This window comes from Dipteris shenzhenensis, chromosome 7 (genome assembly GCF_047967505.1).
Source record: "Dipteris shenzhenensis isolate YYH24624 ecotype China chromosome 7, Dip_SZ_1.0, whole genome shotgun sequence".
Lineage (NCBI taxonomy): Eukaryota > Viridiplantae > Streptophyta > Polypodiopsida > Gleicheniales > Dipteridaceae > Dipteris > Dipteris shenzhenensis.
Window position 1 is genome coordinate 24,397,236 of NC_141602.1, and position 144,179 is coordinate 24,541,414.

Sequence of the window (144,179 nt, forward strand, 5' to 3'; positions counted from 1 at the left end):
TCTCTCACCTAAATCCTCCATTAGTTTGCTCATCCATATTTTCCATCTAGCTTTTCTAAAGTACCTTAATCTCAACAAATTATTCTATACATACAATGTAACCTAAGGCAAAAGGAAATTGAAAAGGCCTTTATTCCACCTCCCTATTCCAAAGGCCCTTAGTGTCAACAAATTATTTCGTGCATATGACTTACTTAAGGTGAAAGACAATTGAAAAGGCCTTTATTTTTTTAGTTAGAGGGATCGCTTCAAAACTTTGTGTAAAGGGGGAACTTGCACTCAAAATATCTACTATGTACTTTGAAAATCTTACCACTAGGATAAATAAAGGTATTGTGAAAGAAGCATAGTATACTAGGTCCGATAAGAGAGGAGGGGGCCCCTCCCCTCATAAATAGAGGGAAACCCTCATTAATCACTCTCCTTTTTACCTCTCCCTTTGCCTTTCCACCCTCCCCTCCTCATTTTTTCACTAATCAATACGTGTTTGAATTTTTTCAATTGTGGGGACCTAGTAAACCTTCAACCAATGGTAAAGTAGACAAAAGAATCTATCAATTTGATTTGAGCTGGTTCAATTGTGAAACATTATGTATTTGTTATTGTGTTATATGGCTATCATTTAGACTTAAACTTCATTTGAGACCCTTTATGCACTGTTATTGCTCAATTTGTAATGAAAGATATAAGGGTACCTTGTTATACCCCCAAAATTCAATGGAATTACTTGTTGGGTCTCCCTTTGTTTAGACTCTATCATGTGGGATTTTTGGTTCACGTAGTTTTGCCAAAAACTTTCTACATTGGTTTCATTAGCCACCATATATTTGCAACATGCTTCATGATAGCTAGCATACATTAATTGCCTAGAAACTTACAATAGATTTAATCATGAATGCTTTAACATAGGCTAGGAACTTAATAGCTTGTGAACAGCTTAAGTTTTGGCTCCATTGTTGTCTTTTTTCTAAAAGTTGTATTTGATTGAGTCTTCGATTCGTTATTCTTCCAATCAAAGACCAAGTTGTATGCTCATCTATCAAATCGAAGACACATGACCTTTCTTCTATAAAGCCCTTTTTGCAATTCTTCAAAGGTTAGAAGATGGTTATTTGTGCTCAGTTTTTAGGTGCTTGTCTCTTCATCTATCAAATCAATTTCCATTGTCTTCTTAACAGCTTGTTGTGGGATCCATGTTTGTTAATGGACTAACTGATGTAGCAAAAAGTTGTGATATTAGTTCACATCAATTGAAAATAGTGCCAAGGAATTAGAGGATAAAGGTTTTTGGGGTTTGTCTATGATGGCAAGGGAAACTAAATGTGATTACTCAATTTGTATGTCAATTAACAAACTTTAATTAGATGTGGTTCGAATGTGGCTTTCAAGTCGCATTGAGCTTGGTATTATTCCTAGTGTTTTTGATCCATTGATTGAAAAATGAATCAATCATTACCTGCATAGGAACGTTACATTCTATCCCTTAAAATTAAAGGCAACCTCAAATTTAAATTGGGACTGGTGCTTGGGAAATTTTTTTTTGGAGCATTGAAAAGTAAAGGTAATATCAAGATTTAACTAGGATCGAATCATAAAAGTCTCTAAAAATTATACTCTTAGTGGGATTTGCAACTAAATTATGCAAATCCTATCCTTTAAAAATATAGGCAACCTTCGATTCCAACCGATTTCAAGTGGGAGTTTTATATGCTAAACCGTATTTTCTCAGGACTTTTCAATTTCAGCCGTTGGAAAAATACACTTCAAGCCAAATTTTGGGAGCGCTGGTGTTGAGTATGACGCTCTTTACACACCGCCAGCTTGCTCACCCGCTAGCCAAAAATGCAGTGATGTTTAGCCACATGGGGAGGCCATAACATCATGCCGCCTGCCCAAAACTTGGGCAGCCAAGACCTCTTGGGCTTGAACCCACAACTTCTAGCTACATGCCCAAGATTCACCATGGCGACGTATAAGCATCGAGAGCCGAGCGGGGCTTTTGGTGTAAATGCCAATGACTACTCATTTTGTATATCACTTAATTGAATTTTAATTGGATGTGGTTGGGATGTGGCTTTCAATAGTGTTCTTGGAATTTTGCACAGTGAAATGTGCATCAAATCAATCAATACACGCATCTCACATCAATCAGGATCTCAAGAGCTCATTCTCTGGAGTTTGTTTTCTTTTCATCCATCTATCTAGGGGCACTCGCCTTGCCTCAACGCCCCTATGAGGGCTACTGCCTAGGTAAGCACGCAGCCCTACCACTTTGCTACTGCTGCTATTGTGGCTTCCTCGTATGTTACTTAACTAATGTTAGTTGGAATGTGGCGGGGTAGTGTTCTTGGTGTCTTTGAAAAGCAAAGTGAAATGCATCGAAATCGAATCACTCCAAGCATCCCATCAATCTTTTTTGTTTGTTGAGATCCATGCATCCCATCAGTCACCATCTCTAAAGCTCTTCCTCTACAGTTTGTTTACTTTACATCCATTTTTCGATTTTTCTTTACATTCATTTTTCGATTTCCACACTCTGTGAGTCCCACCTGCATTTGGAGTCACCAATATAATTACTCAATGAGTATGAGAGAATTTTAATTGGATGTGGTTGGGATGTGGCTGTCAAGAGAGTGTTCTTGGGAGTGTTGCAAAAGTGAAATGTGCATGAGAATCAATCAAATAAGATGGCATTGCATTGCATAAAATCAAAGAGGAAGTGGAGAGCTGAATCTCATGTATGTATGATCTCCACACTGGTTGAGCTTCCTTGCACCTGCATTTGCCCTTTGAAGTTTGCAATTCCTTCTTCCTCTCCACATTTTGCCATTGCTCCCAAAATTCACCATCCCTTTGTTGCCTCCCACTCCATGACCTCTTTTCTCTTCCCTTCTCCCATTCCCGCATTCTCCACCCTCACCATTCGCCTTTTGGTATGATCCCCTTTCCTGCTTTTGCTCACATCCTTCACTCTCAGAATATCAGACCCACAGCAGGAGGATGGTTGGCGCCATCGCTGGGCTTCAGGAGCACCTCAAGTTGGCTCGCGAGTACGCTTTGGAAGGGCAATATGATACCTCCGTTATCTTTTTCGATGGTGCCATTGCGCAGATCAACAAGTATGAAAATTCACGTTTTCCCCCCCTTTTCTCTTAGCTTCAGCCTGTGTTTTGTTTGTTCATTTTTGAAAATCGCGGTTCAATTTTTCCATTTTCCCAGATTCTGAGAGTACAGCATTATGATCCTCTACTCTCTACAGATGTTATGATCTTGGCAGATATGGCCGTGGATGTCCATGTTTCTAGTCCGCAAGCCTACACACCAGTTGGAAATGCGGACTGTCACCCAACAGTTGACCAAATTCGTCCCATAGATTTGACCTGAAGAGATTCTTGCGAATTGATTGAAACCTTGACACGGCAACTGATTGTGAACTGACTTGTGTAGCAGGATTCTAAGACTTTGTTTGGGCCACGCTTTTACGAGGCTCACTCTGTTCAAAACCGGTGTTCAAAGCTCCAAGTAGTATCTACTTTGCATTGACCTACAGCTGTACCAAGACAGAAACTACCTTGCAGTTGGTATTAGAGCATTGATTGAATATTCGAGTAACCACACGCATCATACAGGACGAGGCACTTAGCCTTTCTGGATCTCCTGCTGCAAATTACCTGGACTTGGATTTCTGTACCGGAACCCACTGCGAATGCGTCTGCTGCACCCTTTTGCGGACGTTGTGTAGACTAGAGGACTTGCCTGAATATACAGAATTAGTCATCACATTGGTGTGTTTCCTTGGAAATACTGGGCGTTTATTAACGTACCTACCGTTAGCTTGTTCGACTGCAACATTTTCCCCACTAATCGCCCTAACTGGGGCTCCTCGTAGACTGCCGATTGAACCTATACTGATGTTCAAAGGAAGCAAGCTTGACATGGGCATGGTGTGGGAGCTAAGAAAATCTTTTTGAATATTCCCAAGGATTGGGGCTGTCCTTACGGAAATGCTAAGCTGACTATGGGTTGACCCTAAAGGGCCAGAACTACTTATGCATCTACCCTCTGTGCATGTGTGCATTTGCATTAATATGTGAGCTCTTTAGAAACCCAGTATAGCTGCTTATGCTTGGGCACTGATGACGACATAAGTGTTGCTTTGCTTGCTAAGTATGTCTTCCTTTTGTTTTTCAAAAAAGTTTTTGTTGCTTTTTCTTCTCTTTCGTTTTCTCTTTTATTTTCTGTGTAGATTTTTGGACTTTAGAACAACAAACAAGTTGAATACATTCAAAAGGCCTGCCCTGGAAGCTGAGAGAGAGAAGAAGAAGAAGAAGAAGAGAGAGAATAAGAAGCAGCAAAAGAAGGAGAGAGAGAGAGAGAGAGAGAGAGAGAGGGATGAGAGGTGAGAGAGAGAGAGGGGGGGGAGAAAATGATGGGACCAAAATATCAACAAGAGAGAAAGGGGGATGAACAAAAATAGAAAATCGAAGCCACCAATGAGGGCACAACAAAAATAACCAATCAGAACCACATGTTTTTCGTTTCTCTAGGAGTGTGACACTTTACATAACCCTACCCCCCAGGGCAGGCCAAAAATCTAAATTTGTATGATTGGATATATTCTAGTCTTACAAAGGTATACCTTTAGTAGGGGGACTTATGAGACCATGTAGGACATGCATGTATGCCCATGGGGTAGCCACAATAATGGGACTGTGTGGGCCACCTAATACCTTGCTCAAGAGACCTAAGCTGGGCAATCAGCCACATCAGCCACTTTGGCTGGTGGTGGGCCTGATCGGCCAGCAACCAACCTGGTACCAGCTGGTTCAACGATCTGGTTTGAGCAAACCATGGGTCGGTCAGCCAGCAGCCTCAACTACAAGGGATCAGGTTGTTGCAGCTTCTCTTCCCAGCCTATAAAATTGAACCTTTGCCCCTCACTCCCCTAGACATCAAATCAATTGTGCACATGCAAGAACAACAACATGAAAGGAGCAGGCCAGGCACCATGGAGGCTTGAATGAAGCTCTCTTGTAACGATTTTTAAGAAAGAAACTTTGTACTTAAGCACGTGAGCTACTCATAGTTACCGGGGAACGGGAACGTTCTGGTGTCAGAACAGGAGCGTTACGAGAAGGGGGAACAGGGGAACGGGAACCGGAATGCCACGTCATACACGCCACATCATCATATGATAAAACTATGTTAGAAATGAAAGAAACTAACAGTTTACAACTTTAAATATTCTATATAAGCTCTAAAACACCTATTTGAAACTTTCATAGAGCAAATTTTTTTTTTGGGGGTGTTCCGGGGCCGTTCCGGTTCCGGCTTGCTTCTGGAATGGTGTTCTGGATGTCGGAACGCGTGGTAACTATGGAGCCAATGAAAGAGAGATCTACTCAATCTATGTAGGCAAAGAGAGATTGCAACTCGTAGGAGTCATTTCCAAACCAATGGTCAACATTGGGTGGCATTGTGGCAGTAGCAATGTAACAACATACAACAAGAAACCGTGAAGAGTAGGGTCTCGCTGTCGTATCCACTTTGTCTTAGCCAATGACGAAAAGATCGATCACCAATAGCCATTCCAACTTCTCCATATGGAAGCCTATTACTACCCCCAGTTTGAATGTAACAGGACCTTGGACTGACTAGTGACATAAAGTCCTTAGAGAGATGGTTGTTGAGATAATTATGTATCTATTTGTCAAGATCCTTGCTGATGGGTTCCGAGATGACTGGAAGGTTTAATGGACCTCGCATATTTTGTTTGGGGTGGTTTGTTAGTCATGCACGTAGGGGCAAAGAAGTGACTAGAAATTAATGTGGACACCCAAGAGGGTTAAAAAGGTTTGCACATGTGGTAGACACATGGCACGCAGTTGCTTGACATGCTGAAAGAGACGAGCTTTCCTCTCACATAGGATGGATGAGATGATTAGATCTTTTTGAGGAGGGGATCCCACTTTTGCATGGGCGCTTCTCTCTGAGGGATAACCCATCCCCTACTGATCTGGGTGTTTGGCACAAGTGCGTGACCTCGCTCTATGACGTCCCATATAGGCACTACCAGATATGTCTTCCTTGCCTAGGCCTATCACGTCTATCTTGTTTGTTGCACAGAATGCATTGCGTCGGCTCCACACCTACAAAGCCCATGACCATGAGCGGCTGCAGACATAGTACTTTGCACATGGGCAGGAGGTTTTGGCCCCAATCTTAGCACATATGTTTAATCATGTGGTATGCCACAACTTCCCCTGCTTGGGGTACCACAACCATTGTGCCAATACACAAGGCAGGGGATCCCATTGATAGGGGGAACTACCACACACTCATGATAGGCCACACACTTTCCTAGATCTATGGGTCGATGCTAAAAGAGAGATCAGCTCATACACAGAGGCACATGGACAGTGGGCATTGGGACATGCTGATTTTTGGTAGCAGCATTGCACCCTTGACCACATCTTGACCTCTGGGCTGTCATCGAGAATGCAAGACCGAGATCCTAGAAAGTCTACTCTTGCTTTGTAGACTTTCGGAAGGCCTTTGACACAGCTCCATGAGCCCGTATGATTTGGAGACTCCAAGAGATGCAGATATTGGGAGTCATGATTTGGGAGTGATGAGCCCATATGAGTTAGACAGAGGGAGCGTATGTGCCTCGAGAGGTCTATCAGGTTGGATTGAGAGCACGATCGGAGGGAAGCAAGGATGTCCCCTCTCATTGATGAGATTATGACTTTCATTGAACACGTCGGGCTCTACATTGATGAGATTATGACTTTCATTGATCGCCTAGGAGGGGGGATCAGATGATATGGATATTGCTGTATGTAGATGACTTAGTTCTCATCTCCTCTTTAGTAGCAAGTCTATAGAGACATCTAGAGGCCCTAGAGGTGTTTTGCAAGGAGAGAGACCTGACGATCAACTTGGCAAGACCAAGGTTATGATCTTCAACACTTCACGTGCAATAATTCATCTACATAGCTTCACTTCTAAAGAGAGCTTGTGGGGATTGTACAATCATATACCTATCTTGAGGCAGTCTTTGTAGGGCCAGTCTTCACGATGACTGACGTGGTTGGCACGATTCACATGAGGGCAGGAAGTTCTAGCTTGACTAAAGAGACCGTGCTTCCAGGCACACTTTTAGGACCCCTTGACGAAGGGATGGTTTTTGATACACGGGTGAGGCCGATAGCAATGTATGTAGCACCCTTCTGAGGGAGTGACCTATTGGTGATCGAGTGGCGCAGATTCGAGAGGCTACGCGTTACTATTGGATCCGGGATGATTTCGATTAAGCCCTCGATTCCTCATCAGATCATACAGGCAGAGTTAGCTATGAGACAGCGTTAGACTAATGCCATCTTTTAGATGGTGACATATCTTCACAGGGTATGGGCCTTGCCTCGTTGGAGGCTACCGATGTTGGCATTAGTGTCATCCAAACGTAGTGCAGCTTGGATACCCGCTCCTCCAGATCCCGCGAGATGAGATCAACTGTATCGTACGGTTGGATCTACTCCAGCTTTATACATTATGGACTTAGGGTGAGAACTAGGAGGTCTCCACTGTCACGAGGGTGTGATTTTTGGCGCATGCGTGTTGGCCTGCATGTGGGCAAAACCCTGGAAAAACAAAGAGCGAGGTCATGGGTTGCTTGATGCGTTAGAATCCCTAGAAATTGTGCCTTGGGGGTGGTTTGGAACAAGAAGGGGGTTAAACACCCTTAGTTTTCATGCTAGGGGCTTCCAAAAAGAGCCCCACTAAAGGGGGCTAGGGTCAAATGAAGGGGGGGAATGCCACGTGGCATTTCCCCATGCCCAGATGCTTTTGGTAAGGTTACCCATGGAAGCTCCCAAGAAGAATCACGAAGGAAAAAAGAGGGTCAACACAGACGTAGGAGGAAGAGGCGATTAATGAGATCATGTGAAACCAGCCTCTAATCACTCAGAGGGTAGTGGAACTAAACCTTTAATCACTTCAACACTTATTTACAGCTCACAAAGCATATATCACAACCATTAACCATTGCATGATCACCATTTGGCATTTACCCATTTGTTCACAAACAAAACCACTGAAAAACGGATGGAGGCTAGAATGCTCCTGCTCAACAAACATAGACAAGTGCACCCGATTGGCCCCAAACACCGTGGCACCCCTTTCGGTATTTCTTTATATTTCACAGTGAAGTGATTACAAGTTGCATCAGGGAGACTTTCCCTGCAATTGGGCACGCAGCCCCAATTCACTAAGCCTTCGCAAGGCTTTCAAGCATAGAACACCATCACATAAGTGCACTTAACCCATAGGCTCAATCCAAAGGCATTCTCTTTTCCGAGTGCAATTCCATTGGCTGTCTAGATGCAATTACACTGCACCCCAGCTGCACTCTCTTTGAGTGGTTTCCAGATGGCATTCACAAAGCTTTTCAAAGCTCCAAAATAAAATCAGCAAAGTACCCAACCAAAGAATGACTCATGTAGCACTGCTTGGGCACCTGTGAGCCAAGAAAGAGGCGGCACACGAGGCCAACCAATAGCTTATGGCAAAAAGAAATTGGAGCAGCAAAATCACAACCCACCAAGCCCTGAAAACTCCAACTAAGTCCTCAATCGCCAAGAGGACATAGTAGCCAATGCCCAGTTGCATTCTCAGCCAAAGAGGAGTGCAAAAGCATGAAGAAAGAGCATTTACAAGAGCCGACCTGCAAGAATTCCACTGAAAAATGCGAAAAGAAGCACTTCTGTCGCGAAGAAATGGGAGTTCTTGGGCTCAAAAAAGCGTGCTTCAGAGAGGAATGCATTGAGAAGGTTTTGGAGAAGTTTCATCGCCGGAAAGTCCTCCAAAACTGCGAAAAACCAGTCAACCAGCGTGTGGGATCATTCGAAATTCAACAGAAAGCTGTAGCTTTGCAAGAGGAGAGGCCCAGGAGGCGGTAGAAGCAAAAAGGTCCAGAAAAAGCCACTTTTGCAAATTCAACCAGCAAAAGAAGTGCTCAGCTTTGCCCGTTCTACCAAATGCACGGAGGGAAAAGCATATCACTACGAAGGGGAGGCAGAGGGGAAGCCATCGGGCCAAACGGAAGTCGAGGAATCCAAACGGGTGAGGAGTTATGAAGAAAAACGGAATTCAGCTGAAGGAGGCTGAAAAACCAGTCCAAAATCTCAACAAAGGGAGAAGATGAGAGAGAAAACCACACATGTGAAGTTTAGCAGGCCCAGGAAGGTCCAGGAATGGCAAAGGAGCATGTAGAAGGCACTAGAGCTACCTGGAACTCTAGGGGGGCCACTGAAGGTACATGGCCCTTTAGGGGGCCCATTAAAAATGCCACATCATCATTTCCCAACAACCACTCTTTTAATTCCTTGGAATGCCTTTGGGCCTAGGGATTAATTACGCTTATGTGCTAGGCACCATGCCGCGTTTGATTACACATTATTAAGCCCATGCTTGGACTTTTAAAACCAAAGTTGTCACGGTCTTGTAGTACATTAGAATACTTAGAATTTCATGCCCCCGTGACATACCCCTCTCTTGAAACAGCAAACCACAGTTTGCTACCCCAAAACACAGGAGTGAGCATGAAATATAGCATGAAAGAGTATACAAGAAAGCCGCAACTATAGTATACAGAGACAGTGAAAATATGGCTAGGAGAGGCATGCATCCATCCATATACACTGCTCAAAATCTATGTGATCCTCGGCAATCAATAGTCAAGATGCATCAATATCATGAAGTCTCACAGTAGAAATACTGTCAGCTCAGTATCTCGGATGAAACATACAGTGTTATCAAGCGACCTCATGAAATCACGGTGAGCCCGTCTGTACTGAGGGAGTGGAGGTGCTACCCCCCTCTTGAACACCAGGTAATGCTCCAGACGCTCGCTTTGCTGAACTACCTGTAGGAGCCCGGACCGCAGTTGGCTCTAACTGGAAAGCATCAAGGTAAAGCTGCAATATCCTAGGTGAATTTGCCAGTTTACCTTCCTCCATCCATTTCGCATCAAGTGATGGGTAATTTTGAAAATTTACCAAGTAGCGACGGATAACTTTACCCTTGAGCTTTCTATCTGTGTGTGCTAGAATTTGCTCTGGGACCAGAAGTTCATCCTGTTCTTCCACTTCAGGCTGCACCTCATGAGGTAAATCCTGGGGAATATTTCCATGATATTGCTTTAATAAGCTCACATGAAAGGCATTATGTATCTTCCAATGCGGAGGCAACTTCAGCCTGTAAGCTACCTCGTTTATCTTTTCAGAAACCTGGAAAGGACCATAGTAACGCATGTTTGGCTTTGTGTACAACCTTTCCTTGCCTTTCTTATTTTTCAGCCTTGCCTTTTGAAAGGGTAGCAAAACCCAATCACCTTCTGTGAATACCAATTCCCTGCGGTGCTTATCTGCTGCTCTTTTCTGCTTGTCTTGACTTCTTTGCAAGGCATATTTGATCTTCTTGTAAGCCCTCTTTGACAAAAATCAAGTACGCTGAAATATGACGCTTTATTACATTGGAAATACAAGAAGCTGAAACTAAAGGGATGGACTCCCCTTTCAACTTTACATCAAGTACATGATTTTTTGCCTCTATGAGTTAAAGAAATCTTCTTGTTTCTCATCTGCACATCAGCCCCCACCCTGTACATCTAAGGCATCCCAAGCAAAGCATCACACTTTGGCAAAGGCATAATGTAGAAGTCCTCTGCATCCTGATATCCCTGGATATGCATCCTCAACTTGCCAATGATAGGAGTGACAGGTGTGTTGAGTTTAGGGTTGGCCATATCACACATGCTGGATGGCCCCATTTCCTCAGGCTTGATGCCAAGCCTTCCTGCCATATCAGGAGTTATGAAATTCGCCTTTGCCCCAAAATCAAAGAAAAACAAACAATTCTGATTTTTGAATTTTCCCCATGCTCTGCACATCTCAGCCTTTTTCGTTTCCTCTTCATCATGTGCATGTGGCAAACTCCCAATCACATCTGGAAGAAGTCCTATGGAAGGTTTAGGCCTTTTGCCCTTCCGATCAGCCTATTTATCACCATTCTTATCATCATCTGACCTGTCTCTTTTCTTGGATGGGCAATCATAAGAGCGGTGTCCCTCTCCTTTGCATATAAAACATTTGTTTTGCTCCATGAGTGACTTTTTCTCTTCATCAGATAACTTGGTACGGGGCTGTTTATTAGGCTGTCCACGCCTTTGACCAGCTTTGAATTGGGCTTTTCCTCCCTTTTGAAACGGTCGTTTGCCATAATTTTTATTTCAGATTTGATGTCCTTATCCTGGTGTTTGGCAGCCCGTTTGTTGTCTTCTTTCTTGCTGTCCATAAAGCCCAAATTCTTCTCATGCATCCATGCATATGCTGTCCTTGCATTCTCAATTAATTGAGTCATAGAACCCACCTTGGTTTTGATGCAATAATCACGTAGCTCACTAGGCAATCCACAACAGTACCTCTCTATTTGCTCTTTCAAAGAAACATCTTGTAAGAGCTCAATGGCAGCAAAACATCCCAAAACCTCTGGGTGTAATCATCAAGATTCTTGCGAAGTTTGTATGACAAGTCATGCCAGTGTGAAAGTACTTCAACTTCAAAAGTTGGAGTAAGCCAAGGAGAAGAGAACACTTGCTTAAATTCCAGCCAAGTAGCAGGTGCATCTCCATGAAGCATAAGGTTGGTGTACCACTTAAGTGCATTGCCTTTCAAAAATGTGGCAACCTTCCTCATCTTGGATGCTTCTGTAAACAAACCCCCAAGAAATGCAGCATCAAACTGTTGAAGGAATGTGAGGGCTTTGTACCTGTCCTGTACTCCATTATATGTCTCAAACTTGACATGAGAACCACCATCCTTAAATTCTTTATATACATTTGATATTGGCTGTCCCAAAGATGGCTGTATTTTTGCAGCATTCCCTTCACTAGGGAGAGCCATGCTTGGCTGAACATTAGGCATGGGAGCATATGCTGTGGCTTGCATGCCTGGCTGCATTCCCACATTGTCATACATGGCTTGCTTTCTATGCCCAATTGGCGGTGAAATCAACATAGCATCAAAGATAGAATTTGTACCAAAATATTCAGGTTGCTGCCTCAAATATGGCTGAGGTGGTTGAGCCACATTTATGGACTGCACATTATTATTTTGAGGAGTAGAAGTACCCAAACCAAGGCCTTGTGCTGGCTGCTCATACTGTTGCACTGGCTGTACCTTTTGTACCTCTTTCTCAAGTGCTCTTTTGGGTGATTTCTCTCTCTTGGAAGTCACTTTCTGAGTCATTTGTGATGGCTGTCCTTCATGGGAAACTGATGCATGAGTGTGCGGTCCGCCATGAGAAGCTGATGCATGTGTGTACTCACTCTTTTCGTGCTTGTGCTTTCTTGATTTCTTCTTCTTCTTGGCATTTGTTTGCACAATCTGAGCCAAATTTTGAGCCAGCTGAGTCAAAGCAGTCACTGCACTTGCAAGCTGTGCATTCAACATAGTAGCATCATCTGACTCACTGCTAGAACTAGTATCACCGTTGAGCTCAGTTGTAGCTTCATGTGTGGCCTGCTCAAAAGGCATTTGTTGTGCTCCCTGCAGCCGTACACTAGCTGGATCATTAAGGCTTTCCTGCCTTCTCCTTTGAGGAGTTGTGGAGCTCTCTTGCTCATGGGTACTCACCATGTTTATGGTTGTAATATTCAGCTGTCAAAAAGTGCAGCAAAGATATCCTTCCACCAAACGACCGAGGCCCACCTCTTGAGAAAGAGTGTGTGGTATCCCAGCAATGGAACCAATGAAACTGGCCTCTAATCACTCAGAGGGCAGTGGAACTAAACCTTTAATCACTTCAACACTTATTTACAGCTCACAAAGCATATATCACAACCATTAACCATTGCATGATCACCATTTGGCATTTACCCATTTGTTCACAAACAAACCCACTGAAAAAGGGATGGAGGCTAGAATGCCCCTGCTCAACAAACATAGACAAGTGCACCCGATTGGCCCCAAACACCGTGGCGCCCCTTTCGGTATTTCTTTATATTTCACAGTGAAATGATTACAAGTTGCATCTGGAAGACCTTCCCTGCAATTGAGCACGCAGCCCCAATTCACTAAGCCTTCGCAAGGCTTTCAAGCATAGAACACCATCACATAAGTGCACTTAACCCATAGGTTCAATCCAAAGGCATTCTCTTTTCGGAGTGCAATTCCATTGGCTGTCCAGATGCAATCACACTGCACCCCAGCTGCACTCTCTTTGAGTGGTTTCCAGATGGCATTCACAGAGCTTTTCAAAGCTCCAAAATAAAATCAGCAAAGTACCCAACCAAAGAATGACTCATGTAGCACTGCGTGGGCACATGTGAGCCAAGAAAGAGGCGGCACACGAGGCCAACCAATAGCTTATGGCAAAAAGAAATTGGAGAAGCAAAATCACAACTCACCAAGACCTGAAAACTCGAACCAAGTCCTCAATCGCCAGGAGGACATAGTAGCCAATGCCCAATTGCATTCTCAGCCAAAGAGGAGTGCAAAAGCATGAAGAAAGAGCATTTACAAGAGCCGACCTGCAATAATTTCACTGAAAAATGCAAAAAGAAGCACTTCTGTCGCGAAGAAATGGGAGTTCTTGGGCTCAAAAGAAGCGTGCTTCAGAGAGGAATGCATTGGAGAAGTTTCATCGCCGGAAAGTCCTCCAAAACTGAGAAAAACTAGTCAACCAGCGCGTGGGATCATTCGAAATTCAACAGAAAGCTGTAGCTTTGCAAGAGGAGAGGCCCAGGAGGCGGTAGAAGCAAAAAGGTCCAGAAAAAGCCACTTTTGCAAATTCGACCAGCAAAAGAAGTGCTCAACTGTGCCCGTTCTACCAAACGCTGGATGGACAAAAGTAGTAGAGCCCAATCCGCCTTCATAGCCACCCTCATCCACGTTTAAAACAACAGAACAACACCATCAGAAGGCAAAAGGCATTCATTCAACATCATTGTCTCTACACATTCAATTCATACACTGGCTACATCTCCCCGGAAGCCAGACAACCTAAAAAAAACCCAGTGGACCACACAGCCCAACACAAACTGCTACCAACTGAGCTCAAGCTCAGGAACATAGATGACCCATGAACCATAAAACTCCAGAAAATGACAACTTCAGGATTGCATAACAACCATGCTCACATTGTCCCTGACAAAGTCCATGAAGAACAACCCCGGATCTCTTTGACCTCAAGTAGCTAACTGCCTTGTATGCTCAAACTTCCACCCTCTAAGAGAACCCACACTGATAGACACACAAGCACTGCACCTTTGGACTGCAACTACAAGCCTTTTACAACCCATAATCTCTCTTTTGAAAATCCACCATCCACAAGCTCCCATTGAGTCATGAGTGTATTGAGATGAGTTAGGCTTCTTTGATGGAGCTCGCCATCCTCGTTTTCTCTCACAGCCAAGTCTCTAAGGCAAGCACTCGACACCCACCTGGCCAAGGCCTCTCTGCTCTCAGCCCATGCAATTGACAACCAGCCAGCCTATGAGCATGCTGCAGCACCTCTGACCCAAAGCTCATGACCAATGCAACCACCAATTGCATAGTCGCCTCCCTCAGCCGCTCTTACGCATCCCAGAGCTCACGGAGATCACAACCTCCTCCGTCTGAGAAGCTTCCATCTGCACGGAAGCCATGCTAGCCAAGTAGCTCCCTCCAAGAGTAAACAGTCCACTACCTAATTTACACACAGCCATCTATCAAGCCACCTCCCTTCAGCACCTCCTAGCAAGAGCCACGGCCTCTCCTTCACGACGATCACAGCCTTGCATCAAGAAACTCCAGTGTCGCGGCTTCTCCTCTGGAACTAGTGCACACGCTCTCCAACCAAGCTCCCAGCTTGTCGCTATTAGCTCACCTTCTCTGTGGCCCAAGCTCACACATTCGTCTCCTCAACTCTTCATGATAATAGCTGCTCACAGCTTCTAAGTTCTTCTCCTCATAGCGCACACAGAGCTCTTCCAAAGCTCTCTCCGCCCACATAGTAGTCTTTCTCTGCCTTCACACAGTAATTGCGTCCTTGGAGCTTCTCCCTTACATCAGAGAGCTCTTGTCTCTGTTGCCCACGATCCTCCAGACCGTACAGTAGCGATCACCATCTCAAGAATCTCTCTCCCCCCGTCCAAAGTACTCCCGGCCTGCATAATAGAGACACCACAGCCAAGTCTCTACAAGACTCCAGCAAAAGCAAACAGCCCGTAATGCATTTGTCACGTACAATCAACGATCAACAACCTTGGAACCTCTCACAGCTGCTTCTACAGCATTCCAGAGCTTCTGCCTCTTCCAAAATCCTCCTCTCCTGTAGTGGCGACACCTCCAGCTCGGAATCCCTCCACGAGCTCCCCTGCTTCTGGTTCTCCTCCTCCTTGCCACACCCTCCTGTGTGATTGCCCAGCCCCCTTCGAACTCTCCAGCACGTCCTTTTTGCGCGATGATCCTCCAGGTGCCCACGATCTCCTTCTGGAATTCTCCTGCAGGTTGTCACCTTCATCTACGTCCAGCTCGTCGACCAGAAGCATCCTTTCCTCATTTACGTAGCATGCATGCATGCTTTTTTATTATAGGCACGTCACCTTTGCCTTTTCACCACTCTCCCAATCCTTCAACCTTAGACCAAGGTGCCTTTATTCCAACCTTAGGCACAACCAACTAGCTATGCACATAGCTATGCACTCACCCATCAACATGCAACAAGTGAAAAACATTTTTTCATTTTTATCCACACAATGCACGGAGGGAAAAGCATATCACTACGAAGGGGAGGCAGAGGGGAAGCCATTGGGCAAAACGGAAGTCGAGGAATCCAAATGGGTGAGGAGTTTTAAAGAAAAACGGAATTCAGCTGAAGGAGGCTGAAAAATCAGTCCAAAATCTCAACAAAGGGAGAAGATGAGAGAGAAAACCACACATGTGAAGTGTAGAAGGCCCAGGAGGGTTCAGGAATGGCAAAGGAGCATGTAGAAGGCACTAGAGCCACCTGGAACTCTAGGGGGACCATTGAAGGTACATGGCCCTTTAGGGGGCCCATTAAAAATGCCACATCATCATTTCCCAACAACCACTCTTTTAATTCCTTGGAATGCCTTTGGGCCTAGGGATTAATTATGCTTATGTGCTAGGCACCATGCCGTGTTTAATTACACATTTAATTACACATTATTAAGCCCATGCTTGGACTTTTAAAACCAAAGTTGTCACGGTCTTGTAGTACATTGAAGTACTTAGAATTTCACGCCCGCGTGAGATCATGTACGGCGGCTCGTGGGAGCTTTTGGCTGGTAGCAGAGGGCTGTTAGGCATCTCAGGAGCTGTGTAAATGCTATGCACGGGATTGTGTACGGGTAGTATGGTTGTACGGTGGATTGATGAGCGATTTCACGGGCTGGACGGACTGCACAGAACCTGACTGGAGCAAGAAATTCATTTTGTGGCTGTATGGTTGTTGTCCGTGCAGTTGTATGGAACAGCTGTACAATGTAAAGGTTACATACGGGCTGGTGGTCAACCGTACGATGTGTACGGTCGTCGGGCAAGGGTATGGCCTATAGGCACAGCTGCGAGTACAACTATGTACGGGCTGTTTTGAGTACAGATTTCATGGGTGTGTATGGCTGTACAGTCATTTAGAGAACCGTGTGTACGGGGCTGTACAGGTTCACATTGACGGCCAGCTGGCTGGGTAGCTCCCGTGCTCACATGGGTTCTTGTTTCCGTTTATGGACAGCTCATAGGTTTGGATGCAGACTTTGAATAAGTACATGAGCTGTTCTTGGATGGTCACATATAGTTGGAACTTGGCTCCCTTTGTGAGTTGCTTTGGAAAGCCCTTGTTGTGCAGGGTAGCCCATGGTTAATGGTTCTATTCTTGGTGCAAACTCCAAAGATGCGGGCTGCTCTTTTATGCTTTTTATCATCGTCAGCAACACACTAAAGGTCAAGTGGGCACTTGTGGCAGTCAAGCGAACTATCGGATCTAGTATGGATTGCTAGGAAGAGTTCCAGGCTCATTGCAAGCTTTCTAGGACAGATTTTAGATGCCTATTTCTTGGAGTGATGAAAGCAAAGCCCAGCACGGCTGATGCATGGGTTAATATTGCCAAAGTTTTTGGCATGTATCTTGTTTCGTGTAGAAACATACTTTTTGGTTCCTTGAGGAGATCGTTCACATACAGGCAGTGGTTTTCAAGCATGGTTACTCTCTATAAGGCGTATGTGTTTTACTGTGAAAATGAGAATGGACCCAGGTCTTTTTAAAAATGGCTACTCTTGATCGGTCACACGTACAACAAAGCCAAACCTTAGTTAGTAACAATGCCTTGACACCACTGTGACATGCACAGCTTATCTTAAGCATCTTCTTATTTATGCACAAAAGGAATGAGATACCTTCAATTTAAATATAATTTCTAAAAACACCACTCTGGAAGATGTTTGCTCTTGGATAGATTTTCTTTTACATAATCTTTACATCACAATAGGTGATTCTTTGTTTCAACAAATTATAGGAATCCCCATGGGCACTAATTGTGCCGTCTTTTTAGCAAACTTTTATCTTTTCACTTATGAATTTGAGTTTATGCAACGTCTTATTTCTATCAATACCTGCCCTATCATTTTACATAAGCTTAGCCAAGTGAGGCGTTTTATAGATGATTTATTTGTACTAGATGTTCCTAACTTTCAAGACTTTATGTATAAAGACGCTAGTGCTTTTGGAGAAGGAATCTATCCTCGTGACTCTTGTGAACTGAACTGCACTTCAAGAAGGGATTCTTGTATTTTCTTAGATCTTAGACTTTCTCAATCTACCATAGGATTAGAGGTTGATATATACGATAAACGTGAACAACCTGAATATAGTGGTTTACACATTATAAAAATGCCTCACATTGACTCAAACATTTTTGATTTGGCAAAATATGGAGCATTTCTTCCCAATTCCATAGATTTTCCCACCTTTGTACAACTAAGGAGTCTTTTATCACTCAGTGTAGTAACTTGATCACTTTACTATTACACAAGAGGTATAATCCAAGAAAAATAATGAAAAAAGTACGCACAATCTTAGATATGAAGTCTTTTATCTATGGTGTATCGGCCTTAGGTATGTTTAGAATGATTGAACATAAGCTGAAAACAAAAAGCGGGGAGCTGAATAGCCCGTTTTTCTTTTAGTTTCAAAAGAGAGTTTGTTTGAGTATGCTTGTGCTTTCTAAGTTAGAAATGTATTTTTGCCTCTTTGTAGGAAACGATACATAAGTGTAAAGGGCCATTTAGCTTTTTATGTTTTACATGAGAGAGAGAGAGAGAGAGAGAGAGAGAGAGTTATTCCAGTTTTTGGAAGATTTTGTTTCTTGACTTGCTTGTTTATTTTTGCTTAGTCACCTGCTTCCTTTCTTCTTCTTTTTTTTTTTCTTGTTTTGTTTATTTGACGTATTTTAATAAGCACTGGGTTTGCCCAAGAGACTCCGCGGGTCTTTAGAAACCCAATATAGCTGCTTATGCTTGGGCACTGATGACGGCATAAGTGTTGCTTTGCTTGCTAAGTATGTCTTCCTTTTGTTTTTCATAAAAGTTTTTGTTTACCTCTTTTTCCTTCTCTTTCATTTTCTCTTTTATTTTGTGTGTAGATTTTTGATCTTTAGAACAACAAAATATCTAAATTTGTATGATTGGACTTATTCTAGTCTTACAAAGGTATATATAATTTCTAAAAACACCTCTAACCTTTCTCATCTTTAAGTAATGGTTCTTGTCTATGGTAGGCAATGCTACTCCCTTCACGTCTAAATAGCAGGGTCAAGGGAAAGCAAGCATGGTTTAACTATTAGAGCCATAGGCTAGTTCTGCAAACAAGGAAACTGGGATAGGGGTACTAAAGACAGAAGAAACGAACACCAGAGATATATTGCAAAAGAAGTTTTTCAAACAGTGGCAAGAGGATTGCATAGAGAACTTAGGTCGAAATATGGAACAAAGGTCACAATGTAAGAAAGTCAAAGCTGCACATTGATGAAACAAACAAAGCGTGCTTAAGAAATTACTTGAAGATAAAGGAGCAGAGGAAAGTGTACTAGGTGGGTGTGTAATTGAGTGTATTCTTGTGCGTGAACCTGTGAAGTGAAGCTGACGTGCAGCTAGGTGGCGTAAGCTGACACAAATTTAAGCAGAGGGGAAGAGGGTAGACCGTAAGAAAAAATGGATGGTGTGAAAGGGTGCTGGTGGGATGCACTGAGGGAAGCAAGGGGAGGCAATGAGGAGCAAGGACAGCAAAAGAAGGCAAGAGTCAAGAAGCACCTTCCAGCTCTAATTTGATTTTGATTTTGAAGCAGCCTGTTGGTTTCTTGTACTTACATCCTGGTGCTCTTTATTTGAACTTTATCCTCTTTAACTAGCCCTGTTATTCTTGTAGATTCATATATATATATATATATATATATATATTCCTATTCTTAAACTGCCCTATTTTTGGAGTCATCCTCTTTAACTAGCCCTGTTATTGTTGTAGATTCATAAATTTTTTCTAAAAATTTTATTCTATTGTTAAACTGCCCTATATTTGGAGTTATTCTGTCATTCAAAAGGTAAATGAATTTTCTTTTGACAATCTTATCTTGCGATGACATGCTCCGAGACACAATTATTTTTCTAGGTGTTCTTGTCACAATATTTCGCAATTTTTATTGTTGTCCAAAAGTTTCTTGCTGATGCTTTTATGCAAAAATAAGGTTCTTACACTGTCATTATTGCATACAGGCATTTGAGTACAGTGGAAGATTCTTTATTACGTACAAAATGGCTTAAATTTAAGAAGGACCTTGGAGAAGAGGTAGAGGTTGTAAAACAGCTAGATGCTGAAAGGCAAGCTTTTAAGGATGGTCCTGGTTCCTTCCGTCCTGTCTCCCCTCGTGCCTCATCTAAATCGTTCATGTTCACACCAGTGGATGAGTATCCATCTTCTGGTGCAATATCTGATGATCCTGATGTGTGGAGAGCTCCTGGCAGAGATCTACAGCAACAGTATGGCAGTCGAAGGCCGACTAAAGCAGGGCAAATGAATACGGCAAGGCGTGGTACTCAGGATGGCGATAGCAAAGGACCTCCGTGGGTTCGTGGCTCGTCGAGGAGTGGTGCAACAGGATCTGGCCGGGGTTCCAGAAGTAATTCTTCTGGTCCTCCTGGCAGACCAACCAGTGCAGGTGGGCGAACAGGGAATTCCGGTCCAGGGGGCAAAAGAACTACGGGCAAGTCAACTCCTAATAAGAGGGACTCACTGGTATGTTGGAAAAATATGTTTTGTGCTGGCAAATATACAATTACTGTTCGCTTGTGTAAGGTTTTGTGTACAGGGTGCATATGCAAATTGCAATTTGCTGTTCAGTTGTGACACTGTTTCAGGATGTAGATCCATTGCATGGCCTCCTTGGGGCCGCATATGTAGCTGGCTTTCCTGTCGGTCTAGTGTACAGAATTTGAATTGAATTAAGTGTGGAAAAACCACTATCTCTATGGTCTCAATTACTAATAATGTCCAGTCCCAACTTCTCCAGTCTAGTGAACAGCCTGTGGGGGGTGCTGTCGTAAAATTTAATCAATTTATGTTGAGCACCATCCATGCAATCTCTTTCATCTGAAACTGCTCATCAACATTAGCAAGTGTGATTTTGAAGAAGAAAATCCCATTAGGTTCATGGCCTCATGATGATCCTTGAAGATTATCGAAGCCTAAATGTATGCTCAAGGCCTCCAGTCTAGTGGACTGCCTGTGGGGAGTGTTGCCACAAAATTCAATGACTTCATGTTAAGCACTATCCATGCAATTGCTTTCATCTGAAACTGCTTGTCAACATCACCAATTTTGATTTTGAATAGAAAAAATCCCGTTAGGTTCATGGTCTCATGATGATCCTTGAAGATTATTGAAGCCTAAATGTGTGCTCAAGGCCATCTAAAGCAATGAGATCACATTGTCTTTTGTGGTGATAAGCATTTACCTCTGCACCCATTCCTCAAATATTCTAATATGCTGATGTCATCTAGACAATTTTGCTCATATATTGAAAAGTAACAAAATGGACACATTTGGTCTGCTAAGATGAACGAACATTTGAGTTCATAATGCCAAAGTTTAAGCACCCCTTACATTTTTGGAAGCATTTAATACAAGGAAATGGATTCAAGAGGATGGCTGGCTGACCTGAGGCCTTTTCAAGCATCTTACAAAATAAAAGAAAAAGTGTCAGGCACATGAGCAATTCCACAGATTTACTTGAAAGAAGAAGGCTGATCAGAAAATGAAGAAAGGAATTTAGAGGAGTCAAAGCCAGCAGCTAATGTGGTAACATAATCAGAAGAGCTTTTCTTTGTGACAACTCCGAGCAGCCTTTGTGAAGGTTGAGGACAGCAATGTTTGCTTAGGATATTCTGCGAATGAAGCTGATACCACTTGCATAAGGGAGGTGTCTCTGTGGAGACTAGGATTACAGTCGGAGGGGTGCAGCGACTCTCAAGATGGCAGTGCTAGGTTACACATGGATGGTGTGGTCCTCCGGGAGGTGCTTAGCTTGGTTTAAAAGTAAGCATTTGTATGGGTGGATCCAACAGTATGTATACTCTTTGTGTTTACATTCAGACTTCAGTAGCATGCTTTGGGCAACGTGTTTGCCTTGAGTTTCTCAGGTGCTGAGGAAGAGGAGGGTCAAAGCCTTCTTGGTAGGCAGAGGACATCAATGCCTGCTGCATGAATTTTGTCAAAGGCAGATGATGATTGCTGTAATGAGCATGACATGCTGATAGGGACAGGAGGTTTGGAGGCTTAATGATTGCTTTAAGCTCAATTGCAGGATACTGGAAGCAGAACAAGGTGAACCTATTGAAGCCTTCATGGTAGAGACGGGGACATCCACAGGTCTAAAGAGTATATTGTTAGGGACTTCATTGTCTAGGTGGAACAATTGGTTGCGGATGTTGTCAGCATGGAGACAGGTTGAAACATACCTTGGGAGCATAGTGCTTGGTAGGATCAAGGCTGAAACATACCTTGGGAGCATAGTGCTTGGTAGGATCAAGGCTGTCCTTGGATTTTGAGGGGACAGCTGGATAGGCCTGATGTTTGTGCCCAGTATTGCTTGAGAACACTGGTGGGTCCATGATTGAGAATGGCATAAACCTTTGGTGCTACTTGGATTGTACATGTGTTCTAGGATGGTTTGCTTGTGCAGGACTGGACCTGGAGGAGCAAGAGCTGTGGGTTCAAAGGCCGATGATCGAGGACATCTGTAACTTGCTCCTGAGAGCTCCTCAGCGGGAGCTGATGGGGCATCTGCATCAATGTGTGGGTACTGACCACTGTGGGTTGGTGAGAGGGGATGTTGGGATTGTCATGGTCACCTCCCCACTTGTGAGCCCCAATATGATGAGGACATGGGGGAGGTAAACCAGCAGAAAGATAGGAATCTAAGAGAAATGGGAGGGCTGCATGCAGGCTGCCAAATGGGCAGCAAGAATAGGCTGCTGTTAGAGGGCTATGCTAATCTGCTGCTATGCCCTAGATGGTGGGCAGAAGGGCCTACAGATGGGGCAGCAAGAACAAGCTGCTGTTAGAGGGCAACACTAGGCTGCTGATATGCCCTAGATGGTGGGCAGCAGGGCCTACAGATGGGGCAGGTACAAGGTATAACAGCTGGTCCGGGTTGACAGCAGAGCAGTCAGTCAGTACAGCAGACTGATCGGGGCTGTGCAGTAGCTCAGGACAGGTCAGAGCAGTAAGAAACTGCAAAGGGAATGTCAGGGCACGGATTTCAAGTTTACATGCCAACTTTGGGGAAATAAAATTATCTCGAGCCTGGTTCAAAGAAAATCAAAGCCATCTAATCACACACTTTGGCCCATGCTTGGCATAGCTCTGTGGCATCCACATTTGCTTGTTTGCTAATCACATCTGGCATCAATCCAGCAGTGGGCTTGGACTTCTCACCCCTTTGCTTACCCGTATCATCAATAGGATCCTTTCTCTTACAGTTTGGGCATTCTCTGTCTTGATGGCCTTATTTTTTGCAAAGAAAACATGTATGAGCTTCCATCAAGGGTTTGTTGTGTTCAGCAGACAGCCATTTAATACTTGGTTTATTACACCTCTGACCTCCAACAAAAACAGCCTTGGAAGGCTTGTTGAAATTTTCTTTCTTTCTAAATTCATCCTTCATATTGCCTTTGAAGCCACTGGTCCTGCTCTACAAAAGAGCATGTGCTGTGTTGGCATTCCCGATCAGCTGTGACATATTAGTCACCTTAGTTTTATCGCAATAGTCCCGGATTTCTTTTTGCAGCCCACAACAATAATTTCAACTTGCTTAGACAGTGGCATAATTTTAACTTGCTCAGACAGTGGCACATGCCTATAAGAACTGATAGATAACAATGCTTCCCATAATTTCTTACCTTATTCATAAACTGGAAATTATATCCTTGACCGTTCAAACCCGCACTAGGGCCAAAAGCAGACTGTGGCACATGAACATCCTGTGCATGATGCATTACTGATGGCGTATCACCAGGCTGCTGCCCGTGAATTTTCTTCTTCTTCTTATGCTTCGGATGAGCAATAAGGAACTGTGGCACAGGAACATCCTGTGCATGATGCATAATTGATGGCGTATCGCCAGGCTGTTGCCTGTGAGTTTTCTTCTTCTTCTTAGTCTTCAGAAGGACCCTGATTTCTGTCAAAACCAGCAAAGGGCAGATCTGCATTTTCAGCAAAGATAACATCCCGACTAGTGATAACCTTCTCGGTCACGGATTATAAAGTGTAACCTCTTGCTTTCACCAATAAAGATGCACTTGTATGTCTTGTCATCAAGTTTGCCACGCAATTCTTGAGGCACATGTGCATATGCTACACAACCAAATGTACAGAAATAGCCCACATCAGGCTTACGACCAAATCCATGCTTGATAAGGTGTCATGACCTTAAGAGCCTTCGTGGGACACCTGTTCAAAATAAGATTCGAGTGGCTGAGTGGCTGCCATCCAAAATTTGTGTGGCAACGCTTTTGCTTTTAGCATGCATCTCCCCATCTCCGAAAGTGACCGATTTTTCCTTTCACTCTTCCCATTTTGTTAAGGAGTATACCTCACCATAAACTGATGTGTAATGCCCTTCTTAGCAAAAAATTTGTTGCAATGCCTTGGACATGTATTTCCCCCCCTTGATCTGAATGGAGGGTTTGCAACCGGCATTTAGATTGATTTTCAACCAAGGCAACAAAATGTTTGACAACATTGCAAACTTCAAACTTCTGCTTAAGAGCAAAGACCCAAGTAAAACATGTGAAGTTATCTATGAATGTAACATAATAAAGATGACCTCCAAGAGATGGAGTGTGCATGGATCCACAAACATCAGTGTGGATGAGCTGTAATTTTCGTGTAGCCGGGACTGCACCATCCTTGGGAAAGGAAAACGATGCACTTTATCCAAAATACAGCCCACACATCTTTTGTTTGGAGGAGTCTCCAAACGAGGCAAGGCATCAACCATATTAAGCTTTTGCAATAACATGTGGTTGCCATAATTTACAAGCCCAAACCTGGCATGCCATAACTGTGCATCTTGCATGACAGAGGTAGAAGCCACAAAAGATGAATATGCTTGTCTCATAGGCATCAAGATGAAATAACCCGTGACATAATGTACCTGTGAAAACCAAGGCATAATGTCTCTCCCTGCCACGGACTGTACATCCATCATCCTGAGAGATGACCTGGTAACTTTGAGAGAAAGACGATATCTTAATCCCAATGACATACAAAACATCCTAGATGCAAAGATCTGAACCATCCACGGTTGTGAGTGAAAGTTCTCCAATCCCTTTATCTGGATAAGAAGAATCGTTTGCACACGAAATTGACCCACCAACCGGTGCACTGAATAACTTATCAGCACGGCTATCAAAGCACCATGTCTTAGCCATCTCATTCATGCTGAAATTACGTGACTCCCAAGAAACATCATAGCTGCAAGTAAAGAAGGCCTAATCATGCTCAACAAAATGGGCAGAACTATCATTAAAAACTGCATTATGAGCTCAGCCTGAAACTGCTATACCAGGCTCTCTTTTTTTGCTTTGCTAGTCTCTTAGGGCATTCATTGATGTGATAATCAGGTTTTTTGCAATAATGGCACTTGCCTTTCTTGAAAAAGGCTTTGAGTCATCCTTTTTATATTTTCCACCTGCATATGCATGTCCAAATGGAGGCATGACTTGGCTGAACTTTCTTTTTCACCTTATCCTTTGCTGAAAAAGCATGCTCCCCACCACGAGAACGTGAAGCCATATTCTTCCGTGCCTACTTCTCTTGCAATGAGAGTGCTACCGAGTCATGAAAAGTGAGGCGATTCTAATTCCCTTGCATTGAAAGGTGGAGAGACGTATGAAAAGAAAGATAAGAATTCGGCAAGGAGTTCAAAGTAATGGTATCAAGCTGTGAGTCTGGAAATGACCTCATCAATGTTAAAGAGTTGTTCTTGCAAATCTTGAATCCTGATGACATGTTCCTACATAGAGTGACCCTCATCCATGCGCAAACTATCAAGCTCTCTGTGCAAATATGAGACTCTCACCATTACGAGCTTGATACATATGTTCCAAATTATCCTAGGCATTTTTAGCAGTCCAGCAGGACCTGATATGGGGGACAATGAACCTCTTGATATTCAGTGAAATCAAAGACAAGGCTTGAGCATTACTTGTATCCCAACTCCTTTGCTCAGGAGTAATATCTGCAAGTGCTTACCCAACCAGGGCAGCATGTCGTCCCTTTTGCCCACGACGTGCACCACCACCACGACCCCCACCTTGCTGTGGAGGAGTACCTCGTGCTATAGGATCGGGACGTGCCTCATCACCTGTAACATAATCCCATGCTGTTAGCAACCAACATATTGCGAATCAAAAAAGTCCAAAGAGGGTAGTTGGTGCCATCCAACCGATCTTCCTGGGCAAGTAACTAAAAGAAATTATTTGGATTTTGTTGTGCCATTTGAGCAAACAAAAAGAGGCAAATAAATCTCAACAAAGTTCACTTGCTGTACACCCTGCTCAAGTAACAAATATCACTGCCAAAGCTTATACTAGCCTTAAGGATGCCCCTTAAATAGACCAGAAAGATCCCGTGCTGGGATATGTAATCCAATCTCATAAATTTTCCTAAAAACCAGCGCTCAACACGGCATAAAACCATTTGAATGCTTGATTGTACTTGCAAAGGTAAACCCTAGAGGCACGACGACCAACAAATGCAAGCAATTGAAAGGGAAAAGAACTCCCAATGCAAACAGTAACAAAACTAAAAGTTTACTAAACCAAAAGCTAAGAAAATGGGCTACAAATTGCCTTAAAAAAGAGCTCTAAGATGTACTGAAAATGATCTCTTGTGAACTATATGTGCTTTGTTAGAAAATGAAATCCCACTAGAGGGTATCACTAGAGTGATAGATTGGCCCAAGAATTACACGCGGAAGTGTTTCACTATGGAATCAAGCTTCATAACCATGTGTGTACTTAACAACTATTCATGTGTGAGGAGACTAGCAAATAGACTGTGCTTAGAGACAACATAGAAGCAACTCTTATATATTTCCGTCCCTCCATAAACTGGACAAGATACAATACCAAATAGGTTCTCCTACTATATGCCTGGCACCTCTAGATCTCTGAGGAGCTTATGTAGACCCTCCGTCGAAAGGATCCCTTCCACCTTGCTGTCCAAAAAGTCAGCCTAGGTGGGCAGCTCCTTGAGCTAAGTTTGCAACCCTCTGTAGGTCACCTTCACCTCCTGTGTGTAGGCCCAATTTTGGTCATGTTGCTGCTCCTTCGTACTCTTGGATGCTCCAAGTGATGTGTTATGAGGGCCAAATGGCGTCCTTTTACAGGGCTCAAGGCCCAGCCAATTCGCCGCAGGCTCAATGAAGAAAATGCAGGAAGCAAGAGAGCTGGAGCAAAACGTAAGTTGAATAGAGTAGGAGTATATAACTTACAAAGAAGAGAAGGTTTTATCTAAGTGACAAAACCTTATCCGAACCACTAACTGTAGTTAGGGATCCTAACTTTGGTTAGGGAGAAAAACCTCTAAAGAGGGAAAAGTGCCCCTAACCCACTTATTACATTACATTGGTCACTCCCTAGAATATGGCAATAATGAAGGAAATGCATGAAGCAAGAGAGTTGGAGCAAAGCGTAAGTTGAATAGAGTGAGTATATAACTTACAAAGGAGAGAAGGTTTTGTCTAAGTGACAAAACCTTATCCTAACCACTAATTGTAGTTAGGAATCCTAACTGTGGTTAGGGGGGAAAACCTCTAAAGAGGAAAGAGTGCCCCGAACCCACTTAGTACATTACATTGCTCACTGCCTAGAATATGGTAATAATTCTAACACCCCCCTGCAGTGCCAATGTGGTGATATACAAGGAAATGATCAATCACCAAAAGGAGATAAGTTCAGGGCATTGCAAAATGCCTCAAACTTCTCACGTGGAAGTGCTTTGGTGAAGATGTCTGCAACATTGTGATGTGTTGACACATGGATCATACTGAACTCCCCTGCATGCAACTTCTCTCTGACATCATGATAATGAACCTCAATGTGCTTCATGCGAGCATGAAACACATGATTCTTTGCAACTGCTATAGCACTCTGACTATCAGTGAGAATTGGAGAAGGCCCCTCCAATGAAAGATGAAGATCAACAAATAAGCAGCGTAGCCACACACATTCAACTATTGTTGTGAAAGCTGCCCTGTACTCAGCTTAAGATGAGGAAGTAGCCACAGTAGATTGTTAATTGCTTGGCCAAGAAATGCAAGCATGTCCTAAAAAGAAACAATTACCACTTGTGGACTGCCTAGTGTCATAATCTCCAGCTCAATTTGAGTCACTGTAAGCATGCATCTGCAAGTGACCCCCCTTGGGAAACATCAAGCCATAAGACTTTGTGCCTTGCAAGTAACGGAAGATGCGTTTCACAGTCTGTCAATGTGTTGTCTTTGGGTTGTGCATATATCTACTCATCTGAGATACTGCAAACTGAATATTGGGCTGTGTATTGCACAAATAAATGAGGCATCCAACAGCCTGGCTGGAGAGTGTGGCATCTACTGATTCACCTGCATCATTCATAGTAAGCTTCAGCCCTGGCTCCGTGGGAGTGGCTGTAGGCTTGCAATCTTGCATGTTGAACCTATCAAAGAGCTTTTGTACATACTTGGATTGAGACATAATGATGCCACGACTCTCTGGTAAGAACTGGATCCCCAAATAAAAATGTAACATGCCCAAATCTGACATGTCAAATATGGCTTTTGAAATCTGCAATTTTCTCTTCATTTTACCCTGTGAGCACCATGTCATCTACATAAAGAATGATGACCAAAATATCCCCCCCATCCTTCTTGATGTAGAGGTTGCTTTCAGTTGGACTATTATGAAGCCCTTTGCTGGTTAAAAAGGCATCAATTTTGGAGTACCATGCACGTGGGGCTTGTTTTAGTCCATACAAAGCTTTATTCAGCTTGCAAACTTGACAATTCGGAACAGTTTTGGCTGCGTGTATTTCTGTAATCTTTTGCGTGACAGCATCTTCCATTGCCTGTGGAGGAACTAAAGGAGCTGGTGGCTGAATCGGGGCATGTGGAACAGGAGGAGCTTGCTGTAGATGCTGATTTTCAGCAGAGATTTCAGATGCGGAACCCAAAGCAATGGGTAGTAATCCCTCAAAAACATCATTTGATGTGGAAGGAGCTGGCATATTAAATTCAGCATGTGTATGTGCTGAATTTTCTGAAAAGATTACATCTCTATTGACAAAAATCTTGCATGTTGCAGGATTGTAGGGACGGTAACGTTTGCTCTCTACACTAGACCCAACAAATATGCATTTAAGTGCCTTGTCTGACAGCTTATGTCGAAACTCAACATGCACATGGGCATATGCAACACATCCAATGGCACGGAAATGCTCCACTGAAGGCTTTCTCCCATGCCAAACTTCATAGGGAGTTATTGTCTTCAAAGCCTTAGTAGGAGTCCGATTCAAAAACATAGTTGGCACACATGAGACCCTAAAGCCAAAACTTGTGAGGCACCTTTTTGCTCGTGAGTATGCATCTATCCATCTCCATAAGAGTTCTATTCTTTCGCTCAGCTTTGCCATTTTGCTGAGGGGTCAGCCTCGTCTTCACTTTCACAAGCATCTAGCTTCTCGATCATGCTCTCTATGTTCCCCTCTTGCTGAAAATGTGTGTCAGCCTTTGTCAAGGTGTAGAAATGAATTGGCAATTGTGGGGAGAACAACCAAGAGAAAAGCTTGAATCTTAGAGAGGAGCTAGGGGGCTTGGAGATAATGGGTAGATAGGGCACATCTGAACCTCAAAGTGAGGAATGTGATGTGGTGGGTGGTAGTGCCGTTAATAGGCCATTGGGTGACTAGATTTTCCCCCATCCTTCCTCCTAATCTCACTAATACCAATATATCTCTTGTAAAAAATGATTAAAAGCCATGTTCATAAGTCCATAAACAGCTCATAAACATATACGATATGCCACAAGATGAACACAGAAGATAACAATTGCATGCACTAGAGAGACTCGGGGATAGCTCAAAACTGCTCCATGTAGGGAGTGCACCAAAGGTGCATTTTTGAAGAACCAAACTTACAAGAATGCGAATGGGTGCAATGCATGCATAATTTTGACGCTTATTAGGCCCTCCAATTTGGAAGAGCGCCCTTGTGAAAGTACTTGTTTCTATGTTTGACCTATATGCAAGGTGGGGGAGAGATGGCGGATGAATGCAGGGTGATAGAGAGAATGCAACGTGAGATTCACAATGAAGGGGAATACCCTTTCATGCATGTCCCTTGAGATCACGCAAGTTCCATCTTCTCGTTTAGACCTACCCTTAACCTATGACCCATGCATCTACCATTCAATGCACTCTAATCAACCCTTCCCATTTCTATTACCCATAGGACTTAGATACATGTGTGCATATTTGTATTAATAAAATAAGTGTTACATGACCAAATTTGGTGCAGTCTGAAGAAATGACTCTAGCTCGACATGCCCGATCTACCAGATGATCTACCGCCATAACAATTCGGTTGGTGTCCATCATAAAAATAAATACAGTTGCCCCATCAAATTGGCGCATCATGTAATATTGTTCTAATGCCTATAATTAACAAACTGGCTAGTTTCCTTGTTATGACACTCCCTCTTGCTTGAATGAGAAGAATTCTCTTGCGTACGCTTTCTCTTTTACTTCTGCATTTGCATCGCCTCTTTATAATCTGCAAGTATTCTTCTCTTGATAGTACACAATCTCTTCAGAATTAAATCTCATCATCTTCCGGTTCCTCTTGGTGCTGAATCTTCAAAAATGCAGAAGTATCTATTCAGTATCTCTTCAATATCTCTTTATGCTCGCATGAACGATATTCTTCATGTGCGAGTTAACTGGTGATCTCAACTCTTATGCTTGGAATCCCTCTTTTGAATATCATGCTGCTGAAACATCTTTTTAATAACTTGCTCAACAACCTGTAACAAACTAGTTAGTAATTAAAAATATTCTCTCACCCAAATGTGTTATTGAAGTAGATAAACATTGGCAATATATGATTTTCAAATGGATAATTGCTGAGTCTATTTAATCTTTCGTTTTATAGATCATTAATCTATTTTTCTAACTCTTCTATTTTGGTCCTATCCATCCTACAGGAAGCTCTACATGGACGAGAAAATCCTTCATTCTTTATCCATTCTCTACAATGAATATACCTATTCTCTATCCATTTCACAAATCTATATCCCTACTCATTGTGTTGGCTCAATGGATAGCATTTACTCTTGGTTTGATAGTCACCGTAGATTTCTAGGATGATGATGTAGAAGCCTCACCCTCTTGCTTGAATGCTTTAGCTTTCCCTTTCACATAATTGGCCTTGGCAATTTTAGCCAATAGAATAGGATATTTATGCCATGCATGCCTAGGCTTATGTTTCTTACATCCGAAACATTTACCTTCTTTAATCAGTCTCTTCTTTCCTTCATCAGTCATGGAAGGAAATGGCACCCATCTAGGACGTTATTGGCTGTTTACATTTTGTACAATGGCTTGAACATTTCAACCTCATACCTTACTTTTGGGCTTAGTGCTGCTAAATATCTCTTTCTTCTATCTTTATTACTCTTTTTGGGTAATTCTAAAGAGAGTTTTCAAAACCTAGCTGTAAATTCAGCATTACTCTCACTGTCTAAACCTTTTCCAACGGAAGGTAAAGTCCTCTTCATGCCTTGGTGGCTTGAAAGTGGCTTTCAGCTGCTCCACAAACTTAGCCCATTCAAAGATAGGCTCTCTTCCCATTAATAACAAAGGCTACCACATCAAAGCATCTGTTTGTAGATGCAATGTGGTAAGAGCAAACTTTTCTTGATCGGTATTATCTTGATGGGCAAAATACAGCTCAAAACGGCGAATCCAATTAAGGATTTTATTAGCCTCCCTTGCTCCATCATATTTAGGGAATTCAATTCTCTCTCCTGGTTAGAACTTGATTCTTTTTGAAGGAGTATTCAAATCTTCATCTCCAAACTTAAGAACTCCCTTAGTCCCTAGTTTTGTCATTATGCACTGCTCAATCATGTCGCTAAGCTGAGAAAGAAGCTTATCAACCGGAGACTCTACTTCTCTTCTCCTCGCATTTGGATTATAATCCATGTGAGGGATTTGAGCGTTCTAGTAGGAAAGACGAAGGTAATTCTATTCATGGGTTATCGTAATTAAGATGTGTATAAGTCTCACCTAATCTATCCTCTTTAGGAGGAGGTGATGGTGTTTTTTCCCTCTCCTTCCAAGAATGGGGAAAATAGGACAAGTTCATTATTATACCCCCCTTCCCCTTCCACTCTTTCCTTTTACTAATAAAAGAGAGGAAATGACTTGCTGTAATTTCAAAACAGAGGTTTATTCTACAACAAAAGTCAAATGTGTTTGTGTCGAAAAACAACCTGAAATGAGCTCTTCTTTCTTCTTTTCTGAGCACTTCTTCCTTGTCTTTTGCTGTAAACTGGTGCACTCGATTTGGGCTGCTTAATTTTAGTCAATTGGAGGTCTCGAACACTGTTATAGGAGGAACTTGCTGGGTAGATCACCCCCTTAAAACCTTGTTCCGATCTGACTTTCTATTAGGGAGAACCCCTGGGCGGGGGGGGGAGGATCCCTCTTTTCTTCACGGTGTAAGGGTTTTAAGGGTCCATTCATATGGGGGGAGGAGTCACCCCATTAGGACATCTCGTTCTCGCATCCAAACCAAAAAACTCCTGAGAAATGCCCTCCTTGGCAACTTCAAAATATCAAGGTGTGATTAGATTTCCGAAATTTCAATGTAATGCTTGTGGATTTCAAAAATGGAATGCAAATTTTTGTGCATAGAAAACCTCTTTGTTAGAACGCAGGCTGCTCCTCGTCGTTTGGTGGGTTCTTGGTGGGCCTCTTGATGCCTTTGCGGTGTTGGCGCCACACCCTCTATCACTTCTCTGCTCCTTGCCAAGCCTCTCCTTATCGCCTGTCGCGCACACTGACCGTCCAGCCTGTGCATTGCCAAACCTTCTCTTGCTCTTCCCGTTCTGAGAGTGTCCTCGTCTCATCATAAGAGTGTCCTCTTCCCATCCCGAGAGTGGAGCGTCGCTGCTTTGATATCCAATGTGCCAGACTTCCAAGAATGCAAATGGGTGCAATGTATGCATAATTTTGATGCTTATTGGGCCCTGCAATGGGGGAAGAGTGCCCTCATGAGAGCATTTTTTTCATGTTCGGCCTATATGCAAGGTGGGAGAGAGATGGCGGATGAATGCAAGGTGATAAAGAGAATGCAATGTGAGATTCACAATTAAGGGGAATACCCTTTCATTCATGTCCCTTGAGACCACTCAAGTTTCATCTTCCCATTTAGACCTACCCTTAGCCTATGACCCATGCATCTACCATTCAATGCACTCTAATACACCCTTCCCTTTTCTATTACTCCTACGACCTAGACACGTGTGTGCCCATATTTTTTAATAAAATAAGTGCCAAATTTGTTGCTGTCTGAAGTAGTGGCTCTAGCTTGACGGGACCTATCTACTTAGATGATCCACCGCCATAACAGTTCGGTCGGTGTCCATCATAAATAAAAAACATGTTGCGCCATCAAATTGGCGCATCATGGTAATATTGTTCTAATGCCTATAATTAACAAAATGGCCATTTTCCTTGCCATGACAGCATTACTGCACCAAAATCGTCAATATACAAAGGCATTCCAACCTTCCACAGAATCCCTTGATACGCTTCACTAGGTTGCCCTGAAGTGAGATTTAGCTTCAATTCTGAGCTAGTAAGGTACGTGATCCATGATGGAAAGGCTGCCTGCTCCTGAATGGGCACGCTAAGCAGGCCTGAATGGGCCAACTGGGGTTGCAGACTACAGCCTAAACCAGTCCAACTAGCCAATCTATATAGGCTGACTGTTTGGCACATAGCTAGTGGCCAACCAACTGACCATGTTGGACAATTAGCTCATCACCCAACTTATCTAGTTGGGTCAATCCTAACACAACAGGCAGCCCATGACCAGCTAATTAGCCCAAGACAGGCTGAGAGATGTGGTTTCTCCATAACCCCCTTAAAGTCCAAAATGATCACCCATGGATCAATGAGTGGCTAGATGATGATGGTTCTTCCTAGAATGATATCATTATCATATGCCTCAATCTGCCACGTCATTTAAGGGCTTGCAGAATTGCGTATCTTGCCAAAGAGCACTACCTCGGCATGTCGTCTTCTCAATGTCCATTTGAGAACTAATGCCAAATGAAGAAACTTCTATTGCTCCCAAGTGCCTTTGTAGATCCTCCACCAATTTCTTCAAAGAGGTGGTATTGCCATCACTTTAACACAATGATGAGTTTTCTGTTTCTTAGTCATGAGATCTCCCTGTGCATTCTGCCACATAATTGTATCATTATCTTCATTAACTCTAAGGTCCCATTCTGAATCTCCTCAATCCAGACCTAGATCCCCATGTTGGCACGCTTTTTGTGGCTCTAAACCTCCTCTATCCAGACGTAGATCCCCATGTTAGCACGCTTCTGGTGGTTTTGACCAATTTTTTCAACTCATGCCTTGGTAAGCGATGAAACTGGAAATTACAAGTGCCTCTTGTACCCCTATGGTACTACCTGCACGAGCACTGGCCTTGCCAACTACTCATCCAATTCATACCTGACCAAAAGAAGCCTGTTGAGTTCAGCCATATTAGCTTTCCCATCTCTCCTAGTCAGAGTCAAGGTGATGTCCCTCATCCATAACATGCTTCTGAAGTCAGCATCTATGTATGTGACTGGCATGTGGGAACCAGACCATAGTGACATGGACGGTTTGCACATTTGAGTGATCGCAGATCCCATTTCCCCTTGATTATAAGGGGAAAGCCTCCATTCCACATGAGATCCTGTTTAGCAAGTGTGCTGATTCATCAATTACAATGGCGGAAACTTGAGGGGTGAGGGTGATTCTGTGCTGCTGTTTTATAGTATTGTTCTGGGCTGTTTAGACATTGAAAGTGTTAAGACACCACCAAATGGCAAGCACAAAATCCTTGGGGAAGGGAAGTTGGACAGCTCTTACAGTGATCTGTGAAAGCTTGAAGCAAGACTTTACTATTTTCTTGGCGGATGCCAAGTATTGCAAATATTGTTGGCATAAAGCCAATGGATTTGGTCATTGTGGATGTGAAAACATGTGGGGGGCTGCAATAAGTGTTAATCCTGAATCCAGAAATATTCTTGCTCTATCTATAATTTTCCTCATATTCTCTAACCTTTTCTTTTGTGGGTATGTGTAGGGGGGGGCTGTTGATGACGATGATGGAAAACAAAGAAAAGGACGTTATGAGGGTCCTGATCAAGAATTGGCAGCTATGCTTGAAAGGGATGTGCTGGAAACAAGTCCAGGAGTAAGATGGGATGATATTGCTGGTCTTGCAGAGGCAAAAAGGCTGTTGGAAGAGGCTGTCGTGCTTCCTTTATGGATGCCAGAATATTTTCAGGTACATCCACGTTTTGCAGTTAAGTTCAGGTTAAAGTATCATTTGCTACACGGTTTAAAAGAACCAAGGTAAACAAGAAGTCATTACGGCACCTGTGCTGGCAGAAAAGAAGGCATACACAGAGAGTTTTTTCAAAATGTCGTTCAAGTTTTACTGTTTGTAGAGATTACTGGAATCCCAAGAATTACTTTGTATATGCTCAAACCTGCCCTGCTGTATGGCGACTCCCAGGCCTAGTGAACTAGCCTGTGCTTTTCCCAAGTATGTGGCTGCCTCTCACCAAGTGAGGCACTAAATGAGCTGATAAAAGACACCTTTCATATTCTTCCTCCTCGTTGCATGATTCCTTTTCCTTCACAGCATCTGTTTGGACATTCTAGGGCATTTTACCTCCTTACATGTAATCTCTAAGATACAAAGTGAAGGAGACAATCTTGCCACTTGTAGACTGGGCGTCCTTGAATGATAGTGTGCGCTTTGCTTGGAAAATCACATTAATACACATTTTCAGCTCTTTGAGCTACCTTGCCATTAGAAGCGTATATAGGTTCTATGTTGTAGATTTTGAATCAGTTTCTTGTTCTTTTTGGTTGGGAGAGAGTTATTTCTTTATGGATGCCAAAATATGGCACTTCAAAGTTCAGTCTAGCCTTAGCTGCACAAGCGGCCCAAGGTGTAAAAGATAAATGCAGTTTGCCTTAAAGGTCAAATCAAGAGATAGAAATCCCTTTTTCTTTGGAACCTGCACTCATCCAAAAGTGAAGAAGCCATAAACTGAGTTGTATTCATTCTCAAACCTGAGACTTCTACCATATCTTCATATTGGGTTGGTATGCCTGATGGTAATATTGCCTTCTCATCATCATCACCGACCTTGGTGTCAACATCATTGAGTTGCTTCAACAAATCCTACAGTTTGTTAAGATGCACCACAAGTGTTTCTCGTAGCTAAAGGCCTTTGCCCGTCACGTTGGGCCAATCCTCCTTGATGTCATCTTTGACATGTAGACATGTTTTGTCCCAAGAGACTCCGCGGGTCTTTAGAAACCCAGTATAGCTGCTTATGCTTGGGCACTGATGACGACATAAGTGTTGCTTTGCTTGCTAAGTATGTCTTCCTTTTGTTTTTCATAAAAGTTTTTGTTTACCTGTTTTTTCTTCTCTTTCATTTTCTCTTTTATTTTCTTTGTAGATTTTTGATCTTTAGAACAACAAAAATTTGTATGATTGGACTTATTCTAGTCTTACAAAGGTATATATAACCTTTTGATCTTTTGGGAGGCCATGGATGTTGCTAAAGAAAGGCCCTTATTATTTAAACTAGTGGTTGGGTATTGTTCAGCCTATGCAAATCCATATGGATTTTGATGGGAAGCCAGTACCATGATGGGCAAACCATGTGGAAACACTTGCATACCATACTGTACCGACCTTGCTCTCTGCTAGTTGTCTGAATAGTGTCAGCCTTGGCAATCGCCTGTGGGGTAAGGCTTGCCGCCCAAACTCTTATGGAGGAATGCCATTGCTTGAAAAATGGCATCAAGCTGGAGAGGTATCATGGCGAACTTTGCCTATACTATCTGATGGCAGACTGAGAGCTTACTCTGAATCGTCATAGACCCCATAATCAACTGTAGCTGCTCAAATCTCTTCCACTCTGCCACTTTGTCATCGAGAGATCACTCCCCTGGTCTTACTAGGGTCTCGAAAAGCCAGCCCTTCGTTAGCGGATCCTGAAAGTGTGCTTGAAAGCACTGTCTCTTTACTCTGGCTAAGGCTCCCTGTCCTTGTGTGAGTCGTGCCCTGGCTGCATGGGTCATCGTGAAAGTTGGCCCTATGAAGACTGCCCCGAGATATGTGTAAGACTGCACTATCTCCAATGGCTCACCTCGGTAAGTGAAGCTATGACGGTGGAGTACTACGCGTGAGGTGTTGAAGATCATAACCTTGTCTTCCCAAGGTTAGGTGCCAAGTCTCTCTTTGCAAAACGCCCTCCAAAGCCTCGAGATGTCTCTGTAGTCCCTTTGCTGAAGATGATATGAGGACTATGTCACATATAGCTATATCAGTCCCTCACCTCCTAGGCAGTCAATAAAGGATGTGATCTCATCAATGTAGAGCCCAAAGAGAGTCAGTGAAAGGGGCATAACTGTTTCACCCCGATCGTGCTCTCAACCCAAACTCTCCCTTTGACGGACTCGTATAGGCTCATCACCCCCCCAGATGTCACCAAGTTGTAAATACTCCAAATCAAAGTTTTAGTTGACCATTCATTTGATCATAATTACATAGCTTTTCATTTATTTAATTACGGTCAAAGTCATTTTAGAGCTGACTTCGGTCAGAGAGTGGTGGTTTTCGGCCAACAAGACTTGGCTGTAGCCAAGGAGGGTTGACTATGGTCAACCAAGTTATTCCCTACTTTGGTCGGAGAGCTTTGGCTATAACTAAGGGGCCTTGACCTGTGGTCAAAGCCCCTTAATTGCAGTCAAGAGGGTTGACATCGGTCAACCAGAGTATTTTCCTATGTTGTGTGCACATGTTTGCTTGGTTGGGACACCCATAGTGACTAGGAATAGTCTAGAGTTTAATTTTGCATGCAAAGCACTAACGGGGTTAATGGGTGCAATGGCTATGTGCATTTGATTAATTGTTGAAAGTACAAGAGAGTGGTTTAATACCCAAGTTCTATGGAGCCTAGCAAGCAGCCATGAGGTGTCCATGTGACTGCGGGCTACGAAGACCCTAGAGTTTTCCCTTTTGTGGCATGTAACTAGAATCGAGTTAGGCATTTGACAAGTGGCATGTTGCCAAGATTGAGAGCCATGAGCTCTTTGAAAAAATTACTCTCATATGAATTTGTATCTCAGCCTGCGTGCTGACCTTTTTCTACTGCTCGCTCTTGCAGAGCGTTAAGTGCAATATGTGCGTGCTCGGGGTGACGAAGCAATTGTCACCAAGAAAACACGGAGGTCGGGGTTGTTGTTGAAGGAGAAACCGTGTGGTGATAATGGGAGAATCGAGTCACTAACAGCTAGGAACGTAACACCATACTGAGTATACACATCATAGATAGAAAGGAAAAATTACACTTGTATTGAAAAAAACTGTTACAACCAAGCCGCCTCGGCTTGCAATGCACAGTCAGTGACAAACGTCCTAACCTAGCAAGCCGGTTGAGAGGGAGAGCGTGAATACACAATGCCACTCTCTCTTTCTCTTCTCCATGTTACAACGTTTTTCTAAGCTATTGCAAAACCGCCTTCTAAAGTTGGCGTGCTCGGCTCGCTACACCATTACTCACCATTGGTCGGCCGCTCTTAAATCATCTGCTTAGACGGGGTCACCGCTTTCTACTACTGGTTCTCGCCATTCAATAATTTACCAAGGTCTCATTGCCCGCGATTGCTTGCTACGAGAGTTAGCTAATGAGATGCCTCACCACCACCTACGGGTACCGTGCTCGAGGGCCAATATTTCGCCTCGGCTTTCTTCAACCAAGTCCTCATGGTTCAGGACCAACTGTTGCTCAAAGGCTAATGCTCGGGGTTGAAGCCGCGGGGTTGTCGCACGGGATTGCGGCGACGTCGAGGAGGGGCAGTAGATGGACTTGGTGCAGATGAGGGCCTAGCCTTGTCGGGGGTAGGAGCTCGGGAGGATGATGAACCCAGAGATGGGGGGTCGACGAGATTGAACCTTCGCCATTGTTCAAGGGGAGGTCACGTGTAGAGCGAGCTGATGTCTAGTGGTTGCCTATCCAGATGAGTTAGCCAATCCACTAACCACAACTCGACGATGGGGTCCTCGGCAGGGTTGGAAATACCCAACACATTATCAAAATGAGTCACATACTGCAGGACGGGTGTGCCTCTTTCCTGCCACTTTGTAAGCGGATCCTTACATAGATCACGTATGTTGTTCTGCATAGCTACTACCTCGGTGGTGTGGCCACTAATGAGTTTTTCCAAGTCTTAGAGTATCTTTGCATAATAGTGTGGTAACTTCGGCATAGAGGGCTTAGGGAGCTCGTGGATCCATGCAACGATAAGGCGTTGCTCAGCCTTGAGAACATTGTGGCAGCGTGTTGCTCGGTCCTCAACAAAAAGATTAAAGGTACATATGGCACGGTCGTATATTGAGATTTCGGGTTGGACCGGCCTTAATATGTCCTGGTGAAGAGGTTGTGATGGAGTAGGAGGATTGATCTCAATTTCTTCAATCTGTCGCCAAGCCTTGTAGCGGGCAGGTAAGAGCTTGCGCCCACAACCTACATTGCGTAGAACCTCGAGAACTAGCACGGCGACTGGGAGATCCAGTCTCGATAAAATGGGCTCGGCTTCGAGAACCTGCTTGGGCGACATTTGGTTCCCCACCTGATAACCGTGTTCGGCTACTTAAACTCCCGCCTATGCAAAGCTAGTGTGGGTCTGTGTTTCCAATTATTGACTCGAATGTTGCTTGGCCCATTGGATCCGGCAATCAAAGGGCCTGTGCAGTTGTGACTTCAGCTACCTTGGAAGTGCTTGAAGTGTTAGAATTTTCCATAGGCTGCTGCTCCAAGAGATTTGCTTGGGAAGTAGTTTGCGATAGGTGGCATACACCAGTATTACCTGCACCCGAATCATCGTGGTCTGCCGATTTCTGTCTTCGGGGCAATTTGGGTGGGTGCTCATTAGGTGCCTGGAGTAGACGAATGAAGGATTGGAGTTGGGTGTAATTCTCTAGCTTCCCCTTAAGGCGAGCATTTTTCCCCCTTAGGCTTTCAGCTTGTTCTACTACTTGACGGAGCCTGGCATTCTCCGCTCGTAGAGTCTCGACCTCCTTGTATGCTGCCTGGAGAACCTTTGGATCTGCTTTCGTCTTCTACACGTTCTCTAGAGCAATTTGCAGTTGTAGGTTTGCTGTTGCTAGATTAATCTTCTCATCTTTGGACCTGGCATTAAGAGAACACAATCTGTCCACTTCACACTTGAGATTGCCATGGTTCGCGTGTGTAGCTTAGTATGATTCTGGCATAGCAAGGAGTCACTCTTTACCAATTCATCTTAAACATCCTAATGTCGAGCCGCTCCTGTAAATTGTCTCGCTCCTCAGTGAGGTCAGCCTGTGCCTGCCTCAAGCTCGCCGTGTGTGCCTCAAAAAATCGAGTCAGTTCCTTCCGGTACTGTGTTTGAAGGAATACATTATGATCCAATACTTGGGGAGGAAGCCGCCATTGTGACTCGGTGACATTCGAATTTTGATGATCATCTTGCATCAGCAAAGGATCGAGTGATAATGGCTCAAGAGGGGGTAGGGTATGAAGAGCTGTAGGAGGCACATGCAATGTGATCGTGCTAGTTGGAGCTGCTACTGTTACTCGCGAGTTTTCTGCTCTCTTTGGCATGGGCTTCTTGTGTTGCTTGGCCTTTGTCTCCTGGGGTTGCTTGGTTTTGGCCTATCACCTGTAGGCACCTCCAGCCCGTTTGGCTCAGTGCCTACTTCGCCTGTGGTTGCCTTGTCACTCTCTGTCCTTGACTTAGATTGTTCTTGGGAGGTGCCCTCGCTGCTGTTTTCCATCGAAGTCCTTTGGATGCTATGGTCAACGTGCGCCTTGGAGCCTTGTTCCTCAGAATATTGCTCGTGGTCCTTGGCTCCAGATGTTCCAGCTCCTCCAATGGGCACGTGAATGGAGTTTGGCCATTGTACCTCATCGGACGTGAGTCTGTGGCACAACGTGCACAAATGGGACCTAAGCTTGCAGTGGGTCTAGCCTTTGTTGATAGCCTTCAACTGCGGTTCGAAGGTCTTTTCAAAGATGGAGAACCAGTCTACTTCCTGGCTACCTTCTACTGCTGTGACAATCCGAGCCACATATTGTTGTGGCACGTATCTCATGTTCTTCTTCAACCCGACAAACTTTAAAAGAAACTTGCAGACTACTCGGAGGCCTTGGTCAACCGCCTTGCTGATCAGGCACCCTTGTGAAGAGGAGCAGTTGCCGTTATCAAAGTAAGTATCACAGCGTTTAGTAGCTGCTAACGGTCTGGGGAAGCTAGCATCCTTATCTGGAACAACTCCTTCAACAGAGCAGATCCTAGACGGACATGAATGTCCTGAATGATCACGCTGTGATCTTCATTGTTGTAGGAGTTGAGAATCTCTTCTGCCAAGGTTTTGTTCCAAACCTGCTCCCATGGTAGCTATGCGAACTTCGGTGGCTTGGTGCTCCTCAGAATCCCTTTGACAATGTCGTTGCTGAAATCTGTGATCGGGTGCGGAGGCAAGACACGGGAATGTAATGTGCGCCTTTTTTGATGGTCATTACGTGCCTCACATTACTCCATAATAACTAACCCGGTATAGGTCGTAACGGATGGAAGTGGTCAGAAGGCAATTGGAAACGGATACGCAGAGAGCAAGCAGACGATACAGAGTGTAAGAGTAAGTGACGAAGACGACGGGAAGCCAGAGTTAAGTGTAGGCCATGAGCTAAAAATGGACGTCCCGTCACTTGAATGATTGCATGATTCAGTAGAACACCCCCTGCGTAGATATGATGAATCTGAATTAATGCCCCCAGAATGTTCAAACTGCCACGTGGCTACATGCAGTGCATCCCTTCTGCTGTTACCAAACAGTTGATTGGCATTCGTGTTGGCACACAATCAACCAAGGCTGACCTGTACTCGAGTTTGGTGACCGAGGAACCCGTTGCTCGGTACAGCTTTACTTTGCTCCCGTTATACAACTCGGGGAACACATGTCCTGGCAAATCCTCAAGGTGTACCATCCCAGTGGGAAAGACTTCAGTCAACCTGTACAACCCATTCCATCCAAGCTTGAAATTTGTTTTAAGGGGTCCCAACTTAGCAGTGTATAGTAATACGAGCTAGCAGTGTACATTATTACGAGCATACCTTTTGTTAAGTGCTTAGGCACAATATGCCTATCATGCCATGCTTTCCTTTTGCACTGAATCACTTGTTGTGACTAGGCTCCTCGGAGGCCTAGTTCATCCAGGTGGCTTAGCTGATGCAATCATCCTTTGATTGCGTCGGATTCATCTAAGTGATATTTGGTTGCCACACGGGGACTAGGAACAATAAACTCCAAGGGAACCACAGTTTCCAATCCAAAAGACATACGAAAAGGTGTAAGCTTAGTAGTGACCTTATAAGTAGCTCGGTAAGCCCAAAGCTCAGCATGAAGTTTAGCATCCTAATCGCTCTTATGAGATTGCACTGTCTTAGTCAAAATTAACTTGAGTGTTTGATTACTTCACCATTACCACGAGCATAATAAAGTGGTTGAAACTATATGCATAATCTTGAATTCATCCTTCAGCAACTGCATAACTTCATTGAGAAAATATGAGCCTTGATCACTAATAAGCTATATGGGGCATCATATCTGCAAATTATATTCTCAAAGACAAACTTAGCAGTGCTCTGAGCTGAGTTATCACGAAGTGCCTTAGCTTCAGCCCATTTAGTAGCATAATCAGAAGCTACTATGATATACTTATTCTGTGTGAATCTGGTAGATTTGAAAGGACCAACAAAATCCAAACCCGATCTTTGGAAGGCTTTTCAAGGACGAGTAGGTTGTAATTGTTGGGTGTGGGAAGCAATGGAAACGGAGTGGAATGTAAGGGAGCGAGCAACAAGCTGAAGCAAATGTGAGTACTTGCAAATAAATAATGGAAAAGTACAAAGAGGTGGCCTATATGGCCCCAAAGTCAACCATATGGTTAACCGGTGAAGTCGACCTAAGGGTTGACGGAGTCCTAAGACTAGCCTACAAGGCCATACAAGAGCTAAGTGCTAACAAACCCCCTCCATGGTATGGCTGAAGTATCTTGGATACATCTCAGGTATACCTAGAAACCATATCATGGTTGCACATATTTGTCCAAGATGGATATAACAACCTATGACAATACAGGGAGATCAAATCACGTAACAAATGGTGCCGAGTGTAAGGCATGTCGAAAAGCCTCAAACTTGGGCTGTGGTAGAGCCCCAAGAACCTACATTACTATATGGGATTAATCTCCCCCATATTACACGTGTCAGCAATGTGGCTCCCCTTTGAATTGAGCTCCAATTGAACTATATACCATGCACGTGTGAGGGGTGAAGGCCACCACCTTCAACAGTAATGACATTGATTGATTTGGCAATAGATGTCCAATATGTTGGCACACATCACACTGCATACACTTAGTCTGAGTGTACTTAAACAAGGTTTCCCACCATAGACTTGCGCGCAAAAGTTTTCTGGTGGTCAATTCTCCCAGGGAATGTCATCAGATGGACCCGAGTGAGCTTCTTGCAGAACTAGAGACCTTCAAGCCAAAATTTGTGAGGCAATTTTTTGCTTTTTAGCATGCATCTATCCATCTCCATAAGAGTACGATTTTTCCTCTCAGCTTTGCCATTTTGCTGAGGTGTTAGCCTCACTGTAAGCTGATGTGCAATGCCCTTGTCTTTCAAAAATGCATCAAAATCTGCAGACAAATACTCCCCTCCTCTCTCTGTGCGTAATGTCCGTATCTTGAGTCCTGATTCATTCTCAACCATGGCTGCAAAGTGTTTGAAAACCATAAACACTTCTGATTTGCGTTTCAGCCCATAAACCCAAGTGTAGTTGGAGTAGTCATCTATAAAAGTGACAAAGTAAAGATGACCACCCAATGATGGAGTCCTCATGGGACCACAGACATCACTATGAATAAGCTGTAATTTTCGAACAGCTTTTATTGATCCATCCTTCTTGAAAGGAAATCTATGCATTTTACCAAGAATGCACCCTTCACAGGCATGTGGAGGAGGTGTTTCAAGAAGAGGCAATGCATCAACCATAGCATGTTTTTGAAGCGTCATCAAGCTGCCATAATGCATGTGTCCATATCTGGCATGCCATAACTCCGCATTCTGCATAGCAGTAGTAGGAGTGGAAACTGCAAGAGCATGTGCTGGTCTTTTCTCATATGTGTCAAGCTGAAAAAGACCACGTAACAAAGTGCCAGACAATCTCAAGGCCTAGTCATGCTCTCTGTCATGGACTGCACACTTGTCATCTTCAAAAATGACCTGAAATCCAGCTCTGTTAAGAGTGGACACTGAAAGTAGATTTTTTGTGATACCAGGCACATACAAGACATCAGAAATTTTGAATGTTGAGCCATCAATGGCTGTAAGTTCAACTTCTCCTGTACCACGAACTGAATAGGAGGAGTTGTTGGCACATGTGACCTTTTTACCAACGGGTGGTGGATGCAGAGATGTGGAAAGACACTTCCTAGAAGTGATATGTTTTGAGGCACCGCTATCAAAATACCATGTATTTTGTGTCTCATTGACACTGAAAGCTGATGCATCCTTGGAAGAATCATAACTGCATGTCAAAAAAGCATAAGAGTCATCATTACAAGTGGCTGTACTATCCGGAGCAGCCAACTGAGAGTCTGAAATGCAAGACAAGAAGGCATAGTCGTGCTCCACAAAGTTGGCTGTAGCTTGCTCATTGTCAGATGCATGAGGAGCTGAATCTGAAACAGCCATACCGGAGCTGTTTTTCTTTTCTTTTGCAAGCCTCTTCTTGCATTCTCCAATGTAGTGACCTGGCTTTTTGCAGTAATGACATATTCCCTTCTTCTTGGGCTTACCTGCATCACCCTTAGCCTTTTGAGAAGGCTGTCCTGAACCACTGGAAGGCTGACTTGCTGATGTCTTTGCTTGTCCCTTTACTTTAGGCGTGAATTTTGAAAGCATAGCATGTTCACCTGCTCGTGAAGCCATGTTTTTCCTGGTCTGCTCTTCCTGCAACAGAAGTCCTATCAACTCATGAAAATTGAGAGGATTTGCACCCCCCCTCAATGACAAATTCAGCGAGGTATGAAAGCTGAGATAAGACTCATGAAGAGAATTCAGAGTAGTGGTAATCATCTCTGAATCAGGAATGATCTCATCAATATTCAGCAATTGCTCTCGAATCCTGTAGCTTTGTGAGGTGCACTGACATGGAGTCACCCTCTTCCATATGTGTATGAGACAATTCTCTTTTCAAAAAAGACACCCTGGCATCATTCTGAGCTGCATACATGCTCTCCAAAATATCCCATGCTGCCTTTGAGGTCTTACACGACCGGATATGCGGAATGATGAATTTTTTACTGAAAGAGAAATACACGACAAAGCTAAAGCATCACGTGAATCCCATCTCTTTTGCTCTGGAGTGGTAGGTATAATTGCACCAATAACTTGTGCTGCAGTTGTACCCTATGCACGAGCTCTGCCTCCTCCTTGCTGGGGAGGGGTATTAGGTGCCACATTTGCTGGCCGGATCTCATTCCCATTTACATAGTCCCACAAATTACGGGAAATCAGAATATTGCGTACCATAAAACTCCAGAGGGAGTAGTTGGTACCATCCAACTTATCCTCTTGTGAGAGACAACTGAACTGGAAATCATTCTGATTTTGCTGGGCCATGTTTGAGAAAGAAAATACATCAAATGCAAATCTGAATTCCCTTGCTGGGAATGGAGTGCGCAATTCCCAAAAAATACAGCCAAACACTGGCTAAAAATGCAACTCAAATCTCTGTAATGTCTCTGTCAGAAATCTGCCAGAGCATCCAATCTCTCCCAAAACCTACCAAAATTTCTTCAAAACACTTACAGAAAGGCAGTGTGAACTGAAACCTGCAAAATTGCTCTCCCAACACAAAAGCCTCAATTTGTGGCTTGAAAATGCAACCAGAAAGGGGCAAATGGTCTAAAAGCCCCAAATGTTGCACAAATTGCTCTCTGCCTGCAAAAGCTCCGAATTTCACTGCAAAATTGCAGTGTGATTGCAAAAGCCCCAAATTTTTGCAATCTCTGCAACAAATGCAAAAGCCCCAAATTTGACAAAATTCCCAATACACAAAGTGTCCAAATCTGCCCACAAAATGGCCTGCAAAGCAAATTTCTGCCTCGAATTTGAATGGCTTCCAAATGCCTGCAAAATGCTCCTTCAAGAAGACCTTGTATGCACATGGAGGCTTGAGGAGACAGCTGATGACACACTCCGTACAAAAGTACGAAACTGTACGGAATGTACAATCAGGCTGTACGGACGGGTACTCTCTTGTGTACGGACATGTTCAGCTCTTGTACAGATGATATTTGTATGGAGTACGTACCCAGAGCAGTCAAGTACGGACACCTGTGTACGGATGTACGGCACAATACGACACATGTACGGGTTGTACGAAATCCGTATGGCGACTGTACGGTTGTATGAAACAGTCTGTACTAGCACTTATGGCGAGCTGTACGGGCTGGCACGACGGTACGGAATGTACGAGGGTTGTACGGGCTGACGGAATGTACGGGAGTTGTACGGGCTGACGACGAGCTGTACTGGTTGGGGCTGTAGGGCGACGTATGGACGGAGCTGTACGGCGATCTCGGGAGCTGTACGGCTGTATGGAAGACTGTACGGATGACAGGCTTGTATGGACGGGCAGCGAGCTGTTGAGCTTGGAGCAAGGAGCTTTTGGGCAAGGAGCAGGGAGCAGGGTCAATCCACTCTGATACCAAATGTGAGTTGCAGAGGGAGAGAGAGAGCAGAGTGTGAGAGTGAGAGCTGAAAACAACAGTTGCAATAGAAGAGTGTGTTACAACTGAATAGTGGGATAGGTTTTGTCTAAGTGACAAAACCTTATCCTTCACTAACCGTAGTTAGTGAACTAACTGTGGTTAGGGGGAAAAACCTCTAAGTGAGGGAAAAGTGCCCCTAACCTACTTATTACATTACATTGGTCACTGCTAAATTATAACAATAATAATTCTAACAGAGATGTCCAATCATAATGGTCTTGTAGTTCTTCGGGCTCATGGGATCCCCTGCCTTGTGGATGGGTGAGATAGTGTTCATGGTCCAAGTGTGTGGAAATCCCAAACAAACAGCTTCATTAAAAAGCTTTGCTAAGATCAGGGCTAGGAGGTTAATCCCATATGCAATGAACTCAGTGCATAGCCCCTCATGATCCTTTGCTCGGCCATTATGAAGTTTCATTACGGCATCCTTTACCCCTCCTCTAGTGAAGAGGGTGTAGGATGTGAGACGAGGCATGTGTGAGAGGTTAGGGACTGGCTGATTTGGGATGTCATAAAGTGTGCGTGCATAATCAAACCAGATCTGAGTGTCACAGTGAGTGGCGGAGGGGACCATTCTTCTAGAAATCTCCGCCAGAAGTCCTTAGAGGAGTTACTAAATAAAATGTTCAGTAGCTCCTCCTCGTTTTGACGAACGAAGTCTAGTTTCTTCCTGCGTACGAGTCTACGGTATTCGCGTAGTGTATATGGTGCGCTTGGAAGACTGTTTTTGGTTTCGAATCTGAGTTGACGGCGTAAAGCCTTACAGTCATCATCGTACCAACTATTACAGAGTACGGTTCTAGGGGGTGGTGGGCGGGTGGTGTGAGGGAAAGCGTGAATGGCAGCCTCGTGTAGTGAGCAGGTGACAAGGGCAGCACGATCCTCTAAAAGGGGTATGAAGTCAATATAAGCGAGAAGTATGTATAGACGGCCAGAGTAAGAAGGTGAGTGATCTCGATCAAAGCATATATCGTGGTAGGTGGAGTAAGCATTGAGTGGGGTGAAAGGTGCTATGCGAAGGGAGATGGAGGTACTAAAGAAAAGGTATGTATGATCAGTCCCTGGGGGGAGAGGTGCTACAGTGAAGTCAATAATGTGAGATGTGAAGATAGGGGATCCCATGATGTAATCAACAACACTGGAGCCCCTCCCATGTGGAAGGCATGTGAAACCACCTGAAGCAGGCAATCTGTCAAGACCATTATAGATAATGAGATCATGTATCTTATTGAGGTCTAATAGGGCCTGCCCATAAGATGAGAATGGACCTCGCCTATCAGCCGAAACCCGTAGCACACCTGCCTCCTCAAGGTCAATATCTGGCAGTGGAGTGGAATCATCTTTGAAGTCAAGAAGTGGTACCTGACGGGTCCTTGTCCTCGCGTTGAAGTCCCCCACTAGGAGGACTTCTCCGCGACTAGAGAAGTCAACAATGGATTGATAAAGGGCAGCAAATGGGGATGTCTCATCATCACCTCGGATATCTCTGGCAAAGTGGGAGGTCTTAGGGGGGAAGTAGCAAACTGCGTCAAACAGATCCCGGTTGTCCATGTGTCGAATCCGGATCTAAAGAAATCTGGAATGTGTATCTCTCTGCTCTAGTGAAATGGTCCCCCGAAGTGTGGATTTGAAAAGGACTGCAACTCCACCCGAATCTCGAACTCCTCGTGTATCCCTCATCTCATCTTTGCAGGCAGACTCCCATGTATATCCGCTGACTATTGGAAGAGGGCGCTCTGGACTCTGATGTGTCTCTGTATAAAAGACTATGTCGTGGCCTGTATAGGATTCCAAGAAGTTCCCTGGTTCTGACCATAAGGTACCATTACAGTTTCAAATGGTGCAGGACAAGGTCTCGGAAATCTGAGTCTCATAGACCCCGCTTCCCTATGTAGGGGAGGGGCAGGTGCCCTACGGGGGCCTATAAGAAGTCGTTCCTCTCGTACCATTGTCCACTTTCCCTCCTTCCGGGTGCTGCAGCAAAGAGCGCCTCTCCTCAACCTGTAGAGGTGTGAGGTCCTCATCCATAAAGATCGCTGGCTGATCTCGAAGGATTGACCTGCGTCGTAGAGCTGAAAGTCGTGCCTGAGTGTCATGGAACCGTATGATCAGGGGTTGCTCTCGGTTGGGATCTCTCCCCTCCCGCCATGCCCTCTCTATCCTGTGCTCAGCCACACCCAGGGTAGCGGCCACGAATGGAGTCACATCTACCATCAGTGTAGCCTCAGTGCGTGGGATCCCGCGTACTCTGATGTTGAGAGCCTTACTGGCTCTCTGCTGTTGCTCCATGAGGGTAGTTGAAACGGTTACCATTGCGGGTTCCCGTTTGGCCATGTCAACCCATCTGGAAGTCTCCTTAATAGCAGATTGCATGCTCGCAATCTGTGCCTCGATCATCGGGGTACTCCCCGGGAGAGTGTGTATGGCTGTGACCTCCTGTCGGAGCTGCATGATATCGTGTCTGAGTCCCTGAATAAGACCCGCTTGCTCCCGAATGGCCCTAGCTTGCTCCTGTATGATGCGGCTCTGCTCCTGGTTGAAGCGGACCTACTCCGGTGCGAAGCGAGTCAGCTCCATCTCACACTCACGGAAACTATGTATCTCCATGAGCAAGGTCTCACGGGCCGCTGGTGTATCAGTCCACCCATGTCTATGCTGAAACTGTGGTGACTGTGGCATGAAAGTGTGGGATTGAGTCCGGAAACATGAGCACTGGATCCCACAATTGTTGACTATTCTATCACTTAATGAGCATAAAGATCACAGAGGATCAAACCAAATACTGAAACCCATGGGGAGAGAGATAGGAAGTATGAAACACTCAATCTATTCCAAATGTGCTATGTCAACAATACATGATAGGCCTCTTATATAGAGAGTGCCTTTCGAATAGTCAACATTTGTGGGATCCTCTCATCCACATCTCTCCTTGTGGATATCCTCAATCCACATCTCCACACCATGTAGTCCACATCCTATGGTGGCTACTTTAATCCTTTCCTATACCCTACCTTAGCCTCTAATTCATGTGCTCATGACACCACAACTCTCAACACCTCCCCTTGGTGCCATGATCCTTTGGCTACTACAAGGTGGTCAGATGTGCATTACAAGATCAAATCCTCCCCTGGGTTCTTACATGGTTACTCTCAGGTGGTCAGGTTTGATTTACAAACATATGGGCTGAAGGTGGCAAGGTTGTTGCTTCTCAATGCATGTTGTCGATGTTGTTGTCTTCTTCGCATGATGTAGCTTGATGCATGATGCTCTGTTCTTCCATGTGCCTTGATGCTTTATGTGTGGATGCCATGCTTTGTGCTATGGTCATCTCATGCACTTGTGCTTTTGGCATGCTTTTTGTATTCATGCGTCGCTTTTCCATTTGTTGCAAAGGTCTTACCATGAGTGCTTTTGCTTCAATGGTAGTGTCTAATTGCTAACAATGATTCTGATCTAATAGGCGCGTAGCATTCGAAAAGAAGATCGCTTTTCCTTTTTGGAGCGTTGCAAATTCCTCTTGGATTGCAAGTTACGCCTTGTCGAAGTTTTTGTGAAGAAGAGGGGGCCTTGATGATGTGGCACAGGGATTCACATGCTGAATTCCAAATTGTGCTTGGCAGGGGCTATGTGCTTGATCTTACCCTAACCATGGTTATTGTTGGTGAGTTAACTAAACCATGGTTTCTTTCGGATTGCTTGACCATGGACCAAGGTTGAACTAACCCTAGTGACTACAAACTCAACCAGAGTTACATCTTATCCCATGCCATGTGGCATTTTTCTGAGACCTTGGAAACCTTACAAAGAAACCTTTGAAGGTGCATAGATCTTGGGCGACGACGGTGTGGAAGAACAGAGGCACGCTGTTGCAGCGTTTGATACGGCTGGATTGCTGGAAGCTTTTTGTGAATCTTTTGGCTGTTTTGCAGATGGGAGCTTGGAGCTGTCGTGGTTGATTGCAGCAGCGACTGGTCGTGGATTGCAGTAGGTCGTGGTTGATGTAGTCGTTGGTGACAATGAGTTGGAGAGGATGAGCTTGCTCTCAACTATGGAGCCGCTAGGACGAGTGCTTGGAGGCTCCACACAGTCATATAGATCTGCAAACGCTGAGTCATTGAAGAGATAGGTCGTTTGTTCGTTTGTGCATGGAGAGGTAGTGCTTGTAGGCTGGCCGTGATGCTTTGGACATTGGACTGCTCTGTGTGCTGAGCCGTAAGATGGAGCTTGGTGCAGCTTGTGTGGTTGGGCGTCGCCGCTGTTGCAGAGACGCTACATGCGAAGCGTTGAAGGCCCCTAGCTGCTGCTGGAGCTATGGCTGTCCGTCAGGGGAGGCTTGTCAGTTATTGCAAGGCGTTGGCATTTCATGGAGCGGCTCTTGCGGGACTTTGTGCAGTAAGGTCATTGGAGCTGCCCCTTCGTCGTGGAGGTCAATGGAGCACTAGCAGAGAGAAGCCACCGTGAAGGCATGGTTCGTAGCAAACACACAATTCGAAATTCTTCCTTGCACATGACATAACTCTACTTAGACTGGGTTCTGATAGAAAACTCGAGGCTAATACACTATTGTAGAACACTACATTGGGAAAATTTTCGCTCTTACTTGGACAACATTTGCATAGGTGTAAATGAATTTCTTGCCAAACATTTTGCTGATCCCTGGCAATCTACTGGGAACATAGCTAAGCGCATATCATATGCACAAAGCTCAAAAGACTAGGAAAGTTTGTCCTACGTTTGGTTGTAGGTGCTATGCCCCAAAGGGATAAGGTTGGTTTCGGGTTGTTTTAAGCAGCCCAGCATTGACGTGAAGTCGTTGGACACTTCTTGTTTGGCGGTCTGTAGAGCCTCTCCTGATCGAAGAAGCCGTGCTTGATGGAGGCACTGGTTGTTGTAGGAGGCGGTACTGGCCTTTGCAGGAGTCGCCTCTATGATCAGAGCAGTCCCATTTAGGAGTAGGGCTATGGAGGCCCAAGAAGTAATCAACTCTCACACAAATGAGGTCTAAAGCCTACCTTTCTCTCAAAATCAGATTTCTGATCCCTTATATTTTTCTCACAAGAATAATGGGGACGGAAAATGTATCTCTCTCCCTCTCTCAGCAAGGAACACCCAAGCTAACAATGAACTGAACTTTTCTAAAATGAAGAACTCTCAAGGTAAAAAACTAGTCTTACATTCTAAAACTAATCTAGGAATGGGAGCAATCCTAGTGAACCACTAATGAGCTAAGCTAGGAGAGCTAAACCTATGCTCTAATACCATGACAAAGTGCGGATCGTACTAGCCTAATCTATCACTTAATGAGCATAAAGATCACGGAGGATCAAACCAAATACTGAAAGCCATGGGGAGAGAGACAGGAATTATGAAACACTCAATCTATTCCAAATGTGCTATGTCAACAATACATGATAGGCCTTTTATATAGAGAGTGTCCTTTGAATAGTCAACACTTGTGGCATGAAAGTGTGGTACATGAGTGAGCAAGAGAGTGAGCTGAACGTAGGTCTATTGAATAGTGGACTGAAATGAAGTGAGTACAAAAGAGAAGTGAGGGGTTTGTCTAAGTGACAAAACCCTATCTTATCCACTAACCGTCGTTAGGGATTCGACTATGGTTAGGGGGAAAAACCTCTAAGAGTGAAAAGTGCCCCTAACCCACTTATTACATTACATTGGCCACTGCCTAGAATATGATAATAATTCAAACAAGAGGGACAGTCGACAAGTCAGTTTTCCATGAAGGATGGTTATTAAATGAAGGATGATTGCCTATGCATCACACGAAACATGAGGCAAAAGATTCTAGAGGAATGCCATGCACCTCAATATGCGGGCATAAAGGAATTGCAGCTACCCCTTAGGCTTGAGAGAGGTTTTTTTATTGGCCAGCTATGTGTAAAGATATACACCAGTTTGTTATGGAATGCCTTACTTGTTGTCAGAAGGCCAAACATGACAGATGGAAGGCACTTAGCGAACTAATGGACTTCCTTTTTTATTTGCCATGATCAAAGTATGGGAATGATGGGATATGGATTATCATTGATGGATTCAGCAAGCAGGCCACTCATTCCGGTATGCAAAACCATGAAGGCAGATCAACCATGAAGGCAGATCATATGTCAAGGTTTTTATAGCATAGAGCTTTAAGCACCATGGTTTACTGAAGTCCATTGTTAGTGACCGAGACCCTAGAATGACCAGCCTAATCTGGAGAGGCTTATTTGATAATATGGGGATGAATCTGAATTTTTCTCCTTTCAATCCCCAGACGGATGATCAAAGTGAAGTAGCAAATTCAACAGTGTTAGATCTTTTGAAATCATAGCTATGTTGAAACGCGTGACCAAACATATTTTGTTAAGGTGGGTGATGACATCAGAGCTGTCCTTAGGTGGTGTCCCTGCTAGATATGCTGTTACAGCACTTTCCAAAGCTTGCTTCCGCCATGTACCCTCTACACATCCTTGTAAAAGCATTATGCAAAATAAATCTGAACTTTGACAGTCCTTTTTTTTCAGAGCATATCAAGCATCTTAAAATTCCTTGAACCTTTCACATGTTTGGCAGTTTCTTGGTGTATTCTGACAGTGTCTTTGACCTTGGTTGGTTCTTGGATGCTTTCCTTTGGTTTGCAGGTCTTTTTCTGGTTCGAAGGGCAGCAGCTGGTAAGCTTCTTGATTTTCTTGAGTGGTTCGGGTTGCAGGCGGTGTCAAATGCGGCAGCTTTTGAGGCCTTTGAGAGGCCCGGGTGGTCCACAGCGCAGCTAGCAAGGTGAGCCGGGGCAGCCTAGGGGCTGAGGTAGCTATGGCGCAGGCAGCTTTGGTACAGTCAGCAAGGCTGCCTATGGCAGTGGTGCAGCAGCCCTTGCCCTTCAAGAATGGCGAGACCAGCAGCCAGCAGCCCTAGAGGGGCCTGGTGTTCTTGACATGGACAGCAGCGGATCCCAGCAATTCCAAACGCAGCATCAGCAGCAGGGTTGTGACAGCTCCAGCAGCTGCAAATGCGGCAGGAAACCCATGACAGGCAGCTCACGCACCGCAACAGGCTGAAGGGGGACAGGGGGAGGTTGAGAGAGAGAGAGAGAGAGAGAGAGAGAGAGAGAGAGTACTCTTACACAAATTGAAATGAGTGAACATGTACATAACTCACAACCACAGACTAGATTGGGAAGTTATTTATTCTTTTGAATGAATCAATGAAGCTCTCTATTGTAAAGGTTGGCAATTGCTCTATATATTTATGTGTATGGTTTAAAGTCGTCTGAAACTCTACTTGCTGTTTGAGGCTATGTCATGGTCCATGGAAGTCTCAATCTATGGGTTGAAGCTATATTGTTTTACTGGATGTTAGAATTCAATATTGCCTATTCTCTTTCAGGGCATACGTCGACCTTGGAAAGGAGTTTTGATGTTTGGCCCTCCGGGGACTGGCAAAACACTCCTGGCCAAAGCTGTGGCAACAGAGTGTGGAACTACTTTTTTCAATGTCTCTTCGGCAACATTGGCTTCAAAATGGCGGGGCGAGAGTGAACGTATGGTTCGTTGCTTGTTTGATCTGGCAAGAGCATATGCTCCAAGCACAATATTTATTGATGAGATTGATTCCCTATGCAATGCACGGGGGTATGTGATCAGTACAAAGAGCTGCTATATATCATTGACCAATGTAGATGAATTATAAGCATTTTCTTCGATGTTTGGGTGGACCGTGGTGGTGCTTACCCTCAAATTTATATACTTTTTACCTAGGTTTGAATTGGATGAATAGGTGCTAGTCTTTGCTGTGAAATCACAGACGATGTGGACATTCACTGCATTAATAGATTTCACACATTGTCCTGGAATAAAATTTCTGTGATTCTGCAATGTTGTTCATGTAGTCACCTCTTTTAGACAGTACTTTACCTGTACTCAGTAAAGTTTGCAAAGAGTGGTGTGCATGAGCTTGATTTGCAAGCTTCAATACATGCAGGGCTTCAGGAGAGCATGAGTCTTCAAGGCGTGTAAAGTCAGAGTTGCTTATCCAAGTCGATGGTGTCAATAATAGTACCAGTGGTAGTGAAGATGGAGAAAAGAAAATAGTCATGGTCCTGGCAGCAACAAACTTTCCTTGGGATATTGATGAAGCACTTAGGTGAGGGTGTTTTGCTGTTTAAAGAATTTGGATTATGTAAGTATTCCAGCAAAGGCAGTAAGAAGTAATTCATAAGATACCAGGAGAGTAGGTTTTGATACATGATTTTCATTTTTCGTGTCTAGTTTTTCAGCGTTCTTGCTGCTTTGTCGTATTGTCATGGTGAGCTTCAATTTTGGTTAAGAACCATAGTAACAACCTGAAACTGATTGGTGCGCTTTTTCAAAATTTTTGTGTGTGTGTTGTGTGGGGGTTATTTATGGCTTCACAGGCGAAGACTAGAGAAGAGGATTTACATACCTCTTCCAAATGAGGAGAGCCGACGTGAACTGATTCGTATTAATCTCAAAGGTGTTGAGGTATGGTTTGTAACTTTCAATCAGAGGGTGCATTTTGATCAAGACATATGTAAATGAAATGCAGTGGTTTAATATGTGACAAGGCTAATAAATGTTGATTGGAAATTTGTAAACAGGCCTTGTGAAGATCCACACTTTTCGAAAATGCAAATGTGTGCAATGCATGCAGAATTTGAATGCCAATTGGCCCTCCAATGGGGAAGAGCGCCCTCGTGAGAGTACTTGTTTCTTTTTTCGACCTACATGCAAGGTGGGAGAGAGATGACGGATGAATGCCATGTGGTAGAGAGAATGCAACGTGAGATTCACAATGAAAGGGTGATACCCTTTCATTAATGTCCCTTGAGATCACTCAAGTTCCATCTTCCCATTTACACCTACCCTTAGCCTATGACCCATGCACCTACCATTCAATGCACTCTAATGCACCCTTTCCCTTTCCTATTGCCCCTAGGACCTAGACACGTGTGTGCACATCTTTATTACTAATCATTGGCCAATGTTACATAGTTTTGGTGGTACTATTTACACCGCTTGATCGATCATAAATACAAAGATATAACCGCACCATCAAATTGGTGCCTAACAATAATAAAGTTCTAATGACTATTAATTAACTAAATAATCATTTCTCTTGTCATGACACTCCCTCCTGCTTGAATGAGCAGAAGTCCTCTTCTAGATTATTGCTTGTCTCTTCCTCTTACGTGCACTTTCTCTTGTTACTTCTGCCATTGCATCGCCTCTTTGTAATCTGCGAGTATCTGTGGAAAATTTGTAAAGAACTCGTCTTCCATCCATTGTGCATCACTAGCTGGCTGGTTTTTAAACTTCAGTAAATACATATATCTCTTCTTTCCACGAGTACTCTTCTCTTTATGGTACACGATCTGTTCCGGAGTAAGAACTTCAGTCCCATCTTCAAGTTCAGGTTCTTCTTGATGCTGAGTATCCAAAAACGCAGAAGTATCACCATGGTATCTCTTCAAATTGCTCACATGAAAGATGTTCTTCATACGCCAGTGGGCTGGTAACTTCAGCTCATACGCTCTGGATCCTTCTTTTGCATATAAAGCTGCTGAAATCTGAAATGGACCATAAAACTTCGGTGCTAGCTTGACATGTTTGGTACTTCCTCTCACTGACTTGATTCTTCTTTTATCAATCTTCAATAAAACCCGATCATCCTCCTTGTAATAAACTTCATTTCTTTTTTTTATTGGCTGCCTTGGATTGTTGAACCTGGGCCTTCTTAATATGTTCTTTTACCTGCTCAATAACCTGTGACATATCCTCAGCAAACTGGTCAGCAGTAAAAATTTGTTGGGGTAAAGGCACATTGCCACCCCTTTATTAAAGATAAGACATCTATGACTGTCTTAAGACAGTCATAGGATAAAACCTAATCCTAATAAAACTAATGAGTTTGTGGTGTGGCTCATCACTTCACACCCGCACACTTGAGTCTTCTCTCTCTCACACTCTCTCCCTCTTGCTCTTCTTCCCCCTTCTGTCCCCTTCAACTGGTATCAGAGCCTCTTCTCCCTCTACCCTTGCCTACCCACCCCCTTCGACCTCTACCTAGTCTCTGCAAGGGCCAACGGGCCACAGCAGGCTGCAGCGCAGGCCAAAAGGCGACAGCGCGGGCGCGGGCGCGGGCAGCGTGAGCAGGGCGCGGGCACGGGCGCGGGAGCAAGGCGCGGGCGCGGGCAGCATGAGCAGGGCGGCGCCGTGTCACGCCAGCAGCTGTATAGCAGCTGCTAGCTGTTGAGCCCTCGGGCTTCTTCCGGGCGGCGCACAGGTTCGTGCAGGTACACGACCGTACGGCCGTCCGTACTGTCGTACGGACTCCGTACAATACGGACGTCGCCGTACCTGCAGGGAGCTGCATCAGGGAGAACATTCGAAAACTTTTTTTTCTGGCATTCCGTACCCTGCACACGTGTGCAGGTACAGGAAGTACAGCAGGCAGAATTTTTTTTTTGGGAAGAAAAAGGAGAAAGAGCTCTCTGCTCTTCACTCAGGATCATCCTTCAGTTCACAAAAACTGTGTTTTCTTGAAAGTACAGCAAGTACCTTCATTTACCTCGTGCTTGAGGTGAAGAGAACCACAGTGTGTGGTTGATTGCACAGTTATCTGTTTTTGTGAAGGAAATGCCTTGATTTTGCAGAGGACTTTTATGCTTTTACTGGGCTTGAATCTCAGTTTCCGGGTGAGCAGATCATAGGGCTTTTGCCTGGCAGTTGATGAGGAGTTCAAGGCTACTTTCTTGCTGTGTACCCTCCCTGAGAGTTGGGACACTTTCAAGACCACCCTGTCAAATTCGAATGTCACTCTTATTTATGCTGATGTAGAGAGCTCTCTCCTTATGGAGGAGATGAGCAGGAAGAATAATGCGAGCAGCAAGTCTTCAAATGCCTTGCAGGTACAGGATAGAGGCAGGACTCAGCAGAAGGGGAGATCTGCTAGTAAGTCCAAATCCCGCAGTCAGTCCCGTGGCAAAAAGGATATTGAATGCTTTTATTGTGGCAAGAAGGGACATGTAAAGTCTAAGTGCTTCAAGTTCATACGGGATCAGAAAGCCAAGAAGGCTGAAACAAAGGATTCAGGCAATGGAAGCAAAGGCAAAGGCAAGGCCAAGGCAGATGACTTGGATGCAGTGAATGTTGCAGCAGAGGACAGTGACAGTGACATACATGATGTTTTATGCTCTTCTGCTGTAATAGCACATGCTTTGGTTATTGATGGCCATGACATGCACACCTGGCTCTTGGACTCAGGTGCTTCTTTTCATGTTACTCCTCATAGGGAGTGGTTTACTTCCTACACAGGTACTTATGGAGTTGTTCATCTTGGGAACAACTATGCATGTCAGATTGCAGGGATTGGCAGTATACAGATAGTATTCCCTGATGGACGCATATTTATGCTTGATGGTGTCCGCCATGTGCCACAAATCAAGAAAAATCTGATTAGCACTGGCTTATTGGATGACAGTGGTTACCACACCACATTTGGGGATTCCAAATGGGTGATTACTGATGGCCAGGCTGTAGTGGCTGAGGGTTTTAAGAGTGATACCTTGTACCCTCTTTATGTTTCCAGTGTGGGTAATCATGTTGTTGCCATAACCGAGCTGCCAAAGGTTTCATTGTGGCATAGCCGGTTGGGACACATGTCTGTTAAAGGAATGCAAGAACTATCACGTTTGGGTTATCTGCCGTCTCTTTCTTTTTCAGATTTGCCTACTTGTGATCATTGTATATTTGGCAAGCATTCTGTGACTCCTCATAAGAGGAGAACTCCCCAGAATAGAGCACCACTTGATCTAGTGCACACTGATTTGTGTGAGATGCCACAGTTATCACTAGGGGGTGCAAAATATTTTATTACTTTCATTGATGATGCCACACGCAAAGTGTGGGTCTATTTCTTGAAGCATAAGGGCGATGCCTTAGATGCTTTCAAGAAGTTTGTCGCTCAGGTTGAGAATCGGACAGGTCGCAGGCTGAAATGCCTCAGATCCGATAATGGGGGTGAGTATGTGTCACATGCCTTTGTGCAGTTTTGCGAAGCTAAGGGCATCAAACAGGAACTCACAGCCCCTCATAATGCATCTCAAAATGGTGCAAGTGAGCGGATGAATCGAACTATTCAGGAGAAGGTTCGATGTATGTTGTCTTATGCTGCATTACCCCATGGCTTTTGGGCAGAAGCCGTGCAAACAGCAGTTCACATTATTAACAGATCGCCAAACAAGGCTTTGGAGTTGAAAGTGCCAGAGGAGGTGTGGTCTGGCAAGCCACCTTCATATAAGCACTTACGTGTATTTGGCTGCGAGTGCTTTGCTCATGTACGCAAAGAACTGTGCACCAAACTGGAGCCAAAGTCTATCAGATGCATCTTTATGGGTTATGGTGACGAAGGTGAAATGGGGTACAGGTTATGGGATCCCGTTAAACGGAAGATTATACGCAGCAATGATGTCATCTTTAAAGAGGATAGTGTACACAAGGAACCCGTGCAACCTGTGGAATACAGGAGGGTTATTTATGTTGATGTTGGACAGCAAAGAATGCCCATTTATATGCAGCAGCAGGCTGCTGCAGATAACCCTGTTCAAGAGGGTATACAGGCTGAAAATCAGCCAGATAATTTTGCCAATGATGCACCACTGGATATGCCAGCAGATGGGGCTGTAGAACAGCCAGATATGGTGGTACAGCCACCCGTCATGCATGACGAACAGGCTGGACAGCAGCCTAATCCGGAACATTTTGTTAGGAGGAGCACCCGTGTACAACGGCCTCCTGCCAGGTTTGTTCCAGGAGCCAATAATGTGGCTGATTTTATCATGCTGACAGATTGTGGTGAGCCTTCCAGCTTCAAGGAAGCTATGGGAAGAACAGAGAAAAAGAAGTGGGAGAAAGCCATGCAGTCAGAAATGGACTCCCTACTTCAAAATGATACATGGGACTTGGTGCAGCTACCTGCAGGCAGAAAGGTTTTGCCATGCAAGTGGGTTTACAAAGTCAAAGTGGATTCAAATGCTTTACTGAGGTATAAGGCCAGATTGGTTGCCAAGGGATTTAAGCAGGAGAAGGGCATTGACTTTGATGAGATCTTTTCCCCTGTAGTCAAGATGACTACTTTGAGAGCAGTGTTCTTGTTGCTCATGACGACATGGATTTATGTCAGATGGATGTGAAGACAGCCTTTCTTCACGGAGATCTCCATGATGAGATCTATATGAGTCAGCCAGAGGGATATGCTGTTAAAGGGAAAGAGCAGCTTGTGTGTAAGCTCAAGAGGAGCTTGTATGGACTCAAGCAGGCGCCAAGAGAATGGTACAAGAAGTTTGATGCCTTCATGCAGTCCCAAGGGTATCATAGGTGTGAGACCGATCATTGCTTGTACACCAAACGGGCAAAGGATGGCAGTTTGATGCTACTCATTCTATATGTGGATGACATGCTTATTGCCAGTAAATCTCAGCATGAGATTAGTGCTTTGAAGAAACAACTGCATAAGTCTTTTGACATGAAAGACTTGGGTGATGCAAATCATATTCTTGGCATGCGGATTACTCGTGACAAGTCCAAGGGACTTTTGTTTCTGTCACAGAAAGAGTACATTGACAAAGTACTGCAGTGCTTTAAAATGGAGGGGGGGAAGTCTATTAGTACCCCGTTGCCTCCACATTTAAAACTCAGCAGTAAGGACAGCCCCAGATCAGATGATGATAAGGCTGAAATGGCCAAGGTTCCGTATGCATCTGCAGTTGGATCTTTGATGTATGCCATGGTTGCCACTCGTCCGGATATTGCTTTTGCGGTGGGAGTCATCAGCAGGTATATGGCAAATCCAGGCAAGCGGCACTGGGAAGCAGTGAAAGGTGTCTTGAGGTATCTCAAGGGTACCAAAGACTTGTGCATATGCTATGGTAGGCAGGATGCATTGGTGCATGGTTTTACAGATTCAGGCTATGCAGGGAATGCAGATAACCGGAAGTCTACTACCGGTTATATTTTCACATTTGCAGGAGGTGCTATATCATGGGTGTCTCGGTTGCAGAAATGCATTGCACTGTCAACTATTGAAGCTGAATATGTTGCAGCCACTGAGGCTTGCAAGGAAGCAATATGGCTTACTCGGCTGGTGGGAGACTTGGGCATTACAGGAGATATGCCAGTTTTGCATTGTGATAGTCAGAGTGCTATCATGTTGGCAAAGAATCCGGTCTTTCATCAGAAGACCAAGCACATAGATGTGAAATATCATTTCATCAGGGAGGTACTGGAAGACAAGCGACTTGAGCTTGTGAAGGTGCATACTGATGATAATCCTGCAGATTTGCTCACTAAGAGCTTGCCTACTGAGTGGTTTGCACATTGCCGCCACATCATGGGATTAGGATGAGACCATTCTTATTTTATGGTCTTGTATACAGTAACTGTATATTGCTGTAATTTTTATTCTTTTCTCCCCTTTAGGCACATTGGCCTTTAGGTGGGAGGTTGTTGGGGTAAAGGCACATTGCCACCCCTTTATTAAAGATAAGACATCTATGACTGTCTTAAGACAGTCATAGGATAAAACCTAATCCTCATAAAACTAATGAGTTTGTGGTGTGGCTCATCACTTCACACCCGCACACTTGAGTCTTCTCTCTCTCACACTCTCTCCCTCTTGCTCTTCTTCCCCCTTCTGTCCCCTTCAAAATTCGCTCCCCCAAGTGTGTTATTGGAGTGGGTAACAGATGATTTCAAATGGGGCTTTTTTGGTGGAAGTATGTACAGTGTTATTATAAGCAAACTCTAACATGGGTAAGAACTTTGGCCACCTTCTAGGCTGGCCATGGACATAAGCTCGAAGTAAAGTAATTATGGTTTGATTGGCATTCTCACTTTGTCCATCTCCTTGAGGATGGAAGGCTGTAGTAAATTTCAGTTTGGTTCCAAGATTCTCTAATAGGGCTGTCCAAAAGTTGCTAATGAAACGGCCATCATTATCGGATACAATGGATTTTGGTAACCCATGTAACCTGAAGATTTCCCTAATGAATAACCTTGCTGTTTCAGGAGCAGACAACTCTTTTTTACAGGGAATAAAATGAGCTTGTTTACTCAGCCTATCTATAACAGTGAAAATCTGCTCAAACTGACCAACCTTGGGGAAACCAGACACAAAATCCATTGTAATGTGTTCCCACATTTCCGAAGGAATAGGCAAAGGCTGCAAAAGACCAGCAATCTTACTTGTGTCAGATTTAATGCGCTGACATACGTCACATTGTTGAACAAAGGTCGAAACTTCTTTGCGAAGTTTAGGCCAATGGAATTATCTCTCAATATTGTCAATGGTCCCTCTAATGCCTATGTCCAGAATATGGACTCGCATGTAACTCACTCATGACTAGATACTGAAATGTTTTGGGTACACATATGGCACGTCCCTAAAATAAGTATCCATCCACGATGGAATAAGCCTCTAAATCCCCGACCTCATTACGCTGAATCTTCCCATAAATGTCAGCGAAGTCCTCATCTAAAGGATAAGCTTCAACCATTGCTCCTAATGATTTCTCCTTAATCACAGAAACGTGATTAACTTGGGGCCGTCTACTCAAAGCATCAGCTACTAAATTCTCCTTTCCTGGCTGATATTCGATATTTGGTTTCCCAAAGGATTGAATATATTCAGCCCATTTGATTTGCCTTGAAGAGACAATGGGAAACAAGTGCTTGATACTTTGATGGTCAATCTTAATCTTGAAAGCAGAACCATATAAATAATGCTTCCATAACTTTAGAAACGAATGACTGCCAATAACTCCTTCTCATACGTGATATATTTCAATTCAGCCCCTTGAAGTTTTCTACTCTCATAAGCAATGGGATGCCCTCCTTGCATCAACACTGCCCCAATCGAGGTACCACTTGCATCCGTACACACAACAAAGAACTCTTTGTCCATGTCCGGAAGTGTTAACACTGGTGCAGTCACCAATGTTCTCTTAAGCTCCTCAAAAGCTACTTGGTGAACCTCTCCCCACTCATACAAGGAATGCTTCTTCAACAAATCTGTTAGTGGGGAAGCAAGATGTGCAAAATTCTTAATGAATCTGCGATAATAACTACACATCCCTAGGAAGGATCTCAGCTCATGTATGTTTTTGGGTATTGGCCATTCAATTATGGCCTTGACCTTTTTAGGGTCAACCCGAATTCCCTCGGCAGACACTATGTGTCCCAAATACTTTATTTCTGTCTTGAAGAACTCACTCTTCTTGGTATTTAGGAACAATCGATCCTTCCTTGGGAGCTCCATCACCTTAGCAAGGTGATCCTTATGCTCTTCCTCATTCTGGCTGAACACTAAAATGTCATAAAAAAAGACTATGACAAATTTTCCCAAGTAGGGTCGCAAAACCCTTCTCATCAGCCTACTAAAAGTGGCTGGAGCATTAGTTAGGCCAAAAGGCATGACCAAAAACTCATAATGTCCAGTGAGAGTGCGAAAAGCAGTCATATGTTCATCCCCAGCTTTCATACGAAGTTTATGATAACCAGATTTCAAATCCAATTTGCTAAAAACTTGCACCTTTAAGCATATCCAATAAATCATCCACTCTTGGAATCGGATACCGGTTCTTAATCGTAAGTTTATTCAAAGCACGGTAATCCATATACATACGATATGATTCATCCTTCTTCTTAACCAATAATACAGGTGCTCCAAATGGAGAACTGCTTGGTCGAATCAGGCCTTTTTGCAACAGATCGTCAATTTGTTTTTCTACCTCCTCCATTTCTATCCTGTTCATCCTATATGGGGCTCTACATGGAGGAGAAGCTCCTGGCTCTAAGTCTATGGCATGATCATCTTCTCTCTCCATAGGCAATTCGAATGAGTCATCTCTTGAAAATCGATCCTCATAAGCTTTAAGGAACTCATTTCTCTTCCGATCTTCTTTTGAGATATGAAGATCTCGTGAATCCCGTATATACACAAGATTACAATCTACCCCTCTTTTTACCAATCTTTTCGCTTGGGTAGGACTCAGGAGTAATCAATGGAATTGTATACACGTCCCGATCCCCTACGATCCTTCTGTTTTCATCCTTATGTACAAAGCAACAATGATGAGTATGAGGATGAATAGCAGGGTTAAAATCATACCGCCATGGTTTACCTAGAATCATGTCAACGTCTTGTAAAGGAGCTACTAGAAAATCCCTTCGATCTCTATTATTTTGTATACGAAAAGGAATATTCCGTACTATGGATGTGTCTTCTTCATTGTGTTCCCTAAAAGCTCCTGAAAGCGACATGTTTTTTATAGGTTCTGGTTTAAGATGGAGTAATTTTGCCAATCTATCACTTACTAAGTCATAATCACATCCATCATCTAGGAGAACCACTATTCTCTGTCCATTCACGAATCCATACACCTTAAAAAGATCATGAGGCCCAAAGGTATTGGTTGAATGGACAGCATTTACTATTGGCTCAATAGTCACAGTAGATTTCGAGGGTGACAAGGTAGAAGCCTCACCCTCCTGCTTGGATGCCTTGGCTTTCCCTTTTACTGAATTCGTCTTGGCAATCTTAGCCAAGAGAACGGGACACTTATGCCATACGTGCCCTGGCTTATGTTTCTTACACCCGAAACATTTTCCTTCCTTAATCAACTTCCTCTTCTCTTCGTCAGTCATAGAAGGAAATGGCACCCATCCAGGACGTGATTGGCTGTTCACATTCCTTACAAGAGCTTTACCCTTCCCTTTATTATTCTTAAACCAGTTTGGTTTCCTAAAAGTGGGTATATTATTGGTCTTAGATGATGACCCATACTCCTTATTGAAGGGTTTACGAGGATTCAATTTTCTCTCGGCTATTTCAGCCAGCTTAGTGAGGTCCTTAAGCGTGGTCGGATTAAACATTTCAACCTCGTACCTTACTTTTGGGCTTAAAGCTGCTAAATACTTCTTTCTCCTATCTTCCTTACTCTTTTCGGGTAACTCTAGAGAGAGTTTCCAAAATCTGGCTGTAAAATTTGCATTACTCTCATTATCGAACTGCCTAAACCTCTCCCAACGAAAGGTTAGGTTCTCTTCATGCCTCGGTGGCATGAAAGTGGCTTTCAGTTGCTCCACGAATTTAGTCCATTCATGAATAGGCTCTTTTCCTGTTTGTGACATGGACCACCACATTAGAGCATCCTTCTGCAGATGCAATGTGGCAAGAGCAAGCTTCTCTTGCTTGGTCTTGTCTTGATGGGCAAAGTATAGCTCAAAATGACGAATCCAATTGAGGATTTTGTCAGCCTCCCTTGCCCCATCATATTTGGGGAACTCAATTCTCTCTTGCGGTTGGAATTTGGACCTCTTAGAAGGGTTACTCAACTCTTCATCCCCGAAGTTTAAAGTCCTCTTAGTCCCTAATCTTATCATAATGGACTGCTCAATCATATTGCTAAGCTGGAAAACCAGCTTATCAACAGGAGTCTCCTCTCTTCCTCTTGCACTTGGATTATAATCCATGTGTATTGGTGTCATGTGCACGGATCGGTATCTGACGTGTACTAGGTACACAGAACTAGCTCAGGTTAGCCTGGGGAGGCTTAGAGCTAGGCAGGCTTGATTCTCGGGTTGAGTGGCAAGGGTACGAACTATTTATAGGTCTTCGCTATTTTTGGCGCCAGGGCCCGAGTCTATAAAAGAGGCCCAGGGGGTTCAGTTCTCAGTGTGCAGTTGGGAGCAAGTCTCGTTCCCAGGTGCTAGGTCTGATCCTGGATTGTGTCGCGGACGCGCGCCTGCATCTTAGCGTAGCCCAAGGCCCAGTGGCAGATCCAGGGCTTCACAGCGCCACCTGGTGGTATGGGACACCAGGCTGGTTTGGATCTGATTGGGAGTTCGTGCCGGTAGCTCAGCTCGTGGCTCGGAGGGGACATCTTCTGATTCGGGATCTTATCCCGTAGATGTCACGGTTGGGTGGTGAGCAGCCTGCTCAGTTCTGATGTTGTGTGTGGTTATTTTGCAGATCAAGAGTTTCAGGAGTGCTGGGATGTGTCAGTTGGTATCAGAGCCAACTCCTGAGGTAGGAACTTCTGATGCGAGAAATTTGACGGATTTCTCTTCCAGGTATGCCCTAAAATTTGAGATTACCTGCTGCGTTTTTGCTGTCTACCTGGGGTAGAAGGGGTGAAGAAATATCTGGGAAAGGAAGAAGAAGAGGAGTGAAATAGAATCGAAATTTCTGAAGGCTACAGAGAGAAGTTTTGAGGGAGGAGAAGGAGAGCAGAAAGGAAGGAGAGTAGGGCAGGAAATACACAGCCAGGGAGTAGGGGATGCGGAGCGTAGGAAGGGGCGTTGAAGGCGAGGTAGTGTGGCGGGACAGCCTGTGTAGAAGGCTGTCCCCAGCCAGCGTAGCGCGAGCAGCCTGCGCTGAAGCAGGGTGCTTTTTCCGAAAAAGCACCCCTCCAAAGTTGGAGGGGCTCAGGTGTTTTTTCCAAAAAAAGCACCCCTCCAAAGCTGGAGGGGCTTAGCCTTCTTTGGAAGCCTAGCTTCCAAATCAGGCAGCCCTGCACCCTATATAGATGGGGGGCTGGGTGCTAGACAACCCACCAGCAGCCCAAGATTCGAGACGTTACCTCGAGATCTGTGCCAGCCAGCCTCGCCCTTCAGCAGCGCCCTGTTCGAACAGTTTCCCTGCATCCGCCCTGCCTGCGATAGCCCTGCGCAACTCTCAAAGCTTCCGTACCAGTCCGTACAGTTACAGCGACAGCCGTACAGCCTGTACGGACTGTTTCGCCTGCTCCTGTACCTGCTGCTGCTCCGTACAGCGACTGCGCCAGCTTCTGCAGCAGCCGTACAGGCCACGTCAGCAGTCCGTACAGCCTCTATTGTTGACTGCGCATCCGGTTGCAGATTCGGGGAGGCACCAGGGCTCGTGGTCTTCCAGATTTCAGCATCTTTTCTGTCAGATTTATCTGGGACGGTTTTCTTCTACTCCATCTCCCTCCGTGCTCCGTTTCAGTTATTTATTTTTCTCCGTTTGTAATCGAATCAGTATTCAGCCATGTCTGATGCTCCGAATCCCGAGTTCACTATGGGGGAGCAGGAATTAGACTACACTCCAGTGGGAGAGGATGATCAGGGTCTCTATGACGACCTGATCACTAAGAAAGCCTTCAGTGAGTTCACGACTGCTCTGGATGGTAAATTTGAGCAGGTCAACGCTAATCAATCGGGGTTGACACAGCAACTCCAAGGGATACAAGCTACTTTGACTCTTCTGGCTAGCACGGTTCAGGCACTCACGCATGTGGATGCCATGGCCTCCGTGCTAGGCCCGAATATCACTCCGGATCCCTTTCCAGGTGACCAGAAATCAAGAACAAAGGAGGTGGTTGACACTTGGTTGCACAAGTGGCAAGTACACTTCCAATTTCACCCCTATCCAGACGAGAAAAAGATTCAGCTAGCAGCAGGGTTTATGTCAGGTAAAGCCTTGCTTTGGTGGAAAGAACTCCAGCCTAAGCTTGACACTCGGACAGAATTTGAGGGTATCTTCAGGAAGGAGTTCCTGAAGAAGGAAGATGACTATGATATCGTCGGCAAGCTCAAAGCCCTCGATATGTCAAAATTGAATTTAACTTTTGAAGTTTATCTTCAGAGATTTAGGGATCTGCAAACCAGGGCCACCAAAATGGATCCTGTAACCTTGTTAGGTTTTTTCGTGGATGGTTTGCTAGACTCCTATAAGTTACAGATTAAGAATAACAAGTGCACAACATTGCAGGAGGCCATGACATATGCGCGCATATATGATGATACCATGGCCGGAACCAAGGCAACCACAGTTACCGAGACCAGCGGAAAGAACAAACGCAAGTTCTTTCAGCATGCGACTGGTATTGGGGAGACGAAGTCTACGGACAACGCCTCCAGGAAAAGCTTAACTCCTGCGAAGAATGGTAAGGCCCGTTTCCTTCGCACTCTCAGGCTCAAGAAAGAGGGCCGGTGTTTTTATTGCGAGGAGCGGGGCCACACGAAGAATGAGTGTCCTAAGCGGAAGAACCAGAAATTGGTGCTAGGACCGAAGCTCCAGGCAGGTCCGCGTACCGCAGCCAAGGGAGCCAACCAGGTTACGATGACAGGTATTTCAGTAAATGTCATTACCTGCCCCCTTTCTTGCAATTGTACCTTTAATACTTCGTTGTTTGGTTCCCATGATCTTTTCCGAGTTTATGGAGAAGTTAGGGACCAACAGGTTCACATTCTCTTTGATCCGGGCAGCTCTCACAATTTTGTTAATTACAAATTTGTGCAGAAGATGGGGCTGTCCACAGTACCTAGCGACCACACCTACGAGGTGCAGCTTCCAGCCGGGAAGCAGTTTTGGGATCGCAAGGTTGAAGCGCTTCCCATCCGGATTCAAGCCTACACGGGAGCTCTCACTTGTTATGTTATGCATTTAGAGCATGTAGACTTGCTGATCGGGATAGAGTGGTTTAAAACCCACAATATCCAGATTGGATGGACGGAGCATACGCTTTCTTTTGTAGACAAAGGCACCCAATTTTGTATTCAGTGTGATAAGATTACCCCTTCTCAGGGGCCTATTGTATCTGCGATGCAGCTTCGGAATATATTGAACACTTCTCATTATGATGTCTATCAGTGTGTTTTGATTCCACTTTCTTCATTTGTTGTTTCGGTAATTAACAAAAATGAATTAAGTGTGTTTGAACACCGAGAATTGAGAACGTTGTTAGATAATTTTAAGGACGTATTCCCAGCTCAACTGCCGGTAGGGTTACCTCCAGAAAGGGCAGTAGATCATCGCATAGACTTAGTCCCAGGGGCTCAACCTATCAGTGTACCATCGTATAGGATGAGCCAGGTAGAGGAGGATGAGTTAGCTATCCAGCTTCAGGATTACCTGAATATGGGCTATATCCGCCCAAGTAAATCTCCTTGGGGTGCACCTGTCCTCTTAAGAAAGAAGAAGGATTCTTCCTGGAGGATGTGTATAGATTATAAACGACTAAATAAAGTTACAATTAAGAACCGCTATCCTTTACCTCGTTCTGATGATTTGATAGACCGTTTGGCCGGAGCGAAGTATTTCACTAAGATTGATTTGCGTACGGGTTATCATCAAATCCGTATCTATGCTAAACACATAGATAGGACCGCATTCCGGACTAGGTATGGTCATTACGAGTTCCTCGTATTACCTTTTGGTTTGACCAATGCTCCTGCTACTTTTCAGCAGATGATGAACGATTTGTTCAGAGATTATCTGGGCAAATTTGTTGTCGTGTTCTTAGATGATATCTTGGTATATAGTAAAACGCTTGAGGATCATATAGGACACCTTCGGGTTGTCTTACTTGTTCTAAGACAGCATAAGCTTTATGCCAAGATGAGTAAATGTGACTTCTTTATGAAGGAGATCAATTACTTAGGACACAAGATTTCTTCTGAAGGTATTAGCATTGATCTGGATCGTATCCAGAAGGTTTTAGATTGGCCTATACCTCAGACTGTGAAACAACTTCGCTCTTTCCTAGGATTTACGGTATTTCTTCGGAAGTCAGTCCGTGATTATTCACAAATCACGGTACCCTTGACCAACATATTGAAAGGTCGTGGACGCAGGTCTACTCAACCGATCCCTTGGAATGATGCAATGAACAAGGCTTTTGAAACCTTGAAGTTATCTATCAAGGAAGCACCCGTTCTTGCATTACCCGATCCTACCCGGCCTTATGTTTTAGAGGCCGATGCGAGTGATTATGCGATTGGGGCAGCTCTATTCCAAGAGGGCAGACCTGTAGCTTTTGAGAGTAAGAAGCTAGACGACACTCAGTATCGTTGGCCCACACTTGAGAAGGAACTTTATGCAGTAGTATATGCTCTCAAGGTTTGGAGACACTACTTGTATGGTTCAAAGTTCCTTGTATTGACTGATCACCAGTCAATTAAGTATGTGTGTGATGGATCAGAATTGAGAGGAAGGAAAGCCAGATGGGCAGAGTTAATGCAGGATTTTGATTTCGAAATACGTTATCGTAAGGGTTCGTTGAATAGTGTGGCGGATGCCTTAAGTCGAGTTAAGTTTGTAAATGCTTTATCATTTACGGAAATATCCTCAGACCTATTTCAATCCTTGAGAGGGCTATACGCAACTGACAGTCATTTCAGTTCTTATTGGCAGAGAGTCCAGGATGGGAGCTCCATGGTTGACCAGGACTCAGGGATTGTGCCACCTAGGATACAGGCGGAGGGAGGTCAGTGGATGATTAGGAACGGCTTGCTGTTCCGGAATGAAAAGATTTGTGTGCTGATGTTCTGGACCTTAAATCCAAGATTCTCTGGGAGTGTCATGATGCTCCTAGTGCGGGACATCCAGGTATACATAGGACTCTGTCTCTTGTGAAGCATACCTTTTATTGGCCTAAGATGCGTGCATTTGTAGAGAACTATGTGGTAGGTTGCCGAGTTTGTCAAGTTACTAAGGCTGAACGCCTTAGAAGCGCGGGCTTATTACAGCCATTACAGATTCCAGGTAATAAATGGGAAAGTATTTCCATGGATTTTATTACTGGTTTGCCTCGTACGCGCAAGGGTCATGACTCTATTTGGGTCATAGTCGACCGTTTGACAAAAATGGCTAGATTCTTACCTACAAGAACAACTATTTCAGCTGTTCAGTTGGCTCACGAGTTTGTGGACCACTTGTTCAAGTTGTATGGTTTGCCATCTGACATAGTCAGTGACAGGGACTCAAAGTTTACAAGTAACTTCTGGACAGTATTTGAGAAGTTGGAAACTACTCTAAGTATGAGTTCCTCGGATCATGCACAATCCGATGGCAGTACAGAGAAGGTCAACCAGTTGGTTGAAGACATGCTTCGGGCATATGTATCTAAGAGACAGTCTTCGTGGGAAGATTATCTACCCATGATTGAATTTGCTTACAACAGTGCAAAGCATTCTAGTACAGGTTATAGTCCTTTTATGCTTATGTACGGGTTTCAACCTAAGTCACCAGTTATGGTTGGATTAAAAGGGATTCAAAATGATGCTGCTAAGAACTTCTTGCAAGACATGCAGGAAATGTTGCAGTTTGCCAAGGAGTCTATTAGAAGTGCCCAAGATCGGGACAGATTTTATGCTAATAGACATCGTTCACCTAGAGAGTTCTCTGAAGGAACGATGGTATATTTGAGAATTCCTAAGGAATCCAAGAGCCTAAGTACTGGTTTGGTTCCGAAATTATCCCCCAGATATTGTGGCCCATTCAAGGTCATTAAAAGAATTGGACCAGTTGCATATCGACTAGAATTGCCTCCTGATGTTAAAGTACATCCAGTCTTTCATGTCAGTAGACTGAAAGAAGTATTGGGTGCAGATGATCAAATTGTTTCTCCTCATGAGATTATAGAAGTTACAGATTTAACTTTTATTCCTCATGAACCTGAATCTATTCTTGAATTCCGTGAAAGACAGATTCGAAATCGTACTATCACGGAATACAAGATTAAGTGGAAGGATCGTGTTGAGGAGGATGCAACATGGGAGACATTACAAAACCTCCAAAGAACATTTCCCGATTTCTTACCGAACTCAGGAGTGAGTTCTTAGAGGAGGGGGAGTATGTCATGTGCACGGATCGGTATCTGACGTGTACTAGGTACACAGAACTAGCTCAGGTTAGCCTGGGGAGGCTTAGAGCTAGGCAGGCTTGATTCTCGGGTTGAGTGGCAAGGGTACGAACTATTTATAGGTCTTCGCTATTTTTGGCGCCGGGGCCCGAGTCTATAAAAGAGGCCCAGGGGGTTCAGTTCTCAGTGTGCAGTTGGGAGCAAGTCTCGTTCCCAGGTGCTAGGTCTGATCCTGGATTGTGTCGCGGACGCGCGCCTGCATCTTAGCGTAGCCCAAGGCCCAGTGGCAGATCCAGGGCTTCACAGCGCCACCTGGTGGTATGGGACACCAGGCTGGTTTGGGTTTTGAGTTGAAGGCATGAACTCAGCCTCTTGTTCTTGGTTGGTATCATTTCTTCTTTCATTCCGAAAGGAGAACTCCCTATCAAGAGGTTCTTGAAGGAGAGACTGCTGTAAATCTATTTGTGGGTTATCATACTCAAGATGTGTATAACTCTCACCTAATCCATCCTTTTCAAGAGGGGGTGAAGGTGTTCTTTCTCTCTCTCCTTGGGGTAATGGAGGAAAAGGAATAAGTTCATTGTTATATGTCCCTTCCCCTTCCATTCTTTCCTTTTAGTAATACAAGAGAGAAAATGTCTTGCTGTAATTAAAAAAAAAAAGGTTTATTTTACAGCAAACTTCAAGTGTTGTAAAGTTGGTGGTACTTATCCGACTCCCGCTTCGTTTGTGTTGAGAAGACACTTAAAATGACCTCCTTTCCCTTCTCTTTCAAGCTTTTCTTTTTGTATTTCTGCTGTAAAATGGTACGCTCCATTTGGGCTACTTGTTTTGAGCGGATTGGAGCTCTAGATACTGTTATAGGGGGTACTTGATGGGTGGATCACTCCCTTAAAATCTTATTCCGATCCGACTTCCCGTTTGGGTAGAACGGGGATCCCTTTTTCTCACGGTTTAAGGGTACATTCACATGGAATCCACCCTGTGAGGACACCCCGTTTACCGTTGAAGGCCAGAATTTTTCAGAAAAATCCCTTGTCTCAAAACATCGAGATCAGTCAGTCGTGATCCTTTTCCGCAACCTCTCTTGCGACTTCCGTCGTTCGCAACTGTCGCCCTCTTCTCGTCCCGCTCGTGGATCATCGCGGCTGTGATACCAAATGTGAAGATCCACACTTTTCGAAAATGCAAATGTGTGCAATGCATGCATAATTTGAATGCCGATTGGCCCTCCAATGGGGAAGAGCGCCCTCGTGAGAGTACTTGTTTCTTTTTTTCGGCCTATATGCAAGGTGGGAGAGAGATGACGGATGAATGCCATGTGGTAGAGAGAATGCAACGTGAGATTCACAATGAAAGGGTGATACCCTTTCATTAATGTCCCTTGAGATCACTCAAGTTCCATCTTCCCATTTACACCTACCCTTAGCCTATGACCCATGCACCTACCATTCAATGCACTCTAATGCACCCTTTCCCTTTCCTATTGCCCCTAGGACCTAGACACGTGTGTGCACATCTTTATTACTAATCATTGGCCAATGTTACATAGTTTTGGCGGTACTATTTACACCGCTTGATCGATCATAAATACAAAGATATAACCGCACCATCAAATTGGTGCCTAACAATAATAAAGTTCTAATGACTATTAATTAACTAAATAATGATTTCTCTTGTCATGACAGGCCTCATATGCAGTTAAGTACAACAGTGTAGTTGGCAAGAAAAGATAGAATCTTTTGTATGCCATAGTGAAAATTACACCTTTGGTTTGGCTACCCATTAATAGAGATGGGGACCATTCCATTGTCTTGGAGATGGAAGTATAATCAATTAGGCCCTGTATCGATTTTTAGGGTGGAGAGGAAGTTGTAGCAGGCAAAAGAGTTCCATGAGGATAGCTAGGATTCTTGAGTCTTGCCTCATTCTATAGAAGATCCAAATTAAAAAAGGGGTTTTGCACAATGGGCAGCCTGTCCGGCAGATTTCTTAGAGAAAGACCAAGAGAGCACTTGCCAGCTGTTAAAATGGTTAGAGGATGCGTTAATTAATACTCAAGTTTTTGTGCGCCCTCATTTTTCTAGACCATTCATGTGGAGATAGATGCTACTTGCAAGTCACTAGGGGCCGTTTCTGAACATGGCACAGAGTAGTGGATTTTGAGACAAAAAATGGAGATACTAAAGATACCATTGTAGGATCGATAAACGAGAGAGCAAGTACAAGGTATAAGAGTCGATAGTTATAAGCTGTCACGTCAACTAGACTGCAAAGAAAAAAAAAGTACATAGTACTTGTAGGTAGACCCTAGGACTAAGTGTCCTAGGTGTCACATAGGACTAAGTGTCCTATGTGGCATAAAAGGCACAAAATACACTAAGTGCCTATAACTATGCCTACAAGGCACATACCAGGGCCCATAGGGCATCACTAGAACAGGGAGAAGATGGCCTACAAACCCCCCTCCATGGCATGGGCTGAAGTATTCTGGAAACGTCTCAGAATACCTGGTATTTTCTGGTCATGGTGGCACATGTTCATCCAAAAGGATATAGCCACCTATGAATGTACAAGGTATGTCAGATCATGTAACAAATGAAACCAAGTGTAAAGCTTGTTGGAAGACTTCGAACTTGGGACGAGGAAGTGCCTTTGTAAACATATCTGCTATGTTGTCCTCTGTGGGAAGATAGGACAACTCTATGTCTCCTGTTGACAATTGCTCTCGAACATAATGATAGTGAACTTCAATGTGCTTGGTACGCGCATGAAACACTGGGTTACGCGCAATGGCCAAAGCACTCTGGCTGTTATTGTAGACCATAGTGGAGGATGTCTGGCGAATACCAAGATCTGTAAGTAACTGTCGAAGCCAGACACACTCTACTGTAGCGGTGAAGGCTGCCCTGTACTCAGCCTCACAGCTAGATGTGACAACTGTTGGTTGCTTCTTGCTAAGCCAAGAGATACATGAATTGCCAAGAAAAAAACAATTGCCGATATGTTACACTCTGGTGTCGGAACAACCTACCCAGTCACTATCCGTGTAAGCATGCATGGTAAGTGAACCTTGATCACCATAGAAGAGAGCTAAATCCTTAGTGCCTCCTAGATATCTGAAAACTCTCTTCACTGCTTGCCAATGCTGTGAACTGGGCATGTGCATGAATCTGCTGAGCTGAGATACTGCATACTGTAAGTTAGGTTTGGTGTGACATAAGTAAATGAGACATCCAACAGCCTGTTGGTAAAGAGTGATATCACATGGTGGGCTCCCATCATGAGCTGAAAATTTGAAGCCAGGGTCCACTGGAGTAGAGATTGGCTTGCAATCCTCGAACTGAAAACGATCAAGGAGCTGTCCAATATACTTGGAGTGTGACATCATGATACCCCCCTCAACATGAGCAAATCTGAATGCCCAAATAATAGTGGAGCTGTCCCATGTCTGACATTTCAAAAACCTGCTGCAAATCAACCTTGAAAGCTGCAATATGCTGAGTATTTGGGCCCGTGATGAGCATATCATCCACATATAAAATCAGCACTAAAAAACTCCCACGGACATAAAGAGTGGGTTCTGTGGGGCTATTCTGAAAACCAAGGGATAGCAAGTGTGCATGAATTTTGGCATACCATGCCCTGGGTGCCTGCTTCAAACCATAAAGGGATTTTCTAAGCCGGCATACCTTGTTTTCATAATTAACAACCTCAAAGCCAGGAGGTTGTGTGACATAGACTTCTTCCTGCAGATCCCCATGAAGAAAAGCAGTCTTGATGTATTGATGCACTTGCCAATGGTGATGGGCTGCAATGGCAATGACACATCTAATAGTAGTAATCCTGGATGTGGGAGCAAATTGTTGGGATATCTCAAGGTGTATGCCTCAGGCACACCTTGGTTTCTATGTGTGAGTGCTAGAGGCACAGTTAGATGCCCATAAGCACAGTTAGGTGGTGGTAGAAGCCACATAGGATGATTGAGAGAATCTAGGAGCAGATTGAGGAGATGATCGTGGAGCTCTGAAGTCATCAGTGATGTCAGTGAGCATGTAAGAGGTGCCTACATAAGGACCTCACTCTTCTTCATTCTATATGCAAGTATTCTGAGTTTGTGTTCACTCTATTCTTTCCTTTCAGTTTACCAACATGGTATCAGAGCCCTTTGATCCCCCTTGATCCCATTTCTGCCACATCATCATCTTCTTCTCCATCTTCTTCTTCACCATCTCTTCCCCTTCTTCCCAAATCTTGCTAAAGCCTGTTCTCCTCCGTTTCTCTGCCATTCTCCAAGCCCTTCCTGCTGGAGATACATCTCGAAGGGGCGAACCTTTGGCTGCAAGGAATTAGAATATCTTCGTCGCTACAAGTCGCCATTTTGCGCAAATCGTCGGACCTGTCTTCCACGATTTCTCTGAGACTGCTCCATGCTTCTCTAATTCCTTTGAGAGGGAGCTTCTCCATACCTTGAGCTATCCTGTGCTGAAATATGAGCAGCAATGGCTGCATATTCAAGGTGAAAACAGAGAAAAACCAGTCGAAATTGAAGAAGCAAGCTATGGCGCTCTGACGCGGATTTGCGCCCCTCCTCCTTAGTGGACTTTCTGTGGTATATGAGCTTTCTTTGCCTCAGAAAGCCCCCTTTTCTTTGCTTTGGAGAGTGAGATACAAGCCCTCCAAGTTCAGTCCTTTGTTTTTGACAGTTTTGACAAGGTTTTGAGTGATGCTACATTAGATGCTACTTTAGCATTTCTGAGTTTTTGAAGTTTTGAATAGCATCAGTACAACTGAGGCTTCAGCTTTGCTTTGAGTTGCTATACTTGGTTTTGATTGGAAAGCTTTCATTTAGCCACCAGAAACTCGCAGTTTTGCCGGCTGGTTTTTGATGATTTTGAAGTTTCTGTTCAAGTTTTTTTATTCTAGCCTTGTAAGAGAGAAGACACTGCCCAATACCTGGGTTAGACCCTCTCATGGCTACCATATTGAATATAGATAAGTTCAATGGTAAGGGCTTCCACACATGGCAGATGAAGGTGAAATTTGCATTGATGAGGGAAAACCTCTGGGGACTTGTCAAACCGGCTTCAACTTCTTCTTCAACAGCCTCCAATGCTGGTGCTGGAATCCTCAGCTCTGACACGCCCGGCAAGGGATCCCGCTAGAGAGGAGAAAGCATATGGTATCATTGCTCTTGCTTTAGGAGATGATTATATTCATCACATCTCTGACTTAGAGTCTCCTTCAGAAGCTTGGCAGAAGCTTGACATGATTTTTGGTGCTAGCTCTCACATCTCAAAATTATCACTTAAAATTTCTTTCTTTGAATTGAAGATGGTTAGTGGCACTCCTTTGGCTGCCCATGTCAATTACATGCGGAGTCTTATGACTCAACTTGCTTCTATCAACTCTCCTATCACTACAGATGATGCTATGGCAGTGTTGCTTAAGAGTATGCCTGAAGATTATGATCATATTGTTACCACTTTGAAAAATCTTCCTAATCCTAATCTTGGAGGTATTCTCTCTGCTCTCGAAGAAGAAGAAAGGCACATGGAGCTCCGGAAAGGCAATGACACAGCCTATGCCATAAAAATCCAGAAGGGCAAGTTTTCACCTTGCAATCATTGTGGGAAGACTAATCATCTCTCAAAAGACTGCTTCAAAATCAATCCATGCAAACACTGTGGCAAAAACAATCATCATGAGAAGTTTTGCAGAGCAAAAAAGGAAGCAACTTTAAAGACAGAAAATGCCAATCTACTTTCAGTTGATGTGCCTCCACAAGATGAGGCATCCTTTGAAGATTATGCTTTTTAAATCATCTCTATGTATGCTCCAGATCTCTCTTTTTATGTTGAGTCAAGGTACTCAGCTTGGATAGTCCTCCAAAATGAATGAAATAAACTATTGTGTTTTGTGTGTTTTGTAAACACCTCTGGTCACCTTATGATGTAGGCCATGTGTATGTGTTTTGGTCCATGGTACCTCCTGCAGACATTGTGTGCATGTACATGCAGGGGAGATAACCATTGGAAGGTCTTTTGTATCCCTTTTGTTTAGCTTACACCCACGGGAACCCTTGCTAGCTTGAGATCCTAGCCATTGATAGATCCATGACCACCATGAGATGGCATGAGACACCTTGTGCTAGCTGTATCCTTGACATAGCCTGAGGCATTCCCTTGAGGGGGGGTTTGTTGGGATATCTCAAGGTGTATGCCTCAGGCACACCTTGGTTTCTATGTGTGAGTGCTAGAGACACAGTTAGATGCCCATAAGCACAGTTAGGTGGTGGTAGAAGCCACATAAAATAGTTGAGAGAATCTAGGAGCAGATTGAGGAGATGATTGTGGAGCTCTGAAGTCATCAGTGATGTCAGTGAGCATGTAAGAGGTGATTACATAAGGACCTCACTCTTCTTCATTCTATATGCAAGTATTCTGAGTTTGTGTTCACTCTATTCTTTCCTTTCAGTTTACCAACACAAATGTCTCCTCAAAGTCGATGCCTTGTTGTTGGGCATACACTTTTGCAACAAGTCGTGCTTTGTGTCAATCTATACTGCCATCAGATTTCCTTTTTAATTTGTAGACCCACCGGGTACCAATGGCATGCTTGCCGGGAGGGAGATCTACTAATTCCCATGTGTCATTTTTGGCAATGGATTGTAACTCAGCTTTCATTGCATCCATCCACTCTTTGTTGTCAAAAGCATCTTTATGACTGTCACACACTACTTCTCACTACAGACAAATCACGGGAGAAGCACCGAATTTGTTCCATCCAGCCAATCTTGCTGAAGCGTGAGAGCTAACTGAGAATCAAAAAAAAATCACGTAAAGCACCATCTCCTTCTCTCACTAGCTCCATCAAGCCCCATCTCCCTAGATGGATCTAGATGCCACATGTCATCATTATAGGACCTTACTAATGCAACATTTCACCCCTCTCTTGGGATGCTTTAATTTCCTTTGTCCCTAGGCACATTTCATGCATTAGGCCCTTAGCCTTAGATCCACCTAGTCTGGTGCTATCAACCCTCACCTAGGACCTTGACATTAATTCCCTCTTGATCATTTACATAAAGCGCAAACAAATATATTACAAACATAGATCCTTTAAGGGAAATGTCGACCGATTCTTCCGAGGTCATGCTACCTCGGCTAGAGCGTAACAATCCTGCCCTCTTCAGACATTAGCGTCCTCGATGATAAAGTCTGGGAACACTCTCCGCAACTGGTATACGGATTCCCAGGTAGCTTCGAATAGAGGCTGACCATGCCATGCAACCAACACCGTGGGTATCTTCCGATTTCGTATTTGCATTGTTCATCGGTCCAGGATTCTTGTTGGTTTGCGCCTCGCATTATCCTCTATCTCCTGAAACAAAACCACACCTTCGATTAGTGAGTCACCTGTATGTAAAAATTTTTTTAAGCGCGAAACATGAAAAACCGGGTGTACCTTATACCCATGTGGCAATTCTAATTTATAGGCTACCTTGCCTATTCTCTTTAGAATTAACCACGGCCCACAGTATCGAGGTGATAACTTAGCACACTCTCCTGAAGTTAACGACTTCGAGTGCGAAGGAACTCTGAGAAAAACTTTTTCTCCTTCCTTAAATATTCTTATAGACCGGTTTTCATCTGCATACACCTTGGCTCTATCCATAGCCTGGCGGATATTAGCTCTCGCAAGCGCTAGCATCTCCCGCATCTGAACCACAAAGTTCGCTTCACTAGGCACTTTCTGAGGTACTCCAACTATAGTTGGATTTGCTGGTCTATAACCATAGTTCAGCTCAAACGGACTAAATCCCGTAGAGGAATGTTTTCTATCATTGTAGGCAAACTCTAACAATGGCAACCACTTGTCCCATGTATGTTGCCTCAATGACACATATGCCCTCAGCATATCCTCTAAAGTCTGGTTGACTCTCTCCGTCTGACCATCCGTCTCAGGATGATCCGCACTACTCATTCCCAACTCAGTCCTGAGTGTCTCTGTTACGCTCTAGCCGAGGTAGCATGACCTCGGAAGAATCAGTCGACATTTCCCTTATAGGATCTATTTTTGTAATATATGTGTTTGCGATTTATGTAAATGATCGGGAGGGATTAATGTCAAGGTCCTAGGTGAGGGCTGATAGCACCGGACTAGATAGATCTGAGACCAAGGGCCTAGTGCAAAGAATGTGCCTAGGGGCAAGGAATTAAATGCATCCCAAGAGAGGGGTGAAATGTTGCATTAGAAAGGCCCTATATGGATGACATGTGGCATCTAGATCTATCTAGGGAATTGGGGTCTGTCAAGGCTAGTGAGAGAAGTGGAGAAATGATTGATTTACGTGATTTAGAGATTGCTCTCTCTCTCTCTTGCTGAGAAGCTTTGGCAGTTTGGCTGGGTGGAAGATCAAGGTGCTACTCCCGTGATCTGGAGAAGAGACTAGGATAGTAAAATCGGGTAACATTTGGTATCAGAGCATAGGCTGTGTAGGGGAAAGGAGTGGATTTACGGAACGCGTCGATCGTGACGTCGATGTGCAGCACCCGTTTGACGAAGGCAGTTCGAAGGGTTAGCTGGAAAGTAGATCGTCAGCGCAGGTCCTAGTCTAGGGTGGAGATCGTCACCGACGGAAACAGCTGGTATCACCGGGCCTGACGGAGGTTCGTTGACGAAGGTCTTCGACCACCGAATAGTATAGGGAATTGATCAGTCTTCGGTGAGATTCTGAGTGGAACGCAGGCTGGACGTGCATAGGCTTCTTCAGCATTCGGAGTCTCTGCGAAGCCCGTTGGCTATGGCGGAGGTCTTGCGGTTCCAGTAACTAATTGCCAGGCCTACGAACCAGAGGGGTGCCGTGACGACGGACCCTTGTGACTGCGTCTGGTTGCGTCGTGTAGGCGTGGAGCGCAGACCCATACCACGACACCCTTCGTGGGTTTAACGGAGACGTGGTGATCTTTGAAGAGCAAAGGAGCGTGGTGGCTGACGATTGGCTTCGGGTTACATTTCTGAAGAGCAAAGGAGCGTCGTGGCTGACGATTGGATCAGAATTCATAGACCAGGAAGGCTCTTTGGCATTTCTGTCGATTCTATGTTTTTTTTTTCCCCTGATTTGATTTGCTGATGCTCCGTTTGCGTGAAAAGTGACAAGTATGCATAGAATATGATGCTGTAATAAGGACAGATTGTGCTTGAGACTATGCCGGTATACTTGAGTTACCTGCAGAAATTTCCCTAGTATAGGGAAAGGCGGGATTGAATATATATGCCTGTGTCAAATACGTAATTAGTGTGCATGTCAGATTGCAGGAATTCCCTAGTATAGGGAATTGTGTTCAGAGTGTCAGTTTGTGATTTCAGTGTTCTAAGGGTGTTAAAAAAAAAAAAAAAAAAAAAAAAAACCCCAAAACAAAACACCTACTGAACAAATGGAAGCAGAAGAAGGAGCTTCCAGGAGGGACCCTGGTGAATCAGGAGTCCGGCCGACCCAGCAGGGATCGCGCCCAGTAGCTCATACGTTATCTGGCAGGATTGCATTGCTGGAAGATGCCTTGCAACAGTTGTTAGCACAGCAGTTACAAGCCAACGCAGGGCAGTCCGAACTTAGGAGAGCACTACAGAGTATGTCTGCCAGACCTTCTCGAGAGGAGAAGGGAAAGGCTCCAATGGAACCGGAGTCTAGTGTCCATACGGTCGAGCCTAGGAAGGCTAAGGTGCCAAACATTGCTAATTATAGACCGGAAAAGTATTCTGGTCGGATGAACGACCGTAGTTCCGATGTCATTGAGACCTGGCTACACAAATGGGACGAGGCGTTCGCCATTTGTGAGATCAGAAATGACATCAAAAAGATCCGCGAGGCCACCCATATGTTTAGTGAGGCGGCGGATCGGTGGTGGATTAAACAACAAAAAGACGGTATAGCATCCACTACCTGGGAGGGGTTTAAAAGAGAGTTCAGGAAACACTTCTTACCTCCTGACGAGGCATCCCGAGCTTGGGATCAATATAGGAACCTGCGTCAGAGAAATTTATCAGTGGCAGAATACACTGATAAGTTTCGAGAGAGTGTAATGAAGGTTGACGAACCCCTGCCTCAATCAATCCAAGTGAAAGATTTCATATTTGGATTGAATGACCGAATAAAAATGGAAGTTCGGGCTAAGTACGCGAACACGCTAGATGATGCAATAGCTATAGCCTTGAACTACGAGGATGCCAAGGGCAGCAAGCCAAGTGGGTTTGCACAGATCGGAACCCAGTATGGGTATCCGAAGAAATCTGGGTTTAAGAAGAAGTGGACTAGTAAAGGGAGTGGTTCGCAGCCTAGTGGTCAAGCCAAGCAGGCGAGACCGGCTGAAACTCCTAAACCAAGTACCACCATTGGAGTGAAGAGAAAAGTAACTCCAATGGCAGCCCGGGCTTGGTCTAAGTCTCCCTTGAACCCGGAACAAAGGGAAAAAGCGAGGAGGGAAGGCTTATGCTTTGGTTGCCTTCAACCTCATCAGTGGAGAGATTGTCCACGTAATAAAGATCGTCGGATGGCTGAGATGGTGATCTCAGAGTGCGACGTGGAGATGCAGGGAAGTCCCAGAGCGGAAGAGATGCAGATTCAGCTAGCGGGATCTTCTCAGAGGTTAGTGCCTTGTTTGTTCTGTGTGTCTGTTACTAAGTTAGTGACGAGTGCACCTGATAACATCCTATCTAAGCCCGTAGCAACGGGGTATACAGCCTTCAATGATACGGAGTTAATCAAAATGAAAGGGCAAGTGGCCAGTCATGATGTCATTGTGTTGTTTGACTCAGCGTCAACTCACAATGTGATTAACTCCAAGCTCGTGAAGAGGCTGAAATTAAAGACAAGTCCATCTGACTATGCGTACACAGTCAGGATGGCAGATGGAAGTTCAACTGAAGTATGGGACCAAAGGGTTACCCAGTTGGAGCTTCAGATTCAGGACTATACTGAGAAGCTTGATTTTGAAATAACCAAGCTTGCTCATGCGGATATAGCCCTGGGAATGGCGTGGCATTCTAGGAAGAATCCAGCCATTGATTGGAAAAAGCACGTATATCAATTCAAGATGAATGATGTGCTTTATGTCTTGCGAGGTGGAAAAGATATACCTCAGGGACCGTTGGTTTCCGTAATGGAAATCAGAAAAGCTCAAGTAGAGTTTTTATACCTTTGCACCGCATCAGTAGAGTCGGTGAATGATTCTTCGACTAGCACTGATGTTACGCAAAGTGATGAGATGGCCAAGCTCGCTAATCTGATAACAGAGGAGTTCTCTGAATGCTTTAGGGATGAACTACCTTATGGGTTACCTCCAGAGCGGAAAGTTCAGCATAAGATTGAACTGATCCCGGGGGCAGAGCCTGTAAATAGACCTCCCTATAGAATGAGTTTTACTGAGGAAGCGGAGGTGCGTAGGCAACTGGAAGAATACCTCAAGTTGGGGCAGATTCAACCAAGTTTCTCACCTTTTGCTTCACCAGTGATATTAAAGAGGAAAAAGGATGTCGTATTTGCATTGTTCCTCGGTCCAGGATTCTTGTTGGTTTGCGCCTTGCAATATCCTCTATCTCCTGAAACAAAACCACACCTTCGATTAGTGAGTCACCAGTATGTAAAAATTTCTTTAAACGTGAAACATGAAAAACCGGGTGCACCTTACACCCCTGTGGCAATTCTAATTTATAGGCTACACTGCCTATTCTCTTTAGAATTAACCACGGCCCACAGTATCGAGGTGATAACTTAGCACACTCTCCTGAAGTCAACGACTTCGAGTGCGAAGGAATTCTGAGAAAAACTTTTTCTCCTTCTTCAAATACTCTTATAGACCGATTTTCATCCGCATACACCTTGGCTCTATCCATAGCCTGGCGGATATTAGCTCTCGCAAGTGTTAGCATCTCCCGCATCTGAACTACAAAGTTCGCGGCACTAGGCACTTTCTGAGGTACTCCAACTATAGTTGGATTGGCTGGCCTATAACCATAGTTCAGCTCAAACGGACTGAACCCAGTAGATGAATGTTTTCGATCATTGTAGGCAAACTCCAACAATGGCAACCACTTGTCCCATGTATGTTGCCTCAATGACACATATGCTCTCAGCATATCCTCTAAAGTCTGGTTGACTCTCTCCGTCTGACCATCCGTCTCAGGATGATCCCCACTACTCATTCCCAACTCAGTCCTTAGTGTCTCGAATACCGCTGTCCAAAAGTGACCGGTAAACCTGACATCTCTGTCTGACACTATGGATCTAGGCAATCCATGCAGACGAAATATGTGTCTAATAAACAAATCCGCTACTTGCGGGGCACTAATAGACTCTCTAGTCGGAATGAAGTGAGCCATCTTGGTTAGACGATCAACCACCACAAGGATAGAATTATACCCTCCTTGCGTTGCAGGTAACCCTACAATAAAGTCCATGGAAATGCTCTCCCACTTACTTAGTGGTATCTCCAAGGGCTGTAAAAGTCCGGGTGGCTTCACCCGCTCGGCCTTACTTACCTGACACGAGAAACACCGTGTCACATATTCATGAATATGCTTTTTCATCTTTGGCCAAAAGAAATCTCGCTTCACGAGATCAGTCAAAGATTATCCTTGAATACTTTCAGGGTGTCATCCAACAAGGTTCAACTTCATTGGAGGGACCTAAGGTGCAAGAATCCACACATGAGAAAGGAAGTGATGAGACACGCCATGTAGATTTGGTTCATGGTAATACAAATGAGAGAGGAAGTGGAGTGGATGAGACAGAACACATTGTAGCAATGGATGAGGGTCTTGTACACGTGGATGCTTACAAGGGATCTACATCGGAAGATACCCACGGTGTTGGTTGCATGGCATGGTCAGCCTCTATCCGAAGCTACCTGGGAATCCGTATATCAGTTGCGGAGAGTGTTCCCAGACTTTATCATCGAGGACGCTGATATCTGAAGAGGGAAGGAATGTTACGCTCTAGCCGAGGTAGCATGACCTCGGAAGAATCAGTCGACATTTCCCTTATAGGATCTATTTTTGTAATATATGTGTTTGCGATTTATGTAAATGATCGGGAGGGATTAATCTCAAGGTCCTAGGTGAGGGCTGATAGCACCGGACTAGATAGATCTGAGACCAAGGGCCTAGTGCAAAGAATGTGCCTAGCGGCAAGGAATTAAATGCATCCCAAGAGAGGGGTGAAATGTTGCATTAGAAAGGCCCTATATGGATGACATGTGGCATCTAGATCTATCTAGGGAATTGGGGTCTGTCAAGGCTAGTGAGAGAAGTGGAGAAATGATTGATTTACGTGATTTAGAGATTGCTCTCTCTCTCTTGCTGAGAAGCTTTGGCAGTTTGGCTGGGTGGAAGATCAAGGTGCTACTCCCGTGATCTGGAGAAGAGACTAGGATAGTAAAATCGGGTAACAGTCTCAAATACCGCTATGCAAAAATGACTGGTAAATCTGACATCTCTGTCTGACACTATGGATCTAGGCAATCCATGCAGACTTTCATGTCTAATAAACAAATCCGCCACTTGCGGGGCACTAACAGACTCTCTAGTTGGAATGAAGTGAGCCATCTTGGTTAGACGATCAACCTCCACAAGGATAGAATCATACCCTCCTTGTGTTGTAGGCAGCCCTACAATAAAGTCCATGGAAATGCTCTCCCACTTAGTGGTATTTCCAAGGGCTGTAAAAGTCCGGGTAGCTTCACCCGCTCGGCCTTGCTTACCTGACACGAGAAACACCGTGTCACATATTCATGAATATGCTTTTCCATCTTTGGCCAAAAGAAATTTCATGAGATCATATGTCTTTTCGACCCTTGGATGTCCCGCACATGGGCTATCATGGCACTGTCGAATGACTCTCTGCCTGAGATCATTCTGACTAGGTACTACTACCTTGCCATTTCTTTTCAGCATACCATCCCTTATGGTATATCTTGCATAGGTTTGGCCTTTTCTGGATGCCAGGTCATCCTTTTCGTTTTCCCCGGGTTTTAACACATGAGCTTTAGGCCATAAGCTCTAGACAAACTCGTCCACCTTTTGAGTTTCTCTGATCTTGGTCATTAGAGCACTCTCTAATACCGTGAAACTCATATTGTGTATAATGCGAGACAACGCATTAGCAACCTTATTATCCTTCCCTCTTCGGTACCGAATCGTTAAATTAAACTCCTGCATGAGCTCTGCCCACCTAGCTTGGCGGCCCCTCAAGTTAGGTTGTTTACAAAAATGTTTCAGAGTATCATGATCCACATCCACATAAAACTCTGAACCATACAAATAATGCCTCCATGTTTTCAAAGCATGGATAACAGCATACAACTCCAATTCATAAGTCGGCCAATTCCTTTGAGAGGGAGAAAGCTTCTTGCTTTCAAAGGCTACTGGCCTTCCCTCTTGAAGGAGAATTGCTCCTACTGCAATGCCACTTGCATCGGTTTCCAGGAACAACGGTTTCTGGGGATCAACTATTTTTAACACCGGTCCTGTGACCACAGCTTGTTTTATGGTGTTAAAACTTTCTTGTTGATTCTGTCCCCATATAAAAGATACTTTATCTCAGGTCAGATCAGTCAATGGCGATACTATTTCGGAATATCCTTTGATATGCCTTCTATAAAATTGGACAAACCCCAAGAATGATCGCAACGCGGTCAGACTCTGAGGGATTGGCCAAGTCAGTATCGCAGCCACTTTCTTCGGATCTATTTCTACCCTCTCCGGAGTAATTATGAATCCTAAATATTCAAGCCTAACCATACATAGTATAGTTTTCTTTTTATTTATATAAAGACTGGCTTTCCTCAAAGTACTGAACACTATTCTCAAGTGTTCACGATGCTCAGTAATACTTTTACGAATATCGTCAATAAAATGTACTACAAACTTTCCGATATACGGACGTAGTAAATCGTTCATAAGCATGACGAATGTCGCTGGAGCATTGGTAAGTCCAAAGGGCATTACCAAAAACTCATAATGACCAAACTTGCTTCTGAAAGCGGTTTTATGCACATCCTCGGCTCTAATCCGGATCTGATGGTAGCCACACTTAAGATCTATCTTGCTGAAAATCACGGCTCCATGTAATGCATCTAGCAAATCATCAATCCGAGCCATCGGATACATGTGCTTAACAGTGATATTATTCAATGCTCTGTAATCTATACAGAGACGAAACGTATCATCCTTTTTCTTCTTTAATATCACTGGCGAAGCAAAAGGTGAGAAACTTGGTTGAATCTGCCCCAACTTGAGGTATTCTTCTAGTTGTCTACGCACCTCCGCCTCTTCAGTAAAACTCATTCTATAGGGAGGTCTATTTACAGGTTCTGCCCCCGGGATCAGTTCAATCTTATGCTGAACATTCCACTCTAGAGGTAACCCATAAGATAGTTCATCCCTAAAACATTCAGAGAACTCCTCTGCTATAAGATTAGCCAATTTGGCCATCTCACCACTTTGCGCAACATTAGTGCTAGCCGAAGAATCATCAACTGGCTCTACGGAGGCTCTACGGATGCTGTGCAAAGGAATAAAAACTCTTCTTGAGCTTTTCGGATTTCCATCACGGAAACCAGCGGTCCCTGAGGTATATCTTTTTCACCTCGCAAGACATAAAGCACATCATTCATCTTGAATTGATATACGTGCTTTTTCCAATCAATGGTTGGATTCTTCCTAGAATGCCACGCCATACCCAGGGCTATATCTGCATGAGCAAGCTTGGTCATTTCAAAATCAAGCTTCTCAGCATAGTCCTGAATACGAAGCTCCAACTGGGTAACCCTTTGGTCCCATACTTCAGTTGAACTTCATCTGCCATCTTGACTGTATACACATAGTCAGATGGGTTAGTCTTTAACTTCAGCCTCTTCATGAGCTTGGAGTTAATTACATTGTGCGTTGACGCTGAGTCAAACAACACAATGGCATCATGATTGGCCACTTGCCCTTTCATTTTAATTAAATCCGTATCATTAAAGACTGTATACCTCGTTGCTGCGGGCTTAGATAGGATGTTATCAGGTGCACTCGTTACTAGCTTAGCAACAGACACACATAACAAACAAGGTACTGACCTTTGAGAGGATCCTGCTAGCTGAATCTGCATCTCTTCTGCTCTGGGACTTCCCTCCATTTCCACGTTGCATTCTGAGACTACCATCTCAGCCATCCGACGATCTTTATTACGTGGACAATCCTTCCACTGATGAGGCTGAAGGCAACCAAAACATAAGCCTTCTCTCCTCGCTTTTTCTCTCTGCTCTGGGTTTAAGGGAAACTTAGACCAAGCTCGGGCTGCCATTGGGGTTACTTTCCTTTTCACTCCAATGGTGGTACTTGGTTTAGGAGTTTCAGCTGGTTTCGCCTGCTTAGCTTGACCACTCGGCTGAGAACTACTTCCTTTACTAATTCATTTCTTCTTAAACCCAGAATTCTTTTGGTACCCATACTGGGTCCCGACCTGTGCAAACCCACTTGGTCTGCTGCCCTTGGCATCTTCATAGTTCAGGGCTATGGCTATTGCATCATCCAACGTGTTCGCGTACTTAGCCCGAACTTCCATTTTTATCCGATCATTCAATCCAAATATGAAATCTTTCACTTAGATTGATTGAGGCAGGGGTTCATCAACCTTCATTACGCTCTCTCGAAACTTATCAGTGTATTCTGCCACTGACAAATTTCTCTGACGAAGGTTCCTATACTGATCCCAAGCTCGGGATGCTTCGTCAGGAGGTAAGAAGTGTTTCCTGAATTCTCTTTTAAACCCCTCCCAGGTAGTGGATGCTATACCATCTTTTTGTTGTTTAATCCACCACCGATCCGCTGCCTCACTAAACATGTGGGTGGCCTTGCGGATCTTCTTGATATCATTCCTGATTTCACAAATGGCGAACGCCTCGTCCCATTTGTGTAACCAGGTCTCAATGACATCAGAACTACGGTCATTCATTCGACCAGAATACTTTTCCGGCATGTAATTGGCAATATTTGGTACTTTAGCCTTCCTAGGCTCGACCGTATGGACACTAGACTCCGGTTCCATTGGAGCCTTTCCTTTCTCCTCTCGAGAAGGTCTGGCAGACATACTATGTATTGCTCTTCTAAGTTCAGACTGCCCTGCATTTGTCTGTAACTGTTGCGCTAATAGCTGCTGCAAGGCATCCTCAAGTAATGCAATCCTGCCAGATAAGGTATGAGCTCCTGGGCGCGACACCTGGTGGGTCGGCCGGACTCCTGACTCACCAGGGTCTCTCCTGGAAGCCCCTTCTTCTGCTTCCATTCAGTTCAATGGGTGTTTTGTTTTGTTAAAAAAAAAAAAAAAACACCGCTAGAACACTGTATTTACAAACTGACACAATTCAATGTACTGACACTCCGACACAATTCCCTATACTAGGGAATACCTGCAATACCACATGCACACTGACTAGGCATTTGACACATGCATAACCCAAATAGCGCTTTTCCCTATATTAGGGAAATTCCTGCAAACTAACTTTGACTGAAGCACACAGGCATAATCTGTCCCTGCTATAGCATCGTAAACTGCAAACACTGCTACAACCACAAAAGCCTAATCTGTTTCTGACAAAATAGGAATGACAGAACAAAAGGGAAAATGAGTAAAGTGCTCCTTGGTCTAAATCTGTCTGAGGGAATCTGTCTCAGCTCCACATCGCAATTCGAGTCCCCAAAGCCTGTAGCCTCCATGTACTGCTTGCTCGCAAATGATAAGTCTCTGCCTCTCGATTTGATATCCCAGTGATACCAAACGAAAAAAACTGTATACCCGCCTCAGCTCCGCAAACAAATGATGCGCTCTTCTTTTTTTCTCTGCCAAGGCGTAGCTCTCTGTTTTTTTAATAAAAAAATCGGTCTAAGCCTACAAACTCTCTGCGTGGCCTTAGAAGGCTATGACTGTGAGTCCATTGGGAACCAGGTCGAATTCTATACAGGCTAGCCAGTCACGTAATCAGTCACGTAGCCAGAGAGTGGGAGATGTGACGAAACATATTGCGATCGTCACCCTGTCGTCAATCTTCATCGGTTCCTAGATCCCGTACGTCGCCTCTGCACACAGCTCGCACCAAGCAAACCCACAAACAGTTCTATCCCTGTAATCCGTCAAATCAGTCCGTCGCGTGGAGGTCACGAGTAACAGAGTCCTGCGCTACATCATCCGTAATTCGTCGACCATCCTTGCGGGACCCTGATCACCGATCGAACACGTCGTTCGTCGTCACGTTTGCGCTCCACGCTTGCTGTCCGCTACCAACGATCAAAGACACGTTCGTCAGTGTCCAATCACTCCCTGTCTCGTAGGGCTTTCACCCAACTCCATTTTCGTTTTGTCAACTACCTTCCCGTTCCGTTAGATCATGCTGGACTTCTCATATCATTAGATCAAAATTCGTCCATCCCTTGATCTCTTCCTGGAGCTCTGATACCAATTGTCACACACTACTTCTCACTACACACAAATCACGGGAGAAGCACCGAATTTGTTCCACCCAGCCAATCTTGCTGAAGCGTGAGAGCTAATTGAGAATCAGAAAAAAATCACGTAAAGCACCATCTCCTTCTCTCACTAGCTCCAGCAAGCCCCATCTCCCTAGATGGATCTAGATGCCACATGTCATCATTATAGGACCTTACTAATGCAACATTTCACCCCTCTCTTGGGATGCTTTAATTTCCTTTGCTCCAGGCACATTTCATGCATTAGGCCGTTAGCCTTAGATCCACCTAGTCTGGTGCTATCAACCCTCACCTAGGACCTTGACATTAATTCCCTCCCGATCATTTACATAAAGCGCAAACAAATATATTACAAACATAGATCCTTTAAGGGAAATGTGGACTGATTCTTCCGAGGTCATGCTACCTCGGCTAGAGCGTAACAATGACACAGAGGCTCTTCATTGCAAGCTGCAGCAAGGAGTGCAAACTCAAGAAAGTGACCATGCATGTGTCTATTTCTTGATCTTGTCCGGGCAGCAAAAGGCTGATCTTGTTTGCTGTCCCTCAATGTATCAAGAAGCCATCTGGGAACTTGCCTTTGCTGTCTATTGACAGCTCTTTCTTCAATCATTGCATCATGAATAGTGGGATCATTTTGTGTTGTAAGAGAAACCTGCAAATCAACATGGGGTACTGGCTGATCATTGCTTGTTGGAGGGCCTGCAGGAGGCACATGTTGCTGGTCAAAGTCCTCTTCTGAGGAAGGCAGAGGTAACCAAGAGTCAAAGGCATCAAACATGTCAACTTCTAGCTTAGCTTTGCAGTCCACAAGAGGAGAAGCCGAATGTTCAGCAAAGATTACATCTCTACTGACAATAATCTTCCCAATATTTGGTTGGTATAACCTATAACCTCTGCTCTCCTGGCTGTAACCAATAAATATGCATTTGATTGCCTTGTCATCAAGCTTATGTCTCAGCTGAGATGGTACATGAACATATGCAAGAGACTTAAAAACTCTCATGTGTGAAAGTGAAGGCTTCCTGCCTTTCCATGCTTCATAAGTGTAACAGTCTTCAATGCCCTTGTAGGTGATCTATTCATCACATAGTTGGCACACATCACTGCATCAAGCCAAAATTTAGTGGGCAAGGACTTGGCTTTAAGCATGCCATCTCCATAGTGGACCTGTTCTTCCTTTCAGGAACATGATTATGCTGAGGAGTGTAAGGAGTAGTGCATGAGATGCCCGGTGAAGAAAAAAATGCATCAAACTCCTTTGACATATACTCTCCCCCCCTATCTGTGTTAAGGGTGATGATTCATTCTCAACCATATTCAGCCACCTTTGAAAGCATGAGAACACTTCAGATTTGGCTTTTAAAGCATATACCCAGCAATATCTTGTGAAGTCATCAATGAGAGTCATGAAATATTTGTACCCCCCAATGGCATTTGTCCTCACTGGGCCACAGACCTCACTGTGCACTAGCTGCAATTTCCTTTGTGAGAGTTTTGGACAATTCTTTTGAAAAGGAAACCGATGCATCTTACCCAAAAGACAACCCTCACATACATGTTTGGAAACAGTGTGAATTTGAGGTACATCATTTGCCATGTCCTGTGAATGTAACTTGAAGAGCTCTATAATTGAGATGACCCATTCTCTCATGCCAAAGATGAGTTTCAGCAAGCTGTGAATCTGAAATAGCAAATGCTTCAATAGAGAGTGCAGCTGAGTGATCATCAAGGTGATAAAGCCCCTTTTTCAAAGTGCTAGTGAGGACTATGGCATTGTCATCACGAAGATCATATACTAGGCATCTGTATCCATCAAAAGTCACTCTGAAACCTGAAGTGGCAGTTGTTGCAAACTCTTGCAACAAGAAGAACGCGAGCCATATATTTATGATTCTATTTTTGTGGCTTTATAGTGTGGGTGATATATTATAGAGGAGATATATTAAAAACTCCATTATGTTTGAAAGCATGTTAGGGTCTTTCTAACTCTTGCAACAAGAAGAACGCGAGCCATATATTTATGATTCTATTTTTGTTAATAATTGTATTTATCATTCAATGGAAAGAATAAACTTTTGCTGAATGTTGTTGAAAAGCATAAAGTTGCTTTTGATGATTTAATGGTTGTTAGTTTGATTCACTTGACGGTTAACCTCCTAAGAGAGATGTAGACCATAGAATATACATCATTTCAAGATCTGTACTTGTTTGTAGTCCTTGGGTTAGATTAAGTCAAGCATCCTATGGCTCCACTCTGTAAAAGTTGCATCTGTAGGTGCCAAAGGATTGGTGCAAAAAATGGATTCTGAGAGGCACCCTAGTCCTTGAAAACTGCATGTACCAATGAAGGGGGGTAGAGGCTTTGCACAATCTCGCTCATCATGCTTCGGGGATCTCCATGTCGATCTTCGCCATCTCGGGTGCTTGTGCTCATGGTTCTGCCTCTAGAAGGCGGCTCCAAGTCCTAAAAGACCTAGTTGGGTCGTTGTTCCATTGTGCCGAAGTGATGTGTGTCCGTTGCCCCAGCATGAGTTCTTCTTGGTCCTGAATCTCCTAATGCTAAATGAGTCGATGCCTCTCAAACTCCTCTGGGCACGTGGGACTTGTCTAAATGAGTCCTCCAGACAAACGCTACCAAACCCTATGAAGATACCTCGTCTAAAATGGGGGGGGGGGTGTCCTTCCATGAGGACTGCTGCCACTGACCTCTTGTACGAGGGGAGTTCCTAAGAAGCTCTCGTTGAAGCAAGAGCTTCTAGGGCTCGGAGCCTTGGGTGAGACCATATACCAATAGCTTGCCTAAAACGGTTCTGCTTTGCATCTGACCCTTGATATGGCTCATCGTATGTAGAGATCTTGGAGACCACCTCCCTGCCACAGCGAGAGGTAGCTCGACAGCTACAGATTCACGACATCTTTGCGTCTCATCGGAGGGCTACCACGACTCTCAAATATGCCCTTGGAGCTTTCGTACTACCTACCGGAGTCTCTTGGGAGTGTTTTTGAGATTATTAGCTTAGCTTAGTATTCAGCAAGGGCCTTAGTGATCCCTTTGCTTCAGCCCATAACGGCTTTTACGAGCTATTCTGCTGATTGTGCTATCTCATTGGCCTACGAGGCCTTTTGAAGACGTTAATACAACTTTCTTTCTTTCTAGAGCAGAGACGATGTGTTGCTTTGCTGAAATATCAATGCCCACCTGATAGCCAATCCCGTTGTGTGTGCTTGTGGAATCCACCGGAAGCCAAGTGCCACCCCCCAATCCAGGATCCCCTGAACGTCCTCAGTGTTGATTGTGACTGTGACGAAGCCAACTGATTTGGTCCGGTGAACGTCCTCAGTGACTGTGACGAAGTCAACTGATTTGGTCCAGTTGATCTTGGCCCTGGAGGCCAAACAATACGTTCTTTGTTGTGCCCTCACAAAGAGTGTCGTGTTATTTGTGAAACCTTCTCCTAATGGATTGGGAGCCACATCCTTGAGAGGCTTGCTGCCTGTGAGCGTAGACAATAACATAATGCCTCTGCCATGAATAGGAAGAGAAAAGGAGCGAAAAGAGCGAATGTTTCCCGTGTGTGACCATGTCACGGGTATCCACAAACCCGTGGCCATACTAGCTAGTGCCAACGCAAGCAGCTAGGTCAATTGCCATGTAGGCATCCATACAGCCATGCAGGTAGCCTTGCCTAGTCACTCAACGTCATGTCATCGCAGGTCAAAAAATACAGAGTTGATTTAGGGTCAACACTCAACGCGTTGACTTTTTGGTCAATGTCGACTCTTTGACCAACCTGGTATGCCTTGACCATCTAACCAGGGTCAAAGGTTGGTGTTGACGAAGACGGCCAGGCTGACCTAACAGCCTATAAAAGGGCAGCCTTTGGCCCTCATTATTCATCCCACAGTTGGGCAATTCAGCCCTTAGAATAAGCCTCCCCACAGAGCAGACCAGCAGGGTAATCTTAGCCTCTTCAGGGATCTAGTGAGGATTCACCTCCTCGAGGTAGTCTAGTCTTCCAGTTTTGCAATGAGGGTTTCACCCCTTCATACAGTTGTATTCAACCCTTTGGGCATTCATTATTCAGTTGTATCTATTTCCTCTTCGGAGGTCCACTACATTCTCTCCCTCTGATTTTCTCACTCACACCCACAGCATCACTTTGTGTATTGAGTGCATCATCTTGTAGTTGTAGTTAGTATTGAGCAGGAGAGAGAGTGAGGATAGTCTATCTCCCGCTACATGAGTATCATAGCTTCAATTTTCCTTCCTGAGATAGGGAGGGTTAGTTTAAGGGAAGCTCTAATGTTTTACTGTCCAAACAAGATCCGGCAAGGACACCATGAGCACTAGTAAGTAGTCCAACACATGGGGGGATGAGGGTTCAGCGCCTCAACTGACACGACCACTCCCACCACAGAATCTTCTAGACACTTTCATGTCTGCCATGACAGCCATGTTGCAGGTTATGATGCAGATGCAGCAGCAATAGTCCGAGGCTTTCTTCACCTGTATGACCCAGCTTCAGGAGATGTGGGAGAATCGTGAGAAGGTCGTCAGAGAGCGCGCAAGGCTAGCTCGGAGGCAAAAGAAGAACGCGATTGGAAGGCTCGGGAAGCCAAGGACGAACGCGATCGAGAGGCTGGGGAAGCCAAGGAACTCAAGAGGCAAAGGAGCTTCGAGAATGTACCTCTCGAGAAGAGAAGGAAGAATGGGACTGTCAGCTTCTCATTTTTTTGACCAGCGGGGGAGTAACGAAGAGACTTCCACCTCCGGCCAAAGCCTTTTGTTCTAGGGAAACTCAACTTCACATATGTTTGATTGTAAGCACGAACCCTTAGTGTTTACTTCGTGGCTCAACCAGTTTGAAAGCTATTTTTCAGTTATGCCTACGAAGAACAATGAACGGTGCATCCTAGCATCCATGCACCTCACAGGCGAGGCGGTCACTTGGTGACTCAAGTGGCAGAAAGACCACTATGATGCAAACGAGGAGACACCTTTTTACAGTTGGTTGGAATTTGTGAAAGATCTCCGATCACAGTTCCTGCCACCCTAGTACTTGGACAGGCTCTAGAGTCAATTTTACGAGCTACGCAATGGAGACACCCAGACGGTGAATCATTATGCCAATAAATTCAATCAGGTGTTTATACAGTTGCAGTTCTTCATGGGTTGCATACATGCATCCAGTGGTATGTCAGAAGTTTCAAGCCACGAGATTATGAGTTTGCATACGAGCTTGCTCATAATTTTGAGCTCATGCACAAGGGTCAAGGATCCAACCAGGTCAACAGTAAGAAGTCCCAGGATTCCACGCCAGGTGATGGTGGGAATGGGCAGCAGCAAAAGAGCTGGATGGTGGAGGACAGCAATGGCTATGGTGGGTACTTGTATAAAGCAACTGGAGCACTCTATGCCAAAGAGAACTGATGCTTCCATTGTCATGTGCCGGGTCATATTAAGATTGCTCGGATTACCAGAAGCTTCTAACAGCAGGAGGCGCGTCAAGTGGTTCAACAACAGTTTCAAAAACCTCAGTAATTGTTGAGGAGCTTGATGAAGAACAGACTATAGGGTCAACCTTGGTATTGATACAGGTGCTTGAAGCTCAAGAGAAGGGGGAGCCTCATCAATTTTCCAATATGTTTCAGTTTTATGGACAGGTTGGTGGTCAGAAGGTCCTTATCCTGGCAGATTCAGACAGTCTCTAGAACATCATCTCCACCAAAGCAAACACGGTCCAAGCTGTGTTCTCTTAATTTAAAGTGAATTTAGGTGCCAGACCAGCAGCTGCAAGCTGCACAACAGATCACAACTCATGTAGGAGGTGCCTGGTGATTGAGACTAGAGCCTGGCGAGAACTCAATGCAACTTCGCTGTTTTGGGGTGCAGCAACTTGAAACCTGAGGGAGCAGCCAAGTGCTCGACAACAAGCATGTAAAAATGAGGTGGAAACAACATCTGGTGGTTCATATGGCTGGTTGCACCTAAAATTGATTGAAATCTGTGAAGTTAGACTAAGTGTTAGCTAAAATATAAATATACTTATTCATGATTCAACCAAATATTCCGAACGTGAATAGTGAGGAATAGATTTAATAATTTAATTAAACAGCTATTCAATTCTCCTTTTAAAATTGTCCCACAACCTCTTTACCCATGCATTTAATTAAAGCACAATTGGGCCTAGAACATTTAATTGTACCCTAGGCTTACTACGGAAATAACTTGAGCCAGACTTATTGAAATCTACCCAAACTGAAACCTATGGTAATGGCTCATATTGCACTATCTAATGTGCATGTGAGTGATCAGGGTTTAGATAACCAGACTCAAAGATTATTGATTCTACCTACTCACAGCTTTAACCCTATGTATAATTTGTCCTCGCAAGACCCAGCATTACTGCCTAGATGCACCAAGGCTCATCATCCTTAAGGCACGCATGAAAGCAACTAGGAACTGAAGGGTATAAAATCCCATTTGTGTTGGGTACATAAACCCGGTGGATATGCAGAGCATCCCAATCTCATGAGGTATACTGGCAAGTGAAGGGTGATCTTGTAAACGGTCATCAAGTCATAAGGACTTGGATAATGCTATAGGTTGTGAAACAACTCGATGTATGGAGTCCAACCCATGCACTGGCTGTACACGTAGGAAGCATCAGTTGTGGCCGATTCTTCTGTGGAAAGGTGCCACTACTATTTTAAGATGGTAAACTCTCATGGTGTAAGAACCATGAATAAGTGATATCACTAAACTGATGAAGACCAATGCATTGGATTTGTATAAGATGTCCGGTAGAAGCATACGTCGTGTAAGAAAGAACTAACATAAAACACTCGCATGTGTATCAATGTGTATGCGCACAAGAAATGAATACATGGTTTTAACCTTGTAGAGAGAAATGTAACAAATAATAATTTTCCATTGGTTAATCACTGCAATTGCAAGAACCTTATTATTTATGTTTGTATAATGATTTTTCATTATAATAACCAATCTATGCCATATGGTCTTGAATTGATAACGCTAGGAATGATTTCCATGTTTATGAGTGGATCCCAATAGCCTGTGATAGATGAAGTCTATGTGAAACCTGGATATATTCTAGTTTCAAACTTGTCTTTGTTCGTAATTCTGGATTCTTGGTGGCCTGCGCTCTACATCATCCTCTAGCTTTGAAACATAATAAGGTCTTCAATAAATGAATCACTCAATTATAAAATTGCTTTAATTGAGAAACATGAAATGATGGGTGCTGCAATCCTATAGTTTTTCCCGATAAGCTATTCGGACTGTTACAGTATTGGATTGACAAATTAACATATTGTCCTATTATTAAGGGCATTCAGCCATGAGTAACTTCAAGAAAGCCTCTTTACTTTTCTCAAGAGCTAAAAAAGGTACACTCTCATCCACATGAGCTATAGCTTTGTAAGCACCCTCTAAGTCTTGAGACAAAGTGAATTTGATCATAATCATCCTCTAGTGGATGATATGCTGCTCATAGGCACCAATGAGGACAGAATTGCAGAATTCAAGATTGATCTTGAAGCCCTATATGAGAGGTCAGATTTGGGACTGTTGCACTATTACGTGGGAATTCAGTTTATGCAGTCGGAAGAGGGCATTGTCATGAAACAGTCCAAGGATATACAAGGGCTGCTACACAAGTTCAGAATCCAGAATTGTATGGCAAATTCAACTCCAGTTGAATTTGGGCTTAAGTTGTCAATGTGAGGAAAACGTGGCATATAGACCCCTTGATTATGCAGGACCAGGACTGGAGACTCTGGATTTGGGAGGGCTGCTCCCTGACAGAGGTGGAGTGGGACCCAGGGGAGTGGCACTGGCTACCACTGGAGACCTTAGAGAACCCTACCCCCTTCTTCTCATACAGTGCATGTACTGGTAGGCATGCTCTTGGGGCTCTCCAACACAGGCTACCCACTCAAGCACATAGTTGGTATGCCCAAGGGATATCTCTGGTTTTTCTTCACACATTTTGGAAGACTCTTTGGGCAAGCTGGCGGCCGAGGAAGATCTCTTACTTTCTTTGGATGGTGGCCCACAAGGGGCTACCAGTTGGCAGCTGGCTGAGGCAAATGGGGCAGGAGGGGCACTGCCAGATGTGCTTTCAGAAGGAGCAGTCCCTGAAGCACTGCCTTTGGAGCTGCTCGCATGCTCAGACAGTGTGGAAGGGAGTCATGGGGATCTTAGCGAGGGTTGCACTCAAGCTAGGACCAGTGTCTTGGTATTCTTTGGCAGGCTTGGAAATCTAGCCGTATCACTAAACTGAAACCATGGCATCAAGAAATCACAAAACCCAAATAAAAGCCATCCGTTAGAGTACAAGTGCAGTCTTCGTCAATGTAAGCTGGAAAGGGAGAGCCCTCTCCCTTAAAAGGTGACATCTTTTATGGGGGTTCCAGGAAAGTACTGGCTGGTTTCACAACTACTTGGTTCTGAAGCTCTTACACGCTGAACAACCTGTTGTTTATATTAGGGAGAAAGAAATCATGCATGTATTCGGGAATTTGGTGCTGTCATATGAAGTCCTTTGGCCAATCCAGTTCAATGGTTGCTATGTGAGATTCTGTCTCTTACGCTTCTAGCTGCATCTCTAGGAGCCAAAAGAAGCACTGATGAGGGTTGGAGGAAAGGGAAGAAGCACTGATGAGGGTTGGAGGAAAGGTGAGAGAGGGGCAGGGGAGGGGGGGGGGGCGGGGGATCCTAGACTGGCCAAAAGGCTTTGAACAAGCAGGGTGGGGAGAGCCGGCCCAAGGGGGGGTGAAGAGAAGAATTGTGATTTCGGTGGGGAGGGGCTGTGCAACGGCTTTTACATTTAATGTGAAATGCTGGACTTGAAACTGCAAAGATGATACTAATAATCTTAATGGACTGCATTGGACAGGTTGCAGCTGATGTTGATGTTGATGTTGTGGCTCGTCGTACGGAAGGGTACAGTGGAGATGATCTGACTAATATATGCAGAGATGCTTCTATGAATGGCATGAGAAGAAAAATAGCGGGCAAAACACGGGATGAGATTAAGAACATGACCAAGGATGCAATGCAGGAGCCTGTTGCTATGTGTGACTTTGAGGAAGCGCTTTCAAAAATTTCACGAAGTGTTTCAACCTCCGACATAGAACGCCATGAGAAGTGGTTTGTGGAGTTTGGCTCAGCTTAGCATCATTTACATCACCAGGTGTTTACCCTAATATTGACACATGATATGGTTCTCCATGTACATCCACTAATTATGGTTGTCAAGTTAAAAGACAGGGTGGAGCCTTTTTGCACGCAAGGTGATTTCATTTGTAGTATCAATCAGGCCAAACGTGGCAAGAAAGGAGAAGATGGGACAGATGAATCTTCCCACTGCAGTAAAGGCTCCAAATGGCTCGCTAATCAATTGGTTTTTATGTTCTTCAAAATGGAAATGTAGGACCTAGGCATCCATTAGAAATGAGGTCTATGAAGTAATACAATCCTAACAGGGGTTGTGGATTTAAACTTATACTTGAAGCAGAGCCACATATTGCATATGGAGAAGATGTGCGCCAAGTATTGGAGAAATAAAATACAAAAAGCAATGCAATTTCAGTCATAGATACGAGATGGAGTTGCTTTATCATCTCTTGGATTTCCCTTTCAGAACTGTAACCTGACCAAGAAGTTTAGTAAGCAATGTGATTTACCTGTTTTTTATGCTTGCCAAAGGAAACCTAAGAGCTTGAGAATTTAAGTCTAAGCATAGAGTGAATGGCGATTTTTACAGCACGTCACCCATTCCAATGTGTTCAGGCAGGAGATTTTATTATGAAAGCTTGTGAAATAGTATTTGGTTTCTACCGTACAAGTCTCAAAGCCAATACTTTGCTTTTCATAGGAGTTTGTGTTTGGAATGTACATACATGACTCTCAGAAAAGATGGTCAGGGATGCATGCATTTGGAAATTGTGTAATGTGTACAAATCTCTGTTTTCTTTGGAAGTTTAGTTTTAGAAGGTTCTTTAGTGTTACATTTGGTATCAGACTGGATTTTTGGGCGAGTGTAACATGCATGCAGAAAAGATTGCACAAAGCAGTGAAACACATGATTAATAGTGACAACATGTACAGCTTGGGTGTTCATATAAGAAGAATTGGGTCAGAATTTTGAGTCTGAAATGACTTTTCCATTGAAATTTTGAAAGCATGACGATTTTGATTTGGCAAGGTGGAGATAAGGCCCAATCAGAAAAAATTGGGTGTTGTGGAGGAGATAGGATTAAGACAAATGTTAGAAGAATTGGTTCGGAATTTCAAGTCCGGAAATGGCTTTTCCATTGAAATTTTGAAAGTATGATGGTTTTTGTTTGGCAAGGTAAAATATCAGGTTTTCTAGATAAGGCCGGATCAGAAAAATTGGGTTGTAGAGGAGAAGGATTTTCTTAATCCCCCCTTGGCACTCGTGCATGCGTTGATACAAATGAACCCCTAAAGACTTACAGTTGTACTTGTGTTTGCACTTGGTTTTTGTTGACAAGTTTTTCCTTGAACAGACAATCGGATTGATTATTCGAATGAAGTATTTGGTTCTAATGAAAGCAAGCGATTTCAAAGATCGTTTTAAGGCCTAGAAGATTTCAATAGCCTTTGAAGGGTGGGCAAGTTAAGAGTGTCAATGGCTCTATCTCAAGAACTCCTCTCAAACCTTATGTGCGTATGCATCATATATCTGTAGTAAAAGAGAGATTAATGAAAGAAAGGGATGTTTTGGTTGTAAGAACGTTTAGATGGGGCATCCATTTTATGAATGGCTTGGGAAAAGTCAATGTTACAAAGAGCAAGGTTCCCATGTAGGAGGGTGAGTTCTTTGGCAATGAGAAAGGGTCAAGATGGATGATATGGAACAAAAGGTCGATCGTCACATATGGACTAAACATTCAACCATGAAAATGTATGTCACATGCATTGTGAGATTAAGCTATTACATGACAAAGTTTGGTCTTTAATCCCTATCTTTAAAAGAACCCTTTTAAAAGAACTCATGTACAATAACTCCGTGAGTGAAATCCAAAACCATTAAAAGATCCTTCATAGGCAATTACCATGCTCCAATAAAAATAATCATCGTATACTTTTACTACAAGGTCAAGCACAGTTGAGATTTAGAAAAGCTATGCACATCGTTTTAGTTTATAAAAGCACATACTAGGATCATATCGGATTATGCCTTATAGGCTTTCGAGCACAAAGTTTTGCATTGATCGGTGCTAATGCAAACTCAAACGTTGAAGTTTGCAAAGACATGGTATGAGAATTCCTCTATTCATCTTGTGTCACAACTCTCTCTCTCTCTCTCTCTCTCTCTCTCTCTTTCATATAACAAGTTGATATATAAAGCATCCAAAAAATTATATCCAAAAGTGTGTGTGTGTGTGTGTGTGTTAATGAAGTCTATTAATGTATAGGACCTTAAATGCTAACCTAGTAATGCCAACCAATACAAACCTATTAATATTAGCATATCAACACTAACCTATTCACACCACTAACTTTTAAATCTACTATTAAAATATATTAAAATAACCTAGCATGCAACCTATTTAACTAACAACATAAAAACTTAAAAACTAACATAAAATATATCTGTGTTACCATCTTGTTGAGAGTTGTGGTGCCATGAGCACATAATTAGAGGCTAAGGTATGTGCTAAGGAAAGAATCAAAGTAGCCACCCTAGAATGTGGAATACATGATATGGAGATTTGCATTGAGGACATCCACAAGGAGAGATGTGGATGAGAGAATCCCACATGATTGACTATTCAAAGGGCACTCTCTATATAAGAGGCCTATCATGTATTGTTGAGTACATATATTGCAAGAGATATAGATTTGCTATCTCCCTCTCATGTCTTATTCAGAGTGCTTTGAGTTTCCATAGTTCTTCTGCTGATCTTGTGTGCAATAGGCTTGGGGTGATCATATATATTGGATCTTTCACATGGTATCAGAGCTTTGGGTCATCCACTAAGTCCACTTTGATAGATTAGTGTGTTTGTATATTACTGTTTCTAAGTTTTGGTATGGCTAGTTGAGAAAAAGAAAAAAAAAGGCACAATAGTATCATCTTTAGGGAGAAAGGATTGATTTGTGTGAGATAGATTTATGTCCATTTTGTTTGAGTGATTTTGAGTGGGAGAGACTCTCTGTGTGCGCAAAAGAGAGAGAAAGAGAGACCTTTGAGAGACTCTTCTGCGGGTTGCCATGAGAGTAGCGTAGCTCCAATAAAGCTGCAAATGAAGCTTCTATCAATTTTACTTGCAAGAATTTATCAAGCACACCAAGCGAATAGCGGCAGCAAGGCAATGTCCATAGCCCACGCCCTTGACTCTCAGCGCCTCTAGGGCAACTCCACAAGAAGCACCTCTCTTGTTACAGCGGCTGCTCCACCGACTGAGTCCCGATCCTCCAACAACGAGGCTGACGCTCCCAAAGCTCCAAAGTCTCCTGCTATCACGAGCCAAGGTGCCTCCTCAGCAATGACTGCTTGCAGATGCTCACAACACTCTAACAGACAACGACTAGGTGCTCCGCGCTTGCGCCTCTCCAACAAGCTTCCAAAGCCATCTGCGTTCCCAGCTAACAGCCCGGATGACTGATGCTCATCCAGCTCCCAACCTGCGCCACCCCAAAGCTCCTACAAGCAAGCCTAAGAAGATGACCTCCACCTGAACGAGGACCCTCTAGCGACCGGAAGCCACGCCACATCACCGCTTGCTGCAGCCATAGACGAATCTCTGACTCAGCTTCTCGACTCCAGTGAACCGCAACAGTGCTCCCACGACAAGCTCCTCTATCAAACGCCCAGTCTGCTCATCAATAGCGCCGCCGCTCATGTCGCCTCAAACAACATAGCTCCCCTGCTCCACTTAACTCCACATCCACAGCCGCTTCGTCAACTCAGCCAGCCTATGTAGCCGGCGTCAGCAGCTCCAAGACCTTCGCCAGTGAAAGTGCCACCATGCAACCTTCGACTCTCCATTGCCGGCCATCCATCCAACCTGGCTACTCTCTCCATGGAGCTCTTGCAGTTGCTTGAGCTTACCAAGCTCTGAAGCAAATTCCCCGGATTTCAAACGCCAGCTCCACCCTCCGAAACTTCTTTGCGGCCGTGACTCTACAGAATCCTCTGCCATCCCCGTCGACGTTGCATCACAGAATCCACCGACTTCTACAAAGGTTCAAACCTTGTGGAAATGCCACGTGGTAGTATAAGTCTTTACCTAGGTTAGTTCAAAGTAACCCTGGGTTAGTTTGGTGTGGTTAGTAAGTGCTGGTCAACTTAACCTGGGTAGGAAAATCCTTGGTCAACCAGTAGATAGGGTTGGTCAAGCCAAACCCCAATCACGTCAACCCATTATACCATGGTTAAGGTTAGGGTCGGTTAATATGCCACCTAAGCACATAACCCCTTTTTAATATAGTTTTGAATTCTGCATATGAATCCATGTGCCACATCATCAAGGGCCATTTCTCAACCAAAACTTCGACAAGCCGTAACTTCCAATCTAGGAGGAATTAGCACATGCTCCAAAAAAGAAAAGTGATCATCTTTTCAATCTCTACACGCTTGTTGGATCAGAATCATTGTTAGCAATTAGAAACTTCAAATATTGAAAGAAATCAATTGATAAGACCTTTGTAATAAATGGAAAAGCAAAGCATGAATGCACACATCACTGACATAAGCATGCCAAAAGCACAAGTGCATGAGATGACCAGCACAGAACATGGTATCCACACATAAAGCATCAAGGCACATGGAAGAACAAAGCATCATGCATCAAGCTACATTAGGAAAAGAAGAAAATGCCATCAACAACATGTATTAAGACGTAAAAGCCTTGCCACCTTTAGCCCACATGTTTGTAAATCAAACCTGACTACCTAAGAGTAACTATGTAACCATCCAGGGGAGGATTTGATCTTGTAATACCCACACTTGACCACCTTAAGTAGCAATGTATGCACTAAGGGGAGGTGATGGAATGTAACTCACATCTGACCACCTTGCAGTAGCCAAAGGATCATGGCACCAAGGGGAGGTGTTGAGAGTTGTGGTGCCATGAGCACATAATTAGAGGCTAAGGTATGTGCTAAGGAAAGAATCAAAGTAGCCACCCTAGAATGTGGAATACATGATGTAGAGATGTGGATTGAGGACATCCACAAGGAGAGATGTGGATGAGAGGATCCCACATGGTTGACTATTCAAAGGGCACTCTCTATATAAGAGGCCTATCATGTATTGTTGAGTACATATATTGCAAGAGATATAGATTTGCTATCTTCCTCTCATGTCTTATTCAGTGTGCTTTGAGACTCCATAGTTCTTCCGCTGATCTTGTGTGCACTAGGCTTAGTGGCGATCATATATACTGAATCTTTCACACATCTTTGAGATTTGTGTGTGTGTGTGTGTGCATGCGTGCATAAACTCTTTTAGTTTATGGTTTGGCAGCTGGCCTTCATGTTGACTTTCAAAAGTCTAAGTTGCTCCCATTGCATCTTAAAGACTGGCATAGTCTCTTATGGCCAGGGGAGATCATCCCACCCACTCAGTTGGTTTGACACCTTGGTTATCCTTTGGGATGGGGACTTACTCGTAGTAGACAACAAATTGATTGGGTTCAAATCAAGCTCCATAAAAAGGTTGAATATTGGAAATGGGCAACGTGCCCTTTACATGTTCGCCTCCGAATAGTGTAGTCCATACTTGTTGCATATATTCAATTCTATTTGCCTTTGATCATGTTCACCAAGGCAGATCTTGATTCCTTTATGTCTGTGATTATGGAGATCTTTTGCTGTTCTAAACATGGTAGGAAAAGTCTAAGATTACTTTCGGTGCATCGAATTTGTTCCCCTAAGATGCATGGCGGTTTAAATATCACTAATATCTAGGTGCACATCCTTGCTCACAAGGGAAAAATGTTGCTGCAATTTCTGAAAGGTGATTAGCCTTGGGCTCTCATGATTCAATCACTGCTCACACATATCAGTATTCCTGCTTTTGGTCATTGGCAACCCACTCAGTGGGATTTGTTCTTTGGGTGCATTGATGGCACTTTGTGTTAGAACAAATTGATATATTGGGCATAGCATATGGTCTAGACATTATTGATTGTAGGATAGTGTGTGAAGTTGTGTGAGCACCTCAGTAGGTGAGTCTAGTGACTTGGCAGTTAGGTATGTTAGGTTGGTGTGATGTGTGGGATTGGAGTGATCACAGGAGGTAATTGATTGAGCTAATTATGGAGATGATTGTGGATCTGAGATCTACCATATATATATGTGGTAGTTGCTTATATATGTAACCACTCATGAATAAAGTGTTGTTGAGTGTGCCTCAACATTTGCCTCATTATCTACACTATTCCAACATGTGGTATCAGAGCCTTGAACCACTTCTAGCCATGCCTACCTAGCTTTGGCCACGTGTCCACCTTCTTCCCCAAACCAAACATGAGCTTTCTCTTCTTCTACTCTTCTACCCCGAGCTTGTGAGGAAAAATTCGTTGCATCCAACCATTGATTTCCACAATGCTTCAAGCCTAGTAATCCTCTCCTTAGGGCGCATCTTCCCACCGGAGGGATTGATGAAATTCTATGCAGATTTGCAGTGCTGAGACGACATGTGCTGAGCAAAAATTCACAAAATTCTGGAGCTGCTGTTGCAATTGGGTTCCAAGCTCTTAGATGAGGTTTAGCAATGCCTTAAGCTTCTTGCTCGTGAATTTTGGTTGACATTGGTTCACAAAAGAAGCCGCATTCGTCATTTGCTAGTGCAATGCTAGGCGATATGGCACGATTCTTTGCAAATGCTTCTTGCTGCTGATGGGCGATTACAAGAGCTTTTATTTCCACCTGAAAGCCCTCTGATTGATGCACCTAAGCTCTCCAATTTCAGCCTACAGTTTCTGTTTCTTCAATTTGGGGGAAAGTTGGGAGTGATGGTCAAAGTTTGACTATTTCTTGAAAGTTTTCTCCTCTATTTGTTTTAGTTCCTTGAACTCTGATTTCCAGAAATGTATTGAGTTTATACCTCGCATTTGATTTATTTTGGAACTCTATGCTTGCGGAAAGAGTTTAACCATAGTTGACTTCATGTTTGACTTGGCATAATGCCTACTTCTCAAGGGTGCACAAGTGTGGTTTCAGCCAAGAAAAACAAGGAGGAAAAGCCCAAGGAAGAGAAGACAAGGAGTTCTCATTATCGTACTTTGTGGTAGCAAATCACTTGTATGTTTTCACGTATGGTCCCGATTACCCGTTTGAAACTCCAGGATCGATTAGAGGATTTGACATTGATTTCCCTTGGGTCCTCCTCTTGTCCTTTGAGGCTTTCTCAGATTACTATGCTTGCATTATACAAAATCCTTTTGCCTCAATCCTGGGTTTCAAAAAAGGATAATTCTATTTAGCGATTGAATCGGCCAGCTAAGTGGTGGAGGAAAAGACTGCGAGAACTTTGGGCATACAAGGTTCCACTTCGACAACAACTTTTTTTATGGCGATTACTTCTGGGAATTTTTCCATCCAGACAGTTGTTGCTGGCTTGTAGGCACATTGTTCTTGCTTTATGTAATTAGTGTTTGATTTCTCAGGAGATTGCGTCTCATTTATTCTAGCATCGCCTGTCTTCTCGGCAGTTTTTGGATTCTCTTAGACAAAGGCTACGCACACAAGATTCCCGACTGTTCTCTTCAGGAAATTTTTATGGCTCTTTGGTTTTCATCCAGAGCGATTAGAGTTTCATCTTTTCTTTGTTTGGGCTCGCTATTGAGCACTTTGGACTTTATGGACAGACCGCAATTGTAAAGTCTTTAGTGATCCCAACTTTTCTTTGTTTTCTTTCTTTAGGTGTTCTTTGCAGCAATCTTTCTTTGATTGCTTGCAGATTCACCAAATAGATCAGGATGTATATTTGTCTTATACTGAGATCTTCAGTTGATGTATTTTCTAGTGCCTCTTTTTTGAGGTGACTATTCTTGTAATATAATTAATCAAAGCTTTCACTAAAAAAAAGTGTGTGCATGCATGCGTGCGTGTGTGTGTGTGTGTGTGTGTGTGTGCATGTGCGCGCGCATAAACCTACTAACCAATTCTAATTAATTAAAAATTGCCTATTAACATTAACTTACTACTACTAATCCCAAATTTCCAAACGCACTCAGTTGTTGTTTTGTAAGCTTGTGAAGTTTGGCAACGAGAGTGATTCTTTATTTTTGCAATGAAGTTCTTGGAGACATAATACAATGGCACTCATGAGGCTTTTGTCGGCAAGAGTGTCTTTGTAATGGGAAGATAATGCTCTAGTTTTTAGAGATTGTAATGTCATTTGTGTGTTTTCTTTTAGGGAGAGGTCTATTTGTTGTGGAACCCATTGTTGAAGTGATCTCAATCGTTCGATGTCTTTAACAATATTCTTGTCGATTTTCATGTGTTTTGGTTGGATTGGTTTGATGAGAAAAATATTTTCTGGACTACGTACACGTGAAAGTGCTGTGTATGTAAGACCATGTGACTTGATGAAGGAAGGGTCAAATGCGAGATAGTCCATAGATAGACCTTGTGAATGATGGATTGTCCTTGCACAATTGCTGGTTGCAAGGGATGTGGATGGATGCAGGTGAGTTGGCATACCTCTCCATCAGATTTGCATTGAAAATTCCAAGGCATGAAGACGGTGTTGGCAATATTGGCACTTGGAGATAGTGTTCAAGTACTTCTTTCCAATTTGGAATTCCCTTGTTATTTGGTGTATTGGTGTCTAGTGGGGAGGAATGTTTTCTTTGTAGAGATTTGAGTGGTTGTAGCATGTTCTTCTTCCAATATTGTTTTTATTAAATTGAACCCAAACAACATGTGGTTTTGTGTTTGTGAAAGATTGTTTGAATATCTGGTCAGCACCGTTCACAAGGCCATCAATGATGTCCAAGTTTCTTGAATAGATTTCAATTAACATTCGAGGCTTTAGGCATAGTGTTTGGTGCAATCCTACTGTGTTCTTAGGAGGCACTGGGATTGTTATTGTTTTGCTACATGTATTGTGTCTTTCATCAATTTCTTTAAAGATGTGTGGATCTTCTTGAAGCAATGAGAAGACTTCTTCATTGTGGGCATCCTTTGCTACATTCATGTAGGACAAGTGAGGTATGTTTCACTTCTCTATTGGTTGACGAAAATATTGATTGTTAAGATATGAGATGTCTTGTAGAGTCTCGGGGGATTCAGAAGGGGAACCTTATGATATCACGTGAGTGTACACTAGGGGGGTTTTTTGCAGATGATGCATAAGCTTATACATTAGGGGTGGGGGCCCTTTTATGTTTTGGCTAATCTTAAATTTAAGTTAGGGGGGTGGGGGGGGGGAACTAATCTTTACCCTAGATGTAGACCCGATGTAGAAATGACACACAAATACTCATTTGATAAGTCAGTCATTGGGTGTTCATGAACTAAGCCCAAAACTAACACTAGGTCTCCTTCATTGATGGTGATTCTTATTGTTAATTATGGTAGTCAAAGAACTAATCGTGGCTAATTAAAGGGGCTAATGTTTAGAGAAAATAAGAGAAAAGGCCATGGAAAAAGGTGTAAGAAATGTTCCATAGTAATGCATTCCTACAAGCAAATTAAGCATAACATGGCCACATGAACACCACCACACCCACACCTATACCCTCTCACTCTTTCACTCTTTGATTTTGACCACAAGCTGGTTCTCCTAAGTTGTCCTTATTCTCTTTTGGCATTTGTAAATATTCACTCTATCTTTCTAGTACACTTTGCTTTGCACACTTTGCAAAATTTCCCAATCACCCAAAGACAAAGAGACTATCTATCAGAGGATTAAATAAAAAATGGAGTAATGGAAGGCTACATGGAGTCCCAATGTTGTAGATCCAAGAATATGGGTTTTAAGGGTGGTTCAAATCAAGGAACTTGAGATCCAACCTTGTAAGTCATGATATAAATAGTCTTTCATAATATAAAACAAATATATCATTAAATCATTCTCTCTTTAATATAGGTTTACTATTTTATTCTAGTGTCTATAGTAGTGAAATATACATGTGTCTTTTCAATATTGCGACTGTGTGACCTCTATTTGAATAGTGAATTTCTTAATAGAACCCTTCATTCAGAATTTGTGATAGGAAGGAAGTCATGTGACCGCTATGTGTAAGTCTTGGGACAATCTATGAGAGACGATGACCCTAGAACTATCAAAGCAAAGATGTGCATTGAAGGATACCATTACAAATGCCTTAATAAACTATGGATCAGTGGCAGTGAACCTAATAACTAAGGAAACCATGATAGATTTGGGCTTGGAAAAGATGTTATAAAGTAATTAGGCTAGTTGGCTTGCCAACAAAAGTAGAAATTAATTGCCCTCCCAAGCATGTGTACACATGTGGCCTATCCCATGAGTGAGGGCTTTTCACACGGTTGACCATACTCTATGTTTTCTTAACCATCGTGAAATGGAGCCAATTTTATCCCCAAAAATGGAGGGGGGAAATGGGGAAGTGCGGGAAAATGGGTTTCCTATCCTGCACATGACTTTTGCCCTATCTTATGCCCTGTACTTTTGCCCTATCTTATACCCTTTGGCTTTGTCCCGCCTCTGTCCCTCTGCTCCAACAGAACAGTCTTGTTTGCCTTTCAATCCTCTCCTCTCTTCCCCATTTTCATCTTCGAGGCTAGCCCATGTCGGGCGTCTTCGGACAGACTTACCACTTCCCCGTTTGGATGGCTCTTATGCCATCTTATGCTGGAGCAGGAGCCTCAGGGCAAGGCCTTGCTTTAGATGTTTTGACTGTTGCGTTGTGAACCACAGAGGGTTTTACTCAATCAGATCAAGGCTTCATAAGAAGTCGTGGTTACATGGAAGTCGACAACTTGTTGGCTTCCATATATTCCATGAACTAGAGAATCTGTTACATAATCCTCTTCTTCTGTTTGGATGGGGTCTCTGATATTATGTTGCAATGGTTCTTCTTCTTGTTGAATGTTTTTAATGTGACTCTCCCAAAGAGAATTTAGTTTCACATTGTATTCTTGATATAGAGGCCTGGGGGATTCACCACGACTTCTTACGAAGCCTTGATTTGATTGAGTAAAACCCTCTGTGGTTCCCAACGCAATAGTCAAAACGTCTAAAGCAAGGCCTTGCCCTTAGGCTCCTGCTCCAGCATAAGATGGCATAAGAGCCATCCAAACGGGGAAGTGGTAAGTCTGTCTGAAGATGCCCGACATGGGCTAGCCTCGTAGATGAAAATGGGGAAGAGAGGAGAGGATTGAAAGGCAGACAAGACTGTTCTGTTGGAGCAAAGGGGCAGAGGCGGAACGAAGCCAAAGGGTATAAGATAGGGCAAAAGTATAGGGCATAAGATAGGGCAAAAGTCATGTGCAGGATAGGAAACCCATTTTCCCGCACTTCCCCATTTCCCCCCTCCATTTTTGGGGATAAAATTGGCTCCATTTCACCATGGTTAAGAAAACATAGAGTATGGTCAACCGTGTGAAAAGCCCTCACTCATGGGATAGGCCACATGTGTACACATACTTGGGAGGGCAATTAATTTCTACTTTTGTTAGCAAGCCAACTAACCTAATTACTTTATAACATCTTTTCCAAGCCCAAATCTATCATGGTTTCCTTAGTTATTAGGTTCACCGCCACTGATCCATAGTGTATTAAGGCATTTGTAATGGTGTCCTTCAATGCACATCTTTGCTTTGATAGTTCTAGGGTCATCGTCTCTCATAGATTGTCCCAAGACTTACACATAGCGGTCACATGACTTCCTTCCTATCACAAATTCTGAATGAAGGGTTCTATTAAGAAATTCACTATTCAAATAGCAGTCACACAGTCGCAATATTGAAAAGACACATGTATATTACACTACTATAGACACTAGAATAAAATAGTAAACCTATATTAAAGAGAGAATGATTCAATGATATATTTGTTTTATATTATGAAAGACTATTTATATCATGACTTACAAGGTTGGATCTCAAGTTTCTTGATTTGAACCACCCTTAAAACCCATATTCTTGGATCTACAACATTTGGACTCCATGTAGCCTTCCATTACTCCATTTTTTCTTTAATCCTTTGATAGATAGTCTCTTTGTCTTTGGGTGATTGGGCAATTTTGCAAAGTGTGCAAAGCAAAGTGTACTAGAAAGATAGAGTGAATATTTACAAATGCCAAAAGAGAATAAGGACAACTTAGGAGAGCCAGCTTGTGGTCAAAATCAAAGAGTGAAATTAACAATAAGAATCACCATCAATGAAGGAGACCTAGTGTTAGTTTTGGGCTTAGTTCATGAACACCCAGTGACTGACTTATCAAATGAGTATTTGTGTGTCATTTCTACATCGGGTCTACATCTAGGGTAAAGATTAGTTCCCCCCCCCCCCTCCCATCCCCCTAACTTAAATTTAAGATTAGCCAAAACATAAAAGGGCCCCCACCCCTAATGTATAAGCTTATGCATCATCTGCAAAAAACCCCCCTAGTGTACACTCACGTGATATCGTAAGGTTCCCCTTCTGAATCCCCCGAGTATAGAGGAGTGTTTAGTAAATCCATCAACATAGGCATAGTCAATGTTGGGCACATAATACCACTCATGTAGCTGTGTTTGTATGATAACTTGCATTTTATTGCTACTGCAATTGTGTCATTTTGCCCCATGAATCTTGGCAATACTCGATGGGCTCTATCAACATCTGCAAACACATTTACAACAGTTCCATGTGGTCCTATTGACCTTTATATGGAAGCTCATGAATTTGTGCAAATGGTATTCGAATGGAAACCAAACAAGCCTCGAGTTTGTTAGTTTGCTTGTGGATGCTATTATTGTAGCCATTTGTAAGTTTTTCTTATTTTTAGTAATGGCATTTTTCCTTTTCTTATATCTTTGTTGCAAATAGAACATAAGAAATTATTTTGAGAAATGCTTGTTGATATTTTTAGTCCATTGCAAGAATATTGCCATATGCTCCTTTAGCTTTTTCAATGTCAACAAGAATTTGAGTGAACCACAACAAATACATGGGAATGATGGAGTATCAAATATTTTTTTGCAATATTGGTCTTGATATACATTTTCATGTCTTTTCCTTTTGCCTACACAAGGATTTCTTTGCGATGGTTGTCCTCCTTTAAGTAAGTTGGGTGCATCTAACATTGCACTTGTCTCAAGAACAATTCTTCGCATTTTGAATTTTTTCTTTAAAATTGCTTGCATTGTATAATGTGGTTCCATGCATGTCTGCCAAAACAATAAAGCAACTTATTTCACTACCAAAGAAGGGTTTGCAACAATATTTGTTGTAGTTTTTTCGTTCCATACTTTGTAGGTTCGCTTCTCATTCAAACAAACCAATGGAGTGATTGCATAAATATTATTTGATTGATCTAATAACAAGGTGTTTCTACTAATTCATTTGGTCGATCCTGTTGTGACTTTGTTTTTGATGTTCACTCCATTGTAACATAGTAAAGCAAATGATGTACCAAAGATAATGTTGAATCTTTTTAGAATCTCAACAATCAAACAAGGGACGTTGAAGAACTTTGGACCAAGTTTTGCACTATATCAATTGTAAACATTGACTTCTTAGATATTGTTTGAAAAATCTACCATGGAGCACTGAAATTGTTAGAATCCGAAACAATGCTCTCGAATAAAGTGGTTAACATTTGTTGATAGCTTAGACTTGGAAAGAATTGTAGAAGACAAATGATGACATCGGGGACCTTCGCCAAAATGGTGGTCATATACACAAATTGTATTTTTGGCCTTCAAGAATGAAACATTCTTTAAGATGTACATACCCACACCTTCCTCATTAAATTCTTGCACAAGCTGAGTCAATGTGGGTTTCCTCTCATTGACGAAGGACAACTACAAAAAGACATTGAAACATGAGCCAAAAGTGTTGTATTGTTGATCTATGAAAGTAAATTAAAAAATGTAAATTTAGAGATGCTTTCATCAGGTACATTGATTATTTGAGTGGAAGCTACCACTTGCTGCCACTAAGTGAGGCAATTATTTGAGTGGAAGCTACCACTTGCTGCCACTAAGTGAGGCAATTATTTTAGTGAAAGATACCACTTGCTGCCACTAAGTGAGGTAATTATTCGAATGGAAGCTACTACTTGCTGCCACCACTGAGTGAGAGTAGCCATAACTCAGAAAGACAATTTATTTGGTAATCAAGAACAAATTCAACTTTGAAGTATGGTGACCAAAGGGTTTATTTGTACATCTCCAAAGGTGACCGTATTAAACATCATTGGATGGAACATGGTGCACTCAAGATTCAATGCTTATTAAAAAAATAAACTTACGAGATGCTTTCATCAACTACATTGATTGAGTACGTGTTTTCACTCAATACGTGGCACTTAATTCAGGTTATAGATATTCAATTTGCATGATAGAATAGTAGCTACTCATGTGCTTGTTGGAAGCACGAGCATAGTGGTACTTCCCAACAACTACAACTACTTGCCACTAATAGAACAATGGTAGGTATTCTTTTGCCATTACATACAACAACAAGAGAAGTATCCCTTTCATCCTTTTGCTTGTCATAGGCAAACTTGAAACTCCCTTACTATTAACATTTTCCCCACTAACTTTAATGAATGAGTACTAACAAACTAATACGTTTAACTAGTACTAACAAACTAATATGTTTAATGTAGGTGGAGTTCTTTCTTGCCTTCAACAAGAGCCACCCGGAGGTACAGATTCACGAAAGGTCCTTTGAGAAGTTGAAGCCTTACTTTGTGTGCAAGCTTAAGGATCGGTACACTTGTTGTTGAATCACACATGTGTAGATGTCTTTTTTGAAGGATGCTGTAAACCACTTACGATAGGTTTCTTTTGGTGTGCATGGAGTAGAGTGCAATTGCAGATATGAAATTTGTGTCTACAGATGGTAGGCGAGCAATTCAAGGAGTGTATTGTTTGCTTCCTTGAAGAGATGGTGGTATCTGTCGTGGATTTTGCAGAAAACTACACTTTCGAAGAACAAAAAGAGATCCAATCCATGCATTGGCACTCCAACCAAGTTACAATCTTTGTCCAAATTATGTATATGCATATTGTAGGAATCGTCCACAAATACTATCACTTTATATATCCGATGATAGGATGCATGACACTCTTTTTGTTTAGCATTGCTTTATGCTCCATTATAAATGGCTAAAAGTTCAAGGCATTTAGGTCAATGAACATTGGGTGTGGCCAGATGGAGCAGCCTCATAGTTCAAAGCAAAGAGGCCTTTTTACTTTGTTGCTTGATATGGCACAATGACAGGAATGAAAATGACACAAGTTTTTTGGTTCAGGACATGGAAAGGGTGAACACGATGGTGCAGGGGCTATTCTTAAAAGGCATCTCACTCATGAGCAGCTAAAGCCAAATGGTACAAAGCTCCAATGCGCAAAGGAAGTGGTGTTATTTCTAAGAGAGACATTGCTGAAGGGGCTGATGCCCCATACTACTCAAAGGCACGACCTGTTACCCGAGTGTTTTGGGAAATCAAGGAAGGTGATGTGGATAGAAGTAAGAATTGGGATTGTAAAGCTGTGCCTAATTTGCGTGAGTTGCATTGTGTGTGGGGCTATTCTTTAACAAATGGAACAGCTTCAAGGTGCATGCAATTATCATGTTTTTATAGTGCTCGCATGCAGGGAAAATGGAGGAGGGGTTCCAATACATCACACATGCCCTTTTAAGAGTATGTTACCCTACAACCCTCAGAGAATATAATTGAAGATGAGGACAAAACTGATGATCTAGCATTTGAAGGAGACCATGATGCCTTGAGTGATGTACTTTGTGTTGGTGATAATTTTGATGTTATAGCTCCTCCTGACAATGATGAGGTTGTGGATTTCTATATTCTAAAATGCACAGAGGGGAAGGAAAAGACAGACATTCCACTTAAAGATCCATGGGGGAATGTTTGTGGTCGAGGTTCATTTGTGGTCAGGCGATTTTGGTACAAGCAAACTCAAGGAAATCCATATGAATATAGGATTTTAAGGTTGGAGCTTGAAGTCTTCATCGAGTCCCATAGTCTTTTTGAGAGAAGAAATTGCTGCCACACTCTGCTCTTGAATTTCATCGGCATTCGTGATATGAGCAAGTCTACTTTCCACAACTACAAGTGTGCCTCCTAGGGAATCTTGATCACTTGCTTCTCGTTTACTCTTTGGTGAGATTTCTGGGGAATCCACAATAATTGCTTCAAGTTTATTCTTTGGCTGATATGCAGCTGTGCCTCCCTCTCATGTGCATGGTGGATCACACCCAACAGCCATAGCTTTTATGGCACTGAGTACATCCCCACATTCACCTAGCATGTGTAAGCCAAAACCTTGGTCCTTACAAGAGTCTAGGACCACTGCCATGCCTCTTTGTCCCCATGGCAACTTCTAGGAAAATTACGTTGCAAAAAACTCCGTGCCTTCTGAGCAATCCTCAACACTCCCCTCTTGTTCATTGATTTGCTGATATGCATCCCTGCCTTCCTCTCGTAAGCCATGTGTATCACACCCTACTACTGCAGCTTTTATAGCACACAATACATCTCTAGTTGCATGATGCAAGTCCAAGCCAAAACCATTGTCCTTGTAAGTGTCTAGGAGCACTGCCATGCCCTTCACTCCCCATGGCAATTTCAAGCAATAGTTTGTAACATAAATCTTTGTATCAGGACACACAACATTATTTTACAACTACTTGTACAATCAAGGTTACATATTCATGATGTATAGGATAGGGAGTACAAGGAACATATGTCAAAGTGCTGCATTACAATGCATAAGACAACTTTATTGGATAATGGGCTAGAAGAAAAGAAATTGAAGAACACAAAGTTCCATTGAAAATGATTGTTGATGGAATATTACAAAGTCAAAAGTAGCCGTAGTCTTTTGATAGAGATTTTTTGTTACAACACTAGCTTTCGACATAAACAACTAGGAAGGCAAGCATTTTTTGGCCTTAGAAGTAGCAGCACCTTCCCTTGCATCTTGACCAGTGTCATTCTTCGTGGTAGGTTCAATTGTCATGGTGGTTTCTCATGCAAGAACAATCAATTAGTAAATGGAGAGAAGACGCATGCATCATTACCAAAGAAAGGAAAAGGCCAACTGAATTCACCTCTTCCAAACTTTTTTTTAATTGTTTTTCACAACAGCATCAAGGTCTTTGCAAGTGTAGGGCTCCCCTCACTTCCATTTCTTGATTTTGAACCAACAGGTGTCTTCTCCAAATTTTGAGGGACCCCGACATTCATATCTCCCAAATTTGAACCACCAAGTGTCTTTGTCACATTGTCTCTTAACACCCCCATGCTGTTGGCAAGAGAAATTTGATTTGGTGCATCCGCTTCTACTCGCTCCATTTCATTAGAAGTATGACTGGCAACTGCCTTGTTTTTGAGAAAATCAAGCAAATCTCCATCAACAGTAGCAGTATTGGCTGATTCACCCACTGCCAGACAACCAAAAATAAAAGATGTAAGGACTACTTCAGGTAACATCTGTATACATTCAATCATGTTGTTAAAAAAGAAGAAGGAATAACCAATCATGTCTTATACCATTTTGAGGACCCTCATCAACAACATCTATTTTCGGCTCACAGCTTTCTTTTTTAGGTGTCTGCAGTTCTGCAATCATGAAGATAGTTGTGAGATATGGAATGGCAAAGTATCAGACAAGGTACTAGTCAAACACAAATCTACTTGCCAACCAAATCAAAAGTATGAATGTAACAATGTCATTATAGGCAGCTACAACTATATACAGAATCCAACACTGTGAAGACGTACCTACAAAAGAGATTTTAGCTACCACTGTGTTGTAGACATCTATCCACCATGTGGTGGACAGTAGGTAGCTACCTATTCCATGGAGTAGCTACCACTGTGACATAACTATCTATCCACCATGAGGTAGCTACCATGGTGACCACTACTCCTTAAGTTGTAGGTATCTATGCACCATGTGGAAGGTACCAGACATCAAGTCATAGATATGTATCAACCATGAGGTACCTACCACTGTGCTATAGCCATCTATCCACCATGTGGTGGACTTCAGGTAGCTCCCTATTCCATGGAGTAGCTACCACTGTGTTGAAGCTATGTATCCACCATGTAGTACCAACCATGGTGTTGTAGCCACCATGAGGTAGCTACCATGGTGACCATTACTCCTTAAGTTGTAGTTGTCTATGCACCATGTGGAAGGTACCAGACATCAAGTCATAGCTATATATCCACCATGAGGTAGCTACGGTGTTGTAGCCATCTATCCACCATGTGGTGGACAGTAGGTAGCTACCTATTCCATAGAGTAGCTACCACTTCCAACATAGCTATCTATCCACCATGTAGTACCTACCATGGTGTTGTAGCCACCATGAGGTAGCTACCATGGTGACCACTACTCTTTAAGTTGTACCTATCTATGCACCATGTGGAATGTACCAAACATCAAGTCATAGCTATGCATCCACCATGAGGTAGCTACCACTATGTTGTAGCCATCTATCCACCATGTGGTGGATAGCAGGTAGCTAACTATTCCATGGAGTAGCTATCCACTGTCATAGCTATATATCCACCATGTAGTACCTACCATGGTGTTGTAGCCACCATGACGTATCTACCATGGTAACCACTAGATCTTAAGTTGTAGCTATCTATGCACCACATGTAAGTTACCAGACATCAAGTCACAGCTATGTATCAAGCATGAGGTAGCTAACACAGTGTTATAGCCATTGGGTGTGTGTTAGCTAGCACTTGTGGGAGGGCTTGGTAGGTAGCATTTGGTGGGCAGATAGCCAACCCCTAGATCTTTGCTACTACCATACACTATGTTGTAGTTGTCTATGCACCATGTGCTAGCGGTAGCTGTGTTGTCGCTACCAATTTGTGTCTAGCAACAATTGCCAGGAGGAGCAGATTGCTAAGATGTGGCACCATGAACCCACCTTGAACTCTTAATTGTGTCTATTGTTTAGGTCTCACTACATTGGGTTACCATGCATGTCCTGTTTGTGGTCCTTCACTAGTTGCCTCATGGGCAGACGCATTGAATAAGGTCATTTATGAGAATCACCATTGATTTCTTCCACCTAATCATCCTAGATATGTCGCCCCTTGGAATGAAGTCCCCCCACAGTCACTCACTGCAGCCTCTCCACCACTTGGCATGAGCTGGTAAGGGTTTGTAACTATTATGTGCTATATTGAATGGAAATAAAGATTGCACGCTAACACCAGCTTTTGTTTAGATACTCCATCTTTTATCGACTACCATATTGGTCTCACTTCAAGATCAATCACCTACTTGATCCCATGCATATTTTCAAGAATGTGGCATCTACCATTTGGGAACATTTGAATGGGACACGAGATTTTGCAGGAATAAGGGAGGATCTATGCACCACAGGGAGGAGCTTGGCCACAAGAGAGGCCAAATGGGTGTGTATTTTTACCTCTTGCACCGTGGAGGTTATTAAAGTTAGAGATGGTGGCAGTGAAACGAGCTATCACTACAATGCGTACTCCCACTCGATGCATGAGGTGTTTGAAGGGGGCCTTCACAAAGAGCAAGAAAAGAGGTGTAGAGAAATTATATGGCTTGAAATCTCATGATTGGCATAAGATGCTCCAAGTAAGTATTTTATATGCATAATATCTTTTTGCTTCCAAATTTGTGATGAATTAGAAGCAACTAATCAACCATTCCTCATGTGTTCAGTTCATAATACATACTAGCATTTCACATAGTGCATCGAAGGACATGAAGGATTGTATTTACAAGATTGGCGAGCTTGTGAGGTACTTTACAAGATACAAAATGTGAAGCGTATCAATGCTCCATGCAAGGCTTTCATATTGCTAATATGGTGTACTTTTTCCTTTCTAGGTATGTGAGCTCAAAGGAAATAGATCTCACCATGCTTCAGAATGCTCGAGTTATGTCACTGGAGGTGGTTTGTTTAGTGGAGGAGACATTTCCATGTTCTATTCTCGCAAGCCAGCTACATCTCATAGTTGGTGGATGAGATTTCTATATGCGGTACTATACATGCACGATGGTTGTTCTTCCTCGAGCGCTTCATGAAGACCTTGAAGGGTTTCATGAGACAAAATGCAAGGCCCAAAGGTAGCATGGCTAAGGGTTGGTTGGTACAAGAGTCACTTGTATATATTTTTGAGTTTCTTGTTGATGTGCATAGCTCTCTCCCACGACTATGGAGAGATGATGAAGACCTAAGGATGACCTCTATTGTGCCTCAAGGGAAAGGATGGAGCAAAGCAATACACATGGAGTTGCTTAATAATATCAACCTTTATTACATGCTTAATAGTGATGTGATGAAAAGATGGGTGACAAGATACGAGGATGCAAAGGCAAGAAGACAAGGAGAAAGGGCCCTCTTTCATACACACCATGGATCTCATGTGCCATACCCTCAGCATCTAAGAGCACTTCCAAAGGATATTCATGTGGATTGGCTACTTGACAAAATGGAGAGAGACGAGGGGATGCATTTCACAATGGAAGAATGGGAGTATGCTAGGGCATGCATGAGCAAGGTTGGTATATCGAATGTTATGCATAAGTTAGGAGCTTTCAACAATTTAGATTGCTTATTTAATTGATTTTGTCTTGGTGTAGTGTACTATGTTCAATGCTATATGGTGTCAGGGGGCATTTTTGAACACAATAGATTGATGATAAGAGAAACAGTCAAGATTGTGGCGTCATTGCTACCTTTGAGGGAGCCAATGGAGCCATGGATGATTATTGTGGCATAATCCAAGATATTTTTAAGCTTGACTTTTGATGCTTCTTTGTGTATGTTTTGGATGTAAAGTGGTTTAAGGATGTGGTGGAAAGAGGCCCTAATGCAACAATCAAATACCATGCAAGTGGCTTTGTAACTATTGACTCTACAAAGTTTTGGCAAAGTAAGAAGGACACACTAGTACTACCTTAATTATGTGAATGCATATTGTCCTCTTGCTTGCATGGATGCATAATTTGATATGTTTTTTATTTATTCATGTGCATGTAATTGTTTAATCATACTAATTTTATTTGTGTTTACCCATCCCAACTACAGACCATGTCCTCTTCACACAGATCCTCTCTGTCTTCACAAAGGTCCTCCCCTTCCAGGGCATCTGAACCACTAATGAGTCCTGAGGACTTCGTGAATTTAATGAGTGCAGCTGACCTTGAGACATTTTGAGGTCTCATTGAGTCTCGGATAGCCTCCTATCGTCCGTCTCCTCTGGAGGGGCATCAATCAACTTTCCCCTTTGGAGGAGTGTCTAGGTTCACGAGACCATGCAGTACTCTTCTCTCGATCATCAACAGAGGCATTCCAAGAAGGGTGGTAGGAGATCCTATTTGGAACTGGGTGTTGCAGCAGATGTGGTTGAGTCCACCCACTCTCATCCCTACCCTTCACATAGGGAATGATGACAGTCTCCTAAGAAGAGTGCGAAAGGCTCTAGCTCGTGTTGTTTTCTGGGTCGACATACCATGGAGGACGTTCATGACCTTCCTTGCTACAATGAGGTACAAATCGCCATTTGTCTACAGACGGTGGTCATCACTCCACGCACTAGCGGCACCACCACTTCCACCCCTACCTCCACCATATCTACTACTCTCATAGCTAGCCTTAGGGAAGGATCAGATCATACCCGCCCAAGGAACTTTACTATAAGGTCACTATGGGTCGCGAGATTGTAGAAAATAAAAATGGGATGCAAGTGATTACTGCCATGAGGCAATTGATGAGCCACCATTTCAAGAAGGGCTGGCACCAGGATAACAAGAAGGAGGACATCTTGCATGAATTCAAAAGTAAATTCCCTAACCCCCCCGAGTACGAGTTCAATCAGCACTACATGCTCTTGTGTATGTGTGGTGTCTTGAAGCATCGCAGGTTGGAGCTACGAGATGCCATCACAGCGAGGAATCCTAAACCCAGCTGGGCAGATAAAGGTGATTGGAAGTAGGAGAAAAAGGAGCTGAGGGACATGCCTGCAAAGTTTGAAAATCAGAAGATGGCTACAAGGAGATGGCTGGACACCGTAGGTGCTTTGTACCTCGACAGGGGTAAACGAAAGACATGGGGGGTAAGTCTACTTTTCATATAATTTATTGTTCTATTTGTTTTATTACATATTGCATGCACTTTATCTAACTATCGTAATTTGGGTCCACAGGCATTTGTGGTTGGTCACCTTCCCACAAACAAAGAGGATAAATGTGCATTCCACATAGGAGTGAGGGCATGGTTCTCTAAGATGGAGGTGTAGGGCATGGCAATCAATTGGGCTACGGTGGCTCCTCATGGGATATAAGTCTACTCCAACTTGTACTCTCACTTTTAAATTGTTTTATTCTTTAAGTTCCAATCTAATTTCAAATTAAAATGGCTTCACTCTTAGGGTGAAATATCGAACATCCCATCAGCAGAGGCGAGCACTAATGAGAAGGCAGTTCTCAGGGGCTTTTGTGTAGATGTCAACGAGCGACATGGATCTGGCATAGGTCACGAGGGCCAGGGATCAAGCAGAGGTCACAAGGGCTAGGGATTAGACACACTTATATACAAGGATAGCAAGGACGACAATGATGAGTCAGATGAGCAGAAGTAGTAGTAGTATTAGTAGTAGTTTGTATATACTTCGGCATGTATACACTTTTGTCTGTCGACTAGTTTAAGCAATTTTGTATCAACCTTTTTGAAAGGGAAATTTTGTAACAAACAAGGTTTGAGAGTTTTATCTCGCATGTTTGGTTGTAAACATTCTTTTGTAATGCAAAAAAAAAACATTAATGGGGCAAAATGGGGCTACAACAAGCCCTGTTTTGCCCCACAAAATTTTTTGTCTGTTCTGTTAAAGGTCGGTATATACGGACTGTTATTTGCTTACAGAGTCAGTATATACCAACCTTTACAACACTAATAGAGTCGGTATATACCGACCAATTTATACCAACACACATTTCGACACTAATCCCGACCTAATTACTGACTTTTTAACCCTTTAATTTAAAAAATTTTAATGTAAAAAAGGTCGGTATTTGTGTTGAAAAACAACCTATACCTTGTAGTGGGGGTTGCAACACATCTACATGGAAAAAGACATGTTTTTTCCTCCGAACTCAATCAATCTAAGACACAATCACATTACAAGTCATTATATCATTTGTGTACCTTCTTTGTGTACCATTTTTACTTGGGAGAGTAATGAGTCCATTTGATTTAGGAACAACAGTTGTTCTAGTATATATATACTTTCTTTAATCTTTGAGGATTGGGAACTAGTGGAATCTTCCATAGGTATGTTCATTGCCATTCATGAGGATTTAGATATGTCCATCACATCACAATTGACTCTCCCTACATGATGTAAATTAACACCTTTTGGTAAGAGAGGATGGTTTGCTACATTCCTTCAACTTCACCTTAAATGGTGGAAAAGATAGGCAAGTATGTAGAGAAGTTCATGCATAGTGCTAATTTCATCCCTCCAGCAACACTAACAATAGTTTGGTAGAAGGACAAAAAATGTCCTAGGAGACTTATATGTCTTGTTAACTTATCCTCTTCCTAAAACTATTCTAAGGTGCTAATGAGGTATTTTGGGATTTTGATTATTGACCATAGTAGTTTATCTGCTAACAAAAACTTGGAATTTTTATGGGTTGGAACTCACACATATGACTTTGAGTTAAATTACATAAAAATTTTAGAATAACTTTTACATAAAATGGCCATACACATTAGAGAAGGTGAGTTCATCACATGCACATCCTACCACCACTATTTCTTCTTTCATAATGCATTTACCTTTAACTTTTGAGGGACAATTTTGGGAAAATGTACCCTCACTTTGCACACAAATAAAGTATCACGAAAATCACCAAAACAAACTTATTAGGACTATACCATCTAAGTACCTAAGAAATCTAGTGGGATTTCTTGGGATCCATCATAAAAGAATTTGGCCCACTTGACGCCAAAGGCAATTCTCGAGGACTTAGGGGTAAGTAGCAACTACCTAGGGCAAAAGACAAATATTCCAGTGCATCACCTAGCTACAATAGTAGATTAGGGAACTCTAACCACATTGGAAATTCATGGAACAAGGATCCATTAATGCTAAAGGGGGGGTTCCATTACATAAGAAGCAACATAACATCAACAAATATAAATGATCTTCCAACCAAATGATTTTGGACGGAATCAAACACACACCATAGCTCCTTTGCCTATGAAACATCACAAAAGTTCATAGTAAAAAACCAAGAACTTCTCTAGACCTCACAAGAAGTGACTCTCCCAGTAAAAACCAAGTACAACCCACCCCTTGCAAGCTTTTCTAGATCAGGTTTAACTTCCACATAAAATTAGTGTTTATGACCAGCTTCCTTCCACCCCTCCCGATTCACTTTGTGGGCAATGATTGCATGAAGCTCAATCCTCTCCTCATCAAAAGTTCCAAAAAAACCACCAACCAAGCTTACTGGCAGCAATTTCAACAAATGAGGTAGGGCTCTCTTCTTGTGACTCATTCTTGTCAGCCTTAGCTACATAATGCAAGTTGCCCACTCCTTTTGTTCTTCTTATGAACAACCTTGGTCGTTAAACTTGTGAGCTTGTGATCTAAGTAGTAACTCGATCACTTTTGGGGTGTTTACACCTCCTATCCTAACTATGTCACATAAGCGCATGCCTGTCAAACGAAGTAACTCTCAGATGCAATTCAACAAAGCCTAGAGTTGTATCAATGGTAGAGGAATGGTATCTTTCTTTTGATGCATCAATATTATTTTTCATCAATGTCTTCTTTTAGTGCAAAAAGTACTAAGTGCTAAAAGCATAGCAAATTAAAGATCCCATATGTAGTAGTATTACCCTATGAAACAATTGGGGGACCAGTGAACCAAATACCCTCCACCTCTCTGCTCCCTTCTTGCTCTCCCTGGTCCCCCATCCAAAGCCCTCTACCCCTCTTTTGATCTCCCCTCCCACTTTTGGAGCCCCATCCACCTCTCTTTCTCTCCACTACTCTCTTCTCTCCTCCCCTCAATGCCCCCAAGCCCCCTCTCTTTCTCTATCGCACCCCCTTCTCTCCTTACCTTCCCTCTCCCTCCCCTCTCTCTATCTCTCCCCTCCCTCTTTAATTTCTCTTCCCCCCCCCCACCCTCTATCTCTCTCTCTCAATCCAATTAATGCTTTAATGCCGAGTAAATTTGTATGTACTCTTATTCCTCTATTCTTATTTCTCTTATTTCCTTTCTTATTCCTTTTGGGTTATTCCTCTGCTCCTCTTTTGATTCTCTTCTCCTATTTCTCCCTCTTTTTTCTTTCTCCCTCTTCTCCCTCTTCTTCCTCCTCTCTTCCTATTCTTTATTCTTCTCTCTTTGTCTCCTCTCTTCCTACTCTTTCTTCTTCTCCTCCTTTTATTCATCTCCTTCTTATTCTTCACTTTCTCTATTTGCTCTACTTTTGTCCTTTCTTTCTCTCCTACTTATTTCTCTCTTCTTATTCCTCTTATTTAGGGGCTGACCACTCCTCTAATACATTCGGCTACTCTACTTTTTTGTATAAATCCTGGATATATATTACCTAGGTCTTTTTTAGGGGCTGACCACCCCTCTAATACATTGGGTTTTTCAATAGAACTTAAGTTTTAAGTAGTAAATTGTCTTTCATTTATCCATCCTTAGATACGATGGTGGTCTATTTTTAAAACGTAGAAGCATAAAAGGTAAGTATTTATTATTATTTTTGCTTCTTATTTGGTCTAGTGTTTGTGTTTGTCCAATCCCATTGAATTAGCCATGTAGTCACATCGCACGTCCGGAGGGTGGACTCTCGGTCATCATGGTACTCCTCGTAGGAGGAGAGATATTGGACTCTACAGTCGAGAGAACTTTGATTCTACTCAGCTAACTCCTTAAGGGACGACTCCTCAGCGACCGACCCATTGGGGGTCTCCTTTGATAGGAGCCCATATCTTTGTTGGGAGTCCTGATGAGTTTGTGACAACCATGAGCAACACGGAGGCAAAGCGATTCTTTTCTCTTCTCTCCTCCTTGAGGACCTCCACTATTTTCTCTCTTGCACCCCTTGGGGGTAGATCCTAGACATTGACGGCTTTTCCTACTAGAGAGCCATCCCCTCTTGCCCATCTGAGGATCATCACCTAAGCATCAGTGGCATAGGTAAAAAAAGAGTAGTAAGGGTTTAGTTTGCTATGTGAAGGCATGGGAGATGTAGGCAAGCCTGCACACTCTCGACGCTTTAGGTCTCCCCCTGTTCATGAGACACAGTTTAAGTCTATGGTCCCTTCTCGGTCCCTTGCCCACCCCTCTCACATGCCATAGCACACCTCGCTCTATTGCACCACCAACATAGGGGTGCATATTCTTCAGGAGGAACTTCAAAAGAAACTGTCTTCTACTCAAATGCTGGAAGAGGTAGAGGCAGAGGTAGAGTAGGCCGATCTAGAGGCCGTGGCAGAAATTGGGCAGAAATTAGAATATGCAGCAAATTCAAGAAAACCAGTCCTATGGAGGAGGACATGGTAACTTTAAAGGAAAGGGGAGCCCAAGAGGTCGTGGTGGATGGCAGAGAGGCCAAAATGCAAACAGCAATGTTGAATGCTACTACCGTGGTAAAATGGGTCATATGGTTAAAGACTGCTGTAAAAAGCAGAATGACATCATGACTGGAAAATTGCAGCAAGGCAATTATGCATCCTCTAGTAGATAGGGTGATGACAGAAATGAGCATTTGTTTATGGTGCAGCACATGACCAATTTTGTGACAAGTGTAGAAGAAAGCAATGATGTGTGGTATGTTGACTCAGGTGCGTCAAACCATATGACAGGTCATGTAGAATGGATGCAGGATGCAAGGAAAATGGAAAGACCAGGATTTGTGGAGATTGGTGATGATACTACACATCCTATTGTGCAGATTGGTAAAATTCCTTTGTCTATGTAGGATGGAAAAAAGAAATACCTGTCTGATGTATTTCATGTCCCGACTATCACCAAGAACCTGGTTTTTGTTGGTCAAATGGTCGAGCAGGGCTTGCAGGTCAGATTTAATCCTCATGGATGCTTTGTTGAGGATATGAAAAATAACGGTCACTGGATAGCAAAAGGGAAGAAGAAGGGCAGGATGTTTATGTTGGATGCGGACATGCCTAAATTGAGTGCAACAATGTTTGCACATGGGACAGGTGTAGTTGCAGATATTGATATCTAGCATAAACGCATTGGTCATGTCAATGTACAACGACTTAAATTAATGCATGCCCAAAATATTGTTGCAAGATTGCCTAAGTTCAAGGTTGCAGAAATGCATAAGGTATGTGAAGCCTGTCAATTTGGAAAATAGGCAAGGAAACCATTTCCTAGACATGTTCAAGAGAGTAAGAGGCTATTGGAATTAATCCACGCTAATGTGTGGACTACTAAAGCTACATCTATTGGAGGCTATCATTATTTTGTCACTTTTATTGATGACTATAGCAGAAAAGTTTGGGTGTATTTTATGAAAAAGAAAAGTGAAGTGTTCGGGCATTTCAAAGCTTTTAAAGCTATGGTTGAGAAAGAAACAGGCCTGCAAATAAAATGCCTAAGGTCAAATGGAGGTGGAGAGTACCTCTTGAATGAGTTTGCAAGGTTCCTGTAGGAGCATGGCATAAAGCAACAATATTCATGCAGTCATACCCCACAGCAAAATGGACTTGTAGAAAGGAAAAACAAGCATATTGGAGAGGTATCTCGTGCCATGCTCAACAAGAAAGGCCTGCCAGATTATTATTGGGTAGAAGCAGTTGCAATAGTAGTCTACGTAATGAACAAGATTCCCACTGCAGCAATACATGGCATGACACTAGAGGAGAGTTCTACTTGTAGGAAACCAGATATTTCTCAATTGAAAATTTTTGGTTGCATTGCCTGTGTTCATGTGTTAGATGAGTTGAGATCCAAGTTGGATCCAAAAGCTAAGAAGTGCATCTTTATTGGTTATTCTCTACAGCAAAAAGGGTATAGATGCTATAACCCTTCTACTCGTACGTTTATAGTAAGCAAAGATGTTGTTTTTGATGAGATGAGCAGCTGGTATAAACCAGTAAATGTGATTGATGATGTAGATGCACCAAATGGTAATGCTGTACAAAATTCATAGCAACAATCACAAAATATTAGTGGACCTGTAGTGTCCTCTAGTAGTGGTTCACATACTTCACCATGGACAGGTAGATTGAGATCAGGAGGATCTCCTCAAAGAAATGCAGATACTGGTATGCAAGTATCACAAAAAGGAAAAGAGAAAGTAGGTCAGCCCATTTTTTATGTGAATGCAGGTCACTCTTATGTGGATGGTGAATCCAGTGGCTCATAACAGAGCCTTGATGATGAGTTGGGTATTCCTTCTGTTGTCTTGTTGGATGCATCAATTTTATGAGCAAAAACCTATGAGCAAGTTTATACGAGCGTGTTTTTCAAGAGATTTTAAAAATAGTATTTCTTTAGGAAACATGGTTTTTACACTTTTATTTTCATTAGAACTAGATCCCTTTATCATAAAAATATACAAACTAGTCACTCATTCATTTTTACATAACATAAATCTTCTTATTCATAGACATCCCTTTGTACCCTTGTTATTACCTTAAAAAAGTATTGAAAAATAATTCATTTAAGAAATGTCCCTCATAATCACTCTCAACATAATAATATTATACATAAATAATTACTTATTAAACACATTTATATCATATGGCAATATCTTTCAAGTGTTTTTATAGTATTAATAACAATATATTTATGAACATGTTTCTACAGAAGTTTAAATTACTGTAAATAAGTATTAACTTGGGCTTATATATCACTCTCATAAAATACATGTAATATTTAATACTATATATGCAAGGTTTTCCAAAATATAACCCCATAGATGTGCTCAAATGGGGTTTTCCGATCAATTTGAGTGGCTGAATGACTATATTTGGACATTGGATGTGAAAGTTATGTCACTTTTAAAAGTGCTGTCCAAGGTAGTTTCGCCAGCGAAACTACCTTGAAAGACCTTGTTCAAAGGGGTTTCGCTGGCGAAACTACCTCGATGGCTTGCTTCAATGAGTTTTCTTTGGAGAAACCCTTTCATGAAGATAGGGTGAGAGAGGTTTTTCAATGTCACCCCCTATTAAGTAAAAAGTTGTAAGAAGGATCATAAGGGAATTTTCATAGAGAAGTCTACTCTACATGTGGGTTTCTTCAAAAGCCATCCCATTATGTTCTCACCATTCCCAAAGATTCACATAAATATTCGTGTATAAAATAGGCATTCCTATAATACTTTTCATATTTCTAAGTGAAACTATGTTTTCTTCTGATCCATTTTTGTCATATTTTTGCATAGTTGAAAGCTTTTTTTTTCCTTCGCTCGGACGCTCGGAAGATTTCGCTCGGAAAATGCTCGTCCCCTTGTTACACCTAGAGTAAGGAAGACAAGGGATGTTTTGAGAGCACCTAGTAGTGAGCTTATTTTACGTAGGTCTACCAGAGTTAAGTATCCTATGGATAGGCTAAAATATGATGGATTTATAGCCATTCACTGTGCTGATATGGTCAAAGTGATACATGAACCAGAACTCACTTCTTTTGAGCAAGCCATGGGAAACAAAAATGGAAGAAAGCCATGGATGAAGAAATGGATGCCTTGGAAGCAAATGCTATAAGGGAATTGGTGCCTTTGCCTAAAGACAAGAATGCAATTAGCTGCAAGTGGGTTTATAAGGTGAAGCACAATGTAGATGGTTCTATGAATAGATACAAGGCAATATTAGTTGTCAAGGGGTATGCACAGACATATGGCATTGATAATGAAGAAACATTCAGTCTGGTTGCAAGGATGGCAACTGTAAGAGCAGTCATTCCTATGGTTGCATCAAAGGGACGGTCTTTACATAAGATGGATGTAAAGAATGCCTTCTTACATGGTGATTTGCAAGAAGAGGTCTATATGGAGCAACCACCAGGTTATGTGCATGCTGTTCATCCTGAGTTTTTTTGTAGGTTGAAGAAAGCCTTGTATGGCCTGAAGCACCCAGAGCATGGTCTAGGAAGATAGGACAGTATCTTGTCACTATTTGCTTTCATATTTCCAAGGTAGATTTCTCACTTTATGTGAGAAAAACAGAGAAAGGAATTATGCTACTTGTCATTTATGTTGATGATTTGATCATCACAGGTGATAGTGATGAAGATATCCTTCATGTGAAAATGCTATTGAAGCAGAAGTTTGAGATGAAGGATTTGGGAGAGCTGCGTTACTTCTTGGGCATTGAGATGATTAGATCCACAAGTGGGATATGGCTTTTGCAGAGGCAGTATGGATTGGACATGCTATCCAAATGTGGGATGATAGGCTGTAAGACTATTTCAATTCCTTTACAGTAGAATGTGAAGTTGAGCGCAGATGCAGGTGAGCTTCTGGAAGACCCTACTATGTACACACGCATAGTAGGAAGTTTGATTTATATGACTATTACCAGGCCAGATTTGAGCTATACTGTTGGGTTGGTAAGTCAGTTTATGCAAGCTCCAAGGAAACCGCATTTGGATGTTGCTAGATGCATACTAAGATATGTCAAGTCCACATTGCAGTATGGACTATTTTATAAGATTGGGGTTCAGATACAATTGCATGGATACACTGATGCTGATTGGGTTGGTAGTATTTCTAATAGAGGATCTACCAGTGGATATGTGTTCTCTTTTGGGAGTGCTGCAGTCACTTGGAGCAACAAGAAATAGCCTACAGTTGCCTTGTCGCGAGCACAAAGGCTGAGTACAGGGGTGCAACAATGGCTGCATGTGAGGTAGCTTGGTTGCGTAAGCTACTTTATGATATGCATCAGTCTATAGATGGGCCAGTTGTCATTTATTGTGACAACATGAATAGTATAGACTTGGCAAATACAAAGCACATTGAGGTGCATTATCACTATGTGCAGGAGAAGGCTCTAGTAGGTTTCATTGATCTAGTTTATGTCAGCACAGAGGATCAGGTAGTTGACATATTTACAAAGGCATTGGCCGCAGAGATGCTGCGCAAGTTCAGAGACCTGCTTGGTGTGTAAGAATTACGATTGAGCTCGAGGGGGAGTGTTGAGATATCGAGCTCCACTCGTTATATGCTAGGGTGACCGTTGTGTATTTATGTCACCGACTTGTTAGCTGCAGATGCAGTTGGTACACCGCCCATGAATAATAGTTGGATGACAACTATCTTTATGTACTCTAGTTAGTGGCTTAGTTAGTATGCCACCTAGGTTAGCTGAGTTTGGTTTGAGACCCACATATAGGGTTCACCTATTCCTTTTGTACTTAGAGAGAGAGTTCTTTTGGCTTTCACAACTAAGAAGAGGAAAACTGTTTTTAGCCTCCACCTTTGTGTGTATTCCCCCATTGTGTATGTGAGAAAGCTGCAAGTGAGACTCCTTACTTCTCTCCCACTCTCTTCACATTCCACTCCTGATCCCTCCAAACTAGCATCTCGCCTTCTCTTTTTCTTGTGCAATTGGGCCCCTTCCTTCCTCAAATAAACCGTCCAACGATCCTAGCATATCTCCAAGCCCACCGTCCTCACTACCCTTTGCCAACACCTTCTTCTACAGGAGTAGCAGCTTGCCTTGCCCATATGTCCTTTCTTTGTTCTGCTTGTTTATGTCACTTGGTTGATTGGTTTCTGACAAAATGTCATTGAACTTGATACCTTGGGATTTCATTTTGAGGAATGTAGATTTACTTGTCCGTAACTGGGGAGCTTGGTACACATGGAATGCAAGTTTGCATGAGCACATCATTTGCATTGCTTCAAATTATCAGCAACATCACGATGACTCGTTTATGGTGGTTGACATTGCCTGTATTATAAAATCGTAAAATAAGTAGCAAACAAGGCTTCTCATGGAAAACTCGTCTATGTTCCTTGCACATCCACCCAGCTATGAAGATTGCACGAGCTGCTATTGCAGTCTAGAGATTTGGAGCTACGGGAGTGCCATTGATTGGCGCTTGTAGCTCGTCAAGCTGTCTACTGCTAATTGAGCATTGTGTGGTTCTTGCTCAATGTTGTTGTTCTTGCTCCACTCAAGTTGACGCTCTTGTAGGAGGCAACCGATCATCACTGCACTTTTAGCGCTTTTAGGAGAGGTTTTCTAAGTTTAGTGGATTTATGCCTTTAAAAAATCATCTCTATTACTTCTTGAACATGAGAATAAAAGAGGCAAGTTTGATGGCATGCCGGCATGCCATCAAAATGGGTTTATTTGTTCCTCTTGTCCTTAGTCTTCTCATCGACATTTTGGTCTTAGTTTGCTCATAGCTTGCACTACATTGAAGATAGAGTCTATGTTTTGCCATCTCTTTTGTTCCACATATGCCTAGTCTTTCCATACAACCTTTCTTCTCCTCATGTGGATCTCCTTCTAGTCTTAAGAAAGGTGGCCCATGCTTAAAGATGCAAGGAATCCTCATCTTAAACTTGCAAGCAACTATGATGTCAGACTTAAGGGAAGTGGAAAGGACTCAAAGAATCAAATGTTACTTACAAGGCGTCCCTATGAATGAGCAAATGTGTATAGAATGGGCCATTATGATGTCAATAAGATGTGCTTGCAGCAAACTTTTTTCCAATCTCTCTTATCCACTCAGAAGCATTCACATTATACTTCCAAAACTTATGTATGGTAGCCTCTTGTCCAATAAGATGAATGTCAAGTTGTACTCATGCCAAAATCTCAAAGCTTGTACAAGAGAATAAAAAAAAGCAATCTTGATAGCACGTCCGCATGCCATCAAGCTTTGTTTATGTGTTCCTCCTATCTACACCTATTGCCTACATTTCATACCATCAAATGTTTTGCTTACTTTTCCTACCAAGGCTTGTTCCTTCTTATGCAATCTCTTTGACCCCATAGATTGTTCCCTTACAATGAAATCTATGAATCTAATTTGTAAAATGAAACTCAAGAGAGTACTTGCATAAGCTTCCAGATTATGTAGATAGCAAGAACAAAAGGATGCCACTTGATGGCTTGCCAGCGTGCCATCAAATGGCTTTGATTTGTTTTAGAGTTAAGTAATGAACTACGTCCATATGATTTACACCCTTTAGGTCTGAAGACCTTATGTCCAAGTATGATATCTTTGTGTTATTTTCTGCTTAATTTAAATTCAATTAAAAAATAGAGTTTTCATTGTCCTTCCCATCCATCCCCCACATTGCTCTCATCTATAAAACCCTTCCAACTTCTAATTTATCTGATTCTTAGATTAGATCTGATTGGAGAATAGAATGAAAAAAAACAAGTTTGATAGCACACCGGTGTGCAATCAAACTTGCATTATTTGTTCGAGCTTTCAAGATATTTGTAGGGATGCTATACAAGTTAAGTTAGTGATTTGTTTTGTGTTTCTTAATATTTAAATACATGGAGTCCGTCCAGGTAAAAATCCATTATTTTATAATAGGGGCACCAGAGAGGTGATGGAGAATTGGCATTAGGGACATGGAATTATCAATTTTCTTACCGTCGGTTCAAATATCGATGATCTCTTGATAGAATAATTTCAACCAATTTGTAGTCTTGGGTTTGATGAGACATGCCAAGATGTTGGGGAGGACCACACTGTGGCGTTCTATCAGCTGTACCTAGGCTAGTAGTGTAATGGCTTGTGCTACTTTTGTTAGTGCTAGATTCTCTAGTTTATTCTCCAAAAGGCTGATGGTGGGCACCCCTCCACTATGGATTTTTGAGTTATATGGGACCACTACTGCCAACCTTTTCTCCATTGCCCACAGAATCACAAATGGTTGGGTAATCGCTGGGAGGTTGAATGCTCGCGAGATTGTCTCTAATGTAAACTAGTAAAGGTGGTACTCTCGATTCTCATGCATCCAACTTGTTGTGCTCATTGCCTTATTGAAATTGGAAACAAATTCAATAGCCTATCGTCGGTTGATATGGCAGGGGGACTTTTCCAATACTATCTGATATATAGGGGACCTATTAAAGCAATGGGTAAGCTTTAACAATAGACAAGAAGTTTCATGTTTGGGTTGGGAAAGAGGTCTTTTATGAGACATTGATGGAGAGAACCAACAACTTGAAGCAACAACTCATTATTGATGAAGGTGAATATATATAATATTTTAGGCATGCTTTTGTTTGCAAGTGCAATAGGCGTGGTTGATATTAATTTATTTTGACTCCACTTGTAAAATAGGCTTTGACTTGCCAATGACACCAACAATTGCACATTATGTGTATCCTTTGTGTGTTTGCTATCATAAAGAACTTTTTAAAGCATTATTGCACAAAGCAAATCCTACTTTGAGTGGTAAAATGCATGAAGAGATTGTCTTTGCTTCAAAAAGGATCCTTTGGAGGTAGTTGCTCTCTTTATGTCATCTCTTTATGTCATGTAGCTTTTATGTCTTTTTTGAATTTCTTGCATTGATTTAGTTTTTGCTTATAGATTTTTGTTTCATTTGTTTAATAGCCATGCTAGTTGAGTGTGATATGTGGAATCAAATCACCATGTCAAAGGATATTACAATATACTATGGCCATGAAAATTGGGAAAAAAGAGGGCTTATCGGATTGGGAGGTCAAGTACTGTACTTGGTGGTTAGATATCATGCCAGGTTTTTGTCCTTCACATGAGTTGATGCAATATAGATTACATGAAGAGGATGCACTAACTATAACGGAGAAAGGTGAGGAGGATGCAAAAAAAAAGTTGTTGGTCCCTTTCACAGTCACCATTCCTGGTCCCCATGAGAAGTCAAAAGAGCCAAAATCATCACAACTTCCACATTCTGATGATGTCTCCATGGAAGATAATTGTGAGACAAATATGAAAACCATACCTCTTCAGGTACAAATACCTTCTCAGTGTGTAGACTTACAGGCAGATGTGCATAAAATGTGGGAGATACGCTCTAAGAAAGAAACATGCAAAGATTATGAGAAAATATTTTCTTGTCTCAAATATTGGTGGTAATCATAGAATGAAAAAGGGCTTGACACCACAATGGCTGCAAGTATGATTTTTGTAGACTTGCCTACTCGCTTTTTGGTTGAGGGCTTCAAAGAAATCCCATCCTAAAAATTAATGATCTTTGAAATTGTTGGAGGTTGATCTTGGTTTGGTTATGGCACTAGTTGATGATGGGGGATGGGTTGTATTGTTCTCTTCCACACAACACAGAAGAGAAACATAGATATAGATTGGAATGTTCAAATATGATGTTTATTTTTGTGTGCACTTGTTGAGAATCATAGAGCCTTTTGGAAGTATGGCCAATGTGGAGTAAATGTAATTTTCAATCCATTCATTTTCATCCATTGTTCTTTGTTTCCATTTATTGTTGTTAAATTTCAGCATGTAAATATCATATGAACTTGTAAATCTTTTCAAAACTTGACGTTGTGTTGGTATGGCTTGCAGGTTTTTGTGCTCGACTTGTTCATTCTATGTAGAGCCTTTGTAGAGCTAGTTGCTCTCCTATTGTGCATGTTGATAGAGCAATGCTTCTAGCAGCTTAAAATCTGATGTTTGGACACACTACCTTCCATATTTAGAGTGGTCTATTGCAAGTCAAAAGACACCTTGACATGGAGGGTTAGAAAAAAGTGGCTTGTTAATGAAATTCCTAATACCTACCTTTTGCAAGAGGGAGGGGTGTTCATTCATGTCTTTGTTGGTTGTGGTGGTAGCCCAGAGGCAGCTTGGAATGTAGGAGTTCATGTTGTTTGCATTGATTTTAACAAAGATGTGATAGAATTGGTTAAATATCATAAGGGTGGGTATAACCCATACTTGAGAGTCTACTAATTTTTCATGGTCATATGAATTTAACTTTGCTTCATAGATTGCTTATGTGCAATCATGGGGGGGAAGCAGATTCCATCAAGATCAACCAATGAGGAATTCTTGCCAGAGTATGGCAAAGCACCAATTATACTGGAATTGTGTTTCATAAAATCTGTGGCATTCTAGACATTTGATTGGCAAGCATTCTTCAAGATTTTGATAATTTTTAGGACTTTGCCATGTTATGTAGAGGCACAAGCATTCTACATGGCAAGGCATAAGGAGATCTATGATACACATCCTATGAAGAGAAAGAAGAGAGATATCATTGCGTGCTCATGGATGAAATTGTATTGGAGGATGATGATTTTGAAGATGAACCAGAGGGATACACATGCCATACATTTTCCTATGTTTTTCTTGTTGGGATAAGTATGGTCAAGGGCTTGCTTTATGGTGAATGTGTGCATCTAGGGGAGTCACATGTGTGTGTGTGTGTGTGTGTGTTGTAGAAGCACATCTAGTGCTATGATGTGTCTAGTGTGTGACCTAAGTGATGATGTAAGCCAAAGGCCCCCACATGGGAAGTTCCTTTGATTTAGGCCAATCCCACTGATGTAGGGGCTGATTGCCACTGGTATAGGGGAGGTGCCTACACCATCCTCTCTTTCTATAAAATGGAGGACATTCCTTCATTCTAATATATGGATTTCGCCTCACTTGTGCTCTCACTCTTTGTGCCATGATAAATCTCTTCCACCCCACGCTCTTCTACATTTGGTATCAGAGTGAGTAGGCTTTGGAGAACCCATTTTGGTAGTGCCACCTCATCATCTTCTCCACCATCTTCTTTTGAGCTTTCTTCCTCCTTCCTCTTCAAAAATGGCTTAGCTCTGTTCTCCTCATCCCTTTTGTCTTTTGCCAAGCCCTCTTAGTTGAAGACTCTACACTATGGGGTGCTCCTCTAGCTCAAAGCATTTCCCCAGAGATGAAGTAAATCACTCGCACTGATCCAAGAAATCTCTGATGACAAATCACACAATTTTTCCTTTCGACTCAACCATTGCCAGAGCCCTTCTAGCACAAGTTGGTCCATACCTAGAGCCTACTGTTGGTGAAGTTTGAAGGCCAGTACTTGCTCGAGTAAGGAGAAATCATAGAAAAGATAGTCAAAGAAGGTACAGCTCTCCCAGACAAGAAGGCGTACTATTTCATCTATGTTTTGTGTTGAATTTACCTTGCTATTCAAGATTTAGTTTTGCATAAAAATCCCTCTCAAACTCCTCCAGTTGTGTGAATTATGCCCTCCAAGTTGAGCTAGTCTTCTGCAAAGCATTTTTGACAATTTGGACATTTGATGCTAGAGTAAATGCTAGAGTGGATGTTTGAGGATTGAAGTAATGCTAAAGTACAGATCAAAGAATGCATTTTCAGCTTGAAATTCAATTGGGACTGATCTCTTGTCAAAATGCCAACCTCTGAAGGTTCTTCCGATGCTAAGCACTTGAAGAAGAGTACAAGAAGGACAAAGTTCAAAGTATAGAAGACCCCAGCCAAGAAACTTTGGGAGAAGCCAACTGGGTATGAATATGCTAAACAATTAGGATTCTTTGAATTTATCTCTAGTAATCTACATTTGTATGGTGAGGGAGATTTCTTTGTTCAACAAGATTAGTCATTTTGTAAGAGAAAAGACACTGCTCGACAAAGGTAAGACCCTCTCATGGCTACTTATAAAATTGACAAGTTCAATGGCCAAGGCTTCCATACTTGGTAGATGAAGATAAAGTTTATGCTTATGAAAGAAAATCTATGGGACTTAGTCAAGAAAGGAACTCAATCCTCTCAGGAAGGTGAATCAACTACAACCAAAGGTAAAGGAAAGGCCACTGACTCTACTTCTACACCTGCAGATGCAAAAAGGATAGAGAAAGCCTATGCAATCATTGCATTAGGTTTGGGTGATGATTATGTACACTATGACATGAAGTTGGGGGTAATAAACTTCACGCACCTCTTTACTTCCTACTGCTTTTGAACTGATACCCAAAGATATTTATCATTGAGAATGGGACATTAGAAAGAAGCTTTTATGCCAAGATACCACACCATACTTTCCTCCCTCAGATGAGAATGAAGATGGTAACATCCCAAGTGATGTTGTAATCAAGCATAGAGAGAAGGAAAGGATCAGTAGAGGCCATAATCTCAACGAGCCAGTCTGCGCCAAAGAGAAGAGCGATACATTGTTGAAAGAAGATCTTGCGGCTCAACATGACATGAACTGATATATATCGAGGAGTTTGAAGGGGCTGATTGGGTTGGATGGGCTCAAAACACTCTACAAACTATCATTAGACATAAAGGCCTATAACTTTCAGTAAAGACATGATATTAGAGATTCAAGCACACAAAGAGATATGCCTTGAGATGGGCTTCGCATTGATATAAGTTTCATTGAAAACAAACAGACGGTTGAAGAGATATGGATAGTTTACTAGAAGGGGGTAAAAACTGTCATGAAAATAGACTATCAAACAGAGAGACTCATAACATTTTGCAGCAGTATCTGATTCAAGATCTGATCACATATAAACATGCCCTTGAAGAGAGCTTCGCGCTGATATAAATTTCATTACAATCAGACTACCGAGCAGAAAGTTATGAGCAAACCACTAACAGGGGGTCAAACTGTCATGAAAACTACCCTCCACCCAGGCTAATTTCGCCTGAGCAGGATGCTCCCTCAAGACTCCACCTTCATCAACGATCCACCCCTCATAGATTTTGCCTAGATGAGGGGAAGAAGTTTGCATGGTGGCTCAAGAAACAGATGGACCATGTGTGCACAGTGAGCGGCCGAATAGAAAGAAGTTTCAAGGCTTTGAAAGAGAAAAGGGACGAGACACTTAAGAGAGAGAGAACCTGAAGTGACCTTCATTACAAATAGAGTGAGAATCCACTTCAACACTACAAACACAAGGGAGAAGAAGAGGTTTCATACATACAAGAGGGAGCGGAAGCTCCAAGACTACTCATAGAGAGAGAATAAACTAGAGAGAGATGGACTCAAGAGTCTACATAAGAGAATATCTACAAGAGGGAGAGAAGGCTCATGAAAGAGGCTTGGGGAGACTAGAGCTACAGCAACATGAGGCCTAATGGTGGAAGAGATTGATGAACAAGGGAGTGAAGGGCTCCTTTTATAGAGATTTTGTTACCCTCCTTCACCCATTTACAATTGCTGCCTGTAGATTCCTTTCCCCATCAATCACATAAGCACGTATGTCACCATCCATGTCCTTTTTGGCTACTCTTGCCATGTGTCCCATCAAAATATGCTCAAGACTCTTAAAATATTGAGAAAGTCAAGAGTCTCCTTACATGGAGCCCATAGGGACTCTCTCTTTTCCACATGTCCACGAGATGTCCACATCCTCCTTATTCCACATAGGAATTCTAGAAGGATTCCTCTTGACTTCACACTCCTCCACATGCCTTCCACATGCTTGGCATGTGGCCTCTCTTATATTATTGGAACACATGGACATGAGCCCACCTCTTTATATGACTCACTCTTCCTATTTTCTAAAAAACTCATAATATCCCATACACAAATAACTCTCACCCCATACCAAGGTATTTATAATTCATACCTATGGTATTTACAATGAGCCATTCCACTCATCCTCTCCATCCCATACTATATCATAGAAAATAGAAATAAGTGAGAGCTGCTAGGCTATCACTTGATACTCAAACTCTTATCAAACATAGAGAAAACAATACCAATGCCAAATTAAAAATATCAATTTTTGGCGTCACAACACCACATTTCAGATTTAGAATCCCCTTTTGAAGCATGGCATACGTTAGACATATTATTTAGTGCTAGCTCTCATACTTCCAAATTAAATAGGAAAATTAAGTTCTTTGAACTTAAAATGGAGGGAGATAATGTTGCTGCACATGTCAACACAATGAGGAGTCTTATGGCACAACTAGCCTCAATTAATTCTTATGTCACTGAGGATGATGCTATGGCAGTGCTTTTAAAGAGCATGCCTCAAGAGTTTGACTATGTGGTTACTACTTTGAAGAACCTTCCTCAACCCTCATTAGAAGGAATCATTAGTGCCTTACAAGAAGAGGAAAGAAAGAACACTTCAAGAATGGGCAAAATGCACATAGCAGCACTTGCAGTGAAGTTTTAAAAGAGCAGGTACAAGGCTTGTAAACATTGTGGGAAAAACAATCATCTTGAGAAGGTTTGTTATAGAATCAACCCTTGCTCTTATTGTGGAAAGAATAATCACTCTGAGAAGTTTTGCAATGAGAAAAAGAGGACTATGACAAATCTGGTTGAAGAGAGAACTCCATCAGCAAATGAAGCATCCAACTTTGTGGTAGAAGACAAGGACTTTGCCTTTTGAGCAACTTGTCTTTGAATTTTTGTTTATTATAGGCTTGGTCAAATTTTGAGGTTTTCTGCGTGGAGTAGTACTCCAAAAAGAATGTCATGTGTTTTGTTTTTTGTAAATCACCTCTGGTAACCATATGATGTAGGCCATGTGATATGTGTTTGGTCTATCCCATATCTATAAACCTTGACCCTTGGGCACCTTTGCTAGCATGAGATACTAGACATAGATTTATCCTTGACCACCATGAGATGGCATCTATGACCACCATGAGATGGTATGAGAAACTATGTGACTAGATGAGTCCTTGACATTGCAAGAGGCAAACCCTTGAGGGGGGGTATGTTGGGATAAGTATGGTCAAGGGCTTGCTCTATGATGCATGTGTTCATCTAGGGGAGTCACATGTGTGTGTGTGTGTGTTGTAGAAGCACATCTAATGCTATGATGTGTCTAGTGTGTGATCTAAGTGATGATGTAAGCCAAAGGCCCCCACATGGGAGGTTCCTTTGATTTAGGCCAATCCCACTGATGTAGGGTCTGATTGCCACTGATATAGGGGAGCTGCCTACACCATCCTCTCTTTTTATAAAATGTAGGACATTCCTTCATTCTAATACATGGATTTTGCCTCACTTGTGCTCTTACTCTTTGTGCCATGATGCATCTCTTCTACCCCACACTCTTCCACATTTCTTGTAGTATATTGCTCTGTGCACTTATGTATACTTTGTTTCTCTTGAACAATGAAATTTGTTGTGAAATTTTCATTTCAAAGTATAAGAATTATTTTTTGGACTTAGTTTTGAAAATTAAGTTTGAGTAGACTTAGAAATTCGGGCATGCAATAATCATATGAATTATAGTTTGTCATCTATTAACATTATGGGGGTTTCATGTTTTGATGATTGCATTGACTCTTTTATTTTGAAAGGTTTATAGTGAGTCAATTGGGACACACAGGGACATTATCCATTGTTTTCCAAGTAGCATTGCTAAGTGTGAGTTTGCTTTGTTTCTCTTGAACTATTAAGTTTGAAGTAAGAAAGAATTTTATATCAGTTTCAAAGTTCTAATGTTTATAGCTAGCCACTAGGAAACACATTGACATCATCCAGTGTTTTCTATGTAGTATTGGTAAGTGCAAATTTACTTTGTTTCTCTTGAGACATTAATATTTTCATATGCTCTTTGTTTCAAAGTAAGAATGGGATTTGTAATTATAATTTGTCCCCTAATAGTATTATAGATTAAGTTTCATGTTTTGCTAGTCGTATAGACCCTTTTCTATGAATGGCTTTTAACTGGCCACTTTAGAAACACATGGTCATTGTCCAATATTCTCCATGTAGAATTGCTAAGTGTGAGTTTACTTTGTATCACTTTTGTTTTAATTTTGGTGGAGGTTTTTCATTTCAAAGCAAGAAAGGCTTTTATGTTGGTTTCAACTTACAAATTTTCTACTAATAGTACTATCGGTGTCATTCAGGGCTTTACTAATTGCAAGGTTTATAGCTACCCACTAGCTATAACCTTCACATAGATAAAAGCTCACAAAACTGACAAACTCGCATAAAACTTTACTCGCAAAATGCTAAGCCCCTTTCTACAAGTTGACCTGTCAAAAGCATCCAAAACCACTTCAAAATTCCACTCCAATCTTCACTTTCAGTGTTTTTAGTTGGATTTGACACTACAACTAGCTTAGCAATCATTCTAGATACGTCCTTGCATAAACAAACAAAAAAAAAACAATAAAAAACAAGCTCAAATGCATGACAATGGCTTTATGGACAGAAAGTTGAAAAGTGATATTTCATACTCAAACCATTCTTTCTTCACTATTTTCTCCTTCCAATCCACTCCTAATCTCCAAAAAAAAATCCTAAAGGCATGTGCAATGGGTTGTTTATGGGAGGAAGCTAAACAAAAGAAAAAGCATACCTCTTATCTCCCCGATAGGAGTGTCAAATATGTGTTCTCTAGTGGAGACACACGTGTCATGGGGATGCTTGAAGTGTGCTGATAGAGCTCGCCACTCCCGTGCAACTCCTTGTGAGAGCATTGCACCGTGAATGCTTCACTCATGTCAATCGAGTGCCTACCGGATCATTGCAATTGTGCTTCCACCAAAAAGAAGGGGGAGAGAAATGGAGAGAGTAGAAGAGGAGAGAAGAAATAAAGGGAGGGTGAGGGAGAAGGAGGTGAAGGGGGATCGTGGCAAACACCAAAGGCAAAGAAGGATAGCAAGCAAACCTAATATCAACACATGAGCAAGAAGGAGCTTGTATTTCTTTAAGATTGCATACAACAATGAAGACCAAAGTCAACCACTTGGTCTTTTATACATGCCACCTTTTGAAGGGAGGGCCAACCCTAGTGGCCACTCTCTCTCTTTCTTTTTTGTTACAACCACTTGGGCCCATATGGCACCAAGGAATATGCTGATTCTCTCAATCTCTTCTTTGTCTTCAAATGGCTCTTGTGTTATCCACATAGGGGATCCAAATGGATCCTGTGTTATCCTTGCCAATTTGGGAAATCTCGGTGACTACGTCAGTCCTAAGCCATTTGAGGCTCAAAACCCATAGGTGCAAGCCAGATCTATCAACATGCTTAATGGCTATTAACACCCCTATAGAGAAGCCTTTGTTTCTTTATTTGATCGAGTCATTGTAGATCCCATTGGTGGAGGCTCGTGGGTCTTCTATTAAGGAATATAGTGTTGGAGCGCTAGGTATCTATTGGTTATGTAGATGCTGATAGAGGATCCGCTAGGAGGTGGAGATGCATCTTTAGTCATTTTGGGCTCTAGAGCTATGATGTAATGTTCTAGGTCAATGTTGGCACTGTCATGATCCATCTTTGCTCTCATTGAGCTATGGAGATGAGGGAGCCTTCAGATTAAATGTGGACTTCAAGCTTCCACCACAGCATAGCTATGCCACCTTGTCTGCAGACTTGGCTCATGGAGGAGTCATAGGAGTCTTGAGTTTGTCCACTAGTCATAGTTGTTTGTGTGTGGTGTTATAGTTTGTTGGAAAGGTGACTGGACTGCATGAGAGTTGGAGGCTATTGAGTTGGGTCTACAAAGAAGGATCTAGCATTGTTGATGGTGGAAAGATCTAGTGTTGTTGATGGTGGAAGGATCTAGCATTATTGATGGTGGACTGGAACTACTTGATCACTGCCCACGTTCTTGAGAGGCAACTATTTTCTGCCTGTGGTTGATGAAAAACATTGGAGTTGGAGCAATCTGCAGCTTGTTTGCATGGAGAAGTAGTTTTGGAGGATATTGAGGCTTTGCCTTCCTTTAGATAGTAGAGCAGGTACTATGACCATCTATATTTGTTCTTTTTTTACACATGGCTCTTAACATAGTCTAAAGTCACGATCTGTCCCAAAGAGACCTCAATGATGTATACTTCTAGTTCTACGATCTCACTAGTGTTAAAATTTACTACAAACAAACATGGTTTATGAGCTTTCCTAGTGCTAACATTGTTGTAGTTTCTTTAGAATTTGCAACACATAATATTGGTCTTATTAAGGATAGTTGCTATGTCTATTTATACCTTTCGACTCCCCTAGCTCTCTAGTTATTTTTGAAAGAAGTGTAAGCTTATCACAATGTTGTATATAAAAAAGAGCATAGGACCATGATTTATCTTGGTATTTTCTTAAAAACTCTCTTCCATTTAGAGGACTGTTGGGTTAAGTTTTTTTAACTTTATTATATCGATATGCAAGGTGAAGAAGTGAAGGGTAAAATATTTTCACAATTTACATTCATCAGCCATATTTTCAGCATAGTCAACCCCAGGGAAGTAATTTGGGAAGCAAGAATGTCAATTGTTGGTGATTTCTTTCAGTTTAAACTTAATAACATAGGGCTTGGCTAGAAATATTGCCATAGCTTAGCATCTCTCTTATACAAACCTCTTATACAAACCGGCAAATATATTTTTGGCTCCACTTGTAGACTCTTGTCCATGAAATCACTAAGTGGAGCCATCATGCTCTCTCTCTCACATACATAGGTGTAGCCTTCGTTATGCTTGCTCCATCACTAGATCTCTCTCTCTCTCTCTCTCTCTCTCTAACAGAGGTGCAATCTTCCTCCTACTTGTTCCATTGATAGGAATTATTGTTGTCCCTCCTGTAGGTGACATTGCAACGCTTGAACTGACTCTCTCTCACACACACTCACACATAGTTGCAAGCTTCTTCTTGCCTACTCCATCACCAAGAATCCTTGTTGAGGTAGAGTATTCTCTCACATTAGGGGAGAAATGGGGTCTCAAAAGGGATTCCAATTAGTGTTTCCTAATTTTAATGGATTAAAGAGGGCTTTGAGGTGTACCAATGAGAGTGCTTCTTTCTATGGGGCACTGGTATGTTGTGTTGTACAAAAGGACATGTTGAGAATTTATGGTTGAGGAGACCTGTCACCCATGGTTCTCACTCCTAGCCATTGATCTAATCTCCAATCCAAGGGTCACATTCAAATTTATGGTCGAGCACTCCCAATCATTAGACCAATTAAATTCTAAGGGCAGGCATGAGGGGAAAATGTGCTTCAATCTAGTCCATGGATCAAG

General features: G+C 42.9%; 1 protein-coding gene across 1 annotated transcript; it reads left to right on the forward strand.

Annotated features, from left to right (window-relative positions):
• Positions 1-2,678: 2,678 nt before the first annotated feature.
• ERH3 (P-loop containing nucleoside triphosphate hydrolases superfamily protein) lies at positions 2,679-99,922 on the forward strand. The gene is made up of 7 exons (XM_087376839.1): positions 2,679-3,119; positions 19,830-20,349; positions 35,024-35,227; positions 54,243-54,487; positions 54,837-54,998; positions 55,270-55,357; positions 98,991-99,922. Exons 1-7 carry the CDS (start codon positions 3,001-3,003, stop codon positions 99,267-99,269), a joined length of 1,617 nt encoding a protein of 538 aa, XP_087232965.1. The 5' UTR covers positions 2,679-3,000; the 3' UTR covers positions 99,270-99,922.
• The last annotated feature ends 44,257 nt before the right edge of the window (positions 99,923-144,179 follow it).

Bases quoted from the DNA above. Each gene is read 5' to 3' on its own strand.
- ERH3 (XM_087376839.1), top strand. From the start codon at position 3,001: ATGGTTGGCGCCATCGCTGGGCTTCAGGAGCACCTCAAGTTGGCTCGC. The intron at 35,228-54,242 runs GTACATCCACGT...ATTCTCTTTCAG, and splicing joins GGATGCCAGAATATTTTCAG to GGCATACGTCGACCTTGGAA. The intron at 55,358-98,990 runs GTATGGTTTGTA...TGCATTGGACAG, and splicing joins TTAATCTCAAAGGTGTTGAG to GTTGCAGCTGATGTTGATGT.